This window comes from Eublepharis macularius, chromosome 4 (genome assembly GCF_028583425.1).
Source record: "Eublepharis macularius isolate TG4126 chromosome 4, MPM_Emac_v1.0, whole genome shotgun sequence".
Classification (NCBI taxonomy): domain Eukaryota; kingdom Metazoa; phylum Chordata; class Lepidosauria; order Squamata; family Eublepharidae; genus Eublepharis; species Eublepharis macularius.
In genome coordinates this window covers 142248741-142392919 of record NC_072793.1, presented here as the reverse complement: position 1 = coordinate 142392919, position 144179 = coordinate 142248741, and the positions used below count along the sequence as shown (strand labels likewise).

General features: G+C 40.8%; 4 protein-coding genes across 6 annotated transcripts; 1 reads left to right on the top strand and 3 right to left on the bottom strand.

Moving 5' to 3' along the window:
* Nucleotides 1-42851: 42851 nt before the first annotated feature.
* EOGT (EGF domain specific O-linked N-acetylglucosamine transferase) lies at nucleotides 42852-69509 on the bottom strand. Of its 2 annotated transcripts, XM_054978780.1 has the most exons (18): nucleotides 69384-69509; nucleotides 68708-68844; nucleotides 65969-66206; nucleotides 64837-64937; nucleotides 62857-62965; nucleotides 62640-62734; nucleotides 59996-60100; nucleotides 58222-58328; nucleotides 55285-55388; nucleotides 52386-52478; nucleotides 50152-50223; nucleotides 49900-49986; nucleotides 48483-48551; nucleotides 48277-48338; nucleotides 47649-47768; nucleotides 45873-45975; nucleotides 45337-45486; nucleotides 42852-43862 (listed from the first exon to the last, which is right to left on the bottom strand). In XM_054978780.1, the coding sequence occupies exons 3-17, from the start codon at nucleotides 66176-66178 to the stop codon at nucleotides 45337-45339; spliced, it is 1587 nt and encodes a 528-aa protein (XP_054834755.1). In that variant the 5' UTR covers nucleotides 66179-66206; nucleotides 68708-68844; nucleotides 69384-69509; the 3' UTR covers nucleotides 42852-43862. The 2 variants fall into 2 exon arrangements, with proteins under 2 accessions (XP_054834755.1, XP_054834754.1); XM_054978779.1 differs by lacking the exon at nucleotides 42852-43862 and having other exon boundaries at nucleotides 44757-45486; nucleotides 65969-66193; nucleotides 68708-68752.
* A 3836-nt stretch (nucleotides 69510-73345) lies between these two features.
* On the bottom strand, nucleotides 73346-106120 carry TMF1 (TATA element modulatory factor 1). The gene is made up of 17 exons (XM_054976823.1): nucleotides 105774-106120; nucleotides 97902-99142; nucleotides 96919-97022; nucleotides 93995-94121; nucleotides 91391-91496; nucleotides 89042-89184; nucleotides 87925-88091; nucleotides 87612-87768; nucleotides 86668-86760; nucleotides 82509-82665; nucleotides 81471-81663; nucleotides 80877-80946; nucleotides 80475-80567; nucleotides 79398-79517; nucleotides 78052-78198; nucleotides 76378-76503; nucleotides 73346-75400 (listed from the first exon to the last, which is right to left on the bottom strand). The coding sequence occupies exons 1-17, from the start codon at nucleotides 106117-106119 to the stop codon at nucleotides 75257-75259; spliced, it is 3534 nt and encodes a 1177-aa protein (XP_054832798.1). The 5' UTR covers nucleotide 106120; the 3' UTR covers nucleotides 73346-75256.
* A 2051-nt stretch (nucleotides 106121-108171) lies between these two features.
* Nucleotides 108172-129880, bottom strand: UBA3 (ubiquitin like modifier activating enzyme 3). Of its 2 annotated transcripts, XM_054978641.1 has the most exons (18): nucleotides 129850-129876; nucleotides 129610-129654; nucleotides 126735-126855; nucleotides 125484-125564; nucleotides 122934-123016; nucleotides 121679-121759; nucleotides 116211-116254; nucleotides 115114-115178; nucleotides 114407-114562; nucleotides 114222-114324; nucleotides 113779-113892; nucleotides 113480-113533; nucleotides 111680-111716; nucleotides 111522-111603; nucleotides 110086-110186; nucleotides 109911-109974; nucleotides 109773-109827; nucleotides 108172-108894 (listed from the first exon to the last, which is right to left on the bottom strand). In XM_054978641.1, the coding sequence occupies exons 1-18, from the start codon at nucleotides 129867-129869 to the stop codon at nucleotides 108806-108808; spliced, it is 1395 nt and encodes a 464-aa protein (XP_054834616.1). In that variant the 5' UTR covers nucleotides 129870-129876; the 3' UTR covers nucleotides 108172-108805. The 2 variants fall into 2 exon arrangements, with proteins under 2 accessions (XP_054834616.1, XP_054834617.1); XM_054978642.1 differs by lacking the exon at nucleotides 129610-129654 and having other exon boundaries at nucleotides 129850-129880.
* A 1247-nt stretch (nucleotides 129881-131127) lies between these two features.
* Nucleotides 131128-143058, top strand: ARL6IP5 (ADP ribosylation factor like GTPase 6 interacting protein 5). Its single transcript, XM_054976884.1, has 3 exons — nucleotides 131128-131528; nucleotides 140771-140988; nucleotides 141562-143058. Exons 1-3 carry the CDS (start codon nucleotides 131353-131355, stop codon nucleotides 141732-141734), a joined length of 567 nt encoding a protein of 188 aa, XP_054832859.1. The 5' UTR covers nucleotides 131128-131352; the 3' UTR covers nucleotides 141735-143058.
* The last annotated feature ends 1121 nt before the right edge of the window (nucleotides 143059-144179 follow it).

Below are 144179 nucleotides of genomic sequence, written 5' to 3'. Positions count from 1 at the left end.
TTGAGTTTGGAGAAGGGGTGGAGCTCAGTTGGGATGTGATAGCATGGCGTCTAATCTCTGTAGCTACCATTTTCTCCAGGGGAACTGATCTCTGTAGTCTGGGGATCAGCTGTAATTCTGGGAGAACTCCAGGCCCCACCTGGAAGTTGGCAATCCTTGTCTGCTGGGCAGAGTTTCTAGTGGAGAAAATTCTTCACCCACCAGTGGAAAGAAGTCCTGCCAAGTGTCCACAAACTGGACACTATCACTGAGAATGCTCAACTCTTCAGTTTCCCAGACCCCGACTGACAGAAAAATGGCATACAGAGCAGGATCCCCACAACAAAAGCCACGTCATTCTTTTCACTAAGACCACCCAAATTGCACAAAACAGCAATGAAGCTTTCAAGTTCCCCAGATCTCTTAATCAGACTGGATGGTTACAAAAAAAATGGAGAGAAGAAGGGGAAAGATCAGGCCCCAACCTTAAGGTCTCTACGTCTTGTGTAGAAGAACTAAAAATCTGGATAAGTAATAGTGCTGGGTGAAGCTGAGTCACAGTCTTTGGGGAAGAAGAAAGAGGCGACGGTAGTCACCAGGGCTTTTTTTCAGCTGGAACACAGTGGAACAGAGTTCCGGAACAACTTGAAAATAGTCACATGGCTGGTGGCCCCGCCCCCTGATCTCCAGACAGAGGGGAGTTTAGATTGCCCTCCGCTCCGCTGAGCGGTGTGGAGCGCAATCTAAACTCCCCTCTGACTGGAGATCAGGGGGTGGGACCACCAGCCAAGTGACCATTTTCTTCTAGGGCAACCCACTGAGTTCCACCACCTCTTTTCCCAGAAAAAAAGCCCTGGTAGTCACCAAATGCAAATATAAAAAACACTGATTATTCTCCTCAATGTTACCCTAGTGGTCTACACATATCTCCCTCTGACATGAGGAAGGCACCTCTGAGTGTGTCAAAAGTGCACACAGATGCAAACACAAATAGCTTTATTATCGAAATCCTTTGGCCTGATATACCCAGGTCCTAGATTTGATGGCACTTTAAGAGTTAAAGTGGGCTAGCTCCCAGAACTAAACTAACAAGAATTAAACAGGAAGTAGAGGTTTTATTGCAATTAGATAAACAAACATGGGACTAGCAACCGTTACACAAACTAAAAAGAAATTCACAATGAAAATATAGGACACCACTGAAATATTGACAGAAACACTCTCCATTTCAGACAAGGAAGACAGGCATAGTTAAACAAACAATCTACAATTCCTTGCGGTGTACTATCTATTTTTTGTGCTAGTGACCTAAGAATGTAAATGGTGCTAAGGTCAACATAGAAGACAGACATTTCCAGTGGAAATGGCAGCTTGAAGAAGTGATGCAACTCTCAGGCAAGCTGATTTGTTAGGCAGCACTTGGGGTCTCTTGGGGGATTCCAGACATAACAGAACCTTGAATCATGAGCTGAGATCCAAATACCTTAACCAAGAGGGCTCTGGCGGCTATACTTATACCTCAAAAGTGTGAAAAGAAGTGTGAATTGAGGGGGCAAGGAGTATGTACCTCCGTTGTGATTGGATGTAGCCAGAAAGTTTGAAAGGTATTGGAGGAGTCTAGCTGGTAACAGCTTGGCAGGGGGAAAATAGACTCTGAGGAGGGGGTTTGATGGATTTTAGTATGTGTCAGAAAAGCCAACTTATGCTAGGACTATAGATGAGCCAATTGACAGTAGATTGGTGAGAAAAGTCTTTTTTCATCAGGGTACTTCTCTGTAAAGAAAACGTCCTAAATTGTATTAGTCCTTTTGGCCTGTTTATGCTGTGTGTGTGAAATATGAAAAGCAGGAAAAGAACTAAATAACACTGTTTTATTGAGGGACAGAATCTTAGTGTAGAAGGTACAATTAAATCCATGGAGAGATCAAAACAGCTGAAAGAGTGGGGAGGAGCAGAGCTAGCTAGCTTGCACCTCTCCTATGACTAAAGTCTAGGGATCCCAGGTCTCCCGGTGGGGATGGAGGTTCCTCTGCTCCCACCCACTGCCCACCACCACCACTCACCTGGCTGGTGGCAGAGAAAGGCACAGGAATGGGCCTCTCGAGTGCACTCCCAGGTCGGTGCAACAACATCACTTCCAGAGAGTCATGTCATCAAGAGCTGCCCCAAGAGTGCTCTCATGCTTTGCAGAGGGCTAATTTGGGCCCCAAATGGACTGAATCGAGCCCGTTTGGGGCCCAAATCAGCCTGCTGCAGTGTGCATGTGCTCCCACACCTGTGCAATGGCATCACTTCCCAGAAGTGATGTCATCATGCAGGTGCAGGAGCACACTTCACATGCATGCAAGGAGCTTAGACAAGGTGAGTGCTGGGCCCCCATCCTGCCAGGAGGGTAAGAGGACCTGGCAACCCTACTAAAGTCTGCAACGCTCTTTGATATGCAAGGCTGATTGTTCATAGAGGGCTGATTTCCCCTTACCTCTCAGGATCACATAACTCACAACTGCCTGTTTGATTCCTATGCTCGGTTGAGACCAAATTAAGAAGTAAAACATACAGTGATTTCTCCTTCTGGAGGGCTATGTTATGCTTCCCTATGAATGTACCAGTACGATAACATGGCTTCTCACTAAATCACTGGGCAGGAAGGCACATCTGAGAGGAGGTATTCCTCTGGATATGTATGGTGGATCCATAGTATTTCAGGCTGGTTAGTTAAACACTTATGTTCTGAACTAAGCTTATAAGCTTAGCAATACTGTTCAGAACAGGGTCGAATCCACATTCACCCATTACCCGCATGTTTATCGGATATCTTCCGTTTGCCTCCAATCCGCGATTTTTTCCTCTTCGTTCACATTCCTGCTTCCAATCCATCTTTCTTGCGCGTCCCTCCAGTCACACGGCTGCTCAAAAACTGCTTTTTGGGGCGAGACCTTTTTTTCCCGCCCATTTTTTTAAAAATTTTTTGAGCGCACTTTTCCGTTATTTCGATCTTGCCTTATAAAGAAACATCATTGAAGATAATGATGCCTCTCTTTCCCCCACTGACAGCACTGATGGCTCTCTCCTGTTTCTTTTTTGGAAATTTGGAAGCATATGGGAAGCTTTCGTGGGCATTTCCTATGCAGGACAGTTCAGTGCCTGAATTTTACTGAAGTTTCACTTCCTTGGAGTGTCATTATTTCGATATTTCGTAATTTCGATATTACAGTAATATAAAATAAAAAAAATAAAAAACACTTAAAAAGGAATTTCGCGAGTCCGTTCTGAGGGTGGATTCACCCCAAAATGATTTTTCAAACTACCAGATTTGATTCAGAAACAGCATAATCAATAAATCCAACGCTATGAAGTCAAAAACAGTCTTTTGCAGACTACGGAGCACTTGCAAGTTGAATCAGCCAATAGGAACTCTCAGAACGGCCGGAGAGACAGGAAGGGGGGGTGGTTTTTAAAAAAAACGCGTAAATTGCACATTGGCCTGTTCATGGCCACCGTGAAACTCCCGTTGAAAACCTGTGACCACATATTCGGGAGAAATGCGAATGAAATGCATTTGTTTAATGAGGTAATGTGACCGGCACTCGGGATTGCGTGGGGAATGCGGGGAACATGCGACAGAATGAGTAATGTGGATTTGACCCAGGTTAAATTGTTTTTCTGTGCTTTCAGCCAGGGCCGGATCTAGGGTTGCCAGTGCCCAGGGCAACCCAAGTCTGGCACCTCGTGCGCACACATAGGGCACGCGCGTTCCTGGCACTGCCTGATGACGTCACTTCCATGACATCATCATGCAGGGTGGAGCGTGCTGCATGCGCGCCAAGCTGGGTGCCCTGGTGTGCTGCAAATTGGTAGAGGCAGCGCAGGACTGGGCTCAGAAACCGCCTGCACCATTCACCTGCCCTGCAGGACAGGGGGCAGGCAGCCGCCCCCTGTCCTGCAGGGCAGGCGAATAGCGCAGGCGGCCTCCCAGCCCCTCATGCTGCCTTTTGCCTGCCCCGCAGGACAGGGGGTGCGCGGCAAGTCGGCCGCCCCTTGTCCTGCGGGGCAGGTAAAAGGCATCGTGGGTGGCTGGGAGGCCGCCTGTGCGCTTCTGGTAGCTGCACCTGGCACCCCCTCCTCGGCGGCGCCAGGGGCAGACTACCCCCTCTGCCTCCCCTCGATCCAGCCCTGCTTTCAGCCCACCAAGAGGTGAGCAATTAAATTTGTACCAGCAGCATCCCTCAGAGCCTCTTAACAGGTAGTGGCCAGAACTACTAGACCAGGGATCCCCAACCTAGTTCAACCTGTGGGCAGACTTGAATTTTGAGAACAGGTAGCGAGCATTACCATAAAATGGCTGACAGGGGAAGCACAGCCAGCCATATAATGGTTGTGATTGTGGCTGAGGCCTGTCACAAAAGGTCAGGAGGTGCCTTTACCTATGACAGTGGCAGTTGTTTCTGAAATCCATGAAGCACAGTGTGGCATATATCAGGTTCCCAGGAAGGAACTGACTTGAGCCATAACTGCTTATATTCAGCAAGGGTGCTGCATCATGTGCCTACAGACCATAGCCTGGGATGTCTGAGGGCAAAACCAGAATAAGTTTTATATGTCGATCAAGAAAAGCAAGACTCTCTGGGTCAAGAATTTTCTAATCCATTTCATATTGTCATAAATATTATGAGAGAAATATAGAAACATGCTAGAATTTTATTATCAGAGTTCATCCATTTTGAAAAGTAAAAATGCCTTTCCTGACTAATTGAACAGCCTTTTTATTTTATATTAATTTGAAACAGACTGAAAACTGTTCAGGATAAGTGAGAAAATAATGTTCTTTTAATGCCTATCAGTGCCTTTCTGCACATTTGATTGCTGCTGAATGTCTAAATAAAAATAAAGTTGTATACATTAGAAAAATTTAAATTGTGTTACCACATGAAGTTTGATGTCCCACTAAATTTTTTAAAGTCCCCAAAAAGAGAGTAGTTGCCAGTTGTGTCAGTAATTACCAATAGGCTATCCCACTATTTTCATGGATATAAACTGTATGTGTGTGTGTGACACACATATACAGTATCTGTGGATATTTAAATCTGGAGACTGGAGTCATGAATAGACATGGGCACGAACTGCATTACGAAAGCAAAAAACCCACAAACCGCCTGATCGTCTGTTCGCGAACCGGCAGTTCATGAGGGTCCATGGCCAACGAACCAGCGTTTGTAAGAAGCCCAGTTCGTTGCGTTCATCCGCGATTCGTGAATCTGACCATCAGGCACCATCAATCAATTCCCTTGGAAACAGAGCCGGGGGAATGCCTGAACTCTGTCTGCACTCCTGTCGCCCTGGAAACCCGAATCAAAGTGCAGCTTACCTTGATCGGCAGGTCTTCCTTCCAACCATGGAGCTGCAAATTGGTTACAATTGGTTACATGGGAGAAGACACCTGGGAGGAGGGAGGGGGAGGGGGTGTTCTGTAGCCATGGGCACTCCAATCTCATCCCTGCAAACCCTGATAGGCAGCTCTGACGGCCAACCACAGACCTCCTGTGCTGCTCTTGACCAAACTTGGGTGCTGGCAGGAGGAGAACCTGCTAAACACTCCCTGTGAATATGGGCTCTCTAAGTCCAATGGGGGCCGTTCTGACCCCCACGAACCACCAACTGGTTTGTCAGCGGGAAATGTTTGTTACAGTTCATGAGTTCGAGTTCGGCGACGGCAACGAACCATGAACCGTGGGTTCGTTATTTTGGGGGGGTCCGTGCCCATGTCTAGTCATGAACCAACAAGACAGATCTTCCTACACATCTGAAAAATGTCCCCAGATTTGCTGAAAAATGTGAAATCTAAAAAAAAAAACCTCCCTGGGGGAATTGAAAAAAAAACCCATCACATAACTTGATACCACATGACTTGTACCTCTCACCCAGGCCTGGCTGCTTGCTATTGCTCAACAACACGCCCCCCCCCCAATCCAGTGTAGTGCAATGGTTAGGGTTTCAGAGTAGGATGTGGGAGATCCAGGTTCCAATCACCTCTCTGCTGTGGAAATTCACAGCAGATAGGGGGCACATAATAGGAAAGTTGCTAAGTCGGTTTGAAAGAGAGAAGGACATAGGGAAAGATGAGCATATGGAGGCAGCCAGGAGAAAGGAAAGAGGAAATATTGCAAGTAAGGGTATCCAGGGGAAAGCGAAGTACCCCCCTCAAGTCCTTGCAGGTTCCCCACCATGCATCTGATCTGGGCTCAGATCAGCTGGTTTCATGCAACTGGGCCACAGGAGAGAGGCTGCTGGGGAGGGGAGGGGAAAGGGGAAAGGTGAAGACAGGAGGGCATACAAAGATGAGTGGGAAGGAGAGAACGAAGCAGAAAAGGGAGAAGAGGCTATGGGGAGCAAGGAAGGAAAAGAGAACATGGTGGGGGAGGGGGAAATGAGATGCCCCCCTCAAGTCCTTTTGTGTTCCCACTTGTATATATAAAAAACAATGAAGAATGATGTTTGTCTAAAGAGAAACTGAATACTTTGTTCTGAAAAATGCTGCTTATGTTCAGTGCCATATTACTCACAGTTACACCCTTTTATGCCCATTGACTTCAATGAACTTGGTAGGGTGTACCTCTGTTTAGGATTGCACTGTTATTGTGCAGTCCTAAACATAATTACACTCTTCTAAATCTATTAACTTCAATGGATTTAAAAGGGTGTAACTTGGTTCAGATTACACTGTTAATATTCTAACTTCCAACATTTAAGTCAGGACAATGTGTTGGTCATAAACTAACTGCTAACTTAATTTTTCTTTTATTTTCTACATGGTTGAGCTTGTGTACTCCCCCTCCCAATACATTGTGTAATGTCTACATCATTTTGTCACAGGTTATTCAGAAGTTCTGACATCTGCAAAAGCCTTCAGCTACTTGGAAGCACATTGTTCTTGAGTTCTTTTAGATCTAATATCGACAAGGATTTGAATTGTAGCTTAGAAGCTGCACAGAGAATGATATCAGTCCCAATCTTGTTTGCTAGAATCCTTGGATACCCTTTTCTGCTTGTTTATCAATAAAGGAACGTCTTGGTAGCAATCTGAATGAAGCTAGTATGAAGGTTCTCCCTCTTTATTCTGAAAAGTTACAGCAGAGAGAGCTATAAATGTGTAGTCTCTAGCAATGTGACATCAAGATGTATTAAGGGGGACTTGGGGACTCGGGAGAGACTCATCTGTGTGTTAGTTTTCAAGCAATATGATCCCCCCCCCATAGTTTTGCTTTGGTAAATTGAGCATTAATTTTGCTGCCAATTCAATACTTGGAATCAAGTCCATTTCAGACTATAACACAGGAGTGGTCCAAAATCAGCACTACTTACCAGCAATGTCATCCCACACATATATGCACCCTATCATAAATAAATTGTTCAGAGTTTTTCCTGCCTCAGAGACTCTTTTGGTCCATAGGATGTCATGGAAGGGAGCTACAGGAGACCTCAGACCTATCTGACCCACAAAAATGAAAGATCAGCATAATGTGGAAAGGCAGCATAGACGTTTGTTAGTTTATCTATTAATTTGAGTATTTTTATCCCACTTTTATCTTGCAAAGCAAAGCACAAAGCAGCTTACAAAAACCAAAAACGAAACAATATAGAAATCACAATACAACAGAAACAGAAGCCAAGAGATGAGGCTGAGGAGCTGGAAGAACACAGCCCTCCCCATATAAAACAGTCTCCCCTGGCAAGGAGCAGCACAAGCAGCCCCAGGAAGCAGCTCCTTTTCAGGCCTGGGCAGTCAAGCGGTGGGGATGAGGAGCTGGAAGAACTCAGCCCCTAATGGAACAGTTTCCCTGGCAAGCAGCCGTCCCATTTTAAATAAATAAATAATGAACAAACCAAGACAGGCTTCTCTATGCCAGCAATACTCCTAGGATTTGCTTCTGATATCATTAAAAATACACTAATATCTGCCAGTGCTGAGAACTTCATGTTGGCTTTAATACAAAGAGATATAAAGCAGCTTTATATCAAGTTAGACCACTGGCCTGTCTAGTTTAGTACTGGCCACTCTTGGCAAGGGCAGTTCGTGGTCTCAGGCAGAGAAAGTTCTTTGCCAACATCTGCTACTTGAGAAAGCAGGAAAAAATTGTCCTGTACATTCAGATTCACGTATCCCTGGTTACTCTGCCTTGTCCAGCCTCTTCCATTAACACCTAGAAGATAGTTTTTCAGGTTGGTAGCAGGATGAGCTGCAGCTGAGGAGCAAGATCTGGGTCCAATGGCACCTTAAAGACCAACTAGATTTCCAAGGTATGAGCTTTTGATAGTCAAAGCTCCCTTATTCAAACAAAGCATGAACACCTTGCTTATCCTTTATAAACCAAACTCCTGGCAGGATTAGGGATTGCCTGTTCTTGATGGGGAAACAACTTTTTTTCCTAATAGGTTTTGTGTTGCAACCAATTATGAGTCACAAAAAGAAGGACATGTGTATTTATTTACTTATCCCTAAGTCATAAAAACCTATCCCATTTTGGAGAGGGAATTTCAAAGTTAAGGAGGCATCAATATTGTTGGTCACACACACATATCTTACTTCTGAATGTAGGAAGAAATAAATCAGGACCTCTACTGAGTATCTTAGCTCCCACCCAGGTGTTCCTGAGACCTGACCTTCAAATAACAGAGACCCCCAAATCATTTAAACTTAAAAGGTAAGAATCATCCCTATGAATCCACCGAGAAATTAATAAGTAGCTAGTGTTATTGCTTAAAATTGATGAAATAAAATGTATTCTTTCTAGTACCAGACATCAATCTTATTCTACACTATCTGAAGTTTCCAAACAGTTTTCAAAGGAAGTATGCTCTAATGAATATGATCAGAGCATGGATAACTGTGGCTAGACATGAGCACAAATTGAAATACGAATCAAATTTCATGACAAATTCAGCCAATTCGAATTTTGTGAAATTCGTGGAGCCACAGTTTTCATGAAATTAATGACTTTTTCGTTCGATTTGCTCAATTCATGAATGATTTGTGATGCCAGATAGGCTGATGCCAATCCATTGATTCCTTGGACAACATAGGCCCGGAATATTTGCAGACCTTTTGTTGCCGTTGGAAACTCCAATCTTAGCCCATATAACCTTGATAGACAGCTCTCCCTGCCAACTGGAGAGCTTCCATTCTGCCCTATTCAGCAAGGAGCAGGGGGGGTTAATCCCCTAGGCATCTGAGATGGGCCTTCTGTAGCCCATCTCCTCCTCGTCCCTCCAAACCCTATTAGGCAGGTCTGTCTGCCAACCACAGACCTCCTGTTCTGCTCTATGTGAGCATTTCTTATATAAGGCACAGCACTCTGCCTCGTGCTTTCCAGTTCCAGTAGACAGAGTGAGATTTGCTGCTGCTTTAAAAGTCTCTTATTTTCAGCTCTTGGCCTTGTTGAGAAGGTCATTGGGTGAGGGTGCCTTCTTTCCTCCACCCCACCCAACCCCAGTCTCAGGGCATTGCCTGGCTCTGGGGCCTAGCTTGACTGAGGCCTACCTTTGTTTTCTTTAATTTTCTTTGCTTCTTATTTAGAGCATTTGTTCTCTCTGGCTTACTGGATGAGGGTGGGTGGAGGAGAGCCTGCTGAAGTCTCCCTGCGAGTTTGGCATCTCTGGGTATGAGGGGAGTCATTGAACAGCATGGACAGCTTCAAGAGGGGATTGGATAAACATATGGAGCAGAGGTCCATCAGTGGCTATTAGCCACAAGGTATAGATGGAACTCTCTGTCTAGGGCAGTGATGCTCTGTATTCCTGGTGTTTTGGGGGGGGGGGGCAATCAGTGGGAGGGCTTCTAGTGTCCCTTCCCCACTGGCAGATCTCCTGAGGATACCTGGTTTTTGGCCACTGTGTGACACAGAGTGTTGGACTGGATGGACCATTTGCCTGATCCAACATGGCTTCTCTTATGTTCTTATGACTGGATGCCTTAGCAACCAACAGTCCTCTGTGGGCTGCACACCAATTTATTGGCCATCTTCTTGCCCATTGCTACTACTGAACTCAAGCCAGGACAATCAAGACCAAGGCCAGGTGGGCAGCAATGCAGGAAGAGGAGCAGCTCAGCCTACGGAGCCATCTGGGCAGCTGCCTCACCCAGTGAAAGGCAGGGTACTGTTAACAAGCCACAGCTGCCAGCACACCTGAAGGTGCCTCACAGGTTTGGGCTGCTATGATGCCTCCCCTTTTTTTTTCTTAAACAACTTAAATGAATTTTTTAAATTCAAAAATAACAAAATATTTTATTTAACATTGTTGGGAAAGGTCAGGTGAAATCAGGGGTTGAAAATTTCTGAGGTAATTCAGCATAGGTAACTGAGGTAAAGTCAGTAGATGCACAGACTTAGTCTAATGTTTCAGACTAATGAAAGTTTCTTAAGCTCTTCACAGTTACTTAAATCTTTTATGTTGGGAAGCTTTTATTCTAGTGTTTTCCCAAACACTCTAGTACAATTTCATTGAATGTTCTCTTACTCTTCTTGTTTTCCAGAAGGCTGGTACCCTCTTTCCAGTACCCAAGCCCCTTCTCTTGAAATGCCAGTACTCATCTTGAGTTTTTAACTGACCCTTAAAGTCTCCAAAGGCAGTTTCTAACCACACCAAACCAAGGATCTCTTCACTCTTCAGAGCTAACTCCCTGTTTGACTGGGTTGGGAAATTCTCCTCTCACTAGAAGATCTATCCCCTTTCTTTGGCCCAAATGGGAGTCTGTGCCCACTTCCAAACATCCTTGTCAACTTTCCCCCAATTCTCCCGTCCATGTTAAGCTGCTCTCAGTCAGGGCTGAATCTCTAGACTGTCAGTACTGGACTCCTCTCAGCTACGGCTGAAATCAGCCTCTCCTCTCTTCCCAACATCCAGTTCAGAAGTCTTATTTTTTCTGTTCATGCTACCCAATCAGATTACTACTACTACTACTACTACTACTACTACTACTACTACTACTAGTAGTAGTAGTAGTAGTAGTAGTAGTACTACTACTACTACCACCACCAACAACAACAACAACAACAACATTCAATTTATATACCGCAATTCAGGTTTACATTGTAAACCACTCAGAGTGGTTTACAATGTATGTCACTATTATCCCTATAACAACAATCACCCTGTGAGGTGGACGGGGCTGAGAGAGCTCCTAGAAGCTGTGACAACCCAAGGCCACCCAGCTAGCTTCAAGTGGAGGAGTGGGGAATCAAACCCGGTTCCCCAGACTGGAGTCCCATGCTCTTAACCACTACACCAAACTGGATCTCCTCTCTTACTTGGAATAGCCTTGGATTGTAAGACGAAGCCACCTCCTCTGCAAATAACTAATAACACCGCAGGCTTTCCTCAAAAGGGTGATGGTGGGTGCAGTAATCGCAGGATTGTACCTAGGGAAGGCAGACTCTGACAATGATTCTTTATGCCAAATCCCCAGACAGTATCTCCAGTAATTTCATCTGAATGTTAAATAGCATACAGGTCAAAACAGAACCCCACAGAGCTTCATAAGGCAAGTGCCAAGGGGCAGAAGTGCTGTCAAACAACATCAGTCTAATAGATTGGTACCCTGCCTCTCCTCGAAGATGGTCAGGCTGGTGCATACGGTTCTCCCTTCCCCTTTTTATTCTCACAACAACCCTGTGAGGTAGGTTAGACTGAGAATTACTATTTCAAGGTTACCCAACAAGGTTCATGGCAAAGTGTAGATTTTAGTACATCAGATTCCAATCCAGCACTCTAATCTCTGTACCTAAGTGACTAACAGCATAACCTTCTGATACTGGTCAACCAGATAAAATCAGAACTATTGAAGTACCTTTAACATTCATCTTGGCTAACAAGTTCAGAGTCAATAGTTATAAAAGGTGCTGAAAGATCCAGGAGAATCTACAAGGTTGCTCTCCCTTTTGCTCTCTCCTGACAAAGATTTCTGTCAGGATGACACAATTTCAGTTCCCACAACAAACTGAAAGAAGGATTCTAAAAGGTCCAAATAATTCATCCTATCTAAGAGAACCTGGAATTTCACCTCTGCCACCTGCTTGAGAATTTCCCACCCGCCACTGGACTGTGGCTATTCAGATCATTTGAGTCTAAGGACAGGAGTATTCCATTTCAGCTTTGATAAAAACAGTTGTGGAAATCTGGTAGATAGGTTTGCATGTGGATGTTTAATTAATAGCTAACTGCAAAACATAAATACAGAAGTGCAGACTTGAGAGTATCCAATATACCCATGAAATATGCCATAGCACTACAGCAATATCATCACTCACTCTCCACACTTCTTCAGGCTGGATGCTGAGGGAGGTCTATGCTTGCTGCACTTGGTCAGAAATTAATCAGAATCCATCTGTTTCCTCCTTATCCTGGACAATTTCATTACAACTAAACCAAAGATTAGAGGATTCTCATTTCTGCTGTTTCTCCCCTCTGTGCAGTTTTGGTGCTCTCTGTCCTGGGTGATTAAAGCTGCTTGGTTTAGAGTAAGATTATTTCCAATCTTCCTTTCTTAAGGGAGAAGCATAATGAGAACGGCCAGGGATCAAAAGCTGTTCTCAATTACCTCGTGTACAAAAATACTGCAACTCCATTTACAGGAACAGAAAAGATTCCGAAATCCAGACCCTTCATTTTAAATATGCCCCTTTGAGGAATGAGCTTTTTAAACCAGCTAGTATATCAGTGGATGTTCCCAAAATGATATTGCAATTGTGACTCTCTTTTTTTCCTATTAAATTTTCATTGATTGCAAGTACATCAAATAGTATTAGGTAAGACATCAGTCATACGACAAACCAATTGTCACCCACTATCAATCCCCTCCATTGCTTTCCCAGATCACTGTCTTACTATGAATCTTGCATTTAATCTTAATCTTATACATCTGTTCAGGACTTAATCAGACTCTCTAGGGACTGTCCCCAAACAATCCAAAACATAATATGTACACTTCTGCTGAATCAACAGCACATCGATGCAAATAGTTAGCCCAACTACTGTTCAATGCATCCTCTGATTAAACTGAGAGAGAGGAACAGTTTATCATTCATTCATGAAAGCGGTTCAATGTGAGGCTCTCTGCAAAATGGGGAGCCTAGAAGTAGGGATGCTGTCAAAAGTTATAAGCTTCCTGGTTTGATTTGACTAGCCCAGCTACAATTTTGTTTTTCGTTTGTGCAAAGCATGCGTCTTAAATTTTGTGCCATCTTCTGTTTCCTCTTTTTCCCACATTTTTGAAGACTATCTGCACATCAATAACTCAGCACTGTATCTTATACAGACATTATACATGTAAATGACTCATATGGTACATATAAATTCCATATGTATTGCATATGAATTGCATAAAAGTACCAGCAATAAAAATGAGCGGATTTTAACCACTCACAGAAAAAAAGAAATGGGGAAAGGGCAGATTCCTTCATCCCTGCTTAAAACCTGAGAAGAACCCTGCTTGACTCTGCTACTATTTCGCCCTTACAGCTTGTTGAATTTATTGTTCCAAGTATCCTCAACAGCACTTAATTTTCTCTATCCTCTCTGTCCTCTTCTGTGTTGATTGAGGAGGTGTTCTCTCTTCCCCCTGCACTGAATCTGCAGTGAACAGCCAAGCCCTACTGCATGACATTCAGATTGATTTAATGGGCTATTGTTCCTCAGCAAGAAGTTTTTTTCCAGCAAGTTTATCCAGGTAAAATTATCTGGATGAGCCTCAATAGCATCCAACATCATTTTAAAAAAGATCTTTTAAATGTAATTACATATTTGATTCATATCTTGCCCAAATTAAAGATGAAAGGTCAAGACATATAGGTGTTGTTTAGGTCATGCCTTGGTTGCATCCAAACTAGTTGAGTCTTGGCGGCTTTTGGTTGTGCAAGTTAAGGCTGCATCCTCACATCGGTGGATATTGTGCTATCATTACACAATAACAGCCATTAACCTCCTCTCTTGTTCTTGTTCACACCTCTCCTGTCTTGTTCACACAGGGGAATCTGGTTGTGAATGATTGCTATAGTGCAATGACAGCACACTAGTCTACAATCAGTGGATTTTTAAAAAATTACTTTGTTTATATCCCACCTTTCTCTCCAATGAGCACCCAAAGTTGCTTACTCTCCTCTACTTTTCCTCACAACAACCCTGTGAGGTAGGTTTGGTTGAGAGTATGTGACTGGCCCAAGGTCACCCAGTAAGTAAGTCCATGGCAGAGCAGAGAATCAAACCTGGGTCTCCCAAATCCTAATCCTTCACTCTAGCCACTACTCCACACTGGCTCTCCAATATGGCCTCAATGAGACCCTGGAGAGCCACTGCCAGTCAGAGTAGATAATACTGACCCCAATAGATCAATGGTCTATCTCAGTATAAGGCAAACCTTTTGGCTCAAAATTACAATACCCACCCAATGAAGTGATGAAACAGATGAACACGGGCCAGTTTGTAGGCAGGGGTGGATGGACTACCACAGAACATGCGCAGAAAATGACAGAGCTGGAATAACTTATGACTCCTTCCAAAATATCACCTTGGATGATGATATATCTCACACATACCTTGGCTTTTTTTTTTTTACAGACAGCTCCCTGAAAAAAATCATCTTACTAGCAATGGCTGACCACCTAACAGAACCCTCAGACCAGAGATCAGACCCTGTAATGAGCTCCAGTTCCAACCCCATCCCCATCGTCACACAGACACTATTACAGTACCTAATAAGTTAACAGCTATGCCATCGGGGGCTTATTCACCTGCTCATCCTCCAACATGATATACACCAGCAGCTGTCAGCCACACACTTCTGCAGTCTAAACAGGACAAGCAGGTCAGTCTCTGCACAGAAGAACTCAAATTTGCCATAAAAAATAGCAACATTCAGAAACCAGGGGGAGAACATTTCATTTCTGCTGCTGACCTGAAAGTAACGATTCTTCATCAAAGGAAATTCAAAGACAGAGTCCAGCAAGCGATTGCTGCATTACAGTTTCTCAGTAGTTTTAATTATACTGACCAGGGTTTCAAAAGAGACCAATCATTTCTCAGGTGTTAAACTAGCTTAACTAAAGACTTTGTGTGATCGTCAATTTCACGGGTTGTGAATGTCCATGGTATCTTGTAAGCTTTTGAGTAGAAATGTTACAGGTGGCACTTCTTACACTGCATAGCTTTTTAACTCAAATTTTGTCTGTCTTCCACGATGGTGCCACATAACTTTTTTTCTTTGTTTGAGCATAGCAACATGGCTTTTTTTTCCTGGAACTGCCTTCCATGCTTTTACCTCTCTGATCTTTCCATGTAAAAGCAAATATTTATGCTCTTCTGTCTTAACTGGCTGTGAACCCATAATTTCCTTTCCCTCCAATCAATAGAACTGCTTCATGTTCTGTAGGACCTAGTTCTTGGGTGCTGCTGCAGTATGAATGAATTTCTAATACTCACTGGATAGATGCATAAAAATAGGGCAGTGCAGTCCTTCATTTTCTTTATTATGTTGCTGTAGCACAGTGGTTAAGTGCTTAGGCTGTGAAGCAGCACTCCATTGGTTCGAATCCCGCTACTGCCATGAGCTCATCAGCAGGTGGCCTTGGGTAAGCCACTCCTCTCAACCCCAGCTCCCCCTCTGTCTTGTGGGGATAATAATAACACTAACTTGTTCAGTGTTCTGGGTGAAGCACTAATCTGTCTAGAAGAGTGGTATATAAGCACAGATGATGATCGTTATTGTTATTAGTGTACTTCTCCAGCGAACATACAACTGTTTCCTCTTCTCTAGTTTTCAGAGGCAGGTTTGGGGAAACAGGAGAAAATGGCCCAAATAAACCTGCATTAGTAATGTCAGAATGGACAAAGAAAAGCTTAAAATAAATTTAATTAAAAAAAAAATAAGAACAAGAAAAAAAGGAAAACTTGAACCGATGACTTAAAAAAATGGTCAAATCTCATCTTCTGGTTGCCCGTGTCAGACTTGAGTCAGACACTAAAAAGACACATCTTTGGTTATCCTTTCCCCATCCCAGTAACTATATTTTAAAGATACTAATGGGGGGAAGTAACAGCAGAAGAGTTGACCAAAAATTTTGGGAGCTCTTATTGATCAGCACAATTCACATGTTTCAAAGTTTCCATAATTCTGGTAAAATTTAGCCTAAGTTTAACACACGCTCTGTTTAAAATCAATGAGAATTTAAAATTCTTAAATCTGGCTGGATTGTGCCCATTGTAACACTTCTTTTGCCTGGCTTCATTCTTTCAAAAAGCCTGGACAGCTGGTTCAATCAAAATATCCCCATTTTTATTTTGCTGCTTCTTTGTGAAAAATTAATCTGCGTCTTTTTTTTAAATGCCATTTGGGGTTCCTTTTGCCATTTTCCCCTGGTCAAAATATGTACTGTTTTAAATGTTATTTACATATCAGTTGGATGCAAATGGTGGAACAAATGGAGGGAAAGAAGGGAAATACTCCTCCACAGCAGCAAGGAAAATTCGCTGGTTCGAAACCAGTAACAATGACAGTATATGGAATTCAAAAAAAGCAAAAGTGGACACACATTTCTAACCTAGAGGTTATTAGAGCAAATTCTAGATGCAAAAAGTTCTTATTGTATCTTCCAGTAGTACCTTTAAAACTCACAGCAAAGCATTACTTACGACGGATACAGAGGGTACTAGAGTATAGATCTAAGCACTTGTGGAAAGTTCTTTAAACCACTACTGCCCATCTTTGCACATTAAAAGCCACAACGAGATTTATATACCACATTAACCCCTGTCTCTTCTACTTTGCTAGATTTTTAACTATTAAAATATTCATCACACAATCCAAGGGCTTTAATGCCAAGTGATTTTTTTCTAATACAACCTTTTAAAGGAAGAGCATCTGCAAAAATACCTTTAAGTACAGACATTAGTTTGCAAAATTGTAAAGCACTTGGGGGATAAACAAGACATGAGTCACACACAGAGAATGACCACATGTGAACTCATTAAAAACAGCTGTTCATCATCCCAGAGTTAGCAAATGAGGAAATTCTACAAAGTTCTTACTTTTAAAATCTTAAAATAAAGCTGTTTCTTGCTAACTCTTGAAACTTTAACTGCCATTTTGTAGGTCTTTTTACTTATGTTTATTGCTGTGTGTGTGTGTGTTATGTGCCATCAAGTCACTTCCAACTTATGGTTACTCTATGAATTAATGACCTCCAAAACATCCAATCCGTAATGGCCTTGCTCAGGTCTTGCAAGCCATTTTGTTTTGGGTCTTCCTCTTTTCCTACTGCTTTCAATTTTTTTCTAGTATTATAGTCTTTTCCAGAGAATCTTGTTTTCTCATGATATAATCAAAGTACAATAACCTCAGTTTTGTCATTTTAGCTTCTAGGTAGAATTCAGGCTTGATTTGATCTAGAACTCACTTATTTGTCTTTTAGGCAGTCCATGGTATCCATAAAACTTTCCTCCAACACCACATGTCAAATGAATTAATATTCTTCCTGCCCCTTTTCTTCATTGTCTAACTTTCACATCTTTACATAGGAATGGAGAATACCACATAGTATGAATTATCTTAATCTTGGTCTTCTGTGACACATTCTTATCCTAAAAGGATCCTTTAGGATAGTTCCGTCATGGCTGCCCTTTCAAGTCTCAAACAGCTTCTTATTTCTTAGTTGCAGTCTCCCTTTTGGTTGATGATTTAGCCGAGGAAAAGAAAATGTTTTAACAATTTCAGTTTCTTCATTGTCAGCCTTCAAATTGTGTGATCCCTCCACAGTCATTACTTTTCTTTTGTAATCCTGCTTTGGCACTTTCTCCCTTAATCTTCATCAGTAGTCATTTCAAGTCTTCGCTATTTTCTGCCTGTAACATGACATCATCTGCATATCTCAATCTGTTAATGTTCTTTCTAATTTTTACTCCACCATCTCAATCTAATCCTCCTTTCCTTATGATATGTTCTGCATACAGAGTGAACAGACAGAGAGACCATATACAACTTTGTCTGACACCTTTGACAACTAGAAACTGTTCTGTTTCCCATACTCTGTCCTTACTCTGTTTGTAAATGACCCACCATACACCCAAGGTAGCTAACAAATATGAAATCCTATCACAATAGAAAATACAATACAAACCCTTATAATAATACAAATACGAAATCACATAACAATACATCAAATAATTGACTGGCTTCTCCATCTTCTGATTCTGATTATGTAATGGTGTTTGATTGCTTGTTTAGGTGTATGATCAATTTCTTCCTGAACACTTGCATAAAAGCTTTCTATTTCTTCCTCTTCAGCATCTGTAGTTGGGGCATAAACTTGAATGATGGTTATGTTGATAGGCTTTCCATGAAGTCTGATTGATATTATTCAGTCCAACTTTGCGTTATAGCTCCTGATTGCTTGAGCTAGGTCTTCCCTCACTATAGGAGAAGCACCCTTTCTTCTGAGTTTGTCATTTTTGGAGTAAAGTACTTAGTAATTTTCTGACTGAAAATGTCCTAACCCTGGCTGTTTCCACACTGCTTACCTTGTTCTGGAAAACAGTGAAATCTTGCGTGAAATCTCACGCGAAGACACTGTTATTGCGTCTTCTCACGAGATTTCGCTGTTTTCCGGAACAAGGTAAGCAGTGTGGAAATGGCCCCAGTCCACTTTAGTTCACTCACATTCAGGAGTACTAACCATGGTTGGCTGAAGGGTCGCTGCCATTAGCTACCCTTCAAGGCTTCCTCCACCCTCATCATCATTGGAACTGTCAATTCTCTTCTGCTGTTATGACCAGCATTGATTCCTGAAAAGGCTGAATGCATACGTAGCTTTGACCATTCCTACTATGCTCAGATTTTAGACTTTTGACAGAGTCCACGTTCCTAATGGTATTGCTCTCAGCTTCACTGACATACTCAATCCTCCTTATCATGTTAAGGTCTGTATCCAAGAAGGGGCGTTTATATTGTTGGACTCTAAAACCACCTGAACCCTCAAATAGAATAAAGATCCTAGATCATATACTTTATTGAATCTTCTAATTATATTTATCCCAGTTGCTCAACTGTTCAGAACAATGAAGTCAAACAAAATATGAGTGACACACAGAGAATGACCGCATGTGTTCTCATTAAAAACAGTTGTTCATCATCCCAAACAAATAAGGAAATTCTACAGAGTTCTTAGTTAAAAATAGAGCTGTTCCTGGCAACTTTTTGTAGGTCTTTTCACTCATTTGCAGGGCTTTTTTTCAGGGGGAATGTGAGGGAACGGAGTTCTGGAACCTCTTGAAAATGGTCACATGGCTGGTGGCCCCACCCCCTGATCTCCAGACAGAGGGGAGTTTAGATTGCCCTCTGTCTGGAGATCAGGGGGCGGGGCCACCAGCCATGTGACCATTTTCTTTGAGGGCAACCTACTGAGTTCCACCACCTCTTTTCCCAGGAAAAAAGCCCTGCTCATTTGTATTGCTAAATACTTGAACACTCAGATAAAATAAAGATCCTAGATCATATGATTAGAGGACACAATAAAGTGTATTTATCCCAGTTGTTCAGCAACAACTTCCAACTTACTTTTTTTAAAAAAAAATATTCTTGCATTTGCAGTTGAACAATTGAAACAAGTAATAACCACTAGGGAAGCTGTATTAGCCTGTTGCAGAAAAACCAACATTTAATCCTCATACGAAGTGGTTGCAGTAAAGGTGACATCATCCCTTTTGAGGAGAACATATATTCATGTGGGCTTGGATGTAGCTCATGGCTGAGTGATGAAATTGATCTCCCCAGGTTGCCAACCTCCATGTAGGGCCTGGAGTTCTCCTGGAATTACAACTAATCTCCAGAATACAGAGATAAATTCTTCTGGAGGAAATGGCAGCTCCAGTGGGTGGGCCCTATGACATCACATCCCTGATGAGCTCCCTTCCCCAGTCCCCAGGAATTCCCCCCATGCTGGAGATGGCAACACTCCCTTCCACATATTAATGTTCACATGATTAAAACAGGAAGCTGTATGTTATTGTGGTATCAAAGCCCTTCTGAAATCAAAACGTTCTGATGTTTCCAAACTAGTAAACAAATGAATATCAATCAAAATCATTTGATATTAATAAAATGCCAAACAACCCTGTGAAAGTCTAGAAATGCTACCTCTTTCATATATTAGGAATTGTATTTCCTTTCTGAATTGCATATTATTTCTGAATTGTATATATTTTTTATATTTCTGAATTGTGTATCATTTTTGCTTCTATTTTGCAAGCCTGTTTTAGTTTGTTTCTTATTAAGCCACCTTTACTGGAATTTCTGCAAGTGTAGGCTCTGAAGAACATGCTGTTTGCCTCCACATTAATTTTCTTCGAATCCTTTGCTTATTCTCGTTGCATTAATCTTAGTGTTAGAGCCTATTACCAAGTTGCAATCTTCATTTTCAATGACATTATCTTTTAATTAACCCGGGAAAATTGCTTATAGTATACAGACAACTCGCAGATGTTTTCCAGTATGTGTTCATTTAAGAGTGCACGGCCATTCAAAGATCTTTGAAAAAGGAAAAGCTTTTGAACACCAAATACAAGGGCTCATTTGGCTTCTTTAGATGTGTCCTGGAGCCTGGGACTACTTCTCACCTATGAACAGCATATTTCACCCCTACCTAGGCCACATCACTATTAGAAATAGTTATATTTCATTTGGTAGCAGAGCTACTTAGAAGCATTTCCCCCAATGTCAGAAGCATTTCCACTAATGTGTAGTAATTAATTCCAGGCAATCAAATTGTAGAAAGATAAAACTTAACAGTTTATTGAGGTAGATTCCATTCATGGCAATATCTTGTAGTAGAAAAAAAGATTCCTGGTAAACAGAGTCACTTTCCCTATAAATACCATGGCCAGATAGTCTGGCAGCGAGGCTGCAAGTGGGTATGTGGAACAAGGGCTTCGTGGCAGGAGCTCTGAGAAATACATCCTTCCTCTTTGGAAGGCCATGAGGCAAGCTCATCAGCAGGTGGCCTTGGGTAAGCCACTCCTCTCAACCCCAACCCCATCTGAAGAAATTCAGCGAAGAGCAGAAGCATGCCTGCAACTGGCGCAACAACGTCACTTCAGGAAGTGACATTGTTATGCCCCACTGCGTGCCAGCGACTGGCAGGCAATGGGGCAAACCCTCAGGAGATTGCCCGCCACTGGCAGGCAACTGGGAAGCCTACATGCAGCACCCCACAACATCCAAGGCATGCTGAGTTGCCTATTCCATCCATCACAAACTGTTTAGAAATCTATTCTGTTCCAAAGCAGCTTGTCTGAACGAGTTGCTGATGTTGGTGGCTGGTAACAATCAGATTTTTAAAAAATCTTTATTGTGAAATTTGTGTTTATATTATCTCAAGCCCCAGAGGATGTTGACCCAGAAAACAGACAAACCATGGTGATTCCTTTGCAATACATTACAGATAAAATTGCTCGCATCCACAGCAATTTAGACAACATAGTTGGACTGGTTATCTCAAGGTATTATTGGAATGCAGTCTGATCTTAGTTGTATGGATGACTTTCAGTTGGTGACCTGATGAAAGGGACAAAGTTCTTCGAAGGGTGCAGCCCACCACGTCCAGTCTTGACCCTCTCCGCTCATGGAATCGGCTGGCTAGGGATGTGGTGGGTTCCACCTCATTGGCAGTCTTCAAGGAGTGGCTGGACGAATACTTGTTGAGGATACTTTCATCTGTTCTTGCATTGGCGGGAGTTGGGCTAGATGGTCTGTAAAGCCTCTTCCAACTCTGTGATTCTATGATGCTATGATTCTGTTCTGTGGTAACCCTTAAAATGACAAACAATAGCAATTTCTTTTCTTTTGTAGCTGCAAACTTTGTGCAACATCTATCTTCCCTAACATGTGTGCTCCATATATTCTGTAGTCTGCTGTATCGTAACCAAGACCTTCCTTGGTTAAGAAAAGTTGTGTCAGTTCTTGCTGCATGCCTCGGCTTGATCACATGCTAGAACTCTGTACATGCTCAGAGGCTAACTAGCTTTCCCCAATGGTTGGTGAAAGTAAAGCCTGTTTTAGTTGGGGGGTGGCTCTCCTGGAGAAATGGAGAGGATCTCAGGGATAGAGACACACAACCCTGATCCATAACATGGTCTACATGGGGCTGCCTTTGAAAACTCTTTGGAAACTTGGGTTGGTCCAAAATATGGTGGCCAATCTAGATTGGTTACAGGGATCATATCACCCCTGTGCTGAAAGATCTGCACTAGGGATCCCAGGTCCCCCAGTGGGATGGGGGATCATCTGGTCCCACTCTCCACCCCCACCCCCCACCACTCACCTGGCTGGCAAGGGGGGAGGCAGGGGAACAGGCCACCCAGGCCCACTGTGAAATGTACGTGCATTCCCAGGCCTGTGTGATGATGTCACTGCCAAGAAGTGACATCATCACACTGCCCCAGGAGCGCCCACATGTTAGGAGTTTAAAAAGGTGAGAGCTGTGTGCCCCTGCTCCCGCCAGGAGGGTAAGGGGACCTGGCAATCCTAATCTGCACTGGATAACCGTCTGTTTCGAGGCACAATTTGAAGTGCTAGTTCTTATGTTTAAGGCCCTAAACAGCTTGGAAGCAGGGGATCTGACAGGCCGTCGCCTCACATAGTATCCAGCCCTCAAGATCTGCCCCTCTGGCCCTGCTCTCTGTGCCCTGCCTTCAGAGGTGAGGCGGGTGATGACGAGAGACAGGAAATTTTCTGAGGTGTCTCTTTACCTTTGGATTGCCCTTCCCCTAGAGGTTTGCTTGGTGCTTCTTTTACTTTCTTTTATGTTCCAGGCTACAACACATCTTTTATTAGTCTTTCTATTAGGAGGATTATCCTCCCCCCCAAGAATTCCTGAAAAACCATCTAGGAACCCCAGAATTCCACAAAACACATTTTGAAAACCAATAATCTAGACCACGGGCCCTCAATCCTTTTGATCTCGTGGGCACCTTTGGAATTCTGACACAGGGTGGTGGGCACAAAATGGCTGTGGCAGTAGGCAAAGCCAACCACAAAATGTCAAGGAATGATGTTATGTATAACTGAAAAAGTAACTCTTAAGCATTTCAGTCAGGATATCTTGTTTAAAAATATTTTCTTGCTTACACAACAGCTTACCTTCAGTCACACAGTGAAGATTCCTGTGTTTTGGTGGCAGCTGCTGCTGAAGCAGAGTTTTCAAATCTGCACAGCCAATCAGATCTCCAATGGCTAATCGGAAGCCATCCTAGGCAAAAGCCCCACCTAGCATTGATCACTTTTTAAAAACACTTGGTGGACACACCAGGAAAGGGGTCAGCAAGCAACAGGCTAGGTATGGACACCACATTGGGGACCCCTGAGATAGGCCCCAACAATAAATATTACCCACTTCACAAGTAATGCTCATGAAGACAATATCATGTCAATGGATCTTTAAGAAACTGTGAAGGACATCCAAAGTCTTCTCTGTGTTCGCCGTTTTATAAATACATAACACAGGCAAATCTAGGATCATGTAAAATCCTTTAATTGAACTGAGTAGTTGGTGAATGATGGACAAATTCCTTTAGCAGTATTCTCTCCTCCAAAAAATCAATGTAATATGTTGTCTTGGTTTTCTGTCAAGATTCAGCAGTTCCCAGTCTCAAAGATTATTCTGGGGAAAATAGTGGTATGAAATCTTTTGTAAGCTCCATATTATCATTTTGCTCTGGGAGTGGTTTGCAGTGTATATGCACAATTAGCAAGAAGAGAGAGCCCTCAGTGTGCTGCAGGCTTCACTGCCAGTATGGCATTCAGTCTATCCATCAAGATATAAAAGAAAATATGTTTTTCCTTTCTAGTTATTAGCTCTCAGACAAAGCTCTGCCTCCTTGAAAGACAATATTTTACATTTGGCTAGCAGTGAGTCTTAGAAGTCAGTATATGTTTCAGGGCTGTTTTGCAAAGAGATGCCAGATCATATTTCCCCTCAGAAAATTATATGCAGCCAGATCTATCTAAAAAGTTGTCGTGAGTTCTCCTTGTACCAGGCCTTACATGTGAATCCCAGAACAAAGGGAAGCTAATTTGAAATGGATGGGATGAAGCTAAAAGCTTCCTAGCAATCAAGTTTCTAGATCCTATGAAGAACTGTCCCAGCATTGCCATCACCTACAACCAGCTGCGACATTTCTCTGGCTCCAGTCAATAAAACAGTTTTACATCAAATGACAAGAATGATATCACCCCCCGCCTTTTTTCCCCCTTTTGAAACATTATGGTCTCTCCCCTGGATCCCTCACTTCAAAGCAAAGCATTAAGGTTATTAAGTGTAGTAATGATTGATTTATTACATAACATTGCAAAGTGTTGTCTTTGAAGCCTGAATTAAAAGGTCTTGTATTCCCATTTTTTTCTAAGGGCTGAATGCTAAAAATGCTGAGCAGATAATATCAAAGGCAATATTGTAACCAAGGGCATTAGAAGGAGGTTGTGAAGCATCTGCGCTCCTCTGCATTTACTTAACAGTATTTTAATGAAATGTTTAATATTCTGCCTAGGACTCTTGTTGTATTTCTGTCTCCTCCAGATGGAAAAAAGCAAGGGGGAGGGGAGAAATGGAGGGAATGAAGAGGCAGCTTGAACACCCTTTGTACATATGTGTCCTGTGGAGTTTTCATGTGAAGAGCCAGAGAGGAGCTAGCCCGATTCCCCGTTGGCTCTCATTCCGCGGACAAACGGATTGCTCCCTGGCATGCCAATGACAGCATAATGCACTGCTCTCAGACTTCACAATGTACACATTCAGTGCTCGGGTGCCTTTTCTCCCCCTCAGCTGATGCTTATTATCTTACTGAGTAATTAATTACAAAGAAGCATAATGCTTGTACCCGGACAATCATGTATTCCACTGAAAAATCCTGGTCCATTTTGCAAGTCTGAATGAGAACAGGGCCAAACAGTTTTGCTTAGCCATTTTGGGGGGTCCCCAGGCACAGGAGAGAGAGAGCTGCTGACCAGTGTTCACACAGAATGTCGAAGGGGGCATACAGGAGAGTATCTGAGTTAGCTTTCTTTCAGACACCTCATTCTCCCCCATGGCAATGCAGGAGTGCTTTTTCACCCCTATAGCAATACAGTAGTACTCGCTTTTTCAGATCTCACAGTGATCTTTAGAGACTCTGTAAGCTGGCTGCATGCATGCTTTCTCTGAAACTGAGCCCATCATTGTTACCGTTATTAAGAACTGCAGAGAAAACTCATGCACATTGGTTTTTTGGATTATGCAAAAGGACTAGAAAATGGGGCACCGAGAGCCAAGCTACAAGTGACGCCTTACACAGGTTGGACACTTGTCAGCTTCCCTCAAGTTTTGATGGGAAATGTAGGCGTCCTGGTTTTACAGCTTGGCTCTCCATTACAGCTGCAAGACCAGGATGCCTACAAAACTTGAGGGAAGCTGACAAGTGTCCAACCTGTGTCAGGCGTCACTTGTAGCTTGGCTCTGAGTTGCATGCACCTGAGCATTTCTCAATCAGCAGATTTCACTGCTGAACTGCCAAAGTGATTTTTAAACTCCCCTTGGTGTAACCAACCATTTTGTGTTCAGCATTAGCACAAGAGCTTTCAGAATCCCTTCCCCCCATTCTTCTTAACTGGAGAGGGGGGACGGGCCCCTCTTCAAGTTATTACAACCTCACTGCCAACCAGTGCCAGAGCCTGTATCTTCATAATGGGAACATACAGTTAAACATACAACAAAGAGTTTTTCCAAACTGGAGCCTCCATGATCTAGAAGGCCATTGCCGTTCTGTAATCATGTATTTTTAAGAAATTTTCAAAGGCCTCTGATGATATATCATTTCTTACAAGAGATGCGGTCTGGGTCTTTGGGGCCACATAAGTTGAAAGAGACCATTGCTAGCCCGCTCTGCTTGTTGCTTGCCAAAATGCTTTTGACATACCTATGCAAATTCCCAATGATAACATTAAACTACAAGATGGAAAAGCTTTAAAAAGTCAAGTAGGATCCAGGCCTCTTTAATAATGAATAATGATGCATCAAAGGAGGAAGATGTAAGCGGGCCGAAAGGGCAGACCTGATATTTTAAAGTAACTTAACACCATGGTAAATAAATTATAAGAAAGGTTTAGTACAACTCTGCATATAAAGCAGATTCACAAGAGGGCAACTTTGGACTTCTTCTGATGTCATTTTCAAGAATTAGCTTTTGAAGAAGGGGTCCTGTCTATTCCTACGCACACAGTATATGGTCTCTCCAGGGAAAGGAGGAGCTTGTCACAGTGATTCATACCTTACTAACATCTAGGGTAGGTTATCACAATGTTTTGTATGTGAGGCTAGCTTTGAAAAAGTTTCTGAAAAATTCAACTGGCCTGAAATGTAGCAGCCACACAGGTCCCAATGAGCTCAGTGATCTTGTGCTCAAAGATCTATAATGGCTTCAATTTTTTTCCTGAGAACAACTCACAATGCTGCTGGTAGAGCTTCAAAGCCCTAAACGGTTTGAGACCAGGGTCCTTCCCCCATATAAGCCTGCCTGGAGGCCCATGACTTCAGAAGTGTGGAATCTCCTGGAATTACAACTGATCTCCAGGCCAAAGATGTCCACCTTGGGCCATTCTGTCATCTTATAGGCACCAGGCAAAGTCTGTCTTCTTGATTCATGTTTTGGGTGGGTGCCTTCTCTCAACCCCTCTCATTCTACTTATCTTTTTAAATTTCTTTTGTACATTGAAATCAACATGTGTAAAGTGGGTGCAGGCAGAATAATATACTGCTCTTCTAGACACTTTAGTGTCCCACAAAGTGTAGTGAACAAAGACAGTGTTATTATTATCCCCACAATGCAGCGGGGGAGCTGGTGCTGAGAGGCTTACCTAAGGCCACCTTCTGAGCTCATGGCAGTAGTGGCAGTCGAACCAACAGAGTGCTGATTTGCAGTCCAACCACTTAACCACTATGCTACAGTACGCTGCCCCTGCCTATACACAATTGCTGGTTAATGAACATGGGTTCTATGTAGTGTTCCTTATCACAAGGACTGAACCAACATATGTAGATTCAGTGTTCACAAGCTGGCAAACACATCTAAGCAGGGGGTGGGATTAGGGATCCCATTCCCCCAGTGGGGGCAGGGAATCCTTGCTTTCACCACCACCCCCGCCTCCATTTATCTGGCCAGCGGTGGAGGAAGGCACGGGAACAGGCCTTCTGGGAGCTCTCCTGTGTTTCGTCACGGGTCAATTTGGGCTCCAGGTTAAGTGAGTGTGCACCTCTGTGCCTGCATGGTGATGTCACCGGAAGTGTTGTCACTAGAGATGGGCACGATCAGCATTACGATAGAAAAATACCCATGATAATGGCATTCACGCGATCGGGACCCAGTGGATCGGTGCCATCCACAGCGATCGATCCAGCGTTCGGAGGGGGGGCTTCATCAGGGCTTGATTTGGGCCATCGGGATCTGATCGGGGATGCAGACAATCAGACGCCAGTAATCTATTCTGGGGGCAACAGAGCCAGGGGAATGCCTGAGCTGTGTTTGCCCTCCTTCTGTCGCCCTGGAAACCCGAATGGAAGCCCAGCTTTCCTTGATCAGCAGGGCTTCCTTCCAACCATGGAGCAGCAACACACTCACCACCAGTTAGGAGAAGAGACCCAGGGGAGGGAGGGGGAAGGGGGTGTTCTGTAGCCATGGGCACTCCAAACGTTTTTTGCTTTTTTAAAAAACGGGGCTTTATAGGAGGAATGGGTGTTTTTCCATCTGTCACTCTGTTTTTAACCTGCTTTTAAAACACTGTATTTTGTGGGAAAACCTCATTCACAGCTCTGTGTGTGTGTTTAAAATATGCTTTTGGAAGACTGGCTGCTTGCTTTTAAAATTGGGTGGGGAGGAATGGAGGATTTTGTCCCTGATTTTTTTAAAAAAGCTGGCTGAACACCCCACTGCTTTGGCCTCCCCGATCCGATCCACAGATCGGAAACGGGAGATGATTGGTGTGGATCAGTGATTTGGGGTCGTCGCGTAATTTTTTTGGGATCGTGCCCACCTCTAGTTGTCACCACACAGCTGCATATGGAGACTAAAGATAAGAAGGAGGTAAGAGCTCGATCCCCCCCCCCTCCCCGCTGCCAGGAGGGTAAGGGGACCTGACAACCCTAGGTGGGATCAGGATGCCCACTTACCTTCTCTATGTATGTTGATTTCAATGTGCCCAATGTCATCTGTAAAGCGTTTGCATCAGTGTCTCATTTCAGATGTAGCACAAAACCTTGTTTTATTTTTGTTCTGGTTCATTCAATTTTGCCTTGCTTCATCACCTTTACTATGGCCTACTAGCTCCACAGCTGAAGAAGATATTGTTTCAAGTGCGACAGAAAATAAGTGAGAGTCAGGCATGAGTAACATGGAAAAGTCTTTATTAACAAATCTGCGAAATCCTTCTCCACAGAATCCCTTCCTATAGCTGTTTCCTCACTCTCTAGGTTCCCCTATGAGCCTGAGTTATTCCCCTGTCTGCTTTCCTAACTCAGTTCCAAGGACATTGATACATGCGTGATGATATTGCCAGGGAACAAGCAGAATAAAGCTAGAATGTCCAAATGTGCAGGTCTCCCAAAACCATAGATAAGACTAACTGCAGCTGTTAATCCAATTTCATACCATGGCTTCAGATCCTGGTTTGATATTCCTTAACTAACCATAATTAGTTTATTTAAACCATAATTTTGCCTTATGTCTGAACTGAGGCATTATGTAACAGATGTTATTTATGCTCAGGGGAGGAGGAGTGTACACTGCTGTTAAAATTAATATTTTAAACCTTATTCTATTTCCCACGTTATTGTAAACTGACAGATATCTAATAGAGAGAAAGATGATGTGTGCATTTTAAAAACAAAAAGGTAAATAACGGGGTTGCCAAGCCCTTGGGAACTCCCTGTTCTGAGCTCCTGTTGCCTGCTGCTGCTCTAAGCAATAACAGAGAGGAAATAAATAACAGCAAAAAAAAACCCCCCAGCAAAAAGCAACATCACAAGTATTATGATGCTTCTTCCAGGGAAAATTTGGAACTGATGGGGCATGGTTCTAGGAATCTCCTGAAACTATATTGCTTACCATAGAATGTCAATGACATTAGTTAGTTGGTCACGGTGCTCTGTGAGCTTGTTACTTTGTGGTCTTTTCCGTGATTCTCTCTTTTTGCTACCATAGAATGTAGCAATCCCTAGAATTTTTCTGTTCAGGGCAGTGCTTTCCTCCATCACAAGGGCTCTTCCATTGGTGCAAGCCTCTTTGCATTAGAAGAAAACATTTAGAAAAACGGATCTGTGGTTTCCCCCTGGAAAACACTGAAGCAAGAGCTAGAAGAGGGATCGTCACAAGTATTTTATTTATTTACTATATTTACATTGTTCTCCCTTCCTCCACTTTATCCTCACAACAACCCTGTGTGGTAAGTTAGGTTGAGAGTGATGGTCCAAGATCAGCCCAGCAGGCTTCCATGACAGAGCAGGGATTCTAACCTGATCCGAGTCTCTTATATCACACTGGACCTTTTTGCCAGTGCAGGAGTCTTGAACTTGTGTTAAACAGCACATCAGAGATCTGCATGGTTGCTAGTAGCAACATACTGGTTTTATATATTGGCTGATCACAGCAAATGGCCTTTAAGCTGCCCAATATTATTAGTACCTTGTCAGGACATTATTTTCAAAGGACAGAGAAGGAAGTGTGGACTGTTCATCAGAGTGCATACTAAAGATGAAAGGTGTATTCTGTTTGCCTTCTATAAAATAAAAATGCTATGAACAAAAAAATAATTAAAAGGAATGTATAAAATGACTGGACTTTAAAAAAAAATCTTATAAATATACAAAGAACAAAGGATGCAGCAGACTCATAGCTTCTAAATTAATCCATGACATAATATAATCATAACATGATATAATCTCAATAAATATTCCAGTTCTTCCTATGCATTGCAAAATTCCATTTCTAGCATTCTCACTGGTTTAATCTTATCCCAATATGCAATAAAAGGTTGCCGATATGCAATAAAGGCTTGCCACTTTTTAATGAATCTTTCATGAACAGATTGTTTCCTTTCACAGGTATGTCTATTTGTGGTAATTTTGTTCATCGGCATAACAAACCAAATCTTATAAATCCAAATCTCTGTATCTTGTTTCCAAAGCAGCATTACCAGTGTTCTTGCTGCAGTAGTAAAATGTTAGTAAAATATATTTAAATTCTATTTTAACTCTTTTGGGGGGATCACAATTTTAAGATTACAATTTCTTCCAGTAAATGACTGAACTACTGTAGCATTAAGGACCAAACCATCCTGTAAACTAGTAAACTTCCTTGACACAAGGCACACAGTGAATGCACCCCATCCTCATACCATGTGTAACAATCTCACTCATCTAAGGTTCATGCTTGCTCATTGCCTATTAATCAGTTTTACCTGTTCTACACAAAGACAAACAATTTGAGCTGTGATAATGGGGGGGGGGGGGCTCGTGTGCTTCTTTTAGTAAAAGACACCTCTGCTTTCTAGCCTGTCTCGTCTACAACTCATAAAATTAAACGGCTCTGATTAAAGTGGGTGGAATCTCCAGATATGATGAGCGTCTGGTGGACCATGCCAGACACAGCCAAGTAGCAGCAGCAGGACATGAGCATACATGAGACACATTCCCTGTCAGAACTGCAAGAAGCAGCACTCCATTCTGGCAAGACAAGAAGCAGGAAAGGACAATGTCATGGAAAATTGGTTTTGAGGACAGCCTGCATGTTTGAAAGCAGGGCAAGATTTAGAAATTGGTTAGGTAAGTTACAGAGTAGGGCCTCACAATATTGACACTGTATTCATTTACCCTATGACATTATTTACAGAACTGTTTTTGACACTGTATGGAAATGCCTGCCCTTGTCCTTGCTACTGGTTATACTAATCTCACACTATGTAATCCGCCTTGAGTCTCAGTGAGAAAGTCAGAATATAAATGACACAAACAAACAAACAAGCAAACACGAGGGACAATATGAGAAAAAATATTTTTCTCTTTCTGCCTTAACCCTTGAATATATGCAAAAACAAACTTTTCATATTTATATTTTCAGTGTTGTTTCTGTCAGAAGAAGAATACAGTACCATTTGTATCGTATGTGACCTCTTAAGCTGATATAATTTAGGGCCTCATCATCCTGTCTAAACGAATCTGCAAGTGTGTGCATCACCTGCCACTTCCTATCTTTGTGAACATGTCAAAACGACACTTAAAAACTGTTTTTGATATTTTTCTATGTAATTCTTTTTGGTATTAATTTTTTTTTAAATTAAAAATTATATCACAAATCAGCTGCTGTGGACCAGTCTGTCTTAGCTCAATGAACAAACTCTTATTGGGAATGAGGTTTCTTCCCACTTGTGCTGGTTGTCTGAGCTCTTTTTAAAAGCAGATTTGTAGGCAGATAAACTGGGGGCTTTTTGTAGCATTTAGGTGGCTCTGATAAAGGTCGCTTATGGGGTGTGTACCTAACTCACTGGATAGCAGGCTTTGTAGGTTCTTAGCTTTTAGAAGAAAGAGCAAAGAAGGGTCATTCAGAAAATCTCTACTGATCTGTGTGTTTAATCTGGATCTTCCCTTATTGACTGAGTTATAAACTTTTGCCATTTTAAGCTCTGAACAAGTAATCTAGATTCCATGCAAACCTCTTGCCAACTTCATCTAGATTCACTTTCTCACATTTGTCCTGATTGGTTTCCTAAATGGTAAGGGGGGCCTACTAGGAGTTCCAGCTATACTAAACCGTGAATCTATCAGAATACATGTCTCTGATGTGTCTCAGCTATACTATTGGTCTGTGGTGCTCTGGGAAGGGATGAAGAGGTACAATGTCACTGTTCTTTTCTTTGTCAAGTAGGGCTAGATGAGTGCTTAAGTGCAGTATGAGTGTTGAAGAATTGTTTAAAAATTCTCAAATCTGGAGGGCGCAGAGAGACAAGGTTATGATCACTGTCAATAACCCATATAGACCCCTTAAAGCAGATCACATACATTCAGTAATCGTTACCAAGCCCCAGTAAGAATTAATATTTTCTGTATACCAAAAGGGGGGAGAGGGAGGAGACTGAAAGAGGAGCTTACATAAGACTATCTTGTGAGCTTATGGCTGAGATGTCAGCCGCTCCCACTCTTAGCCTTTGTACTAGCAGTTCCAGCTTCTTCTGTTATTTGTCATTAGCAATGTCACAGATAATAACAAACAGAAGTAGCCCTATTTTCAATATGCCTCATACTGAGTCAGACCATTGGTCCATCTACCTTGGGCAGAGGTCTGTTGCATTAGTGTTGTTGTTGTTATTGTTAGATTGCTAGAGACATCAGGGACTGAAGTAGGGATCTTACCAGCAGAGCATGTGCTCTACCACTAAAGGAGAAGACAGACAATAGAGGGTGGGTCCAACCGTCCTCTAAGTAGTTTTCCCACAGCTTTTGTCCAATAGAAGAGCCACTGAATTTGGAGAAAGGATCCTTAGGCTGGAGGAAGGTTTTCAACTTGAGCAAAAAGGAAATATGAGATATAAATGGTTAAGCAAACAAAGTTTGCTCGGTGTAGTTGGGATAGGGGTAGATCCAACCCAAAGTTTTTAGAGAAACTGGATCACTTTTGAAGCACCCTTGCTGTAATCAGTCTGTATGTACCATCTCCCTCCTGAAATACACCATTTGGCAAATTTATAGCAGGATTTGGCTACAGACAGCAGTGACTGGATGACATTTTTTGCTTCGCCAAGAAATCCACCCCACCCACCCACCCCCTGTGCCTCCCCTCTCCAAATCTGGAAGAAGTTCACTTTTTAAAAAACTTCTTTTTTCATCAATGAATTAATTAAGAGAGCAATGTATGAATAAACAAGCATACAGGCGGCATTTCAAAAAGACAGACTACCATAAGCATGGGTGGATGGACAATACTGGCAAGCTCGACCAGCATTTGACTTGTTGATACGTATTGTCACTTGCATTACATATCTGGACAGAAGAATCCAATGAAAGTCCTTTGTATATATTCTGGCTGCTTCAGTTCTGATGCTTTTAGACTCGGGGGAAATGCACTAAATTGCCTTCTTGTCTGCATCTCTTCTACCCTCAAACCCAACAGATTGCAATGAAGTTTCCAGACTCTGCACAATATATGTTAATGTATTGCTTTTTAAAAAAAATGTGAAAAGCTGAACTCCAGCCCCCAAAACTCAACTCTCATTCTATCAAAAAAAGCAAACCATGGACTATTTCATCACTTGACAGGTCATGTTTTCCTTACTTGACTTCTATTTGACTTTCCGCTGGGAACATCAATTTTTTGCTCAGAGGTGATCAGACCCCCCCTCCCCCTGCATACTAGCATTACAAGTAACTATGAATGAGGAGAAGTAGAAATCATTAATAATGAGATTGATTTGCATAGCTCTTTTTCTGCTGCAGGCTTTCCTCGTAGACCAAGTATTTAGAAAGCATAGGGCAAATATATTCATACTGCTGCCTTCAAAACACATTTTTGCTTTGTAAAGTAGTCTTCGCCAAATTGAGGGTTTCGTTATCCATTCCAGCCTCTGCACCTTTTGGTTCTGGCCAAGTGCACTTGGGTATCAAATGCCGCTTACGCTATATACTCAAATCTAATCCAGTGCCCATTCAGTCCAACAGCAGAGAAAAATGTGTAGCTGGCTCTTGTGATTTGGACAGCATCACTTTGTAGGAGGGAAGCAAATTCTTTCTTTAAAGAAGAAAAGTCACATATGATAGCTGAAATATCCACCTGATTTTTTGCAGCATTCCAATAAGTGTTTGCAGGACAGAGTAACTGGGTATTAAAATTGCAACTCATCATTCAACCTCAAGTCAATAATGATTTTTCAGCTTTCTGACTGTTACTTGATTGTAATATGAAGTGGAGTGGGGATGTAGTATTTAATACATTTACTAAAAGTACATCTATAACAGTTTGAGGGTTTAGGGTTAGGGTTACTTTTCACCAGGTAAATAGTAAATTTGCTATAGTGGTTAAAGTATCATAGTAGTATCTAGGAAACCCCTACTTTGCCATGTAACTTAGTGGGTGACCTTGGGCCATTCATTCTCTCTCCACCTGACCTACCTTACAGGGTTGTTGTAAGGAGAAAACAGAGGCGTGGAGAACCATGAACACTACCCTGATCTGCTTGGAAGAAGATTGGGATTAAAATGCACCAAAAACAATCAAACCAATGTAAAAGAAAATAAACATGTTGGAAAATACCTATTTATCATGCATTCTTGCACAGCTCATTAAGTTCAGGAGTTGCCAAGTGTTTATTCTTAGAAAGATGCACAGGATGGTCTTCCTAAAAATAGATGACAGAATCACTTTGGTTGTAGAAGTCATCATTTGGTGTAATCTACCAAGCATTTCACAAATTCTTGCACAGGAAGTGACAGCTACCATGAGGAATCTGGAGTAGGCAGTGATCAAAAGCTTTCTTTGAAAATTGTCCATAATTAATTTTTGCAACTTTCTCTTTTAAGAAACCCAGACTGCAGCTCTTCTCCTCTATCTTTATTAAGTCTGGTAAACTGGTTACCTAGATGAGACAGTTGGGCTCTCTCACTTTCTCCAAAGAGCACAAGGTAGCTACCTTGTGAGACAGGCTAGACCAAGAAGGTGGGCATACAGATGATCTCAGGTACAGTCTCCAGTTAAAAAGTATCAGATAGTAGCTGGCATAAGACCTCACATTCAATACAGTTCAGTTCCAATTCCTACACCACAGTGGTTTTATTTTCCTTTTCTACTCTTAAAATCACCAAGCAGGCCTCCCTAAGGAAATGCAGACAGTTTCATAAGGAGACTCAAGCTTGTTCATGAAGGCCACTACTCAGAAATCACACGGGAGTGCTAATCACATGGGATAGCACATTATGAGACTGGAGGCAACGGGGCAACTGTTCAAATGATTCCTCTTGCAAAACGTTCTTGCATTTAAAGCTAGTATGTTAGGAAGAAGGTTCAGCCTAACCTTCTCCTCCAACATAATGCTACTTTTGAAAATCCAGGAAGATTGATTTATTTATGAAGGAGCATTCAAAAAATTCAATCCCCCACTTCTAGTTTGGAGTGCTACACACCAGTAATAGAAGTATTATACTGGTTATGTGCTCAGCAGCAACATTACCTCCAGAACACACCTCATTTGGTCCAAAAACTTACCATGCTATCAGTGCCAGTGAATTAATGAAGCAACCATTCAAGCTGATGCAACTTTTTTGCCTTTAAGCTGAGAGCAGATGCAGTCTCTCAGTTCCCATTTGAATTCCTTGCCTTTAAAGAACATTACAAGAACACTGCAAGTTGAACTCTCAACATCAGAGACAGCTTCCAGATGGCAAGTGCAACTTCTACTACACCCAATTTACACCTGCAGTGCTGAACCAGAAAGTGGCGGGATGGGGACCGCAAGACATTAACTACTCTGATAGGGCTGCACTACAGTTACTTGCCTTGACCTGAATGCCCCAGTCTATTCTGATATCATCATATCTCAGAAGCTAAGGATGGGAGACACCCAAGGACTTCCAGGTTTCTTATGCAGATGAAGGCAATAGCAAACCACCTCCACTTATCTCTAGGCTTGAAAACTCTACAGGGTCGACTACAACTTGACAGCACTTTCCATCACCACAGTTACTTAGGCTGACCCTGCTAAGCCCTGACCTACATTTGGATAAGTGGCAAGAAGTTCTTTCATGACTCAAAGGTATCATGTACACCAAAGCCATTGATCCAACGTTTAAACATGCTTCATTTGAAGCTGTCCTTACTGTTATTTACCTGGTTTGGAGAGGCCCTCTGTGGGGAGTGGGGAGCCAGTTTGGTGTATCATCATCATCATCATCATCATCATCATCATCATCATCATCATCATCATCATCCACTCTCCCTGCCAATGGGCTTAGAGAGGAATACAACATACATAAAATACATAAACATATCAATTTAAAACCAGACAGAAACATCAATAAATATATAAAACAATTTCTAAAAGACAGCAGCACGCATATTGCACAACCCAAACAGCAATCTGTGAGGCTGAATGGCCAACTATTAGATGGTAAGAGAACAGGGGGTAAACCAACCCACCCCCAATGGCAGGAAGTTGTTTTCATGGTTAAGAGTGGCAGTATTCTAATCTGGAGAACCGGGTTTGATTCCCCATTCCTCTGCTTGAAGCCAACTAAGTGACCTTGGGTCAGTCACAGCTTCTTGGAGATCTCTCAGCCCCACTCACCTCACAGGGTGATTGTCGTGAAGATAATAACACTTTGTAAACTGCTCTGAGTGGGCATTAAGTTGTCTGAAGGGCAGTATATAAATCAAATGCTGTTGTTATTATTACTATTATCTGCACCACATGGATTAAAATCTCCCCAAATTCTATATAGGTGGCATTTTGAACTTTGTAACCTATGTAACATTTGCTCCTCAGTAAACACACTGCCTGAATCATGCTGTGCATATTGCAGTGTGTTAACAAAGTTATCACTTATCAGCACTGAACACGTTCACTGGGATTGTTCCTATTAAAACAATATATTTAACTACAAATTGAAATGTTTATACAATTATTTGCATCAGAAAGTTGTATAGGAGTATAAGTAGCTTCTAGAGCGCGCCTTAAAGTTTTGACTCCTTAAAGCAGCAAAACTCCCAGATGTGGTATTTTAAAGTATTCTAGTGCCATCTAGTGTCCTAACTACAGTGAAACAACTGGCAAGAAATGTGGAAAAATGCTCACACACAGAGGTCACTTACTCAAGAGATGTTTGCCCTGGTTTTGATGTTTCCTGCTTCCGCACAGCATCAAGGTGCTTCCTTGAACCTCCTGGATTTTCCCTGCAATAATTCTCAAACCTGCTTTGGGATGATGCTTTGGGAAATATCACAGAAAAACCAGGAGAACACCCATGTGGCCAGGAAAATCCAGATCTTCCCTGCTCCAGCCCCTCAAGGCAGCCGTTTCTTTGCCCACCAGTGGAGGACTTTTTTTGTGCAACTGGCAATTAACATATTGTTGTATCATTATAACCATTTGTCTATCAGATTCTCTGCATTTCTAGCTTCCACCTCTTTAAATAAAAAACAAGTCTCGAACCTCTTCCATTTTGGAGATATAAGGGGAAAGGCATATCTCAACAACAAAAGGGACTAGAGACTTAGTTTTTAAAAATGAAAACTGGGAAACTCGGAGAATCTGATCAATTATGTCAATTTCTGGAACAAAACAAAACACCAAAGCCCTTGAGTTTTGTCAGGTGAATGGTCAGGGGGAGGCAGGGAAAGTGAGAGGAATCCTGCCATGTGGAAATCCTGTTGCCACTGTGGTGTTTTGGTAGCCACAGCAGGGAAACCACACAAACCCATCCCTGTGTGGAAAACATTGTATTAAGCACAGATTAGTTTTAAGATCACAGCATAAAATCTGCACTTACAGGTGGTGGGAAGAAGTCACTTCCTCACCTTAAAATACCTTTGTCAGGTTTTTATTTAGCTATCTATATGTGGAAGATATTGTGGACATAAATTATTTTGAAAGCAGTGCTTAAATATTCTTAGTCTTTATTTCAACATCAAAGTTAAAGGTATTCAATTACTGAAATCTCTTTAGAAACAGACGACCAAGTTGAGGAGTTGTCATCATGTAAAAGACATTCCAGTCAATAGTACAAATCACGTAGGTAAAACAGACCTTCTACTGTAATACAAACTCTCCTAAGTATGAACGCCAGCCAGACAAAAATGAGATATTCTGAAAGGAGGTTGTTCAGTGGGTTGGTTCACATTATGAAATTCTCACATGGAAAGCACTGTCACCTAAGGAAGAATACAGTCTGCATGCAAACGATAATATAATGTGATAGTTCTATATAGATATTTACTGGGAGCAGACTGGGAAGCGAAAGCAGCCCTGGAGAAACGCAAGTTGAGCAGCCCCTGCTGTAGGGTTGCCAACTCCAGGTTGTGAAATTCATGGAGATTTGGGGGTGGAGCCTGGAGAAGAACCAAATCAGGGTATAATGCCATGGAGACCACCCTCCAACACAGCCATTTTCTCTGTCCATTGGATCTCCATTGTTATTCTGGGAGGTCTCCAGGCTCCACCTGGAGGTTGACAATCCTACCCTGCTGTGCTATAATCATCCCCCAAACTGGAAGCAATGCAGCAGGAGATGGCGAGCTGCCATAAACTGCCATGGCTGATGAGGCATCTGGGCCAAATGGCCCCTGAGGCTTGGCCAGAATTGCTTGGGCTTGGGTTTACACTTAGTCACCATTTTCCCTCTAGGGCAGCAGCCCCCTGGGGAATTCCCTTTTAAGTTAAATAGCTAGTCTGCCCCTGGTATTTACTCCAATGCAAGACTGGATCCCCCCGCCCCTGGATGCCATCAAAAAGAGGGTGTCATCTTGTATTTACATATAAGTTACAGTTATGTTCCATTAAAAAGGTGTATCACATTTTTAGGGGGTCACCTTCCTTTCTAGTAAACGCGTTATGTGTACACCGTATGTACGTATGCAAAGATGACATGATTGGCTATGTGTTCCCAACATGGGTCCATGTATATTTATTGCACAATACAAGGGGCAAATAGTTCTTTTGGATTTGAAGAAAACAAACACACAAGTGTGGAAAGAAAGCAGATTTATTACCCTCCAGTAAGGTACAGGAAAGAAATGAATAAATGCAAAAGCAACTGAGAAAAGATACAGGACTTATGCTTATGCCCCTATACTGCTGTTGGGAAACCCTGAAGACAACAACAGGTGGGCCTCTGGTTCTGGCTGGCTGCACAGCACTGTATGCAGTTCAGCCCATACTGAGGTTTAACAGGGGTGGAGGTTTCGAAGACTTACGTAGATACTAAGTTACATAGTTATACCTGGTACTTGTTTCCCCCTAATTATCTTCAAAGGGAGAGTTGATGTATGCAAGGCCAACTGATAAGCAGTGCATCTGGCAAGCATCCAAGATGCCTAAAACTCTTGTACCAGGTGCTAACCTAAATACCTCACTCCTAAATGCAATAGCATAACACTGTGATTAGACAAATGGACATTAGGGTGAAAAACAAGATCTTTAAGAGAAAAGCACTTTACATTGGCAGAAAGGGATGTTCAGTCCCGGTTTGCAACTGGGCACAAGATGGAAGGACTGTGGCACACCACTCACTCCTCGAGATCACAATAGTCTTCCGCAAGTTGCCACTACAGATGCAAGTAACACTGTATTTCCTCTGTTGCTTTCTGTGTAGGAATTTTGTAACTGTAGGAAATGGAATTTATGTAGGAATTGGGCAAAGCCGCTCTGTGGATCTTTGTGAAAAGGCTGAACACAGCTAGCTAGCAATGCAAATGTACTGCTCTGAGAGTCTGAAAATATTCTCTCTTCCCAAAAGTGGGAACTCACACATCACTACTTCAGTTGCAAGAGGCACGTGCTCCTGCTTCTGGTATTGCTCATGCACCTCAGCTATGAGAGAGATCCAAGAGTTTCAACTTCAGATATATCAGAAGAGCAACTTGCTTAGTTACAGTTCCTCTTTCAGTCAGTCACACCTTTTGAGGAAGCATTAACTTGCCTTTATCAAGTCAAGGCCTTTACAGATAAAGCATATTGGATTATGCTGTTCAGACAACATCTCATTCTCATGTGATATAGGGAAATGAAAGCAAGAAGCAGGTCTCCGATTCTTTCTTCCTTGATCTTGTGAAGCTGGCATGTAACTTTACATGTAAGTGCAAGACATTGCACAAAGGTCAGGTGCATTCAGACTTGGTGCTCAGTTTGTGTATTACCTGTTAGCCAGCTCCTAAGGATTTCAACTTGCTACTGTGTAAGATAAACGACAGGAGCCAAATCTCTGTTCAAAGTAATAGTTTCATGCAAAATTCTATACCTATCCTTTTAAATACTGGCAGTTTATATGGTAAAATGTTGACAATGATTTGAGGCTTTGTATGAAAAAGATACTCTCTCAAATAAATTTCTGCATTTTACAGAATTCATTATTCTGAAGATATTTTTATAAAGAGCATTTTGATGTTTACTGGCATGCATTTTTAGCATTGTAAAATGAAGCCTACAAACCCCAAGACAAACGTTTTTTAAAAGTTCGGTACTTTTCATGTCCACGTAAACACATTTATTTTTACAGTTCCTTTTAAGTTCTATAAACGCACCTTTGTCTGTCAATTGCTCCATTCCGAGAAGGGGAGGCAAAGCTCATAACTGGTTCCATTTCAGAGATCTCTGCCTTCCTTTTGAAATGCTTCAGATCATGAGAGGTGGATGCGCAAACTACTCTGACGGTAATTCCCCCCCCTCTTATAAGTAAGAGAGCAAGCAGGCCTATGCTCTGTAAAATTGCATACGACTGTAAAAAACTAAAAGTCAGTATTATCTATGGTTATATCGCACTCCAGTATTTACCTTTAGCTGGGAAGAGTTATGTATTTTACATACCAATAAGCAAGTCTCCAAGATTATTGAGATCCGATCATGAATTACATTGGCTAATCAGCTCATTCAAGAACCTGATGGGGCTGGCAATGCAGGTTTGTGCCAACAGTACCATTCTCCTGCTGTGCTTTTGTGTGTGTGTGTGGGGGGGGGGTGTTACAAGAAAGTCTGCAGCGCCTGACTTCAGTTGCCCATTCATCTTCACTTTGGTTGTTGGGGGTTTTCCGGGCTGTATTGCCGTGGTCTTGGCATTGTAGTTCCTGACGTTTCGCCAGCAGCTGTGGCTGGCATCTTCAGAGGTGTAGCACCAAAAGACAGAGATCTCTCAGTGTCACAGTGTGGAAAAGATGTAGGTCATTTGTATCTACTCAGGAGGGGTGGGGTTGAGCTGAGTCATTCTGTAAGAGTTTCCCTGCAGTATTCAGTACTGCAGTATTCAGACCCACCCGAAAAATACAACAGATGCTACGATCAGCAAAAGACAGCAGAGACCCCCTCACCTCTGCAGGAGTATACCGCATACCCTGCAGCTGTGGACAAGTTTACATCGGGACCACAAAGCGTAGCATCCAGACAAGAATAAAAGAACATGAAAGACACTGCAGACTTGGACAACCTGAAAAATCAGCAGTGGCTGAACATAGCCTAACTCAAACAGGGCACAGTATCTTATTCCAGGACACCAAAATACTGGACAACACTTCCAACTACTTTGTCAGACTGCACAGGGAAGCCATTGAAATTCACAAGCATAAGCAAAACTTCAACAGGAAAGAAGAAACCTTAAGAATGAACAGAGCATGGGCTCCAGTTCTGAAAAACACCAGGCCAACAAAACACTCCACACCCGACAATAACCCTGCAGAGAAGATTAGCACATCAAGCACCAATCCATATGCAAAAGAACCTCCTCAGGACACAGTGAAGCCTCCCGCCATTAGCATTCCACACCCTGGGAAACTCTTACAGGATGACTCAGCTCAACCCCACCCCTCCTGAGTAGATACAAATGACCTACATCTTTTCCACACTGTGACACTGAGAGATCTCTGTCTTTTGGTGCTACACCTCTGAAGATGCCAGCCACAGCTGCTGGCGAAACGTCAGGAACTACAATGCCAAGACCACGGCAATACAGCCCGGAAAACCCCCAACAACCATCGTTCTCCGGCCGTGAAAGCCTTCGACAATACATCTTCACTTTCTTTGCTGTTGCATACACTAAGCAGGCATTGACCTGCTACTTTCTATTTCCATAGCCGAGTGGGTAAGACAGAAATGGATGGAAATGAAGCTTGTGTCACAAGAGAGACATGATGGCAAAGAGAGACCCGGCTGAAAACCAGTGGTTAGAGCTGTTGAGAGATTAGAGTTCAAATCACTAGGTGACCTTGGGCCAAGTCAATCTTTCTCAACCTAACCTACTTGCTGGGGCTGTTGTAAGGTTAAAATGAAAAATGGAGAACAACCTACACAGCTGTGAGCTCCCTAGAGGAAGGGAAGGATAAAAAATAACACACACGTGCAAGATTGGAGAGCCAGTTTGGTGTAGTGGTGAAGAGTGGCAGGACTCTAATCTGGAGAACCGGTTTTGATTCCCCTCTCCTCTGCCTGAAGCCAGCTGGGTGACCTTGGGTCAGACACAGCTTCTTCAAGCTCTCTCAGCCCCACCCACCTCACAGGGTGATTTGTCATAAGGATAATAATAACCTACTTTGTAAACCGCTCTGAGTGGGCATTAAGATGTCCTGAAGTGCATTATATAAATCTACTACTACTACTACTACTACTACTACCACCTGAAATTGGTCCCCAGCATAGCTACAGGTTCCTGTGAATGATGGACATCTTCTGAAGCACAGTTTATGTTATGGATAAGGCATAAGCATTCAACCAGATGTGCACATGAACTTACAAATATATATTAGCTGCTTTATACTGAGATTGACCACAGGTCTGTATAGTTCAACGTTGTGAACTCTGACTGACGGAGGCTCTCCTGGGTCCCATCCAGAAAAGATCAGATTCCTTAATCTCTCCCTACATGCTCAAAAATCCCTGATCTTTCCCTCCTTATTCAAATCTTACTTATTCAAAAATCTCCATTACCATCTACTCCAGACCTGCTCCAAGTTCAACCCCATTGCACAACAGTACCATGCCCCTCAAGTCTCAAAAGTCTCCACCCACTTTCTTGTGAATCCCACTTCTAAAACCAAATGTTAGGTGCAAAACAGCACCTGTGGCCCTTTGCAGTCTCCTCCAGGGCTGATCAGACCCTAGACAAGAGTTGTGAGCCAGTGGGTTCAAATCCAGCAGTGAACAGACAGAGAGCCCCAGGCAAGGTTTTTTAAAATGAAAAAAAGCTTTATTGAAACTACTTACGCATCCCAGGCTACCCCCATTCACACACACACACTCAACCCAAAGTTCAGGTTGGCCACACCTGGTTGTTGTGCAAGTTGACTACTTGAGCTCTGATGAAGATGGAAAGTGCACAGGCTGCTTGAAGGGGAATGCTCCATGGATGATGGAAAGTAGGACTCTGCCTGGCCCATCTCTGGCCTCCTCCTTTGCATGGCTTTTATTGTCTCTGGCCCTTCTCTGCTCTTTCTTCACTTCTTTAGGCCTTCCCCCTTGGCCTCCCAAATGCTGGTGTACCCTGTTCTTGCTTGGAATGTTGATGTTTTGGTGCCCTTTTGCCAGGCTCATCAGCTCAGTTCACCTCTGCTTTTCATAGTCACGTCCTTTCTCGCAACACCAGGACGGCACTGAGATGTTTAAGCATGTACCATATGTATCAGGATGGCACAGAAGAGGGCTGGGGAGGGGGATTCTTGATCTTCATCCTAGAAGTTACTTCAGCTTTTTTGCACACACACTTCCCACATGCACTTTCTATTTTTAAGCACGGCTTAGGAAATTTTAGGCTAAAATTGCTGTATTCAGTGAAAGTTTTAAGAACGGCTGCAAATGCAAGTTCTTGATCCTGCAGACTTCGTAACAGACATATAAGCATTTCATAGCTCACAATCCATTACAACCAGTATTAGATATGGAATCTATATTCCATATCTGACAGTTCTACTCGAGATCCTTTCACTAGAGATGCAAGACATTGAATCTGAGACCATGTGCAAAGCATGTAAGGAGGACTCTCCATTGAGACTCACAGCCCCTCCCCAAGTGCCACCATTATTTAGGCCAGGGAAGCCCCTGAAGCGCCCAAGGATGCCATCCCCAGCACATTCTTTCGGAAACAGTTTCACTGAAAGAAATGGAACGTTATTTCAAATAAATGGGTTGGCCATGCATGGTCTGTTATATCTGGAGTGTTCAGGGCTTAATAAAGATTTAAATTTCATGTAAGGTTAATTATTTTTAAATCTTTCAGCCAAAGGTTGCTAGTATCCCATGGTCAGGTTCGACAAAATGTTTTTAAAAGCATTAAATGTACAAGTAATACACTTCCACAAAGCGCCGCATTAAACTTTTTCTCCACTTTAGTTTTTAAACCCAGGATAGGTCAAAATCCTAAAGGGCTATGGGAAAACTTTTATACAAGGTAAGATGTTCCAGTCATACAAAGCACAACAGATCATAAGTGTGGGATTCACTGAAGGAAAGAGAGCAATATGACATTTGCAACAGACCCTTCCCAATATGAAATGGATGGGCAATAAAAGAAAAAGGGAAGTAGTAATTTAAGGTTAAAACTGAAGGAATTACAGACGAAACACCCGAGATGAAATACCTAGATTCAACTCGTGTTCTCTTACCTAAAGGTTTGTCGGGAAGTGTAGCCATCCTTGCAGCTTAAAGTTTAGCATTTACAGAGCAGCAGAGAGGGATGTGCGGGGGTCCTTGCAGCTTAAAGTCTCCCGGTGCAGCCAGACGTCGCTCTGCAGGGCCAGGCCAGGTGAGGGGAAGGGAAAATGCCGTGATGCACCTTGAGAGTGGGAGGAAAGGCGCCCCACGCCTGCACTTCCCTCCTTGCTGCTCTGTAAATGCTAAACTTTAAGCTGCAAGGACGCCTGCACTGTAAGTGCTAAACTTTAAGCTGCAAGGACGCCTGCACTGTAAATGCTAAACTTTAAGCTGCAAGGATGCCTGCACTGTAAATGCTAAACTTTAAGCTGCAAGGACACCTACACTTCCCGGCAAACCTTTAGGTAAGAGAACACGAGTTGAATCTAGGTATTTTGTCTCGTGTGTTTTGAGCCTTAGATGTCAGATTCTCTTTCTTTCCTTTGCCTTCTGTTTTCTATTGAAAATTTCAGGAGTTTAACTGTTTATTCTTTCCATGCCCACCCTTGATTTAGTGCTAAGAATGTACTGCAGGAATGGGAGAGATAGAGGTGGCAGCCTGAAAAATTCCTGAAAGAAGTCAATAAGCAGGAGGACCCAGTGTGCTTATCACTAACCCCACACTTTTAAAGCAACAGTCACCCTTTCTAGCAATGGACATGACAACCCGAGGACAAAGCAGTGCAAACATTTTTCATATTAAATAAATAGATGTTCCATAATACAAACTCCTCAAGTAATATTAGGAAGGAAGAGGACATTGCAGAAATAAAAATACAGGAACAACATGGGTGGGGGAGAGGGGTTCCAACATGCAACTCCCATTCCTTTTCATTCAAGAAAAAAAACCTAGTAATTTAGGGCTATGTGTAAAAATAGGTGATACATTTAACACTTCAGCATTTAAAAATACTGCATAAACACTAAAGTACAACCTAGAATTCATCGTGTTGTTTTCTCCTAAATGGCCATTTGGAATGTTGTGACACACGATCAGCTGCCAAAAGTACCAAGCGGACAAATTCTTCCACATCAAACGAGTAATTTGTAAACTTCGGGTGTTTTCCAAGTGTTGGATGATGCCCCTGAAAAAAGAGAGTTAAAATAGTGTTAAGGAAGCAAACAAAGTCAGCCTTTCTGCTGGAAAACAAGCAGCAAATTGAGTAATTATTTTAATTCATAATTGCTGATTTATTGATCCCCCCTAAAGCAACAATGTCAGTAAGAAAACACCTAACAGCAACACTATTGACAGCCTGAACGAACGGCCAATTAATTTCATTTCTCTTCCTCCTCTAGCTATTAATATAAAATGACTCCTTAATCAGAGCAGAGAATTTAATTTGGGCTGAAGCAGCAGTATCATATTTCACGTACACAACGAAGAAGGGCAAAACAAATCTTTAAACAATTACATAAACAAAAACGTAGACACTTCCATCCTTTTGCCCCTGTCACCCATGCAATCTACCTGATCCTGGGGGAATACTTTATCCTTCCTTTGCCAGGTGATGTAATGGACACCTCTCAGTCGTGCCAGATCTAAATAGCAGCGGTCATCTTCACAGTTGTATCTAGAGAGATGCAAAAACAGGATAGGATGGGGACCCATTCAAAGAGGACAAAGCCCTATTCTAGCACTTGCTTTATGTTTTAGTGGGAAAGGGGATACAGGAGTTTGAAATTAATGAGATTTCATGGGAAACTCTATGGGAACCTGATATACTGGGGATTTCTTTTCCAGTAAGGGGAAGCTGGCTAGAGGGGTAGGTATGGGATGGAGCCTTTTACACTTCACTTTGCTTCAGAGTTTTTCCATATCTAGGATACAACGCTTTACATTAGAAATGCTATCAGAGACTTAAACTCTGATGTCTTATCATACAGTGGCTGTTTTCACATGCTCCTTGTGAGATCGTGCAAACTCACAGCATGAATCGTCTTCCTAGCACCATCTCCCGGCACGATCCCCTTTAACGGCCTGATGACCGTCAGAAAAACAGCCATTAAAGGGGATTGTGCCAGGAAATTGTGCTAGGAAGACACTTTTATGCCGTGAGTTTCGTGCAATCTTCCGGGTGCGTGGCCGTGTGAAAATGGCCCTAGAGAGAGATTAACTTGTGGCCTCTGAACTGTAGTTTGAATAAACTGATACATTGCTCTACATAAATCATATAAATACAACAGCCATGACCAGGCATACAGCACCCTGCCATCTTTACTGTTTTCCTTGGTAAGTCCAGCGCAGCATCCAAGACATTTCCATACTAGAGATGTTACATGTCTGGTAATTTTTATGCTGTGGGGAAGAGTCTTCATTGTTGGGTTTTTCCCCCATTTTGGGACAATGAAATATATTCAGTGGTAAAGCTAGTCTCCTGTGCAAGCATCGAGTCATTACTGACCCATGGGGGGGACGCTGCATCACGACATTTTCTTGGCAGACTTTTGTTATGGGGTGGTTTGCCATTGCCTTCCACAGCCTGTATGCTGCAGTGGCAGCTGCTGTCAAAGCAACTTTAAAAAAAATCTGCATAGCCAATCAGATCTCCAATGACCAATCACTGCTGGGCAAAAGTCCACCTGGCCCACTTTCTAAAAATACTTGCTGGGCACCAAGAAAGGTGTTAATTGGTGCCATCAGGCTCTTGGGCACCCCATTGGTAAATGATTGGCTGGCAAGCTGTATGCAATGACAGGTCTGCAGGGGAGGAGAGACAGTAGAACTCTCACTGGACTGTGTGACAATGCACACATATGAAACATTGCTGACTGTACTGTACTGTTTGTATCTGCAAAAGGTAATCCAACAATGAAGTTCAAGCTGTTTGTAAATAGCAGAACTGAGCAATAATGGCAAAAAACTCTGGCTCCCTGCTTGTGTCCAATAAACAGAATGTGAGCTGAACACACAGGTTTTAATGGCAAGTCTAGCCATATTCTTAGAGGAACATGCAAGGCAAATGAATATGGAAAAACCTAAAACTTTATTTGTGGTGCATCTTTTGCCAGGAGTTAAAATGATCTGATACAGTAAAGCTAACTAGGTGCTTGGGGCATGTTAAGTGCACACCAATCTCTGAATCAGGCCTGACTAGAGTCATCCAGAACACGTGGCAGGAGGAGAAGCCATATCTCCCTACAGCTGTTAAACAGACTGCAACCCTCTTTGTGGTATGAGATGGCACAGTACCATGATAGAAGTACATGATAAAGGCAGAGCATAATAAGAAAACAGGAGGCTTACAATTCAAAGATGACAGCCCAGTCTGGCAGAAAGAGAAGATGAGTCAGTCCTGCTCCATGCATTCCAATGAATATATCTGTATTGTGTGTAATTTTCAGCTGCTCTGTAAATTCAAGCTCCCTAGGAAAAACATAAGAATGGATATACAGGTGCTCCCCTCCCTTTTTTGGCCCCCTTTCATTGCCCCCACCTCGACGGACATGCACAGATAGCAAAGATCTTTTATACTACTGGAATGTTATAAAAAGCACATTACAATAAAATACGCTTGCACTTAAGTAAAAAAAAAAGTCTTAGAATAGTATATAACTCCACCAAAGAGCTTAAATGGGATGGCTTGCAAATGAATGCATTTAATTTGGCATAATTTTGGACTATCTTTCCACCTGAAGACTCTCAAAGCTTGTTCAGCAAGTATCTCAAGAGTCTGGTGGCCCATTTGCATTACTACAAAATTACCTAAATTCAAATATACAAATGCACTTCAACACTAGCTTCTGCATATTTTTCAAATTTGTATTTTAAGTGTCAATTGAGAGACCTTTAGAATCCCAGTGATGTCAAAAGGACTTTCCCCCCAAGTAATTACACTAAGGATCGAAGCCGCAACAAAACAAGGTATACTCACTTGTACTTGTAATTGACTATTTGGACCTCAAACAATGACAAGGTTTTCAAAGCACTGGCAAGCTAGGGAAGGAAAAATACCCAGCATTTTAGCACAGTATTAATTTTAATCTTCCTTAGCCTGTCCCCGCCGGATTCCTTGAGTCCACAAACATTCCCATATGCCTACTCTTCTACAGAAGCTGTGCCTTAAGAAAAGAGCCTAACCTCATTCTGGTTTAGTATCTTCCTGTATTCTGTACTTCGAGCAAGTATGGTAACTCTGATTTTTCCGTCCTGTTGGAAAAACACAAAAAAAGTCATAAAATAACTCTACTGGGAACAAGAAGGGGAGGAGAAACCAGCTGATTGGCAACAAAGAGATTAGTCGCCTTAATGAAGATAATTAGTACAGTGATTAAAATGTCTTTTTCTTTTAATCACCTCGTTTATACCACACACAGGAGAGCCACACGCTCCTTGCGAGGGCCCTTAAGATAGATGAAGAGAGCATGGGCTCTCTCTTCCCTCTCCCTTCATTCCCACAAAGCAGTATTTGCAATAAAATCACTAGTAAAACATTTAAGAGTCCCCTTATATTCCATGCCCAGTATCCCACCAACACTCAGAGAATTAAGAAGAAGAAAGGCTTTCAAACTATACAAACAGTCATTATCACCACATGCTATTGCAGAACCTAAAAGGGTGCAGTTGCAGACATGCAGACAGTGTGTTTCATACATAAATGAACGGGAGGAAGAAAAAAGCGCCTGCCCACCTGAAAAGGTTATTTGCCTTATAGATTCAAAATCTATTGAACCCTCTTGTAAAAACAGAATACAAAAGGTCTAGCTGCACAATACTTAATAATACCAGCAGGAAACGTGCAGGCAAATGGTTGCCCAGAGCTTGCAAACACAGTGCCTTGTAATCAACTTGTAGGCATATTTTCTAGGAAATATTTTTCAGAAGTTAAAAGCTTCTGGGTTGATATTTTGCCCTCCTCCACAGCATCTGCACTGTGAGAATTCTTTAATATAGTTTAATAACCCTGTTGATTGAGAGCCAGATCTTTTCCTGTAGATTAAGCTACTGGGCAGGAAGCAGTTCAAATGCTTGGCAGAGCTGGGATTAACAAATGGTTTTAGACAAGTTATCCTCTCCTCGGCATGTCACTGGCAGATCATTCACTAATGGCCTCCGACTATATCACTCTACAGTGTAGAAAGCTCTGCGATTCAGGGTAACTGTTTCCATCTTCATGACAAGTTAGCAGAAGAACCTACTACAATTAGACAGCATATTGAACATTTAACATTGTATATCTCCAAGGCATCCACAAAGAACAGAGAGGTGTCATGGACCATACCCAGAGAGGCACAGTAAATAATGCTGCAATTGAAAATTCCCTTCCCTTCATCATGGAGAGGAAGCCTGAGACAGCTGGCTTAACACATTTCACAACAATATATGTGCACTGGAACAAACCAATAGAAATAGGAATACTTGAACTACAATGGGTTGTGAACACTAGAAAAGGTACTTATTCAAATTACAAAGGGAATGGAGAAATAGAACATGCAAACTGAGTATCATTTTGGTAACAACTGCAACTGTTAGAAAGGACATACTGCAGCATTAATACCTTTGGTCCTTCTTGGGTGACATGTAATCTGTGTAAGACATGCTGGGAAAAGGCTCTAAATAATCCTGTACCGTGGCAGCCAGAGATCTGAAATCAGAGCAGTTGTACAGTCATACAATTTGCATGTGCAGTCAAGCTTTTCCTGTAACATCACAGCTCTTATGCATTAAACTTTTTACACCTTACATACCTAGTTATGAAGTTCACACAGACAGAATGCATAAAATCATTAAAAGAAAAAGATTTACTTACCAGTGGAGTGTTATAATATAGGCCGTACCTCATTCGAGGCAATAATGTAAAAACTGCTTCTTTGAAGCATACCTGGAAAGAAAAATCATTAACAAGTTACAGTGGAACTCATAATGCATAATTAAAAGGGATGAATATAAAGTAGGGCCTATTAATATTGCAACAGAAACCAGATCAGAACACCAATCTGAGCTGGCTCTGTGTTAAGCACTGCACAAATGACTGAAACACAGACAGTGCCTGACACTAACTATGCAGGAAGAGAATTCCAGATGGGAAGCTGAGTTAGTCAGTGGCAACAAAAGAAAACAGGAGAGCAGTGGCACCGTCAAGCCTAACAAAATTTACTCCAGCGTAAATTTTTGTGAGTCAGAGCTGACTTCATCAGATGCACTGGTGTGTATGTCACTTAGGTTGATACTTTTATATTCACAACAGAATATAACATTGTGACTATGAAAGCATCAACCTAATGGACATACACTCCAATGCCTCTGATGAAGGCTTTGAAGGTGCCACTGCTCTCCTGTTTTATTTTGTTGCTATAGATACAGCTTCCCATCAAGTGAACTCTGATTCATGAAAGTTTATGTTGAGATTATATATGTATATTTATTTAAGTGTGATGAGGAAGCTTTAAAAGTGTGTATATATACAGTCGGAGGAATTCAAGTGGAGCAAAGCATTATGCGATCCACAATAAAAAGAATTTAAAAAATAATGGCGACTCACCGTTCCTACAGTAGTTACAAGCTCTTGATCCTACACAACTGTTCTATTAAGAAGTTCAAAGCTAAAGAGAGATCATTCCAGCTTATAACTACCATTATGCAAGTGCTATACGCTTCTATGGCATTTTATGATGTGGTTTGTGAATATTTTCATGATGAATCGCTATACTTTAAAAAAAAAATAGTGCTACCAAAATAATTGTGCAGAAGCTTCTGGTAATCACTGTGAGTAGTCAATCTGCTACTTAGCCCAGTGAAAAACCCATAAATGTAAACCAAGGAGTGATGCAGAAGAGTGCAGAAGCAGACAGGGTGGCCAAAATGGCCCTGCTTCCTTCCCCACCACGGAGGGAGATACAGCATGGGTGAGTCGTCTACAGTGCCTGGTTTGGTTGTGACATTGCCACTGAATTGGCTGCTGTACCACAAGTGCTGAACTGTGGAAGGACTTGCCCAAGAGGCGGGCTCCCTCAACGCAGAGAGAGATTGTGCTAATTCAGGCTGGCCTCCTTGCTCCCTATTTCCAGCTGGCTGGGCCTGGCAGAGGGGCTCAGGAGAGTGCTCCCCCCCCCCAGGCAATCTTCCCACAGGGCTTTTCAAGTGGCCATAATGACCAATATGCCCCTGGAAGATGCAATTAGTGCCCCCACATCTGGTGTAAGAAATACCTTCAGTAGAGAACACACTTTGAACATTACTAGCACGCTCCGATGTTTTCCTCACACTTGCAGAAGCTGACAGTGCGAAGCAGGCAGTCTTACAGTGCAATCCTATGTAAAGTTACTCCAGTCTAGGCCCAATGATCTCAATAGGCTTAGAACGGACTAACTCTTCTTAAGATTGTGCTGTTAGTTATGGATTTAGTATGAATGCAATTGTCTACCTTTGACAGTCTTGCTGCAATGGCTGCATCGCATCAGGGCACAATAGCGGGCATATTGACCAGGGCACGTCAGACAACAATGGGCCCTCAGATACCAATAACAGTGGCATAGCCATGTTTGCTCTTTTTGCTTCAACAGACTAAGAACCATATGGCATCAGCACATTTATTTAGGCATACCGCACTGGCATTGTGGGCTCTTATATATTTGTTAATCTTTGTGATTCCATGGAGGATAATATCATAGAAATTTAGCACTACTTTAACTACAGTAGCCACTGCAGCTAGGGCAAGAACCAATGGTTCAAGTTGTAACAAAGGTTACCAATCTCCAGGTGAGGCCAGGAGATCCCAGACTACAGAGATCAGTCCCCCCTGGAGAAAATAGCCGCCTCAAATGGCGGACTCTATGACATTATAGTCCCTTGAGGTCTTGCCCATCCCCAAACCTTGTCCACTCCAGGCTTCACCTCCAAAGCTCCACAAATTTCCCAAGCCTGAGTTTGTAACTATGGTAAAGTATGCATTAAGCAGTATTAACTACAGTGCTTATTCCAACACATTTGTTTTTAGAATAGCCAAAAATGTCATGCACAAGAAGTTTTTTAAAAATTCCATACTCTTTTTGAATCATACGATTTCAAGTGTATTATTTCATAGTCTGTAAATGCCTTCCAAGTTTCACTGAACAAGTCTCCATATCCATAGGAACTCTGGGTAAAAAGAAAGAAACAAACAACTTAAGCACAAGTGAAGGATGAGTTAGGAAACAACTCAAATCAGTTCTGTTTTTGTTTAGCTTTTTCTATAGTTCTGCTGCCTTATGTCTCTGTACTCCTGAGTACTTGCTGGTTTTATTCCCCAAAATTAAAATACAAACCAGAAACATTATCAGTTAGAATTTAAATGGTTCCATTTAGAAGCAGTGGCAAATATCCAGATAAAAACCATGATTTACAGTGAATTCCTAAGCAAAGTCAATGGGCTTAGACTGGAGTAACTCTTTAGGATTTCACTGTCAGTCTAGCAGCTACAAGATGCAAACAATTTAAGCAAGGAACTTTTGTTAGAAGTTGGAGGGGGAGGCCACAGCTCAGCAGTCAGCATTCACTACCTAAAATAAAGGCTATTAGGCTAGATGAAAGCCCTGACTTGGATAGTCCAGGTGAGCCTGATCTCGTCAGATCTCAGAAGTTAAGCAGGGTTGGCCTTAGTTAGTAATTGGATGGGAGGCCTCCAACGAAGAACAGGGTTGCAGAGGCAGGCAATGGCTAACCATCTCTGTTAGTTCTTGCCATGAAAACCGTACCAGGGGTCATCATAAGTCAGCTATGACTTGAGGGCACCTTCCACCACCAGTCTAGATGAAAAGGTAGTTCAGCTCCATGTAAAGGTCTTGGCTTTTATGCCCTATCTATTGGCACTCCAGGGAAACTAGCTGGACACTGAAAAACAGGATGCTGGTCTAGATGGACCACCGATCTGATCTAGCAGGGCTCTTATGTTATATTAATCCTTTTTAATTAGTTGTGCTACCCATTTCAGAGGGATGGCCAACCACATGACACAAGATTCTATCCTTACATTCTTCATTAAACCAATTGCAATAATTCATGCAGATTCAAAACCATACAAGGAATTAAACCTGTGAGCTGTAATAAGCAACACAGCATACAGGGTTTTACTATATGGAAGCAGCAAACACGCTTGCTCAAGACTGGAACACCAGTTTTCCAGAGTTAACAGCACAGGAATGGAGAGAACTAATCCTAGGAGTGATATATGTAAGGATAAAGCTCAGCACCACATGTTGTGCCAAGGATTAGCTTCAGTAATGAATAAAAAGCTGATTCTCTGAGGTTCTCTACCAGATGTACCAATGGGTTCCCTAATGCAGCAGCAAGGAACTGAGGGGCAGGCAGGGAGGGAAGACACAATACGAAGGGGATAGTTATACAGAAACATGCAGAAAGCCTATGTGGCTACAGCAAAGCGAAAAACATATAAACTATCTGATGTGAAAATGCAGTGAGCATTGACATGGGAAGGGGAAGTTTTGAGCACTCTCAGACATCAAATTCACAGCAACCTTTTACAAAGAAATGTTGAGCAAATAATTCTGCCAAAGTTTCCTGAAGATGATTAGGAGGCTTAAAGTGAAATCCTAAGCAGAGTTACTCCAGTCTAAGTCCATTGATTTCAATGAGCTTATACTGAAGTAACTCTGCTTAGGATTTCACTGTTAGTAAAAGTACAAGGGGAATTATTTAAATTTTTCATACAAGGCAAGGGTAGATCTAAATAACTGAGTCAACAGTAGTTAAAAGTAGTGAAGGGACAGAAACTGGTATAGAAAAGGTGAAAGGAGATGCTGCTGGGCTGGGCTGAGACAACATGGAAGTCTCTTCAGGACTGGCCCAACACTGCGAGTTTTGTAGTTGTGTTACTGATTATTTGTTTTACTGTGGTTAGCAAGGCTTTTTAATTTTTTGCATTTTTGTGCTGAGGGGTTGAAGTTTGTGGGGGAGGTTTATTCTGGTTCTGTATTTAGGTTTTTGTTTTACTGATTAGCTTCTACGTTGGGAGGAATATCCTATTTTGTGCTATGCATTTACCTGCCCACCCTTTGTTTCTTGGTTATGTTTTATTTAGATTTTTTGCTGTCTACTTTGGGTTTTGGCTTGGATTTTTTTAAAGGTTTAATGCTTCAAACTTGGAGCTGGGGGCAGGGAGAAGGTAGACTTGGTCACATTGGCTCTAAAACACCTGCTCCAAACACCTGGAATTATCCCCTATTATACCCATTTTTTCATAATGCTGAAAGTTCCATAATTTCATTTTTCATTCTGTAAATTCACAAAACAACCTGAAAAGGCATTTTTCAGGTATATTTTCAGCTCAGGAATTTTGGTATGTGCATCCCTAACAGGTGCTACGTGCAGGCAGTGAATCCCCTCCCACTGAAACCAAGTCTCACCTTTTTGACTACAACTTTGTCAGGAAGATACATGTTGTAAACTACCTTGAGTCTTTGGAAAAAGACAAGATATAAATAACTTTAATAAATGTTTTAAAACATTTGTCTTAACCATTATCTCTGCTGACAGTGGCTGACATCAGACCATAATATGGTGTAATGGTTAATGGAGGATTAGGACTTGAGAGATCTAGGTACAAATGCAGATTCAGAAATGGAATTGACTAGGTGACCTTGTGCCAGTCACGCACACTCTCAGCCCAACTTACTTTGCTGGTATACTGGAAGGAGAAAATGGAAGAGGGCAGAAGCATATACGCAGCCCTGAGCTCTTTGGAGGAAAATCAGGATCAAAGATAGACAGCTGTACAAAGGCCAAACAACACCCATCTGCAGAAGTGACTATACTCTTTGCTTTTACTATCCATCGCTTTCATCAGGCTAAATGAGGTCACGTCAGTGAGCCTGGTATATATCATGAAAAAAATACAAAATACATAACTATGGATATCATCCTGCTGTAAACAGAAGCTTTTACTTACAGTATCCCACATGACAATGTTGACATCTGTGCTGAATGAGTTGATAACATGTTGAGTGATGTAAAGATTGACAAAGTCACAGAAATGGTGATACATATTAACACCTGAGAGAAAGAATAAAAATTAAGCTTGTTTTGTATACATTGTTTTGTATTCATTTGCAAACCTTTATCTCTGTTTTTTCCCCACAGGGTAACTATTGGAATAGATTTCATATTCTTGTCACCAGAAAGAAGCATCTCTAGTTTAGGGCAATTTCTTGCATTGCTCCAGCACACTTTTTATGAACAAAAGTTCATACAAAGTTCACATAAACCAATGCAAGGATTGCATTCGAATTTAAGACTCTTTTTGCAGTTCTACTGAAATACAGATGTATCAGACACTTATACAATATGTTCACACCAAATCTGACTCAGTGGGTTCAAATTTTGGATCAAAGCCCCGGGCTTTGCCACAGGGTCCACAAGCATTCTGTTTATAAATGTTATAGAAGAGTCAAGTTTCTGTGAATGAAACTTTTGGATTTAATGAAATACAGTTATGGGGCCGGCAAAGATGATTGGAGAATCATGGGACAATGGCAGAACAGCGAGTTTACCCATACACCCTTTCTTCATCAAAATTATGTGTCTTCCCCATGGTACGTGTATCCCTGTCCCACCTAAACAGGGCAAACAGCAGACTGTGGTGGGAAATTTTGATGAGGAAAATGATGCAAGGAAAAAGGGTTATATCCATTTCTCAAGCATCATGGCTGAGACTAAACTGGCAGTGCTCTCACTCTCCTCTGTGTATTTCATTTAAAAAATGAGAAAATGCCAGGAGATCCAATACCACACAGTATGAAGGTCAGCCTTAAAAATATGAGACTGGCAAGTGTCAATAGAGACTGAGAAAGAACAGGGCCCAGTAGACTCTGGAAGTGAGGGATCCAGATCCCACCAGCACCAGACTTTCTGCTGCCCTCTTGTCTAGAAGTGCACATATAAGCCTATTTAGAGCATTTTTGTTCAGGCTCCTAAGATCTCTCAGGTCCAGTTTTGGCCTGCCACCCAGTTAATTAGTTGCACCTGTGTGCCGTTGCTTAGACAAGGTGGCCTTGACAGAAAGGGAGTCTTGGTTCCTGCACATCCTCCTTCTCTGTCTCAGCTTAGCAATGCTGATAGTAAGTGACTTCTGATTGGCTGTCACTGCTAGAAAAGTTGGCTCCTCACTGCACTCTAAAATTGGCTTCACTTTCACCAAGACCTGGTTTGACCCTCTTGCCTCGACCCTCTTGTACCAGCATGTGAGAGACTTTGTGCCCTGTCAGGTCTGAAACGACCAGAACTGCCTGGCATGGGTTTTGGACAGTGTTGTGAGTATGAGCACGCAAGTTCACCAGAGAAGGCAAAATAGTTAGTCATGTGTCTAGTCAGTTTAGGCTTTAGTCAGAATAGAATAAAGTTGTTTGTTGTTTTATATACCTTTGCTTGTGCCTTTAGAGTGGTTACTGCAATCGTGCAAACACTCTAAGTCAATAAACATCTATTACAATTATGCCTGTGTCTTGAGTGCTTGTTCCACTGTGTCCAAGTTCCCCTGGGTAAAGAACCCAGAGTCTGGGAACTCTCTAACAAAAATAAGGATTTTTTTAATTCTCCAGGAAGGCTGCTAGGGGTCTGGATGGCTGTTAGCAGCACCTGGAATGGTGGCCAGAGGATTTTACCCACCTTAGACACCTCTATAAAAGAAAAATACTATGGATCCATTTCTTTACAGTTTTTAGCAAATTTAAGAGTGCTAAGATGATAAACAGCAGAGTTTTCAGTTAACAGTATGAGCTGAAAACTCTCTGGTCTGACTTGTGTTACTGATAAACTTAGCAGACCGTTCTAAGGAACAAGTACTCTCTCTTAGCTATCACCATCCCTCTCATGAGGAAAAAGGGCACAATAATAAAATCCTACCCAGTTCTTATAAGGATATAATGTATACAGAACTTCAAGCGCTTCAGAAAAGTGCTGCATAGACATTAATATTATGACTGTAATAAGTCTGTTTAAGGGCTTAGCTGTTCTGGAGCAAGAGCTCTTGAGTTTTAAGGACAACACTTTGTAAGACAGTTTTTGCAAAACTGTTTCGCATTTTAATGAGCTTGGACCTTCACTCCAGCCAGACAATGAAAACAAGCTTATATTTAACTGCATTGATTGGAATGTCAGTCTTGACTGAAGTCAGGCTTTGAATCCACCTCCAAAGCCTCAGGAAAAATAGTCTAGGAATCCTTTTTTGGCACCAAAAAGAAACAACACAAAAAGTCCACAGTATCTTGGATCCACTGGAGTTTTTCTATAGATTTCTGCCCAAGATACGTGACTTCCTTGTCTCCTATCCCTCATTGCTGCCCAAAATACACCCCAAAGCATTTCAAGGGCCTTTTGCACTGCAGCAAAAGGAGCAAGTTGAGAAAGACATGCTCCATGTGCATAAATCCTTCCATCCCCTGAAATATTCTGGTGGAACCAAGCCACCAAATGGCAGGGCTGGTTTTTAACATAGCCAGTGCCATGCCTGCCAGTTGTTTGCTCATGCTGACTTCAGACCTGTGCACAGATTGGGATCATGTGGAAACTGACAGCATACAATGAATTTAAACACTGACTTCAGCACATCCCGGAAGGACCCACTTGCAGGAGCATGTTAACAGGCCATGTGTGCAATCTGCCCACGACACCACCAAGGGGTTGAAAGTAACATGACCGAAAGCTGCTGTCTCACTGGTGGCATTTGTGATAATCAACACACCAGAAAACTGCACTCGTGTGCCAGCTGTTGTGCTGATTGACACAGAAGACCCTTTGAAATAACACACCTTGTAGCCTACAAAAATATAGCACCTCTTGCCTTGAAGTGGAATTTCACTATGCAGAGTGGGAACATAATATCTTATACCTGCATCAAACTTCATGAAATAAGTTGGCTTGTCAATAACAACATCACAACTACCATCTTCCAGAGGTCTGGTGTTCAGTTCTGTATACATCTGGAGCTCAGCAAACCTGAAATTACAGCCAGAGTCAACCAAGACGCTCTTGTTTTAAAGAAGCTGAAAAATGTTTCCCAGGTTTGGGCTTCTCTTAACAATATTAGCAAAGTTTGATCAAGTTTGACAATTAAAATTATTTTTAATTGTAACTGAAGCTTCTTCAGTAAGGCTTCAAAAGGTTAAACTCTGCCTTTGATCTAAGGAGCAAGCAACACCTTTGATCTATAAATCAAGGACTGGAGAAAGTTTCAAGAGAGAGCGACACAGTATGCCTTTCTGCCCTTGTTCTCAAGATCCAGCTAATGTAGATACATCTAGGCTCACGTCAATGTGTTTGACCATGATTTTAAAAGACATTTCAGCAAAGACATGTTATTAATGATTGCAGGTACAAGACTGATAAAATTTGAAACCAATTAGCAGGATCCATTTAACAATCTAGCAAGGTTCCAGTTCTACAGGGAGCCACTAAATCTCAAACACTTCAGAAGTACGACAAGAAGAGAGCATCAGGCCATATATTACCCTACAAAGCTGTTTTATATTATCTCAGTATTTTCTGTTCCAATTGGCAACAGCTCTGCAGAGCCCCAGGCAGGTCTTCCCCAGAACCTGCTCTCACCAGGGATTAAACCCTGGCCCCTTCTGCATGTAAACCATACTCTCTACCATTGCGCTGAGGCTTCTTCCCAACATGAGCTGGAAGTCGGATTGATGGTATTTCTCACAGTAGCAAGGATGTATTTAGAAATGTGCTGTCAAAGTACTTAAGGATCAGAAACTATTAAAAATGTCATTGTATTTTAATTTATGTGACTTAGACACAGATGTTTTAGCTCTGCGAGGTCTAAAACAAGTTTTGCAGCACTGAGGCTTCATTGCTAAATTAAATTGTTATAGAACAAGACTATAGGTGAACTAATAGTTTTACACAGGGCACATGACTAAAGTACTGAGTGGTAGCTGAATATCTACTTTAGTAGTGCCTGGTGGATTTTTAACCACCACTGCCCCCTGAAGGGCAGAGTCTGCTGTCATTTTACAGCTGCTTTTGAAACTTCCCTTAGTTGAGAGATTTTCTATCTTGAACTGGTGGTGACCGTTTCCTGAATAGCAGCCCTGTCTCAATGCACTCTTGGTTCCAAAGAATTAGGCATGCATTTCTTTAGATACAGGTCCAGAGGAGTTAGCCGTGTTAGTCTATAGCGGCAGAATAGTAAAGAGTCCAGTAGCACCTTTAAGACAAACCATCTTTATTGCAGCATGAGCTTTCGAGAGCCACAACTCTCTTAAGTCTCCGAAGAGAGCTGTGGCTCTCGAAAGCTTATGCTACAATAAAGTTGGTTAGTCTTAAAGGTGCTACTGGACTCTTTACTATTTTAGATACAGGCACACAGAACACATCATTAAAGTGGACTTCATATAATGTTCGTCATATCTGGGTTAGCATCTGCGTTAACCTTCAGCTTGGCCACTATCCTCCCCCTTTTTTCTTTCTCCATTTTAAAATTCTAATTGTGATCTTTTGGAGTCTGGCTGGGACCGAAGAAGAGTGCCCAACCTTACACAGTCCAGGTTCTATTTTTTTTCCTTTGGAAAAAAAAACCCAAGCTATCATGTAATCCCATAGCAACATTTTGTCAGAGTAATAAGAGACACCAGATACAGCTACATTCTTACCAAGACTGCAGAGGACTCTTCCGCTGACCTTCAGCAAGGAAAGCTTGAACGTCCATATTACAATGACCTCCAATTTGCCCCTTCTGGAAAAAGTCTTCATTAAATCTAAATTTTAAAAAATTATTAGTATATAATAATATAAAAAACTTCAGCCCAGAGTCAGAAAATTCCAATGAGTGACGCAGGTGAGCAATCTCTCCACTACCTAGGCAGTTCAGGATAAAAACAGTTGGCATCTGTTCAGTAACATGCTTCAGCATGCAGCTGAGAGCTAATGTGCAAGACTAATACACTGGAAAGAAACTGCATGGATCCATGTATTATTCAGCATGTGCTTAAATGGTGCTCCATTGCCTCAACATAAATCCAATCTGCAATTCCAATTGTCATGGATCATATCTGTTTTCCACTATTTACACTGTGCTCATGGTTTGCTAGACAGAACCCACAGTTCAGCAGCATGGGTTGAGTACAGTACATTCTGTTCTATCCCAGGATATACTTAATAGGTCCACTCCACCTATGTTCCCAACTTGGCCACCTGATCATAAGAAAAACCTATGTTGATTATATTTTTCTCCCCACATCTTACAATTACCTTTAACTTGAAAAGCTCATGTTTATTTATTTGTTTGTTTGCTTATTTATGTCATTTATAGTCCGCCTTTCTCACTGAGATTCAAGGCGTATTACAGTGTGAGATTAGTACAGTCACTATCAAGAACATTTCCATAAACAATGTCATAGGGTAAATAGATGCAAGTTCACAAAGACATAGCATTAGCAGGAATCCAATACAACATAGTGGTGAAGTCTATGGTTCCTAACTCATTATCTGATCATCTGAGATACCCTCCCTACAATACAGCCCTCCTATCTGAGTAAAAAGCCTTTTTTGAATAATTCGGTTTTGCATCATTTGCAGAAAGCCAGAAGAGTGGGGGCTCTCCTGACCTCCTCAGGCAGGCCATTCCATGGGGTAGGGGCCACCACAGAGAAAGCCCGTGTATGGGCTGATGTTGATTTCGCCAATGTGCAGGGTGGCACCTGCAGGAGACCCCATTTGGAAGAGCAAAGCTGCTGTGGTGGAGCATAGGGAGGGAGGTGGTCTTGTAGGTATGCTGGACCAAGGCTGTGAAGAGCTTTATAAATGATAAGCGATACCTTGAACTGAGCACGGTAACTAATGGGTAACCGATGGAGTGACTGCAAGATGGGAGTGATGTTCATGCTCCTGCTCACTCCTGATAACAGTCAAGCTGCAGCATTTTGCACCAATTGGAGTCTCCTAGTTAGATCTAGGTATGGGAGATCTATGTATATTGCATTACACCGTCCAGGGAGGATCGCCTGCCTGTGAGGAGACCTTGCTGAAGAGTCAGATAGATGCTTGCTTGTAAGGAGACCTTTCTGAGGGCTGGATGGATGCCTGCAGTACATCCCTTGGATCTGAAGCTTCTGGCCATTTGGATGCAGGCCTCACCTCCACCCCGCTTTCTCTTCACAGGTACTGCTTGCTAAGTGGGCTATTTTACTGGGGCACTGTGCAAGGAGGTTTGCTTGAAATATATGTTTTATCTTTCTGCTACCCATGAATCATGTGTTTTACCTGAGTTGTGAGTTGTGGCCCTCTGAATCACAACCATGTATTCAAATGAAATGCAGCACAGAATTCAAAGGACATAAATCTTCACCAAAAATGGTCAGTTCTACAATTAGGTTAAAGAAGGGGAGGCATAAGGGAGGAGAAATCCCATTTACCCTTTATGTCCCTACTTCCTTCCCTTGTATTCCGTTTCCTCCCTTTACCCACTTGCTTAGACATGTGAAGACTGGGAGGAAAAAAAGAACAGAAAATGCTGGGGGGGAAACACCTCATGTTTTTTTCATGTCTTTAAAATGTCCAGAATTTTTATATCTCTACACCTGCCCAACTGCCTGTTTTTCCCCCCTTGGGGATTTTTTGATTTGCATAAAGAGGCCACCCGTCACTTTTAGATATGTGGTTATTATAGATATAGGGTTTTTTGTTTGACAAAGATGAGCGTATGATGAAAGAAGCATCAGATACTTGACAACTATGGCTTAAATCCCAGCCACTGCTCCATTTGCATAAGAGCAGGACATTTTCCACAGTACTCCATGCTGTGGATCCTGCACCATATTCTGTGTATCCAAGTATCTCATAACCACTCAATGCAGCTTTGCAGGAATTGCAGGGAGCAGCAAAGCAGAGAATGAACAAAGATCACTTCCATGAACTTCGTTCCATTTGAAGTGGTCTGGATACAAGCCAATAAGTATATACTGTCAAGGAATCAGACATCATGGAAGAGCAGTGTAAAGTGAACCTGACCCTTAACCCCAAATAGCAAAGTGACTTTTAATCCCTAAGCCTCTGCAGCCACAAATATGCCTTATGAAAAGAGGCAGAGACTCTCATCATCTTTCGACTACCCAAAATTATGAAGATTTCTAGGTACAATACACATGTGTATTGATGAAAACAGCACAAGAAGGGAAGAATGACAGCTTATAGGTCCTGAGAGATATAAACAGCTACAAGAAAGAGGAAGCTGCTAAGCATAATATTTTGAGTTTAATGTCTCCTATGCATTTCATGCACCATAAGTAAGTCAGATACCTATCATGGTCTCTCTTTGGGTTTCTTAAATCAATGTACAAATTCCTTGCTCTGCAGTGTTGAAGATAACGAGAGCATTCAAGTGATGAATCTCCCTGCAAGAAAAAAAAGGGATAAAGAAATAAGAAACAACTGGGATTTTAAAGAACACCTTCAAAGAAAGGTGGACTGTTGATTAATAAAGTCATTTATCGTTAATATATACCAATATGCTTACCATAGTCTTAGGTCTGCAATGAGTCTTCACTTCATCCATTCTCTCTTTAACATAACCAAAATCAGCTTGCTTCCAGAACATATGCTGAGCCTCCTCAAGAGTACTAGCCCTGGCATGTAGAAACAGAACAGCAGCATTCATCTGAGACAATGCCAGCTTTAGCTATAGGATAACACACAGCATAAGAATAAAACGGCACTTTTACAAAACAGGCTGCCGTGAAACACTTTAAGTGAGGGAATGCCTTCTCCTGTTTCGCCTTGAGTGAACAGTTGCTAGCTTTGACCAAAAAAGGATGTTTCCGTACATCAGAAAATATGCCAATCTTGCCTCTCAGCAAAGCATGCCTAAAGGGAATTTAGAGACCCAAAACAGAATGACCTTGGAGAAGGGTAAGAAACAAAGACAATTAAGTATGAGCTTTTGTAGATTAGAAGCCATCCAACCCATATCAATAGATATTATGAGTTGAGGCCCAGGTGCAAAAGAGTTTAAGAATGAGAAAAATGTCAAAATTCACAGAAGTGAAGATACATTTCAAAGATGGGGTGTATTGGTGAGGGCCAATAGATATTCAGAAGTAGGAGAAACTTGTCTGTTTAAAAATAGCAATTACTTCAAGACAAGAAGTAGCAAGAATGAATTAACAGTTTTATATATTTTAAGAAGATATAGCTAACTGTGTATGATGTTTAAAGTTACATGGTTAGTTAGTCAAGAATGTGCACCTTTATGGTTAGATTATTTTAAAAACTCATAAAGATAGGAAGCTGAATTGATTGAGAGCTTCTTCTTAGAAAGGGTTCCTTGCTTGTGACCTGTTTATCTTTGAGTATGATACTTCTATGGACCCATGTTATTGCTCTCTTTTAATTATCTATGTAGCAGTAGATAATTAATGGATGGTATAATTTTCTGTTGAGTTAGTTAATGTTGAAGTTGCAAAACAGTTATGCTGTAATAAAAATAAAATAGAAACAAAGATTATCTAGTAATATAGCTTGTATACTGTACCCATCATCATCATCATCATCATCATCATCATCATCATCATCATCATCATCATCATCATCATCTTATTAGATTTTTAATTTGCTCTTCCCACAAGTGGGCTAAGAGCGGAGCACAGCATGATATATAAAAGATAATAACAATGGCAGCAATTACATTAAATTAAAACATCATAGTACAGCGCACATAATGCCTCCTCGCTCTTTATAAACAGCAGGGCCTGCGGGGCAGGCTGGCTATCTATCTGATGACAACTGGGAGGGCACATGTTCCCACCCACCCCAATTTGGCGGGGTGAACCACCCGCCTCAACCCCCATAAGCCTGACCAAACACCTCTGTCTCTGAAATGAGCCTGCTGCAGTACTGACACACAACCATTCAACGTGACATGCATCTTAAGACTCAAAGTGAAGCAAAGCAACAACACTGAATACGTTCTCAAATATTAGTATAATACATACAATTATTTTTATAAAAGGGGTAAAAGAAGAAAATGGGTTGAATCTAGCTGGCTTTTTTTCCTCGGTCTTGCCCAATCTCCCCTCCTTATTACAACTCCCATCCCACATAACTTTGTGCAGGCTAACATTCTCCCCGCTCCCTTCCTAGAGGCTGGCTAATTCTCCTGGGAACTATCTGCACAGGGGAGGACACAGGGTTCAGAATTATGTGGGCTCTATTCCCAGCAGCTAGGAGCAAGAAGAATTCACATCCTGGGAGAGTAAAGAAACACAGCTGCAACAGACAGTCGTAACATCGTAACCTCCAGACCCAACCCCCCCAGGTACGGGTATGGCAGGTGCAGCCAGCATCCTGACAACTTTTCAATCTGCAGGTTCCATGATCACCAGCATAGTCTTTTTGTTAGTCAAAGGGGACCTCACCTATCTTTTTCACCAGTCAAACAACTGGCTGGATCTTAGCAATGTATGCAATTGCATGCCATATTTTTTACATTCATACTTACCAGCCTGCCTCAGCATAATCACATACTGGATACCCAAATCTTTTTTCTGGTTTACAGGATTTCTCATACCCCCAACAGGATTTTAATTTCTTCAAGGATTTCTGGTGACACAAGAACTCAGTTTAAAAACAAATAGGTTGATAATACAGAAAGTTACAGTTGGCTCCCAAAGATCTGTGATCAACTTTGCAATCCTCCATTTTGTTAAAACAATTGTCCGGAGGCTGTAAAAATGCACAGAAGATCTGCAGAAACTTGTATAATATAACAAAGATTACAAAGAGTTGTACATGTGGCCAATTTGGCATATGGATATTTTTACTCTCTACAGAGGAAGTATAGAGCTGCACAAAATTAAAGATGTATACAGGTGTCTGTCAGATTAAGGGCTACAGAGGAAGCCACTATGATGTTTGGATAGGGTATTCCCAACTAGTCAGTGCTGCAAACCATGACATCATATCAGCAGCTACTGTGCTCTTGCAAATATTTAACCTTTTGCTTATATACCACTCTTCTGGTCAGATTAGTGCCAAATTCAGAGCAGTTTACAAAGTCAGAGTCATTATTATCCCCACAAATAGATACCCTGTGAGGTAGGTGGGGCTGAGAGAGCTCTGAGAGAGCTGTGACTGACCCGAGGTCACAAACTGGCTTCAAGTGGAGGAGTGGGGAATCAAACCTAATTCTCCAGATTAGAGTCCTGCCACTCTTAGCCACTATACCAAACTGGCTCTCATTTAGGATATGCACTTCTTTGCAGTCCCTAAACTGTTTTAGTCTTGGGTCAACTTCAATATTGAAATGCTAGAGTCCAAAGTATGCAAACATTACTCCTTATATTTTGGTATGGCATTTGAAATAACTGTAACAGTTTGGTAAAGACAAGAATGATATGGTTTTAGAGCAGTAAGCTCTCCTGACCTACTTATCATATCCAATTCTGATAGAGTCACTGTTCTCACATAACCAGCTGGTGGGAAATGCACTCCCTCCACCCATATCCCCTAGTAGTCTAAACAGCAACAGTTCAAACCCTGAAATTACAAAGTGCCTGGAAAGAGAAGTTGCACCTCTGTGATTCTAAGAATAAAACAGGTCATCTTATTTCAGTGAGTAAAGGAGTTCTTACTTTATATGGGCAATGAGGATCCTTCTTACAGACTGTGGCAATGTGCTGGTTATTATGTAAAAAGTATGGGATGTGCTCTTCTGGAAAGTTGATGTTTTCATAGCGATACAATGGCACTTCCGGAATATTGCTGCCATCAGCAAGATTTTCATCTTGAATGCTGGCCAAGATTTCCCGAAGTAGCACTCCAAATGCAAGCAGCACTAACATGGCAGTCAAGCAATCCTAGAAAGAAACACTAACAAGATTTAAGCATGACATAACTTCAACCAACTAGACTCTATTCAGTACATAATTCTAGCATGCAGCTCTTGGTCAGAAAGGCTCTCTTCTATGCACCAGCTCATGTCCATGTCCAACTCATTAGTCATTTACAGTTATTACCATTACAGATGCTAAACCAATAAACAAATGATTTGCTGTTCCCAAGGGATGCCTGGGAACGCCAAGTTAGGAAAATATGTAAGATTCCCTTGGGCTTCATTTCCTTGGCACTGAAATAAGAAAAGGAGCCAAAACAAATACAGGAAAGAAACATCTGATCAAATTGCCATTGGATATGCTTATTTTGTGCATGAATTCTATGAGATTTTGCATCTAGAACCAAAGCCTGAGGGAGAAGTTCAAACTCAGCCCTAAGAAGTCTGTGAATTAAAGGGGCAAGGAAGAACCAGTTTGGACGCAACTCTTGCATCACAGGGAGGATTTTGGAATGATTCTCATGGATGCGTTTTTTAAAAAGTAGTCAAATGCCACCCCAAATGATGGGAATTATATGGAAACGTGGCCATAGAGATATCCTGAAGCTAAGGGAGTGGGTAACTGGTGGTTGCTCGCTGCTCTGTGCCCACATTCTAGAATAGTTAACCTTTGCCATTTTTGCCCTTGAGTTGCTAGGCGCACAACTAGATCCCAGGTGGTTGTGGAGACTGATGAATTAATGGCTGATGTCAAAAAGGCACTGGGGAGGGCAGACAGGTCTGTGAGAGAGCACATTTCGTGTGCCGAAGCTCACATATAAAGCTCTAGCATATCAATTTCAATGGTTTCAGGTAGCACATACTAGGAAAGTCTACTCTCTGCCCAAAACCTGGAGAACCACCACTAGTCAGACAATAATGAACTAGGTCAGGGCCTGCACCAGCATATGACGAGGGGGGGTAGCTACCAATGCCTGTGACTTCTGGTGACCATGGCAGTGGCACTCCATCCTAGTTGCACCTACAACCCAGCGGCATTGGGAAATGGGTGTGCAGGCAGTGTGTGCAGCTGTGATGGCAGGTGATGGGAAAGCTTGTGAGTGAGCAAAAGAAGGATGGACAGGAAACTAGGGGCATGTGGGAGTCTAGTCGTAGGCACAGGGCCTGCACTCTCTGCCTGCCCCCCCCCCAACTTGGAACCATCCCTGAACTAGATGGCAAAATAGTCTGACTCAATATAAGGTAGCTTCAAATATGTTCATATATGCATGTGTGCACGCACAAGCACCTTTATAAAATACAATGGTATTCTCTTATTCAGAAGGGACATTTTTGTGACTCTTTCTGAAATACTGTCCATTTACTTCCCTGTTGTTTTCCATTGCTACCTCTGCCAGTCACATTGGCAAAGAAGTTCAGGAGTCATTGATGGACAGTTAGAATGTTTGTGTGATATTATTATGTAAGATTATCATATTCAAGGACAGTCTTCAGAACGGGATCCTGGACTTCCTAAATTCAGTTCATAGAACAAGTTTTGGAATACTGTGCAGGGCACATACTTCAGAAAGACGGGTGCAACGTTTTATTTAAGAACTCTCCCAAAAATAAACCAATCAGTTAAAAGGCATAAGAGCTCTAGTGAATCAGACTAATAATAACAGCTGTCCAGCATCTTTCCCCTCCAACAATGGCCAACCAAATGCCCCAGCAGCCCAACACGTTGGAGGACAGAGGTCAAACCCTCCCTTGTTGCAGTCTTCCAGCAACTGACATTCAGAGGAATACTGCCTTTGAGCACAGAGATTCCATTGAAACATCATGGCTAGCAGTCATCAAAGAAGCTACCCTCCATGAGCTGGTCTGTTTTCCTCTTAAAGCCACCCATGACAGAGGCCATTACTACATCCTGTGACAGGAAGCCTCCTCACAAATTCATAACATATTATCTGAAGAAATTCTTTGTCCTGATATATAGTTCATCAACTTTATTTTGTGTCCTAGTATTTCAGAAGAAAAAAATAAAATTCTCTAACACCTCCTTCCCACCTTTAGTCATCTTAGCATAAGTCATTCTTAACTTAGCAGAGTTTGATAAGATCCTTTTTAACTGAAGGTACAGGGATTGAACTTGGGACCTTGTGCATGTAAAGTTGATGCTCTACAACTGAGCCACAGCAGCATCCTCCAGCCACAATTCTGAAACCTTATATGAAGTCCAACAGCACCTTAAAGACCAGCTATTGCTATTGGGCCTGGATCTTACTCTTTGACTGCAGACCAACATGGCTACCCAACCAGAAACTATCATATATGAATAATTTGACTTCCCACAGTTTGAATAACAACAAATTTGACTAGCCAAGAATTAGAATTCCTCCCATTAAAGTGGGTTTCCAGCATGAAAGTCTCAGATTTAAAAGTTGTCCCGTTCTAAAGAGCATCACAAATCAGAGAGAATGAATGAACATTAGTTTCATTTTCACATCAATCACAACTCTTCAGTTTCTTTGATTTTAAGAATTGTATTGAGACTTACTTGACAAGTTAATGGGTCAACCCCTTTGCTAATGAGTCCAGTATCCTGGGGATAAGGAAAGATACCCAGGTGTCAATTCCTGTAACAGTGTTTTCAAGCAAGGAATAGTGTGTTCCATGCCTAGCTCACCCCAGGTCCTTTTTTTCAGTTCCAGGGTGAGTGGTACATGCAAAATAATAAGAAAAGTGATTCTGAGTACACGCAGAACGTCTGCCACTATTATACAATCGCAGTTTAATGCAAATCTGGAATTCGGGAAAAGGCTAACAAATAAAGAGGATGTACTTTCCCTTTGCCATAATATCTTAACTGGAGCTCAACTCAACGTGAATTACTTCCAAGTCAACGAGCATTTCTTGGGCTACTGGAGTATCAAATGCACAGTTTAGTGGGATTTACTCCCAGGCGACTGTGCCAAAAGGGACTCCTCTCTCTTTCTAGGCTAAGCGGTCTGTACCAAACTGCAGTTCCTGACCCACACCACCAAGGATGGACAGAGGAGTCAGTCCAGAGGCTGCCCCTACGCTGAACTGCCCGAGCAGCAAACCATGCGCGGCGAAAGAGAGCCCCCCGTTCCCGCCGCAGCCAGAGGAAACGGCCAGGAGGTGCCCCTTCTCCCCTATGACTTGCTACGAGTCAGGCTCGCATGAGAAGCCAGACACACGCGTCTTTGTACCTCAAGGAGACGCCGATGCCAGCCGTGCCGAGGGGCGCTGGGTCTCGGGGCCGCGCGCGCGCGCGCGCACCTTCTCCCGCCTGGCAGCGATGCCAGGGCGGCTGCTCCCGCCGAGCTTCGCCTTAACCGGCGCTGAGGGGGGAAAGAAAAGCGGCGACAGCGAGCAGGAGGCGGAGCCTGAAGACGCTGGCTCGACCCTCCGGAAACCAAGCGGCTCGCTGTGAAGCTGCTCGGGGCGCGCCCTTGCTGGGTGGTGTTATGCAGGGAGCGGGGGGGGGGGGGGGGAGTTGTGCCGGGAACTGGCCGCGCGAAGCCCTCGCGGGGTGGGGGGTGGGGCCCTCTCGCCTTAGCAACGGCACCTGACGGACCTAGCGGTGCTGCTACGGAGGAAAGGGCTCCGCGCCCCCGCTCTGGGGATGCTCGCCAAAGGCGCGCGCAAGCCGCCTCCTTCGCCTAGGCCAGAAATAGGTTGGCATGAGAGCAGGCGGGAACCCGCTTTCCTTAGCCCCTGTTGCTCCTTGTCCCACCTGGAGCTTCTTAGCAAACGGTTACGCCGCCTCTAGGATGGGCTTTTCTAGATGCTGGGAAAGAAAATGGATGGATCGATGCAGGGGTAGAACGACGCTCCAAAATGCTGTATAATTCCAGCGAGGAAGCCCCGATACTCTGTTGCTTGCAGCCTCGGTGAACGGGAGTCCGGTGGCTCCTTAAGCAGCAGTTTGGGAGTGAAAAATTTTCTCGCTTTGCACTTTTTGTGGAAGAATGACTCGAGAAGCGGCCCTGCTTGTTTTCCTTTGACCCCAACGTATGGATGCTCTTTACCCCTTCCATTTTTCATTATATATAAAAAGCACCTGGGGCTGGAAACCATCTCAGAAAAACCTGATTTTGCAAGTTTGTCATAGTTGTGCTTACCAAATACACAGCCTGCCTTCATAAATGTTCCTTAAAGGAACTGTTAAAATCCAATCAATTATGCACGTAGTAAAAAGAGTATCAAATCAGTACATCTTTCTTCACGATGCTGTGGATTTGTTTGTTCAGTAGCCACAGGAAAACCTCTTTTCAAGGGCAGCACAGGAAATGTAACCGAGCCAGACACCATTGTTCTGTTTCCTCCATGTCTTAAATTCATTTCCCACTTTATGCTGCAGTTAAATGTTCTCAAACTATTTACTCCAAAGAATTATCAGTAGGACAGTCTGATCTTCAAAGTGATCACCCCAGAAGATGAAGAAAAAGTTTGCCTTAAAAATACTGCAGTATATGAATTATTCCCACCTACTGCTTTACTATTCATGGCAAGAGTTTTTGAATGCTACAGGAAATTGTATAGGACCACTACACAATTTGCCATACAAACAAACCAAGGAAGGCAAAGACTGCCCAGATCTGCTTGTTCTTTTTTTATTTTAAAGGCACAAATTATGAAAAAAAATCACAAAACAATTACAGTAACAGTTCCTGGCAAACATATCTTGCTTCTCTATTAATTCTATGAGAACAAAATGAAGTTGATATGCTACTTTAACAGCATCATGAAAGCAGGTTTCCATTAAGATACCTTGGATATGCAATTTCCTTCTCATCAGTTTGGAAAAACCAAACTCAAACTTTGTAAGATAATTACAGACCCTTTAAGACATGTCTTTACTGACACATTGCCTTTATACAATATGTCTTTAAGACCTACTCACCCTCAATTGGTATGCCATTAAAATACTACGATCCGATGCCACCTAAGAGGGTGCTTGGTTATGTTAATAGCAAATTTTCAGTATTTTCCCAACACAATAGGACTTGCAGAATCATTTCATTCAAAACTCTCACTTGTCAATGGGTTCATCAAGCACCACATCACAACATATCCAAATAAATCAATTGCTAAGCCGCCTCAGAAGTACAAAGAACCCATTCTTAAGACATTTCATATTTAGACCCAAACTCAGGTTAGTGGAAGGCGTCCATTCAGTTAACGGCATTTAGACATATCCACTTCCTATTTTAGCATTAAATATCACGGCAGCCACACTTCTTAATCACCTGGTTTAGAATACAAATTTACTAGATTTCAAGCTTGGGAGAGTTTTGGGTTATTTCCTTAAGAGTTCTTCTCTGGATGGAAATGCAAAATGAGGGCCTAGTTATTTCAAGAACCTGGAAAGTAGACATTTCTTCAATTTTAAATGCAAACGTTATCATCTTTGCTCTGTACTGGAATGCTGCACTGTTGCAACACAAAGAAGTGCAATTTTCACCTTTTCATTTCCCCCCCTGCTGCATTAGCTAAAGAGTCCTGATCCAGGAAAAGTTATGTTCTGTTAAATCAGTCAAGCTAGTGTGTGGTCCAAGTGCTTGCCTCTGATGTAACCCCTCCCCCGTCATGTTCACATCCCTGCAACTCTGGGCAGTCCTCCTCAACCTTGCATCACAGCAGGTAAGGCTAACATACCACTTGGAATTCCCTTGGTAAGAAGAGCAGCATTGAAATTAAACATTAAACTGATTGTACAGAACTGGGTAGACTGAGCACTAAACTAGACATTCTGGTTTTAAAAGAGTTGGATCTGATTTTCCTGCAGCCACACAGCAGCTGCAGGGAATGGCTCTTAAAAAGTAAGAGAGAGCTTGGATTAGGTTCAGAATACCGCTGCAGGGGGAAGAGGGCTCCTGCCCCTTCCAAGCCTTTTCCCCATGCTGATCCACATGAATAGAATACTTCACACGCAGCAGCAAAATAGGGAAATAATTTCTCCCCCAGCACTATTTCAGAACTCAGAAACCCACAAGTGTAGTTTGGCCCTGACTCAGCCAATTAAGACTGGGAACACACCTTGCTTGCTTACTACAAGAGCAGCCAACTTAGAAGTACAGTTTCAAGTCAATGCAGGCATTACATTTAGAAGACAACATAGCATTGAAAATGTATGCTATTTTTAGAGCAGCTGTCATCATATTATCTCATTCAGAATTCCTTTTCAGCATTTTGTAAAAAGACTAAGGCTCTATTAATTCAAATACTTTATTTAGACCAAGATATAAACATGTTTAAAATATTTACATTATTGTTCAACTCGGTTTCATTTCTGTAACAGATTATTAATGTACATACTTTCTATTTAAACTAATTTACAGCCCTTGATAAAAATGTACTGTTTACTCTTAAGACTATTTCATATAAAGCAAGAGGGAAAACCATGTTACCACACACTAGTAACAGGGACTGGCACCAGTTTTAGGTAATTGAATGAGAGTTAAATATTATTAGACTTGGTACTAGATAAGGATCCGGCTTGATTATGTGCACAACCCAAATGCACAGAGGCCATTTTCTTATTTCAAGAGCTTTTATGTACCATAACCAGCTCCCAACAATATGTTGAAGGTTTTGTAGAAGACAGCATTTCTTCTCATATGTCTTATTCCACTTCCAACCTCCTGGAATTATAAGTCCTGTTCAGAACTCAAAAGAATCTCTGCTTGGGTTTGCAAGCTCTTCTCTTTGCAACTGGAACAGGATTTAAATATTCCTTATCTGGTAAGCCTTGGATCAAACTCCAATATACTGTGATGTCTAATTACATTGTTTAATGTAAGTAATGCATCTCCATTTACGACAAAATCCTTTCTTGCAATATCACTTTTCACATCAATACCATGAAGGTCACATTCCCAATTACTATTTGCAAATACAAGGTGATAACATCCATGGCTCTATATGCACAAAAAGAGTGTTAAGAGTTTTATGTATCTACTGATAGATGTAAAAAAACCTCCAAAAGCACACCAGTATGCCCACATTTCTGTGGGGAGAGCCATTGACATAATGTTCACACTTGCAAGAAGGGTACAGAGACACAAGATTACTACTGTTGGCTTGCAAAATGATTAAGAGAACCTGCACAAATCAATTATAGTGATTTTCTATTTTCAATTGCAAATGGATTTAAATACTTTCACACTTGCTGAATGTCAGATATTAGTATGCTGATGAAGAGCTGGTTATATGGCAAGGCACAACCCAAATTTGGATTCTAAAACTAATATTTTCAGCGTTTTCATTGGTTTTAAATACATTGTATGTGTCTGAGAGTGAACAAAAGTTTCAAAATTATGCCAGCCTTGGGTTATTTTTTAGTAAAGAAATTGTTCCTAATACAAACAGAGGAGTGCCAACTGCAAGAACTGTTCACATATTTGAAGGTACAAATAAGTCAAGCTTTTTATATAGCAGTATCAACTGCTAATTTTTTGAGCCAAAGAATTCCGTTAGAATGTATGCATGCTAAAAAATACAAACTTCTCTTTACCACTGTCAGAAGAATCACCCAGTGTAGGCCTGTCAGGATGTATCACGTCAGAATTATCTGGTCAAGTGCTTCACCAAGTCAAAAATTCCCACACACAGAAAAGCTAGCATATAGTAGAACCACCCCCACCCCACCCCACACTATGGCTTGGATCCACTGGAGATTTTATGGAGGTGCATCTGTTTCTGCCAACAGAGCCTGACTTTCTTGCCTCCCCACTCCGGCAACAGCCTGAAATACAAGTCATTGCCCTTTTTACAGGCAGGACATTTTTGACTGGAGAAGTCAAAGTACTCTGCAGATATACTGGCTTAGGAGAAATTTCTCAGGTTTTAATATATAGAATGTACAGTAAATTGGCAAGTAAGCAGAATCACTTGATAACAAATATATTTTCAGAGAGTGGATTTCATGTGTCTATTTATAAGCAAATGGTGTTCATTTAAAAACTTCAAAATTCTTAGGAAAACTTTTTTTAAAAAAGGAGAAGCAGCTGAAGAACAGCTGTTTAAAATTAATTTTATGGGAATGAATCTTTTTAACCACAGCAGGTAGAACTGTACTTTAAACAAATTCCTTCTGTGAATCTACCACTGAAAGTTTGGTGCCTCATTTAGGCTGAATTTCTGGAAAGGCAACTTAAGGTGCTATTTACTATTTTACGGTAGTTACCTTCTAAAAATCATTTTTAAATTACTGGAGACAACCTGAAGCATCTACAATTTAATCCACTGTTAAACTAAAGACCATCCACACACACTTAAAGAATTAGATCACGGAAACAGAGGAGCAGCAGTTTCAAAATGTGAATAAATAAACATCTTTCCCCCTTCCTTCCTCAAAAAATTAATACATTGTTTATCATCTAATTGAATGCCCTTAAAGACACTAAGTAACCCCTTTAGCTTTAGGAATGCAGCCCCATGGGGAAATGGAACCAAATGTCTACAAAATAGGAGGGGATTTGGATTTTTTTAAAATATAAAACAATTCTAAATAATTGGGGACAAAGGTGAACAACTGCCTTTGTGGGCAACACAACATTTAACTCTACTTGGCTAGGGTGTCATAGTACAAATCCAAGTATTAATTCATGTTTAACATATTAAAAGCACTCATGTCTAGTTTCAAATAATGTCACTTGAAATCAATGTATTTAATAAGTGATACTGTTCCTTCATTTAGATCAAAATCAAGATATCAAACATATAGTTATCAGTGGAATTCTTCAGACATAACCTAACAGCTGTAATTAAGAACTCCCTTGCTGACTGATTAGTTAATATTATCTGTCAATTTATGTACTACTGTACAGACATAAGATACCCTGCCTTTTAGTTTGAATTAAGATAAAGCCACGAATATAAAGTTTATTTTAAATATTTAACAAATAATTTAACTGCCAACAACTGGCCACCATGAAAGCATAATGATTCTTCTAACGTAAGAACTCTACAGTATAATCACTTTATAATACAGATTCTTTATAATTCATCTCAATTTACATACATTTCCCTACAGTTTAATGCAACATTGTTTTTCAAGCTCCAATTGCAATAGTAATTAACTATGCCTTTGTTTTAGAAGTTCATCAATCTGGGTCTTGTACATGTTTTTCACATCTTCAAGGTCCAACCTCAGTTCTTCGGCCTCTTCTGCTTTCTCACCATACATCTGGAGAATGGTATTATATCTCTGATCCAAATCCTAGAACAACATGGGCTTGTAGTTACCAACATGCTCTCAACATTTGCAGCTACAGTAACAAAAGGATTAACACTTTTCTGTCTCCTAGCAGTCAAAATGCTATAAATGTAGAAAATATTAAACCTCCTATTACTTCAACCATTATTTTATGCTACTGTTGATCTGGCACTTGGATCCTGCATATAACTGCCTAACTGTATGCTTTTTAAAAAAATTAAAATTATACATACTGCCAAATAAACATATTTAAAAAGGCTCTGATCGGCTTCTTAAGGGAAGAAAGCTTTAGAGCCAAAAACCAAACTTCCAAAAGTTTGTTTCCTCCCTCTTTTTAGTTGGTGTGTAACAGTATGTGTATGTGAGAAACGGAGACCCATTCTCTGGTTATAATTACCAAACGGAGCTGCTAGCACCTCTCTCTCTTCCTACCATTAAGCCTTTTCAGGTGTAAACTGTGTATACCTCCTCCCCAACAGAAAACCATTGAAGAGTTCAAGTTTTTTGCAGGGGTCAGAAAGGATGGAATCAAATGTTAGCATTCATGTTTAGTTTAATAATGAATTTACAAGTATCAAAGCTGTATTTTAAGGATAGAGTAGCTATCTCCTTCGATGTTCACAGAGAACATTAAATGCTCCATTCTACTGAAAAAAAGGTCAGCATTAATGTAGGTGTAGGTACAACAAACAAGCAACAATGAGCAATTTTCATTGGAATAATTAAGAGTGAATCATTTCAAGATGGCAAAGCCCACTGACAGATGTTTGTTGTTACTGATCTTAAATAGCAATCTTTTCCATTTTTACTTTAAAAAAAGAAAACTATTTTCCAAACATCATCCATATTTTTTCCTAATTGCTGGAATTTGATTTAATACACGGAAGCTTCAAAAGTGTTTTAAGTTTATACATATTATAGAAACATTAACATTAAATATGTATTCATTTTAGGTTTCACCATAAATAAAATTTACCTACCCTTAGTTGTGTACGTAGCTTGGGTATCTCTTTTACCTTTTCTTCCAAGTCATCATTTTGATTTGTTAATTTTACCAGCTCTTCTGCCATTATTGACCGAGTTCTTTCAAGGTTTCCAATTTCCAGCTGAGGGAATAAATACTACATCATTAGGTTTTGAGGTTTATTTACAGAAGAACACTGACTCAGTTAAGATTAGGGATTATTTCTTGATCCAGCATAATTTTGAAAAATAGAACGATACACTGAGTGGCCAATCGAGCCATGTTGATCCATAGTAACCTCGAGACTAGACCACAACACACTCAACTCTTGAAGACGATTCAGAAACTTCAGCTTCTGAGAAAATTACAGTTTGATTATTATCAGAAGCTAGCCAACTCATCTGGGGTACATTAATTTGAGTGAAAGGAGAAAGCAAAAGTCACCATTTATGACTGGTTGGAATTTCTTTTTTGAAATTCTGTCAACAGGAATTCAGTCTCCAAACTCTAACATTTTTATTCCAAAGCCTATTATTTGAATATTTTTAAAGTTTAAAGCCCAGTACACAGCAGGAGCCCTCCCCCAACCATTTCATCAATCTGCTTCTATTTCGAAGAACACAGAAAATGGCAGAACACTCCTATTACCTGTTATTCCTTAACAACTTCTGTAGTTAAAAATCTGACAGATTTGATCATTAGAATGCAGCCATGATCACTTTGGCTAATGATTACTTATAAACTAACCCATACGGGAACAAGATTGTGTGTTAGGCAGTATAGGCTGCCTATCTCACTGTAAAGCAAGGTGGGATTTTCTCTCTATATTTAGGATCCCCTATAGCAAGCCACCCTACCCTGCAATGGTTTAATGATTTCTATACTATAAGGACATTTTTGTGATGACTTAATGTTCAAGACTGCTTTAAAAAAACCGATTACAATCACCTGTACACGGGACGAGACAGGAGCATGATGCTGCTCATCTTTAAATCACTTGCTTGGCCTGCCCATTTAGAAACAGGCTACTGTAAAGATAACCAAAGTCCAGCACTCTTTTGCTCCCAATGTAAAAAAAGATCCAGTAAAAGCTACACTTGTAGAGCTATGAAACAGTTATCAGTAGTAACATCCATTCCTTTCCTTCCCTGTGCCTTGGCCAACCAGTCACATTACACAGCTAATGGCAATAAGATCAATGTCACTTTTAGTGTAAATGATTTCACGATGTACCCAATATTTTCTGCCACTATGTGTTCAACATACCTTATCTATGAACCCTGCCAGATAGTGATAGTAACGGGGGGAGGCAAAGTAAGCCAAAGCATATAAAAAGGATACCCAGAATCTATGCAGATATGGTTTTGGGACAGAAAGTGACTCCTCACCAACAGCTTGACAAAAACTACCTACTTACCTGAAAGATCTACTAGCAAAAGAAGTTTCTCACTGTGGCTCACCATGATTTCTAACCTCCAAAGTAGGGTAAGAATGTCTATTTTTTCAACCAAAATGGTGATAACACCAAACTATCATCAATCTAACACTACAGCCAAAGTAAGATGAACTCAAGCAAAATAAGTATGGGGGGGGGGAAGATTGTATATGTATTGCAAGTAAGTAGTATTGTGCATGCTGAAACATGTTCCTACATACATGCATACACATGCACATATAATACTCAGATTACCTGTAGATGAGAAATTTCTCCATCCCGTAATTTTAACTGCGACTGCAGATTTTCAATAATACTTGAACCTGCTCCCATTCTCACTGCATCATAGAGATTACTCCCACTTGTAGACAATGAACCAAAGGAATGATCATGAGATTCATCCTGTAAGGAAAGCATGTCACAACTGTGAAATTGAGTACTGAAAGAATTTAAGTTAAGACTAGATCTTGGAAGTTAAGCAGAGTTGGCCCTACTTAGTACTTGGATGGGAGACAATGAAGGATGTCCAGGGCAACTATGCAGAGGCGGGCAATGGAAAAACATCCCTGAATATCTCTTGCCCTGGAAATCTCTGGGGTTTCCATAAGTCAGCTGCAACCTGATGGCACTTGCACATACAGTACTAAAATAATGGGCTGGATCCAGACAATAATTTTTGCTAAGAGAAAGAGGAGGGTGATATTCACCAATTCCTCCTACTACTGTGGACCTATTTCCCCCTCATAGTTCTTAGGGGCTCTCTGTGCCCCCGGAATGGCATTTCAAAGAGATCTGTGCGCTGCAACAAGAGGAGGAAAAAAGGAAAGCTCTGTTGTACTGACAAATACCTTCTTATAGCATAAATCATCTTTGGGATCCAACCCAACAATTTTTTATTCATAGTTAATTTTTTAAAAATGAGATGAAGAAAAACAGCTGTCAAAAACCAACTTGGCTTAGTGGATAAAATACTGGACTTGAACCTGAAACACTGAGTCCAAATGTCTGCTTCGCCATGGGCCAATTGACATATCTGTCTCTTTAACCTAATTCACCAGGTTGCTATAAAGATAGAAGGGGGGAGGGATATGGTGAGCACATTCAATACCTTGATGTCCTTGAAGAAAATATTGGAAGGGGAGAATCAAAATTTTAAAAAGGAAATTCAAAACAGGAAATAGTAGTAGCAAAGACATTTCAGTGGTTTGCAAAATTAATGTTCCAGAAACAACAGGATTTAACCCCAAATAACAGGACTGTCTGAAATTGGTAAAAGAGGTTATAGTCAGATTTCATTAGAAATGGAATTCTTACATGACTAATCATTTACTATCACAAATGTAAGCCACTGGAACAAAGTGAACCAATTCAGTTTCTAGATATGACTACATATCTAGTTCCTATATATTGCTGCATACTGTTTTCTACCCGCATTCCCACATCTATTCCATCAGATACAATGCAGCAGAAAATTACTTTAAGCGTTCTCATGTTTGCCAGATAGCTTAGCTGGATACAACTAAAATACCAATAGAAAGACACCATGATCCACAGTAAATACACATAAAAGCACCAAAGCCAAAAAACATGTGTTACAATACCTGGGATATGAAGGAGGCCTGGAGCCCTGCCATATCGACCCCACTTACAGAGCTTGAACGTGACAGACTTGGAGTACTTGAGACTGTTTCCGTTGCTGACGGAGTGAATAATTTACGCTCCTTAAGGGAAACACATAATAGCAAGAAAAAAAGGCAGCGGTTAATCTGCTTTTCTGAACACAAATGCGTTCCTTGCTTGCACTGGGATGAGAGCTTGCACTGGGATGAGATCATCAAGTCATTTGATGATCTTGTATCGTTACAATATGAAGGCTGTTATGTTGTTTAAACAAATTTGTCCATTTGGTTTGTAAGAGTAGAACTTGCACTTACTATAAAGTGCAAGTTCTACTCTTACAAACCAAATGGACAAATTTGTTTAAACAACATAACAGCCTTCATATTGTAACGATACAAGATCATCAAATGACTCCTAAGCCACAAGCAAGAAATTAGGTCATAAAAGAGCACTCCAGACAAGATAATTTTAGTTACACAGGTATGTTTATGATCTGTATATTATAAGCATGTATCTCAGGCATATATTCAATGAGACTCTTGCACCTGAATGCCCATAAGCCAACTTCTTCATGTTATGCTGAATGCCTATTTGCTGTATGCCACTTTAAGAGCCTATGAAAGAAACTCAAAAATGTGATCTCCACAGATTTATAAAACTAAGCATCTCCATTAGCTGTCAAAAGTCACTGCAAATAGGCAAAAAAACCCACGCATTCTAAATAAATTCATGATTTGAAGATTGCTTCCTTGTGGCAATCTGGCCCTTGGCAAAAATAAATGGATTAAAATTGCTCAAATGATGCCCCAGTGAATGTACCATAGAAAAGGTTGTAATCAAGACAAAAATATGAGAGAGAACCAAAGATATAACCAAGGAAAAAAGCAAGCTATGCATAAAAGTACGACCTAGGTCACTGAAAGAAGATTCCCAGAAAAACAAAGTCCACAAAACAAAGCACCATAAGAACACATGAAGCCGACTTATAGCAGTAAGACCACTGGATCATCTAGCTCATTACTGTTTACTCTGAATTGGATCCAGGAATGGGAAAGTACCTTTTCTCTTGCTGTTTCTTGTACAAAGATTGCTTTCTTTTTTTCTTGTTCTACTTTCATTTTCTCCATTTCTAACTGAGTAGATAACAGCATCTAAAGAAAGTAACATAGTAATGTTAACTCTATGGGACCTGTATCATACTAAAGTAACATCATATTATCCCTGACCTGGATACCCAGGTAAGCCTGGTCTTGGAAACTAAGCAGGGTCAGTCTTGGTTAGTAACTGAATTGGAGACCGCCAAAGAAGACCAGGGTTGCAGAGGCAGGCAATGGCAAACCAACTCTCTTAGTCTTTTGCCATGAAAACCCCACCAGGGGTCACCATAAGTCAGATATGACTTGACAGCATTTTCCACCACCACCACTACCACCAATATTATATTAAGAAATTAAACAAACCTTTTCTTTCTTTGCCTCTTCAACAGTTTTCACATACTCTTCCTTAAGATTTTCTAACTCAACTTCATACCTGCGTTAAAGAGAAAGAATGAAAGTCTGTAGAAAAAAATCAATAAATTTTACTTCTATTATCAGTTCATACAACAGAGTTTTATAGAAAAGGGAGCTTATTTCCATGTCTCTCTCTCGTTATTATCCACATAATGAAAAAACGTTAATACTAGTATACAGGAATGTCTCATAAGCATACACACCTGTATGATCTACATTTTGCCACAATTTGGTCATCAATGAAATATGCAACCAACTTGTGCAATCTTTACTACATATAGGTTTACTTGCTAGGAAGATTGGTGTATTCATTGTATATTGGTAAATGCACAGCATCCGGAATAGTTCTGTATCAGGCCAACCTTTATTTTGTTGTCAGTTGTTAATGATACAACTCTTTCTAGTGCTTTAGATCAAATGTTCCCAAGAGAATTTTTTTAAATCCCTAGTTTTGAAATTAACAGATAATGCAACAATTCCACCCTGTTTACTCAAACCATGTATATTTTTTAGAGAAGGTATACATTTTAAAAAGTAATTTACCGATTGTTTTCATTTTCTAGCTTCTTGAGCCTGGCTTTCTCTGCTTCTAGCTGAGCTTGAAGGCGGCTATTTTCTTGCCTGAGGAGACTATTCTGTGATTCAGTAGCAGATAATTGGATTTTATTGGAAAGAAGTTCTTCTGTAGCAGCGCGTTCTCTTTCAGCCTGCGCTGCTAGGGCTGTTTGAGATTCTCCTAATAACAAAGAAACAAAAGTATCATTCTAATAAACGTTAACATTTAGATATTGGTTGCTTGGAGTAACAGCAGAAAATATTTAGCTTTTTCTGTCAATTTAGAGATGTTTGTGATGTTACTAGCCAGATGGAAGATTCAGTGTTGAATGACAGATTATATAATGTTTATTTCCTCCATTAAAAAGTAATTTAGCATACTAGACACACACCATTTTCAATATATTACCCCTAATCCTAGCTTTTATCAAATCTCATTTATAATGGCCAGGGTCCAAAAAAACCCCTATACAGTTTGTTACAAGTATGCAATGATAATTTTCTGTATGCACACTTCTCTAGGTTGTTCTTAAAAATCCGGGATCTTGTGGAGCAGTATTTGTTACTGCAGGATAAAAATTGGGAACCCACACACAAGCTCTGACTATGGAAGTCCTTTTTGATCATGCACGTGCAGATCCTAACCAGTCAAATTAATAGATTACTAAAGCACAGAGTCCAGTTCCTCAGTTCTGCAATCCTAGTCCTGCAGCATTGTTTATTGGAGATCTTTCCTGTCTGACTGAATTGCTTTTCATATTTTTAAGCCATTCTCAGTAAGAAAGGTGGGCTATAAATAAGTCATTACTATCATTAATGATAATAATGAGCTTGTGTGTGCATGTAAACAGCTGTATGAACACAAGAATAGATTTTCTGGATCTGAAACAAGATCATAAATAATTTTTTAGAAATTTTAATCAAAATTCCACTTATTACTTTTATGTTACATGGAAGTTCTTGATGTTCTCATTACATGAAAAACTGTCTTAGATCTTCCTACTAACTGACAAATGTTTGCCTTACCCAGCCTATCAGAAAGATTTTTCTCTAGTTTCTCCCAAGATGTAGTCTGTGCTCCCAAGGTTGCCTGTAGGTTCTCTATTTGCCGCAGCAGGGGTCTTGTAGCAGAGGTAACACTTTGGCTGAGCTCCTGATTGCGAGTCTCTGCTTCTTGAAGTCTCTATAATCAGATACAGGATAAGTGAAACCATAGAAAAGCACAATGTAACGGATTAACAATTTCACTCAATTTAATAAGTGAAATATTTTGCCAGAACCACTATTTATTGTCAATTTTTGTTTAAAGTAGACTTGCAAGTTGTACTGTATTTACTCAAAGGGAAGACAACTTTGATTATAAGATGACCCTCTAAAAAAAATAATCCAATGTATAAAAACAATGAGAAAGAATTTTAGAACTGCCTCCCAAACAATTGGCCAGCCAGTCTCCTTGAGGTATCCCCTCCCACCAGCTCCATCTTCCCCTTCCAGCCCCATTCCCCCCTCTTCATCCCCACCTGCCACCTACTCTTCCTCCTCTCACTGGGCAGTCCTGAGAAAAACAGCTCTTTGCAGCCATTGCAGGTCCTCTGCTTGCTAATGAACCGTGTTTTCTCAGCTTGGCATTATGCAAAGGTCACTGTAGTAGCCTGTGACTACACAGAAGCCATTTTTTTAATATACAAAGTTGCCATGGAGAAACTGAAATCCACAGAGAATAGCCTGCTAACAATGCAGTCGCATGGGTGTAGGAAGATAGGGTACTCAGTGTCACCTCTAACCCAGTGACATACAAGCTTAGGGTCAGAGGACACCCCCACCCCCCAATGGACTCATAACATCCAGAAGAATTCAGCTCTTTAGAGACAGAGCGTGAGGCGGCTCCCACCTCCGCCTACACAAAGGGAAGAAGACTTCACTACCTTGAGAACATAGGAAACAGCCACTTACTTTATCAGACATCCCCCCCCCTCTGTCATCAAGCCACTTGTCCTGCACCAGGACACTAAAGATTAATCTTTTCAAAACAGATAGGTTGTATTTTTATAAAGAACTTAAAAGGTTTCCATGCCACAACCCCTAAAATAAACCAGGAACTCTGACCACAGTTCATTACACTCCACCCAACCGCTGATCTAAAATGGTAATCAACTTTTCCAAGGTGACGTAGGAAAAGAAGAGTCTCTTTCCATTATTTACAACACTAGCGTTTGCAAACCAAACCAAATGAGAACATGTTAGCACAAAACTCAGTAGCATCACAATTGATAATGATATGTACGTACTGTATAGATCTAATTTCTCTTGTTTTTCAAAGGAGCCAGGATTTAAGCCTTACAGTCTAACAATCTTCTCAGGATATTACATTCTTTTCACAACATAGTGCTATCCCCTAGGATGTTAGGGAATGGAAAGTTCCAACCTCAAATCCCAGGTATACAGACTTTGGCCTCCATGCCATTCTCATGGCTCGTCAATCAGAAAGCCTTCAACAATTCATTTACATTGATGACAGGAAACCTTATATATAGGGACCCCCAAAAACAGATTTCTGAGAGAGCCCACTAGCCTCACTTTTTTGTGCTCTCACTTTTTACTCTAAGTCCTTTTTCTCTCTTTTCATCTTCCTAAACTGCTTGTGCTTTCTGGGCACTATTTCACCATGCTACAGCTGCAGCTTCTTTCAACAAAGGGTTCCTTCTTGCCTACTATCTTTTTTTCCCTTTGGGGGTCTTTTCCCTCTGAGGAACTCAATCTATTCTGCTGGTATTCCAGTGGAAAGCACCCTACCCACTCCTGCTTCAGGGCAGATTGTATGATGATTTCCCTCTGCACTCACATCTAAATGTACACTATGAGATTCACAATTCATAATCTCTGCTGACTTCAAAATCTCTGATATATGGAGGAACTAAATCTTTGCTTGTTCCTTACTTTTAATTTTGGTGAGGATTTAGTAGGCATTAAGATGTACTGCGCCCGGACCTGGATAGCCCAGGTGAGCCTGATCTCATCAGATCTCAGAAGCTAAGCAGGGTCAGCCTTGGCTAGTAATTAGATGGGAGACCTCCAATGAAGACCAGGGTTGCTGAGGCAGGCAATGGCACACTACCTCTGTTACTCTTGCAATGAAAACCCTACCAGGGGTTGCCATAAGTCAACAATGACTTGAGAGCACTCTCCACCACAAGATGTACTGCAGAATGGAGTGTGTGTGTGCTCATTTACCTCAATTCTCAATGCTTTGTAAATAAACCACTTTTGTTTCACAGTTAAATCCTCCGTCTCTACTCATCAGCTCCTCCACCTCTCCAATCTGAGACCCTGGTATATACATGGCTGTAAAGATTCTGGTATGTGCACTAGAGGCACTGGTCTGTACTCTGGACTTGCTCAGAGGGACGCCTCTTGTGACCAGAGGACAGACACTGGAAACTATTTCAGGTAACATGCCTTTGCAGGGTTTGGTGCTTGTTGGGGCTGCTGACACTCCTGGTGCTACTCCAGGGGTTAACAGATGATATAAGGTGAAGTTGTTTTGTTCTCCCTCTGTGTCTGTAGCTCTTGCAGATCCTTCCCTCAACTCTGCTTTGCCCAGCACAAGTCATATTTCTTCTGTTTCCTTCCTGACTTCCTTCTCGTGCACCAAGCCAGGAAAAGCTTCTCCTTATGCAGAGCAACTGAGTCACATGGGCTGCTCCCAGACTCATCCCCAGCTGATGTAGAGGCTGACCTCCCTCCATGCTTTCAAATGTCTCCACCACAAATCTTCCAACCTGCAGGACCCACATAATGAAAGGCAAACCGACTTGTTTCCCTCTGCAGGATGTCAGATTAGCAGCCCACTCTCAGCAGAAGCAGCAAGTATGGGGACATATATACTGGTAAATTTGCATGTGAGTTGATGACCGCTCCCACATTTTGTAATGCCCCCCCCAAACTTAAAATATCATATTCCTTTCAAGCAAATACAGTATATTACAAAACTATATGAGTAAACTATTTGTTTTAAAAAAGAGAATCCATGCCAAGGCAAGCTGAATTCTATGCCTATATAAACCAAAAATATGCACATATTGACAGACTTCAAATAATTTTCTTTCTTCTGCTTGTCATGGGGAGTAATGAGGTTTATTTCACTGCACAGGATTTAGGTACAGCGTGAAAGGCTTTGTTTTGGATCCTATGAAGCAGTAGTATAAGATACTAGTGTGGCGGAACAGCTCCACTGACTCACGCGCACTACCCCTTCTTGCTCTCTGGGGTGTCCAGGCTAGTGGCAGTTCACGTCTCCTCCTGCCATGTGCCACCCATGTGATGCCCCCCCTCCAACCCTCAGAGGAGCTTTTGCTCCTTCTCCTTTGCACCTGCTGCCACCACTTGGCCTTTGTGGGAACTGCCTACGGGGAAGGTCAAGAGACTCCCCACTCTCCCGGGCAAGCTTGCCACTCTGCTTGTTTTCAAATTTCTGCAAATTTTGCATTTGCACACCCCTTTGCATTGTTTATTGAATGTACCAGCTGTTGACAGTATTAACTTAAACTGTGTGTTCCGCCTTAAACCTCAGTGAGAAAGAGAACTATAAATAACATAAGTAAATAAGTAAATAAATAAATAACATAAATAAATAAATAAATAAAAATAAGTAAATAAATAAATAAATATTCAGTGCCAAAATTTTAGTACTACTAAAATAAAGCAGATGTCACTGGCCCTGTCCTTTTTACACTGTACTAAGAGACTCATATTTCAACTTTATAGCATTAGCCAAATAAAACTCCAATATAGGGCAGGCAGTACACTTTCACATAGATAAGAAGCCTCAGATGAGTGGTGCAATCTGTTCCCTTTTCCACTAAGAGTAGCAAGCTTCTTCTGAAAAACTGATTGGTACAAGTCCCAATGACGGGGGGGAACGATGTCAGAGTTATTTGACTAAATGCATGAGTGTGTGCAAGGGAATATACAAATAGCTCTCTGACCAGCTTAAAACTAGTAACTGTAGCCTCCAGACACTACAACCCTATTCATTTAAAAACCTAACAAACTTTTAAAAATCATTCCTGCCTGTTTTACCTTGATGGAAGAAAAAAAAATCAAATCTTTGTGAATATTAAAAGTTTTAGGGTTTTAAAGAGTCTACAGACAGTTTAACATCATACAGAAGTAACTGCTAATATACCTGTTGCAGTTCACCAATTTCTTGGAGCAAATAATCTTCCTTTCTAGCTGTTTGCTGTTCTGCACGCTGCAGGGCCAGTCTTAAATCTGTCACCTATGAAAATAAGAATGATGATACAACATATTGCGCTAAACACACAAAGCCATTGTTCTTTTGGCCTTTCATTAATGTATCAGTGATATACTGAAACTCCAGTTTGCACTTAAACAGCTATAACCGTTACACATGGAACAGACAGCCCTAATTCTGTGCAATTTAAAAAATATGCCTTTCCTCAATCCCAGCTTGTAAATGATGATGCCAGGTATGTGCTTAATCAGATCTCTAAATATTTTTAAAATAATTTTGGAAACACTGCTAACTGTGATTTCCCCTTTCATAATGAAGCTTAAACCCATCTGTATTACTGTAGTAAGTAATATAATCTTTTGCTACACCATTCTCCAATTTTGTAATAATGCTTTATCATCTGTATTAGTGTCTTCTCTAATTTTGTTGGTTCTACATATTGCTCTATTCTTACTTGATTGTTTTTAGTTGTATTTTGCTTTTATTCTCAGTGAGAGGCAGATTATAAATTAAGTAAATAAACAAATGATGTACCTGCTGTAGTTCAGGACTAAAACATTAGTTAATACATGACAAAGAAACACAGACCTGGAAGGCAACCCAAAGCCTCCAAGACCCCCAGCCAATCTGGCCTGGAGGAAAATTCCTTCCTGACCCCAAAGTGGTGATCAGCATGACCCTAGGCATATAAAGAATGGGCCACAAGAGCCCAGCACCAGCTCATCCCTTCATGCCCTCTCTCCCCCGATCCACCTAAATTCTTATTGGGCCACAGAACCAGCATTGCTGTCAGGACGGAGGCCATCTAGCCTCGTCTTAAAAACCTGTGAGGGAGGAGAGCCCAGCACATTTTGTACGTAAGTCATACACCCAACCTGAATTGCTAAAGCTTCTTGTTGCTGATGAGCTTCCTCTTGGGCTTTCTCTAAAGCTAAGGCAAGCTCCTCCTTAGCTTTCCTTTCATGACTTAATGCTGCTTCTTGTGCTTCACTGTCCTTTGTAGCATTAGCTTTGTGAAGATCTGCAAGATCTCTGAAAAATTATGATTTGAGAACATAAAAACATTTATATATTTTAGAATCCATCAGTAAATACAGTTCACAATATAATACTAGATACATTTAAGGTATGATTTTAACTAAGAGTGAAAATATCAGAACTTATCTATTGTTATAGAGGTATCATTACCTATATGCATTATCAAGGGCTGCTTGGACACTTCGGTTCCTTTCCTCAAGATCCTCCAGTTCCACCTGGAGTCTGCTAAGGTCCTTCTCCTGCCGTTCAACTAAACTATTTAGCTGCTTAATGCTCTCCCGGTGCTGTTTTTCAACTTCCTCCTTGCCATCCAATACCTTTTACAACAAAAAGTAGTGCAATCTATCAGTGTGAAATAGCTTCCAATTTACAAAGCATTCAAAATCCAACTCTACCCAAAAAACCTGGGTCTTCTGAAAGTCATTATTAGCAATGAGTAAAATATGGCTATAGATTATGGGCAACATATAAACAATGAAGAAAAGCCAGCCAGATATTTGGGGTCCCCAGCTTGCACGAATAAGATAGAAAACAGCAATATGCAAGCAATTATCTATAATTGTCGAAGGCTTTCACGGCCGGAGAACGATGGTTGTTGGGGGTTTTCCGGGCTGTATTGCCGTGGTCTTGGCATTGTAGTTCCTGACGTTTCGCCAGCAGCTGTGGCTGGCATCTTCAGAGGTGTAGCACCAAAAGACAGAGATCTCTCAGTGTGAGACACTGAGAGATCTCTGTCTTTTGGTGCTACACCTCTGAAGATGCCAGCCACAGCTGCTGGCGAAACGTCAGGAACTACAATGCCAAGACCATGGCAATACAGCCCGGAAAACCCCCAACAACCATAATTATCTATAAACTAGGACCCCAGCGGCTCTCTCTCTTCTAACAGGGAAGGAGGGCCCACTTCTGTGTGCGTCACATGAAAACATCTGTGGTCAAAAGTCAGTCCTTCCTTTAGTATAATTTATTCAAAGCTTTGGAATGATCTCCCTCAAGAGTTGCAAGCCTGTTCTACTTACACAGATTTTTGTAAAGAATTAAATCCTACCTTTCCTAAAAGGCCTATAAGTGCCACGTATAGACTCTGGCCTTATGTCGCTGTTGACTGTATAGTATTTTATTCATTATTTCTATTTTCTCAAGCCTCATGGATATCAATATTTTAACTTAATTTGATTAAAAATGCAACGAAATTAATGTGAATTAACCCACAGAGAGACATTGCAGACCAAAGGGCTATAAAGTGGTAACTAAAAATTCACCCAACCTGTTTCAGAAGTTGTAATTCCTCTTCTAATTCCTTGATCTTTTTACTCTGTTTTGTATTAGTATTTTCTCTTTCTTTCTCTTTTGCTCTCAGTTTCTTAATGATGTTGGAATTCTGCAACTGCTGCTTTGAAAGCTTTTCTCCTGAAGAGAAGAATGAATCCGAGTAGCTGACATCAATTCATACTTATGATAGGCCTAAGACTTTTTATATTACAATTCACAAGCTAGGCTGGCTAAATACTTGGATTTAAAGTTCATTTGTTACCAGGGAAATCAATAAATTACAGTGCCTTAAATCCCGGTATTTCAGCTTCAGTAGTACCTAGACTGATGTACGAGTGATCACGCAAGACATACACAGCATTTACCTTCAAGTTATCTCCATGTAAAAGGTATACAAGATACTGAAAAAAATATGTTTTTGTTCATAGAGGTATTTCCATTCCAGCTAGATTACCAAAAACAGAAGGCAACCCAAGGCACTGCAAATGTTGAAGCACACACAGGGCTTTTTATTACAGTACGGGATAGAAATAGCCTACCTGTGTATGGGTCTTCTCCATGTCACATGAGGTGTATGTGTTAGCTCAAAGATTGCCTTCAAATCAGAGCCTCTATACACTGTATTTACTTAAATGCAAGAGTAGTTTTTTCCAGGTATGCCTTTAAAAGGGTGTGTGTGTGTCATCCTACATTTATATACAAATTGCAGATGTCCAGTAATAAAACTTTTTTTTGTGTATAATATTTTTAAGGATTCATCTTACATTCAGGATTGTCTTCCTTTTGAGCAAATGTATGTATCGCTTCTCAGCCTGTTGGCTAAGATCAAGTGTGTGTGTATCAGAAGAGCTATTATTACATAAAAGACATGTATGCAATGGATAAAAAAATTATCTCCTTTACAACAGTTCAAGACATGCCCCTACACGCTCTATAACCTCTTGGAGAATTATATACTATATATTAGGACACAGACTTTACATATCCGCTGTCTCAAGAGATTTGCTTTGCTCCTTCTGTTTTAGCTTTTTGGATTCTCCTCTAGACCATTCTTTTCTAGAAACCTTTTGGCAATTGTATTCTCTAATCTGATAATTTTTTAAAAAAATCTATTATGTTGTATTTGACCTAGTGACTGTTGGTTCTAATGATAAGGCTTTTTAAAATTATGCTTTATATTAATTTCTGATTTCTATTGCTGCTGGTCCTGGGTTTTATTTTAGTGGTTTTTATTTTAATTACTATATTGGCAGCTGGTGGGAAATAAGTCTCAAATAAATAAAAATACTTCAGCTGTAGTCTTTCAAGCATACAAAAAAAAACTCTTCACCAACTGATATCTGTTTCGTTTAGCTCCACAGTCTTGCTGTTCCACATACCTGGGATGCTGCACACACCTAGCTTTATTTTTTCAAAAGCCATAAAATCAGGGAATAGGCAGTCTTGACATTCTCAAGTAAAAAATATACCTCCTCCCATTTTCCATCTGTGTGGCTGCTATGGAAAGATATGCAACTAAAAACAGTCAAGATTGGGGGTGGGGGGAAATTGAGCTCTCCATTAGGAATCATTTTTCATATGATGATTCTTAGGACTATGATTTTGCACTGAATGATTATACATTAGTTGGTTTGATTGGTTATTTTTAAAAAGCTCCATGGTATTTGTTATTTTATGGTCTATAAACTATTTCTACCTTTTTTTCCTGGAGAAGTGACAACAATGCCTTAAAGTCATTTTTTAAAAATAATTTCTTCAAAATGAAGGATTTTGGCATGAAGAGAACTTTTTCCTCTCCTTAACTTTAGTGTTGTATTCAAATTGTATTTCCAACAGTATAAATGTAAAGCAGGCAGACATTTGAAGGAATGTGTAGAGCCAGTTTCCTATTATCAGTTTTGGGGGTAGAATCCAAATGATGTGACAATGGAAGGCACTTAGCAGCCATAATCTTTCCTCCCCTCCTTCCTCAAGTAGTCCCCAAGACCTCCAAAAAGCTGGAAGACATGGGATCCATGTGGCCAAGAAGCTACACAATCTAGCAGCTGCAAGTGAGGAAATGAAACTGCACAAGATGATCCCACATTACTCAAGCCAATGGTGCCTCCTGCACCTGTGGACAAAGAAAACGGGAGCAATTTGCATCATTACTTCCTCCTCACTTCAGCCCCTTGATCTACGTGCCTTTTTTGTCCACACGGGCCCTCAACTTCCAGCATCAACTGTTCAGAAGTCTCAGGTGTTTACTAGAGAAAGGGAGAAGGCAAGAAAGATTCCCCTCTATGAGTGCCCTTATGCTCAAGATTTGTTGGATCCAACCCACTGAATGTTACCTCATACCCACCTTCTTCCATTAATCCTTTAATTTGTTCATCTCTCTCTTTTAGTAGCTCAGCAGTTTCATTACTGTTCAATCTAGTTGCTAGCTCTTCTTTAAGAGTCTTTACTTCCTAAAAAAGGAACCAAATCATTTACCTCAGAATTATAAGTTTTGACCAAGACTTTTAAAACTTACATTTCAAACTATGTTTTCCTTTGTTAAAAAACAACTATCACTCAAAAGCTTATTATCTCATACTTTCTAGGAGGCTCAAAACACAAAACTGTGCAACTCTTGATGCATTTTTATTGAACCTGGGGAGGAAGCAGAATTACAGCTGTCATTTCACCTCAAAGACAAGCAATCTTTTATGTAGTAGGAAAACCTTGAAGATTGCTTCCATGTTAAATCCAAGAAATCAGAAGTGTTAAAATTCTTGGGGGAGGGGATTATAATCAATATCTTTTGAATATTTGAAATAAATTCATCTTTAAAAGTGAAACTCACCCTTCAAGAGCTCAGACTTGGCCACAAGAAAGTTTTGGTTAAAAAAGGAGTCAATCGACATCCAAATCCTTATGCTCTCTGAGTAATTCAGTGCACTCTCCCATTGTTTTTACTTATCCTCCCTTATCTCCAAAGAGAAGCACAAGTGGTTGTTAGCTGAAGTGAATGCTCCTTCATGATGCCCTCTTAGAACAGGCATATCACATTGGCCCAGAGGCTCTGGACTGCTTCCATTTATATGTGGTGAGAATCTCAAGATGCTGAGGCTCATGTAGCAAGCTTGAACTAGTTCACTGGATTTTTAAACTGTTCTTCAGTATACAGCCGACTCCCATGCCACATCACAAACTGCTTTTGAAACTCTCTTGGTTTCAAAAGAAGTTTGCCATACAGCTTGAGGAGGGGAGGCTGCTAACTCAAGATGAACTATGGCCAAAGCTTCTTTAGCCTTACAGAACTAGTTCCATAGTTCTTTTCACTCCTGGAAGGGTGACAATAATCATTCATGCAAGGAGAGATGTAGCAGAAATGTACCTTTCCACTCAGCCACTGTGACTTCTGGTAAATTGAGTCAGGGATTAATACCACCCAACTTTTTGCTGTGACAAAGTTTGAGAACTTCTACTCCAGAACACCAATTTTCCACAGACAATATCCATCTACCTACAGCACGATGTCAGCATAATGTCTTAGCTTTTAAGATGCAACAGGGCTTTTTGACTTGCTGCACCAGACTACTAGATTTATTGTCACATAAGATGCACTAATGACCACTTTGTCAGATGTATTCTTCAAGATGCATCTACATTTAATATGAGATGAAGGGTCTCTTACAACAGGTTTTAAGTAAGCTTTCCAGTTAATGCTGATGATTAGTCACAATGCCTAGTTTGTAAACATCTGAGCTTTGAGAAAAAATGTCACAGATATTTGCTGTCCCTTTTGTCCCACTTTTTACAATTTGCATGTGTTTGTCCCCAGTGAGAGAACACCACATATATCCGACTAAGTAGGTTCTAGTTTATGAAAGCTTATGCCTTGATAAATCTATTAGAAAAAAATGAGAGTATCACGGTAAAAAACCAAAACAAAAAATAGAACAAGCCATGATAGACTAAATACATTTATGATGTCTTAGTCAAAGCTTATTAAAGCAAATATATTACCAAAGACCTAAGTATTGGAAATCTTATATCAAGTAGTACATATACATGAACTTGGTTACAAATAGAAGGCAAAGCATCTTACAAAAAAGTCAGTATCACTTTAACAAACATAGTTAAAGTGCCAAGTAAACATAGAATATTCCTACATAATAACAAAGTGCTAGTGCCTATCTTTAACAAAAGTTGTTTAACAAGTAACCATAATATACAGTACTACATATATTGAAATTATTTTTAGACGGTGCAAATAAATCCAGTAGTGATTCAATCAGAATAATTCTATATCTATTATAGGAGACTCTTTTATAGTAATCCAGAGGTAACAATTCTTGATGAGAATAACCGCGACGGGAAGCCAGCAAATGATCCCGTTTCAAATCATATTCTTCATCCAGGCAGTTATTATAAATGAAGCTTGATCCTATAAAATTCATCAAATATACATTCAATCATAAATATACAATACACATCTTATAAAAATTAAAAACACATTCATAATTCACATTCAGCAGCCATCTTCCATTTCAGGCGTGTGTTATACATCACTTCAATCACCTTTATAAAGGGTAAGTAATCAATAAGTCTTAAAGCGCTAGTACCATTAAGCGTAATACCCTCACAAATAAGATGTATTATGTATATCTTCATGTATATGTACTACTTGATATAATATTTCAAATACTTAAGTCTTCTATAATATATTTGCGTTAATAAGCTTTGACTGAGACATTATAAATGTATTTAGTCAGTCTATCACAGCTTGTTCTATTTTTTGTTTTGATAAATCTATTAGTCTGTAAGATGCCACAAGACACTTTTATATTAGGCTCAGGCTTCCTGCTCCTTCGTGGTGACTCCTGTATGTTTTTCTTCTTCAGACGTTATCTGAGTCCAAGAGATCCAACATATCATCGTAAATATTGGAGAAATATCATTCAGACATAGACGAAATTACCTTTTTAGCTGTATCTCTCTCTTTGCATGCTAACTGGACCTTTTTCTCTGCATCCGCTATTCGCTGTGCAAACTCTTCTTTAAGAGATGAAATGCTACTACTGTCTTCTTTCATTCTGAAGATTTCACTAAATATAAAGAATTCCTTTAATTATGAACATTCTCAGCATTTCAGACAATAGGAACTATGCTTACAAATCACACACACAAACCCTTCATTTTTTGAAAAGACCAAAACAGCAGAGGAGCAAGGAGGATCTATCTGAACACTTCTCTCCTGCAAATGTTTTCTTAGAGGAGCCTATGTTTGAGCCATATTTGCACAAAATATGGACACCATTGAAATTTATTTATTTTCCTTCTTCTTTATCTGTTAGTAATAGTGGAAGGTGCTGAAAACATTTCTGAACTCTGGTTGGCTCCATCCATGCAGCATGGTGTTGGGAAGGACGCCTCCCGTCCTCCTAATTTTGAGTGCTGATCACAGCCACTTCAGCAATCAGGCAAGTGGTTGATTGTTTGTGAGATCGAAACCTTTGCCTTTCCCAAAGGCCCTGGCTTTCCAATTTCCAGGTTCGTTCTGGAGTGTACCCATTCCCAAATCATGAATTCCAGATTCAGCTTAAATAAAAATTAACTTTATTAGTTTAAGGAGTGTTTGCAAAAAGCATAAAGGACTCTTACGCAGGCAACAGACATTAAAATAAGAAAACCTTACTGCTGCTACATAAAATCTGCCTATCTAAAAACTTGAGAGCTGGCTACCTAATCATTTCTCAAAAGCAAAGAGGGAAACTTCCTAAGTAAACATCAAACACAGAGAGCACCAAGCTCAAGGAAGTACAACAAGAGTGTAACAATAATACACCGTACGTTTGGATGAGAAATGCCCAGGTGTAAAAAACACTGTGATTCATTGTACAAATATTGGCTGGAAGAAGAACCCTCGAAATGAGCAAAATCATACGAGGCCGGGGGAGCTCGTTGTCAGCTGTTTGGAATTAACACCGGAGTCCTCCCCCATATCTTGGGAGACTAACGGCGTTTACAAACTGATAGAGAGCTATGAATGTATTAGCTCTGGTTTTTGGCATTTTCAATGTATGAACGGAATATGTTTTGTATATAAGCAGCCTCATATGCACTGTTGTTGGGGACTTATGTATATAAGTAGTTGATATATTGAATTATTCCTATTAAGGATTTGTATATAAAAGAAAAAAACTAGAATTTGGATACATACCTAATCATTTCTGCCTGACATCCATTTGTTGCTTATCTCACCTGTCCATTAGAATGTGAGCCCTCTCCCATGCCTAGCTGGTTCGGTACAGGAACATGCAGAGATAATAAATAGCATGTGGCGTTTAGCTTCTCTCTGGCATATTTGCATCCTGGTCTGATCCTGACCGAAGAATGCTAGCTCAGAGAGGAAAAGAATGGGAATTGAACTGGGTGAACTGAAAAGCCATCTTTTTCAGGATTCAATGCATCACCCAGCAACTCAGGGGCCAATCAGGGCTGAGCTGTTAGCTTTTCAGCTGTGTGAAAATCTAGGGAGCGAACATAGAGCCTGGGGAATTCGGAGACTGCTCTAGAGGTGTTATTAATGAGCCCAGCCACCTCATATTTGAGCTAGGCCAGAGCCTGACAATTCTGAACCTGAGTTCAGCCTTTTTTACTAAAAACCTGGCTTTGGGCTGACCATTTCCTTACACCCAACAAGAGAGGAAGACAAACCTCTACCTTGTTTGTATCAAAAGACAATAAAGATATATTAGCATCAAAGCAGCTTGCAAGCCTAATAGCTCCTAAAACATATAGCGGTAGCAAAGTTCAGCAGCAATAATCATATAAATGCATGATTACATAAAAACATCTTTTAAAAGTTCAGAATATAGATCAGAATCTTAACCTGCATACACAGCTTTAATCAGAGTCATTATGACACCTAGAAAGGCAATCTGCCAAGGCTTTAATCCCTCCCTCTGATATGAGTTATATCAAATGAGAAATCTTGCAAGGACAGAGGCCATCTCAGTATTCTGGATTTGGTAGCTTTCATTCTATGAATGAATGTGAGTAGGCTATGATCTGTCTCAAGATAAAAATGATCCCCTCTCAGACAGGTCTTAATTTTGTTTAATCTCCAGACAACTCCCAAAGCTTCTTGCTCAATGACACTGTATATTTTCTCTACGGGGAGTAACTTCCGGCTTAAGTATACTATAGGGTGAAGACAATCACTTTAATCTTTCTGCAACAGTCCAACACGAAGGCCGAACTGGCTGGCCATCTGTACGCACCACAAAAGGTTAAATATAGTTGGGTGGTTTAAGAATTGGGGCCTAAGCAATTTTTTCTTTACTAAAAACCTGGCTTCAAGCTGACAATTTCCTTACGTAGGGCCCACCCAGCAGCTTACACAGTCTGGTCTTCCCCATCATCATGCTCTTTCCCCAAGATCAGAGCCTAACCCTCACCAGGTTCCGTAAAAGCATCCCCTTTATTAACAGACTATGGAAACAGAGTTGGAGATACAGATTTGAAAACAAAGCTGGAGGGAAATGAATAGGGAAGTGGAAAACTGTGTGTGAATTTATTTGACCCCAAATGTTTGAGGTTCTTCATTCCTGCTGATAACAATTTGTAAAAGTAAAGTATAATTGCTGCCAGATAATGCATAAATATTTACCTCAACAATTATGACTGGTTCTATTCAGTTCTGTACTACATTACTAAAATTCAATAGCCCTTATCAAGTTTTGAAATAAGCTGCTATAATCCATTAAGCCTAAATACACAAAAAGCTACATTATACACATCGCAACAAAATGCATGCATTATTCAATAAAGAACAAATGGGAGCATAGTAATGTCACGTGACTGACAGTTTCAGCATGAATGCTGTTGACTGATACTTACTCTTTGAGGTTATCATAAGCTTCTTCAAGGCATGCCTTCTCTTTACTGACACTTAATAGCCGATTTTCCCTCATCTCCAGCTTCTCTGCCAACGAATCAATTATCTGAAGAAGATTTCAGATAAACGGTGAAGAGACTAGGAGAATGACAGTAAGCTGTCTCTGGGCAGCATTACAGAAGAAAAATTTGAAGTTGCTCTCAACTACTATCCTTAGTAACATAACAACATCTGACATCTTAAACAGCTGATGATCTTTAACTTCCCCCAAGGATGCTCAATTTATTGCATCCTCCTTTGTTTTAGGGTAGATTCAGTTCAGTGTTTCCACAAGTGCCTGCAGAGTGTGGCTTCTGCACTTCCCCCTTTCCTCTGCAGCCCAAAATGCTCTCCAAAATTCTTGTTTATGTGAGAGAGGGGACCATAAGCAGGATTTCAAGGGAACCTACAGAAGTTGTGCTCCTTCTGCCCATGGAATTACTGTGTTGGATCCAATCCTCAGTCTACTCTACAGTAGATGAGTAGCATACTCCAGGAAATAAATAAGCATCATAATAACTGACTGCTTCCCCTATAAAATAAATATCCATTTTATTTCCAACAGAATAGATTTCTAACACAGATGATGTGGCTTGGAATTTAAGTATGCTTGGACAAAATGAGAACACTTTATGCATGTTCTAACAGGAGCCAGACTGAGTGGGTGCATAAAGGTTAGAGCTGCAGATACTGTTTTACAGTACAATTGATTAGCCTTCTTTTGTTATAGCCATCCTCAACATATTCATGGTATACAACTATACAATGACAGCTACGCAACCATGACAAATCAACAAGTCCTAAGCAGAGTATGATTTAAAGACTCCAGAATACAAACAGGCTTACAACCAACTTGCCACTGCAGCACCTCTTCCTCAAACCTCAGCAGCCTGTAAGTGTCAAAAGAGCAGCAGAAAATTATTTTGAATTCTGATTCTAATGTTACCTTGCAAAGCTCTTCCTTTTCACACTCTACACTGGACAACTTGTCAGCACTATGACGAAATACCACTACCTCTTCTTTTGGAGTCTGTTCTTCAACAGTTCGTATAGGAACTACCAAGACATCTGGCTGTTCAGAGTTAACAGGGGTTGCACTTCGTCCACTTTCCTCCATTTCTGATTCCTCCGGGGGTAGTGCAAGAGTCTCACTGACAATTTGATCAGATTCGCTTTGAATAAGGTCGACAGCATCATTTTTTGGTGTTAGAGGGCTGATGGTGACAGATGCTGAAAGGCACCCCCGGCCTGTTAGTTCATCATCTGAGTTTATTTCACTTACACTACGACTGTCTAGGGACTGCACACTAAATGAGTCTATCCTTTCAAATGCATCAGAGGAGGAGCAACTCTCAGTCAATTTCTGAAAGTCATCGAGACGATTATATTCTGTGCAAGCAGATGCTGATAAAAGCTGAAAGGACGTTTGCATCAGATGAAGACTAGCTTTTGAATCTGCAGCCTCTTGCCTTGAACTTACTGAGCTCTCACTTATTACACTTTCATGATCTAAAACTTCAATATCGCTAGTTGTGGATGTCCCTGAGGAGAAAGTGCTAACTGGAGGGGAAGGTGTATTGCTTTGCCTGTCCTCGCTTTTGCGTTCTTTACTTTCCAAACCTGCATTCTTTGTCTCTGCAGGCAGAGATTGTGCAGGAATTTCAGGCATATGTGCAGGTCCATCACTTCCTGAATTTGGTTTAACATCAGTAGATTCTGCTACACTGACATTCTCAGCAGGCACCTCTTGATCAGTGACTTTAGTTTCATCTTCTTCATTTTTGCCTTCAGAGTCAAGCACTGAGCTATTTTCTTCTAACTGTTCCTGGGAATCACTGACATTTTTCAATTCTACTAGTGCAATTACAGAGAAGTCTTTTGATTCAGTTTCCACAGATGCTTCCAGTGAGTCACTATGAAGAGAATCTTGTAGTGTGCTTTTCACTTCTTCCTTGGGCCATTGTGATTTGGTGGGGGGCTTAGACACTACTGAACTTTGCTGTACATTCTGAACATCCGTAGGTGAGAGAAAGGCACTGAAGAAGTTATCTGATTCATCTACCACAGTCCTCCTAACTGGTTTGGTGATTGCAGCAGGAGATGATACTGGCTGATTTTGAGTTTCTGTATCAGAATTTAATCCCCAGGCAGAGGTATCCCATCCGCCACTTGTAAGCAAATTTGTTCCTGACAAAAGGAAGAAAAAGGAAACTTAATACATATCCAAAGTCATTATACAACCCTTACAAATATTTACATATACGCAGACTCTAAGAGATCTATACAACCATCAAGTTATCAGTAATATTTTACGTAGCAGTGCATTCTTAGTGGACCAGGTAGATAAAAATCAATTTTAAAAAATGATTGGCTTTTTAAAATTTAGGTGGCAGCTATTAGAAGTTTCTCTTTTTAAGATAACCTGATTTAAAACAAAATCTGAACTTAATGCAAGCACCTATGAACGAATTCCATGTGCACTTGACAGTCTCAGAGTGCACCTCTTCTTCTGTTTGCTCAAGATCAACCGTTTTCAAAGGGCCTTGCGCAAATGCAAGTTTTATTGGAAAAGGAACTGATCTCTGTAACAGAGAATATCTAGACAAAGAGAACTTGTATGTAGGATCCAAGCTCTAACCTCTTAAAAATGATTTTATGGGCTGCTTTTCTTTACAAAGAACAAACTCTGAGAAAAACCTCTTGGTCAATCACACAGCGCCACACTCCATGCACGTATATGGCTTGATGCTGCAAGGCATCCCAGGTGTCATCCACTAATTCATCTGGGTGATCTTTTATTCTCATTTTACACCCAAGAATTACCTAATCACACAATCCATTCAGTATCCTAATTACAAACATTTGTAAGTGCACTAGGCAACCTAACAACATGGATGTTTACCTTCCATCTCAGCTGCCCTTGTTTCTTGTTGAAACTATGTTCTTTATGTGCAGGCAAAGCAGCTGCAGGGCACAGAAAAACAGGAAGGAACCCTGGAAAAGTGTTGATTCTAACTATCACCTACTGACAAAAACCTGTGATGGCTGGAGGTAATTAAAGAGACTCTGAAGTCATGTGTAATGTTACCTAAAAACTACATATATTGAATAATATTTTACAATTTTAGAAAGCAAGCTAAACATTTAAGAAACATATGCTGTACTCTCTGAGGCTGTATAAGAGCCTACATAGTTTTAAATCAATAAGTATTATGTTCGTAGCAGCCAGTTTGTAGACATTTTTGCCTAGATTTGCCCATATTGTATTGGAGAACAATGAGAACAGCACCAAACACTGCAATACTACTCAGTAGAGATGGGTACAAAACTAACTACAGAACAAAATTCCGTATGGAATGGCTGGTTCATAGTCAAAGAACCATGCGTTCCATTGGACCGCATTTTTCCAAACCAAACGAACTTTTCTTACCATTCCGTTGCAGGTTTGGACACTTTTGGCGCCAAACACTCCCTCGCCCAGGCAACAGCGGCAGTCTTTAGCTTGCCCCCAAACTGAGGCCTCCAGGCTTGATTGGCAGCTGTCCCTGCCAACTAGAGAGCTCCCACTCTGGCCTATCCAGCCAGGAAAAGGGAGGGAGGGTTAGAATCTCCAAGGCAACTGAGGAGATGGGCCTTCAGCAGCCATGGTAACACCAATCTCTTCCTTCCAAAACCATGTTAGCCAGGTTTTTCTGCCAACCAGAGTGCTCTTGTGTTGTTCAACCTCTTGGCTTTGCCCATAAATAGGGGAAGCCGTGTGGTTCCTGGTTTCCGTTTCTCTAGAGTGGGAGAGGGAGGAGAGCTTGGTAGCTGGCTGTGGTGTTGGGATTGGGATTGGGATTGGCACTTCTGGCTGCTGGAAAAAGGGGCTGAAAAGCCTCTTTTCTTTTCTCTTGCTTTCTTGTTTTTCTTACTGACTGGGGACTGGGGAGGTGTTTGGGGAAAGGGTGTTTTTTTCCTTTCTTCCCCCTCATCCTAATCTTAGCTTTTCACACACACACACACCCAGCCTAGTCTTAGAGATTTGAGTACAACTGGGGTCTTCTTGCTTGACCAAGATTTTTATTTGCTTTTATTTTTCTCCTCTGCTTTTTGGAGGCTCTCTCTTCTGGTGGCTGGAGGAGAGCCCACTGAAAACTTCCTGCGAGTTTGGGCTCTCTGAGCATGAAGGGGGCCATCCTGCCCCCCCCCCCCCGAACCAGTTCGGAAATCGGGTGAGTTTGTTAAGTTCATGTTTCGTGTTCCATGGAAATTAACAAACCACAAACCGACCGGTTCGGGTTTTTTTTTCATTCCATGCCCATCTCCACTACTCAGTCTTGAGCTTTATGTCCTTCTATCACACATCAGGTCTGTACAGGCTGGGGTAGGGGGAAATGAACAGAGGAATGAAAGTTTATATCTTTTTGCACTGTGCTCCTCAAAACTTTGGGTCCCTTACTCAGGAGGGGCTCTTCTGACTGTCAAAAATATAAATTCATCAAGTGATCATTTGGTGATATTCCTTTTCCTGCAACTTCTAGGTGCGCTCTCCTATCAAAGGTAAAGTCAGTGGGTTGAATGCAGCAGGAATGGGAAAGGAAAATGTGCTCAGCCTGATTCTACTTGTGTGAGCAATACCTCTGTATGCATGTTTGTGTACTTTTCTAAATAACTGGCTTCCTTTCTTTCTTATGGATACCTATTTGTAGTTATGAGAGAGCAACTTAGCTGTGAGATTTGATACCTGAGCTAAGTCATCTTATTTAACATTTTTAGTTACACCTTAAAGATTTGTGCCATTGTGCTATTACATTTTATGACATTAAAAATGCTGCCTGTCCAATCAGAAGTGCAATGAATCTGTGTCGATATTAATTCTCTACATTAAAATAGTATTGGTGCTGAGACTGACCTATGGCAGATATCCAATGCAGACTAGGCCTGATACATAAGTTGCATTTAGTCATCCCATAAAGCCAGTGTTAAACTTGAATGCACACAGACCTGAATAGTTTCCATGCTGTGCATATGTTTCTCTCTTCCATCAGAGAATGACTGGATAATTTAAATTAGTTTTAAACTAGGATTCCTTCATTACATTTTTCACAAAAAGGAACAGGAGAGAAGTGAAAAGCAAGGTACACATGCAAGCATAGCAATGAAGCCAGGTTTGTGCACATTTCAGCTTATTAAAGACTTGAATGACATCTGAATGCAGTGATATGATAAACAAAGATTAAAAATTGTATCAAAATAATTTCTCAATTATTCCACCCTTGCAAATTGCGACAAGCAACTTGTCCTTGGGTGAAAATCCAAGTAGCAAACTGCAGATGCTCATGGTGTTGCCACTACCACCATGGTAAGGCGCTATCAATATATCTCATTCTCAAGATCTGCAGTAGGCCTCCTTCCTTTCTGGACATGGCAGCAACAGAGCAGGTAGTATGGAGGAGGATTGGGGGAAAGAGAGATGAGGAGGAAGAAGAGGGTGCTGAGGGATGTGAAATGGGGTATTTCCCTGCAAGTTTCCCACAGGTCCCTGCTTGCATTTCTTGATGCATAGAAACAAGGCCCAACACTACAGTGACTGCACTCTCAGAGAAACAGACAGATGAGCAGGATGCCTTTTAAAGTCAGAAGGCTTCTCCAACCAAACCAATATAAGGTAATGAGAGACTGGCAGCTTTGATAGCACTATATTTTCCCAACAACACTATGTTAGCTGTATGCCCTCTTACACTTGTGTAATACACATCCAAACAGCCTGTACACAAAACAAATTGTAGCTGGTATGCTGCAATATCCCCTAGATACGGAAAACAGCTTTGAGCAATGGCAGGGATGAGATCAGGCTACCTGATGCTATGTTGATGTGACTACTTTTTGCATCTCAAAAATAAAGTAGAGTTCTGCAAGAAATAGAATCTCCATCTTACGCAATCTTTCTACAAACAAAACATGCAATTAACGTGATGGCAAAGCTACCTAATGTCAGCTGCCTGATGGTTTTAGTAAATAGCCATTTTATACATTGTACATTTTTCTGAACAAATGTATACCATCTGTCTGCCATTAATTAAGGAATTATGATCTTTTCTTTCTTTACCTGAATTAAAAAGAGGCATTGCATGATAACATATACTTTTTATGTTTAAAAGTATGTATATTGGGACTTGATTAATGCACAGATAAATAACAGAATGTCATCCTAGAAAAAGACAATCAACAACTTTTTAAAAACTTTTTTTTACTATTTCTTTTAGGCAAGCTGTGCCCAAAATTCAGCTGTACTAGTGTAACATCCAGCACTCAGTGGCATAGGAAAACTATAGAGCCCCTGACAATTCCATTGCCACCTACCAGCCATGCCATTTCTCAGCAATTCCTCTACAAAACCATGAAGAAATAGTGGTGAAATGATATATCTATCAAGAAATAGTGGTGAAATGATATATCAATCAAGTCTTCAGGCAGGAAGAACTACCATTCATATGAGAGAATGGACTGGTCTAAAAATAAAAGGGGGTCCTTCCTGAAGCATAGGTCACAGTCATATATACTGTGAAACCAGGAAACAGGAACTGTCATACCAGGTAAAAGGGTGTGGTCTGACTGGATAAAGAAAAGATGAATTCTTTGGTCTGAGATCAGACCTCAGACTCAGAGATTCTCAGCAGAGGGAAAAAAGGCCTGTCTTTTTTCTTTACAGGTTGGAAGGGAAGAGAGAGGCCATGTGAAACAAATATGGAACCTTTAATTTTTCCCATGTCATTAGTAATCTAAGGATTGGCCTTTGCACAATATTTCTTAATTTTAGTTTTTCTTTGTGATCAGTAAGGATGCAATAACTACTTTTTAAATTATTCTATTAGAGAGATTGTGTGGGCTTTTCATAACCTACCCAGAAGTTTACCTTTATGCCTCCTAACAAATAAATCTATACATCTCTGTCTTCACTATGGGTGGCAGCAGTTAGAAGTTCTGATTTCTATTGGCATAGAGAAACTTCTCATCCAGAATAAGTAACTGAGGGAGCTTGGCCAGCTGGGTAAATTCCCATTTCTCTAACAGAACAGAGGTACCTCTCAAGGCTCTTCTATGGAAGGAATCACAGAACCTTGTAGAAACTGCCTCCATGCACAATTGACAAGTGAGATAACTAAGAACCAACACAGATCAGAAATGTCAGCTTCCCTCATACCAACATACCATTCTGAGATACAGTCTGACATGTAGCACCTCTGTACTCAAGAACACACTCAGAATACTAAGCAATCAAGAAACAGAAACCTAATAGCATGTAAAGTTTTTACACATTTCACGCTCAAGCCTATAATAAGGAGGTAGGAAAATAAATAATCCAAGCCAGCCTCCATCAAAGAGTAGTCAAGACACCGATGCATGAGTACTACTCACTTTATATTATTTTACATAAAAAGAGTGGAACTTGTACGTCTTATGAGGGAGAAGAAATCTCTACTTTCCTTCCTCTTGCTCTTCTTTGTCCACCTGCCTGGTCATTGTGCCTTCCTTGCTTCTTGCCTATCTATCCACCTAATTCTTCCTCCACAATTCGAAAGATAAATTAACATGACTGGAGAGTAATAGTTGGTGTGTGTGTGTGTTATGTGCCATCAAGTCACCTCCAACTTATGGCGACCCTATGAAGGAAAGACCTCCAAAACATCCAATCATTAGATAATAACTGGAAATTTTTCTAGCTTTTCAATCTATGGACAGCTAGTATTCTAACCATTCTGTCATAATTGCTGACTAATTGAAAAAAACTAGTCTAGAATTCTCCTGGGGTTAGTTACTGTAAGTACAAAGCCATAGTTATGTTGGAGATAATAACACAGAATGTATGGGCAAGATGGGAAAAAACACATATGAGATGTTATATCAGTGGCATGGCCCTGATAAGTAGAATCAAAGTTTACCAAGGGAGCAACCAAGAATATGGAGACTGCACACAACACACAGCTGAATTAGGCAAAAAAGTGTAAATTCTTCAAATGTCTGAGTATCTGTGAACTGCTGTTCTCTCTCTTTGTCCTGATCCATTATATAAATAAATAAAAGCTAAGAGTATAAGAGGGAGTATTGAAAAGTGTAAGTAAGATATATATTATGGTAGAAATACAAGTATAAGAACATTAAGCAACTACCAAGTCAAGCAAAGGCCTGAAGTGTTTAACTAAAAGTTTTGAGACTTATTCTACTATTGTGCTAGACTGATTTGTTCTTTATATTTTGTCATTTACATCTTAGAGAAAGTTACTTTTGGAAATTCTTTTTTAAAAAAAATGGAAGCAGGTTTTTTTTTAAAGAAAATAAGTGAAAAGACATATGGAGTACTAGAATAACAACATGTGACTACATGATGGAGATGTTGTCATGAAATTTACGCAGATCTCTAGTTTGGCAGCCACTTCTTTCCATATACAGGTGAAGGTGCACATGTTAAAAAGCAGCATACATACACATGTATATGTGTGTCTATATGTGTGTGTATATATATATTTTACACGATGTTCTGATATAGGATAATCATAAGCATTTACTTCAGATCCTTAATAACACAAATCCCAAAAGAGAAGGAAGTTGAGGAACCGGAGCTACCCCTCCCCGCCCCCCACAATAAAAATAGTCTCCTCACAGTTGCTGTGAGCGATTGTGTGTGTACAGAAAAAAAGTAGACTTCAGCCCTGTACTATCTACCTCAGTCCTAGCTTGCCTGTGCACTGCTGTAAGGGTCTGTCGATGCCCCTAGCCCCACTCCCCCCCCCCCCAAAACCCACTCACCAGCCTTCCCCCTCCCCAAACCACTTACCAGCCTCTCCGAGTCTGGGAGGTGCGATTCTGTCAGCGGCTCCCTCGCCCTCCTCTTCCTCCTCGGCCTGGATGTCCAACACTCGGTCGATCGACTTCTGCGCTTGCGACAAAGCCTGCTTGGCAAAGCTCGAGAGCTGCGAAGCGTTGAACCAACTCATCTCCTTCAACGGCACGGAGCCCCGCCAGGCCCGAGAGCGCGCGCGCTTCGTTCCCTTCTTCAGCCCTGCAGACACCCGCCGCAGAAACCGCGCCCCGCATCCCGCAGCGCCTCGACAGCCAAGAGAGAACCGACGGACCCGGATAGAGCCATCAGCCCCTCGGGACAGAGCGGCTCGACCTCGCATGCGCAAGGCCGCCACCTTCCACGTAGCAAAACAAGCCGACGCCGGCGCCCTCGCTTGCCGTGCTCGCTCACGTGACACCCAGCTCCGTCGCCATAGGTACCGGGAGCAATTTTCTTCCGCCTAGGCTGCGGCGGCCGCTGCCGGATGAAGTGCCGCATCTGTTTGCGTTCTTAGGGGGTGTCACTGAACGACGTCAGGCTGGCGATTCCATTTTTTATGTAGGGACCACTTTCACCTGAGCTTCGCAAAACGCCTCGGCCTTCCTTTGGGCCTCACGCAAATCAAAATAAGCTAGAAAAAACTAATTTGCTTTTCAAGATTTTTACTTCAGTTGGACAAGTTCATTTAAGTTCAGCTGCTTTTAACATTTTTAATGATTTGGTTGTTTTTATTTTTATTTATTGTAGGCTACACAGAGAGGTTTTCTTGGAGATTTTGGAGGTGTAGCCTGGGGAAGGCTGGGTTAGGGGAGGGGATAGTCTAGCAGGTTATAATTCCATAGAGTCCATCCTCCAAAGCAGCCATTTTCTCCAGGAAAAGAGATCTCTGTTAACTGGAGATCAGTTCTAATTCTGAGAGTGATCCAGGCCCAACCTGGAGATTGGCAACCTTAAATATTTTAGCTAAAGTAGATATGAGTTATCATAATACGGCCACATCATGAGAAGACAAGACTCGCTGGAAAAGACAATAATTACTACAAAAGGTGGACGGCGGGAGGAAAAGAGTAAGACCCAAAATGAGATGGCCAGTCTTTAATTTTGCAAAATCTGAGCAAGGCTGATAATGACAGCACATTTGGGAGGTTGTTAATTCATAGTCATCATAAGTTGGAAGCAACTTGATGGTGCATCACACATGGTGAGAAATATCACTTGCCTAATCCTTCTCTCTACTGTTATTTATACCCCACCTTTCTCCCCATTGGGGACCCAAAGCAGCTTACATCCATCATGCTCCACCATTTTACCCTCACAACTTTGTGAGGTAGGTTAGACTGAGGGTGTAACTGGCCCAAGGTCACCCAAAAAGTTTCCATGGTAGAATGAGGATTTGAACCTGGGTCTCCCAAATCCTAGCCCAATACTTTTAAACACTACACCATGCTGGCTCTATTAATACTTGTTTTTAAGTGTACTTTTGCCTGCCCAATCTGTTTCAAGACTACTAACCAAAAGGTCCTACAAAAAAATTCAGTACAACTACACTGTAGCCTAACCATCTTACTGTCTCTCTTTCAAAGGGGAATGGATCATAGCACAGAGGTAAGAGCATCTGCTTGGCATGTTAGGTCCTTAGCATCTCCACTTAAAAGGATCAGGTTGTAGGTGATGTAAAAGCCTGGAAACCAGCTGCCACTCTGACCACTAGACAATATTGACCTTGATGGACAAAAGCGTGACTCGATATAAAGCAGCTGCATGAGCCATTTAACCATCTCAAGTCTTGTTAATGAGTGGAGATGTTCAAATAGTTTAACAGTTTATACTTCGTACTTCCTCCCAAGGCTATTTTAAGGTCTTAGAGGGCGGGGAGCATGATTACTCAAATGAGAAAGAACACTAGTTGTTGCAAAGTTTGTCTTGCATTTGCTCTGTACAAGAGGCTGTTCAATTGCTATCTCTGCTGCTCCTAGCATACCAAAAAAATGAAGGGCTCAAGAGTGAACATAAAGGCCACACAGCAGGAAAAAACCAATTCTTTATGCCAATAGCCCAGAATAATAAAATTAAGCTATCCTGCAGAAATTCATGCACATCTTCCCTCAAACTCCAATTTCCCCCTCTCAGGAGGCAAAGATTGTCAGAATTTTACATCATGATTTTCAACTTAAATTTTCTCAGTATCATAGTTCTTATAGGCAAGGACTTTGGAGTCTCGCATTCAAGAATTAGTTAAAATGCTTACTAAAAAGAAAAACTCTAATGGTTTCAGAGGTTAAAGGATAATTTACATCTTGGTTGGTTTTCACAGGATTATGTTTGACTTTCCCCCCATTTTTGTAGTTATGCCCACATCTTAAAAAGGCATAATAGACATGTGCTAACAGACTAAGGCATCTTTATATATTTTATTAATAAATATCCTAATAGCAAATCACCAATATCAGCGGGCAACACCAAGCTATTAATAGCTATTAATAACTGCAAAATACAAAGTATTTAATTTTCATGTACAGATGTTAAAGTACAGTCTTCCCGGGTTTGGAAAAGTACAGAAGTTTTGGCAACACTTAATATCTGACAAATGACTCAACTATATTAAATAAATGATCAGATGTGTATTTATCCTACTGCCTGTAGTCTGAATATAAGAATTATATACAGACTCTAAAATGTAATTTAAAATCTTAGTTTATCTTGTACATTCAGAGGGCTTTGAATAATTATTAACCATCATAAAGTTTCATCATGCAGAAAGGAGTGTTGGCATTTTAGTGTACATACAAGTTGAAAATATGGATTATTGCTGTACATCAATGAGCATTTATACAAATAACATCAACCAAATATTGGTTTTCAAATACAGTTCTAAAATGGGACTTATTTATTCAGGGTAAAAGTCCACAACTGCTTGTAGTAATAAGGATTGGTCAGGGTAACTTGTCTTTCTCCAGGGCACAATAGTAGTTTTACAAGGTGTGCAAGTCTTCTTCAGTGCACATCGACATCACTTCTATTGATTATCAAGTAGTGAAATGTAGTTTGAAGAGCAAAGTCTGTGGTGTAGTGACATCTGCGACTGCAAGTTCTTGACCATCAACAAGTCCCAACTCTGTAACAAGAAAGCACAGCATTTCAAAATCACTTCGATAAACTATGAAAAGTGTACAACTGATTTAACATAAACAGCAGCAATACTCAAAAAACAGCAGAGAAACATTTCAATCTTCCAGAATGCTCTACTGTAAACCTAAGTCTGAATTCTTCAACAGAAGAACTTCAAAGCGAGACTCTCAACACAAAATTGCTGAATCAGAATTCATCAACAGGTTTAAGCCAGGTGCTCAAACAGTCTCACAATTCTGCCAGTACCTCTATAGGCTGTAACTGTTTGCTCTAACAAAAGCAGCCTGTGTTATCAATTACAATTGATAGCAATGATTATTGTGCTTTTGTGTACACTTCTGAGTTCTGCACAGAAATGTTACAAACCAGGACTTCCAGCCCACTGTTCACAATTTTTTCTCTCTCAGTACACATATGAAGAAGTGGGCTTGAACACACTGTAGCATATGCTGTTAAAAGGGTAAGTCTTCAAGGTGCTACAAAACACTTTTTGGTTTTCTGTCAACAGACTAACAAGGCCACCCCAGTGGAATCTGAACACAAATCATTCAACTCAAAATTTTAAGAAATTATGAAATTTGAGGCTAAGACCTGATGAACAAGCAGAACAATGTATTTAGTTCTACAGCAGTACAGCATACTGCATATTTCCACAGAACATTATCACATGACTTCATAACCAAGACCCCTAAAGCCAAGTTACGTAATTTCACATGGAAGTAAAACTTGGAAAATGGACAGATTTCCCTTATGATCTTAGAATAGCAGGACTATATACAGATACATTAAATATTATAGGCGGTTTATGCATTATTTATTTTATTTAGCTGTATGTCTCAACGTCTATATAATGTTTAACATTACCTTTTAAAGTTTTTGAAAGATTTGGCCTCGTTCGTTCTTCAATTGAAGTTACTGACTGGAAAAAAAAACAGTTTGCTTGACTATATTTAAGATACAATATATAATACAAACAGTGAAAAGTTAGTATGTATAAATCACCTGTAAGTAAAGCGTTTTATTCCTCCCATACACTGTAGCTGTTATTGCTGGAGATTTCATTTGTCTGTTCAGAAAAACAGAAAACAATAAAACAGTATCCCTAACCTCCTGAGAATTAGTGTGTCTTCAGGATCTAGGTTCAAGGATTTACAGATCAGATTCTTTCCAAACTTACAATGAAGCACTGTTTATCAAATAATCCAAGACTTCCTGCAGTTTAGCTGATGGAGAAAATTCTATGTTTTGGGGGAGCTGGCTACAAGCCAGACAATTCTCCTGCAAAACAATAAAAATAATCAATATGGCAAAAATCAATCAAGAATCAATGAAAATTATTTATTCAGAAATTAATACATCTAATTCAAGATATAATTTTTGCTTATTTAGAAAATTTATATACCACTTCTCCAGACACTTGCTCAATGTGCATTTCAACCAATAAAACAAAGCTATTAAAACACAAACATTAAAAATAAAGTTATTAAAGGCATTAAGGAATTACATAAAGATGTAATATTTACCAGATCCCTGAAATTGATGGGACACTGAACTGAGCTTAAATTCAGGATGAGGTAACATGAATAGATTGTGATAAGGTATGTTAGAACAGGGGTAGGCTCTGACTGAAGAGCCAGAAAAAGGCAACATTTCCTTGGGAAGATGTAAGTGCACCCAGCAAACAAAACAGAATGGGTGAGGGAAAGAGGTGAAGGATATACTTGACCAGACGTGTTTGTAGCAAGCCAAGCATTACGGCTGCTGTCAGCATCTCAGGGATTCATCTTTGCCTTAGCTGGTGGTTGTGCAATTCTAGATAATGACAGGCATAAACCATGCCTGTTGCCTTCTCCCAGACAGCTAGCTCCAGCAGTGCTGACAATGCCTCCGTTGTCTGGGTGGAGGTCTGGGTGGCCAAGTAAATGGTCTGGTGTGCTGCAACTGGCATGCTTATTTGGGGTTGCCTAGCCATGTCTTAAAGGATTTATCAAAGTAACAGAACCCTTATCATAACTGTATTACACAATGCATATCCTGCTTTTCTTCTCTGATGTAATAAGAAATACACAAAACACATTCAGAATCCAAAGCAGAAAGCCACCATATAAAACCCGCAGAAAGTTCAAATAAGGCGCTGGGCAACCTTTGTAAGGAGAGCATTCCATAGGCAGGGACCTTAATCAAGAAATCCTCACTCCCATATTCTTTCTAGAGCAGATGATCCATAGTCAAGCTCTCTAAGGATGCATGGGAAGAAAATGCTCCCAAAGCTGCATTACTAGCATCCTGAACTGAACACAGGAAAAAAAAAACAGGATACCAAGTGTATCTGACGGAATAAGAGTTATTTGAGCTCAATGGCCAAAGTTCAATAGGAGGCAAATAGAAGTGTTTTATTCTAACTGCAGCTTCTAAACAATCATTCCACATAAACCATGACAGTTTCCTGGAGTAACTAATACATCAAACAAGCAAACAAGGTACAAGAATTAACAAGATTACTTCTTTATCTAAGCATTTGGGAATTACAGAGTATAGCTCTTTTTAATCAACAGAGGACCAAGAATGAATATAACCATCTTTCAATCTAAGAAAGTATTTTGCAGCACTGACCTTCCTTTCAGCTTCAAATGTGTATGTGTAGAGACCGTCTACATCATTGAAAACTAAGTAGTTGTTCAGAGGTATGTATGCACTGTAACAAAAAAAAATCTATTAGCATTTATAAAGCAACATATTTGCTAAAAAAACTTGATTTGTAAACAAGTTACCTTGTAGCTATTTTAAAAACTTCAGTGGCACATATAGCTAGGGACAGAGAGAAACAATGTGAAAATTCAAGAGGAGAAATTGAAGATCATCATACATTTTTAAAAAAGTAAAATTACCAGTATGTATATAAGTATTCCTGAAAGTTATGCTGTATGGCAAATTTTTTATATGCAAGATAACTGGATTCATCTAAAACGTCATAAGGCAACTGAATCATGTGACGATTACTAGGATTTTGATATTAAAGCTCATTTGACCAGAGGCCTTAAGCTTATAGGCTTATAAACACAGCATGTCAGCAATTTAAAACAATGTGCAGCGTTACATAGCAACAGGTAAAACAAAGTTCAAGAAAATAGATTACATAATCATCACAAAATCACTACCTTCACAAGGTGTAAGGCAGTGAGTAATATAGTTTAAAAATACAATATTCCCTCTAAGCATAATATATATATATATATATATATAAAATTTATAAAACTTGTAAAATATATAAAGCAAGAAGATAGAAAATAATAAGATACTGACTTCTACAATTCCAGAACCTCAATTTAAATTTTTAATATAAATCTGAAAGCCCTGTAGTAGATCATGTAAGTAAACCTATCATTTCTTTTGTGGTTAATACAAAGGAATGTTGTTAGATATTTTACCACAAGACATGTTATTTCTGGATCTGAGTCTACCAGCAATGGGGCTATTACCCAGGATTCCAGGGGAAGTGATATTTACACAAAACAGGAATTATCCTGTTTTTTGTTACCCAAAAGGACTTGGGACTACGCACTGATGACAGAACAATAGATCATCCAGCATCTCTATTGCACTGGACACACAATCACATAGGCCAGGGGTGGGCAAATTGCGGCCCGCGGGCCACATGCGGCCCGCTACAGAGTTTTTTGTGGCCCGCCACGACAGTCAGAAAAATCCGCCTTGAACCGAGATTTCCTTCATTCCTACATTTGTCTCATTAAACTGATTCTAAAATTAAATGTGCTTGCAGCTACAGATGATATGAAATTAGCACAATAAATAAATTGAATAAAACTACCACTATTTTATTTAATTTATATTTATTGATTTTTATGATACAATTTATACCTTTTCTGAAATGCAAAGTTAACTAATGAATGCAATCATTTTAAAAGGTGCGGCCCTCCGCTAACCTCCGCTCCCGCAAAGTGGCCCCCGAGCCAAAACAATTGCCCACCCCTGACACAGGCAGTCCAAATAAGGAATTTTGGCAAAATGTCTATACACATACAGTTACTGCACAACTGAATAGCATATTGATCTTACATCATTTTTTCCCCATTCAACAGTCTCCAACAGGTAAAATTCTTTTTAGACTAGGGGTTGAATCCAACCAGCTTTTCAGATGGTGAAAGAGGAATGAAGGGTCCACTTTGACCACCTAAAACACTATGCTGAAGAACATGGGACCTGCATGGACAAAAGTCATGGGGAAATGGGGTCTGTGGGTAGGAAGGGAACTGGGTCGGAATAAAAAACTGGCTGGATCCAACCTTACCAGTTCCCTCCAATTCCAACCATGGTTATTTAGAAATAAATCCCATTATTTTCAGTGCAATGCATTTCTAGGCAAGTCTGCTCAGGAGTGTCAATGATTTTCTTTATACATTTATAACTTGCCCATCATCCAGACACACACAGCCCACATATGGAAGAAATAGCACAGGGAGAACATACTTTTAGATTGGATTCCTAGCACTACTATTACATACATAATAAGGGAACAGACACACCGACACACTTATTTTTGACTACTATACCTGCAATGACAGCATTGGTAGAAGCTACTGCTGGAATGATTCGCTTTACAACCCCTGCATGGGAAGGAAAAGAAACTTTTAAGTAATTGCAAGATGCTAGAACACAATACCATTCTGAATGCTAAAAATTAATATAGATATTAACAAAAATAATTACAAGGAAAATACCTTCTTAATTTGGTAACAGCCATATACATCAAGACACACAGGGAAAATAAACCTAGAAACTTACATTTTTCACAAAAATTTATCAACTATCAGAAGCACTAACTGAAAAGACAACTCTTGTAGTTTCTCACCTTGTGTAAGCCTGTAGGTTAGTCCTTTAATATTAAATTGTGATGCCCTCTCTAAAGACCTCTCATAAATCCATTGTATATGCTCAGGATCATCTCCATCTAAGGGAACACGCTCTACAAGAAATTTAAAATTCATCTTTGTTTAGTTTTGAAATAGCTCTTCAGAATTGCAGTATGGCACAAAATATTGATTTGTTTAGAACATTGTTTTTAAAAAGTGACCAACGTATAAATTTTTCAAGAGGCTTAGTTATTAAAATAGTGATTTCTGCAAAAGAAAATTGAATAAAAATCAGAAAACTAACAATAGGCATAGGTAGGAGGGTCTCTACCATGACATTTTTATACAACAGTATGTAGAGCAAGAGAAATAAAGCAGACCAGGACTTTTATTTTATCAGACTTCCAATTTAGAATAGGCCTATAGATAATTTATTAATTACCTCCAAAAGGTTGTTCCTTGGGCCACTGCAATATCCTGACATACTCAATACAATGTTCTGGTAGCCGAGGCATTGAAGCAATTGTACACATAGGAAAATTTACCTGTTGAAAACATATTACACAATGATTCAACATGAAGTTCACAAGAGCAGCCCAATTATGAAGTGTCACATCTTTTAACTACCTGAGGTGGATAAAGTTCAAGTGTACATTCAATACAAGCTGTCATGCCTGGAATAATCACACGTGCATTTCCTTTAAAGCCTTCAGTTCCTCCATCAATCAAAGGTATGATGGAACCTGGATCCAACACCCCATCTTCATAGTTTAAAAGTGACATCTATAGAGGGAGGGAAAAGAATGTTTGGAAAATGAATTGCATAAAGTTTATTGAATTAAGTAAGGCCCTTCCCCTCAAAATTGCTAAACAGCATGTTCCTTATCATATAATTTAAGATGACAAGCTGAGTCTGACCCCTCTGAAAAACTGCAGCATCTACTGCACTGGAAGACAGTTTTTGGTTTTTTTGGCTTCACAAGATGTGGCAGCAACACTTATTAAAGCATTTAATTTTCTAAATTAAAAAAACACGTATGTGCAACTTACTTGGATTCAGGTTTCAGTGAGCTAAACATGCATACAGACCTTCCAACAAGTGAATGAATGTGCATCTTATTTGTACTGTATGGTGCCACTATGATTACAGAGCCTGACCAATCACTGAAAAAATCAGTTTAACAACTACACTCCCAACCTCTAGATTACTTCTTTGTCAACAGCATGTGCACTCGCACACGCACTCGCTCTCGCGCTCTCCCCACCCCCCCCCCACCCCACACACACACTTTGCAGCACTGACTGACTACTTTTGAATGATTAAAAATATTTACCAGCATGCCATTTATCCATCTTCTTGCAAGTATTGAATCCAAACCACACACAACTATATGAAATTCTGGAAGAGAACAGAGCAATATGTAATCAACATATATAATACTCAACATGGCCCCATCTCTGGATACTTAAATCCATGGCTCAGAGCCATGTACAGAGAGAGAGAAGATATTTCTACAAACTTAGCTTGCATAATTATCAAAAAGCTTAAGAAAACTGTTTTTAAAAAAAAAACCATAACCAGGAAAGCAAAGTTTCCACTTGTACAGAGGCCACACAGCTGCTGGCAGCTGAGAGAGAGAGAAACAAAACTTGGAGACAGAGAAAGGAAGAGGCAACCAATGCAACAATTAAGAGAGGAGGTTGCACCAAGAAGATTGTAGCTGGAATAGAGGGACTGGAGAAGGGACAGATGGACAGTGGAATGGGAGGGAGGCAATGGTGGCACCACAGCAGCAGGGAGGGAGCAGCCAGTAGGAAAGAAGGCAGGGAAGGAAAACTGGAGGAGAGAAGTAAGAGGCAGCAGCAAAGAAGCATGAGGAGCAGCAGGGGGAAGTGGGAACCAGCAAGGGATGGTAGGAGGAGGAAGTGCAGCCATGAGTGTGAGCCAGACAGGTGACAGTGGTGATGGATTGGTAACAGGGTGGGCAGCTGGGCTGGCTGGTGAGCAAGAGAGCAAGAAGATAGAGAGGGCGGAGAGGGTGAGAGACAATGTGGCTGCATAAATTGAGGAGGAGGCAGAAGTGGGTAGGGAAAAGGGATGGAAGGGGCTGGGGAAGCAAGAAAAGCAGGGCAAAAAGCAAGGGTGAGGGCTGTGGGGGGATCAATATAAAAGTATGGGATAGGAATCTCTCCACCCTATAGGTCTCATGGTAATACATAATGCTCTTGCAGAAGACATTCCATTAGATGATAATCCTGAGACTGTTATATACACATATTCCTCCTCTAATACAACCCACATGTTTTTAAATAGGAAATGTAATTTTCAAGTTCAGACTAGTTTACATCATTTTATCTTTTCTTTAAAACAAACCCACTCATCTAAGCCAATATAAAGTAAAAATATATCATTTTCACGATAGCCACCTACGTCGATAGAACGATTCATCCAGGTCCTGAATCTTTTTATAATGTCTGTAAATATATGCAGTAAAGGTCATTAACAGAAATAAGCAATCTAATTTTGGCTAGTTGTCGAAGTCCAAAATCTAACATGTGGTCAAACCCTCAACACAAAATGCTTTCATTTTTAACTCCCTCAAAATTCTTCCTTCAGAACAGCTTCAAGACATCCATTTCCCCCAAAGTCACTGGTTCCAAGAGTACAAGTGTTAACTTTTTTCATCTCCATCTTTAGATACAGCCTAAAGATAGCTAGGAGAAACTTGTCCTTTGAGAATCCAATAATTATTTCCCTCAGAACTTAAAAACAAGCACACCTGATCACCTCTCATTATTTGAGAATACGAACAACCTGTGTTAAAGCGACTATTATACCAAAAGAAGTTGGCTCTACAACTGAATGAACATTTTGGAAATGAGGGAAGGAGAGCTCTTGAGCGTGGAAGATTTGATACTTATGAATGTAGAGAGATGTGTGCGCTTCAGGTTTCCGATGTCAGGGCTTGTCGCTGCCGCCGCTGGGCGGGGCCCCAGCTGGGCTGGCCCTGACATCAGAGGGGCGCCAGGGATACTGCAGGACCCTGCTCTGTGGAAGGAGGGGCGGTATACATCACCCAGACTCCCTCTCAGTCCACTCGCTGGCCTGCTCAACCTGGCCTGCTTACCCTCTGCGTCCTCCATCATCTCCTCCTTCCAGAACTCTCCTCCAAGCCTCCACTCTTGCATTGCACTGCTCTCCACATCATCACTCCTTACTCACACCCACCACCTCAGAGCTCTTCCTAGCCACCTTATATAGGGCTTCCTTTCCCTGCCCCACCCTCCTTCTAGGCTTGTGCCCTCTCCTGACTTGGCCCAGCTGTGCCTTCCCTCAGGTGTTTCCCTCCTACCACTAATCCCTTCTTGGCTTCCTTGCCTTGCTGGCAGGGTGGGGTTGAATACGAGCCATCCCCAGCTGAGGTCTCCCTGGCCTTGCTTGCGAGGAGCTGCCCCAGCCGGCTTCTGTGCTGCTGATCATGCCTGGCCTTGCTCACGAGGAGCTGCCCTGGCCAGCTTCTGGGCTGCCTGCTCATTGATGCTGGGTGGGGCTACCCATCTCCTCCCCCAGAATGCCTGTGGCAGCTCCACCTGGAGGGGCTTGGCTCCTAGCACCTCCTGAGCCAGGCTGCTGTCCTCTAGCCAGGGTGTGGCTCTGGGCTGTAGTGGCTGCTTCTCCTCCTTGGAAGGTAAGGGCTCTGTTTGGGCTGTTGCTGGGTCCCTATTCCCCCTGCCTTGGCCCTTTTCCTCTAGCCTGCTTAGCCCCCTCTCTTCCCCCTGGGGGGTGGGACTAGCTGGCTTCTCCCTGCTCCTTCCAGCCTTCTGAGGCTTTGGCCTTTCGCCCCTTCCCCCTGGGGTAGGCAGGTTCTGGCTCTGTTTGCTAGACAGAGCGGTTGAACTGCTGTCTCCCGGCTGCCCCCTGCCGCTGCCTGTCCGGGGGCTGGGCTGCTGACCCCGGACATCCGATTCAGGTAAATTACCCAAATCGGACCCAATCCGTAAAGATTAGGGATATCCGAATCGATTCAAAAATCCCTAATCAAAGCTTTCCGAAGCATTTGGAATGCTTCAGAAAGCTTAGGGGATGAGTTTAAAGGGCCCTGCCGCTGCTTGTAAGCAGCGGCGGGGCCCTTTAAACATCATCCCACCCCACCCCCACCCCCACCGACCTTGGCAGCGGTGGCTCCAGCTCCTCTGCCGCTGTGCCGCCACACCGTCGCCTGAGCCTGTGGGGCAGTGGGGAAGGCCGCCGCCGCCGCCGCCCCTTCGTGCCCCTCAATTAGCCGCAGCATGCCGGCGGTCATTTGAAGCACAGGAAAGGCCGGAGTAGGCGGAGAAAGCCCTTCCTGCCCCTCAAATGGCCGCCGCGGCAAATTGAGGGGCAGGAAGGGCTGGCGGAAGCTCCGGCCTTCCTCACCGCCCCGCAGGCTCAAGCGGCGGTGCAGCGGAAGAGGAGCTGAACCGGCTGGCTCCAGGCCGTCGCAGCCTTGTGCTGCCGCTTCCGCTGCCACCGCCCAGCTGTCAGACCCTCCTGCCAGGTAAGTGGGTGGGGGGTGGAGGGGTTGCCCCGGGGGGGGGAGGTGGGGGGGGAGTTCCCCCCCACACACTTCGGTATGCTCCAAATATTTACAGAACATACCAAAGCAAGTAAAATACCTTAATTCCGAAGCGGCTTGCTGGAATTTCCGGATTTCCCCCCGCTTCAGATAAACCCGAAGTGACCTGGCCCTGCACACCCCTATACATAATAAGCAAAATATGCTACAAAGTAAAGTTTTAGATTTGGTATTTATAATAAATAATAAAATTAGGTTAAGAGGTAAACAAATTAATCAAAATAGCAACTTATGAGGCTAATACTTTCCAAAAATGAGTAAATGTTGAAACCAAAATATGTGGAATTCCCCCCTCAGATAGAGCTTATATCTAAAGGTCATTCCTCGGTAATTTTTTAAGATACAATTTATTTTTGATGGAGTGGGAAATTCTTATCTGCCAGTTTATTTACATATCTTCTTAAAGTAATTGTCAACTTTCTCTCCTTCTTCTTTTCTTCATTTTTCTTTTTTTGTGAAACATCACTTCTTTCTTTATGAAATACCATGTTTCCTAGTAATTTTTTATTATATTGTGTGCAAAACTGTCATCAATTTGCCTTACATATAATAACCAAAATAATATCAAAATAGCAACTTGGGATGTTAAAAGGTTTTTAGAACGAGCAATTGCTGAAACCAAAATATGTGGAATCTTCCCTTCAAAGTTAAAATTTAAAAGGTTTTTTCTTCTTCTCCCTGTTGGAAAATCATTTCTCTCTTGTGAAATACCATGTTTCTTAGTAATTTCTTATTACTTTGTGTGCTAATGGATTCATATATTAAATATATAATAGCTTAAGTTTCTTACTTAAGACTAGTTTACTAATTGCTAGATAAATAACCAAGTAAAATGAGTTAACTCATTGCTGACGGCAGGGAAAACTTTTTTAGTAGTCTATATATTTGATTATTTATATACTTTCCTAGAGTACTTGCTAAGTTTTTCTATTCTTTTTCTTCTTTTTGCTTTGTTTTGAAGTATTATTTCTGCATATAGTCTTTATTTCTGCATATAGTCTTTATTATATCTTTTTAATTATGATTTCTAATGGATCAATATATGAAATATATAATAGGTTAATCTACTAATGTAAGACTAGACCAAATTTTAACATACTAAGTCAAGCAATAGAATTAATATTAAATAATTTAATATTAAATCATAATTTAATGTGGATACATAACATACAGATGTTTATAGTTTCATTCATGCCGAATCCTCAACAATAGGTGGAACTATAATTTGTATTGCTTTGGACTAACTGCTTGGAATTGAGGAAGGGGTGTAAAAAATAGTTCAAATATTTTACTTATATTTTGTAGGAATCTCACTTTATTATTATTATTCAATGTATTTCACAGTATACATAATCTGTTAGATTTATTTAATAGTTTTCTGTATAAGGTTCTATGCACTATTAATTGTTCTTTCCTACTTCTTAAATAAAATCTTTTAACAAATTTAAAAAAAGATGTGTCTGTGACAGGGATTTGGCCTGTATGGGCAACTGTCTGAAGCAAAGCTTGCAAACATTATGCACTGTTTAGGCAGGCCAACAGGTAGTGTAGGGGAGGTGCACAAAGGCACCACCAGCAATATTAGAAAGTACCGCTGTGCAGCCCTGATGGGAAAAAATCAGGTTGCTATGCAGAAGGATAAATCCAGACATCCAAGGTAGCTTTTTAGAAACAGTGCCTATTCCACCTGTAGTGCCAGCACTAGCCAGATAGAGATCTGGGATGCAGTGCATGGATGAGATGGTGATACTGACAGGAAGGGTTTAATATATGAGGCACCATGGAATATTTCAAGATATGAACAAAAGAGACATCCGTCATCCCCTTTAACTTAAATAGAACCAGACTGTTGCCACTTATTATCAGAAAGAGTAAGCATCTGCTCTTAAAACAAATTCTGAGGGGAAGCAGAAGAGACCTGAAGAGTACCTAGGGTCAGGACAACTCATCCTTTAAGGATGATGGGTTAAATGGTATAAATAATTTGGATGGTGTTATGAGAGAGGATACAAAAGCTGGCCTTTAACTGAATCCCTAGGATCAAACCCTAGGAAGCTAACTTTTTATCCAGAAAGAGCAGGGCCATAAAACATTCATGTGTGATACTGTGCAGAGATGAGCTAACTATTTGCTCTAGTGTTATCCTCAGCTAGAAAGATGACTTCTGATGGCCAATAAAGCCAGAGACAACAGGCACAATGTGCATGGGTGACAGGCTGGCAGAGAGGGCCCATGAGAGAGGTTTCCCCAACTCAGGATTGGGGGGGGGGGCGGTCCTGCCCTGTGTGTATGCTCATCCTGGACCAGGAGCTAAATGGGATGAAGGGGGCATCTTGCCTCAGTATCCTGACGTATCCAGGTAACCTCAGTGGCTCTCAAGTTAATTTAGTTAACCTGATTAATGTTTAATTAATATTTTCCCTTTTTTCCTTTCCTTCGCCTAGCCTTTGTGTCATGGCATTACCTCCCTTGCATTTTCTGTGCGCCACAATATATATTTAGTATAGTACAGTATTTTTCTTTGGTTAAAAAGAGGCTATGTCAAAGATTCTTCCTCACGTGAAAGGAAAGCTTGACAAATCAGTTTGCTGGCAGCAGGAACCAAAAGATGTATAGCCAAGGGGAGAGAGAAGTGTGAGGTTTGCCTTCCTATACTTAGCAAGCATATACAACCTCCCCTGGACCATAAAACATGGGGATGGGCTAGAACTTGACAATGACAATGTACCAGGAAATGGAAACTGTTTAAGACAACCACAGGGCTAAAGGGGGAATGTGCATCACAGGAGTGCTCGTAAAAGTTTACACATGCAAGAAGTCTTCAAGCTAAGATGGGAGAGCTGGAGTGCTTTGCATTGAAAGTTCAGGTTTTCTATTTATATGACCAGCTTTTTTCCCATATCTCTTGAACCCATTTAAACTATGTATTATTAACCAATGAAGATGTTTCTTGATGATTTCAATACAAAACCTCTTCCAATCAAGGAGTGAGATTGAGTGGAACGTGTCACCTAAAATCTGATTACATAAATCCACTCTGGGTTTTTTAAAAACCTCTTTTTCTATTAAAGAAGTCAGGCTGTCTCACTGCTTTTCAGCTGATATTTCAAATTAAGCTGATATAAGGGGATGGGATTGCTGCCAAAGGTGGGTTAGCTCTGCACATTCATTTTTTAAATTTCTCTGAAATAACCTAGCAGAATTAGCCCATGCAAGTAGAGCGAGAAGCAAAAGATAGAGTAACCAATTGGGAGGGTGGAGAGCAAACAATAGCAAAGGATACGGTACAACAGCACAATTAGGAATTCGACTATTTAGAAATTCAGCAGCAACTTCTGCTTTAGGCCGCCCAACATCTTTAGGTCTGCAAAAAACAAAATGTGTTAGCTATCCAGATCAGTCTCTTGCACAAAATACACAAAACTATACATGTTACAAGCTCTTCTGCAACAACCACGAGTTTCAATCAGAAATGATCATGGTATTGGAAATCAGTGCTTCTATTGGAGATAATACTGAAACATCTCTTTCTCTAATTTTCCCTTCAGTAAACTGTGAACTCCTCACACACAGAGTGGTTTTGAGCCTCCTGCTTTCCAAAGCAACCTCAGTTACAAGCAGTGAAGCTCTGGGTAATTTCAGAAGTGGCTTCTGGTGCAGCACAAATAACTGCCACCACAATCAAACCCAGGAAAATAGTGGGGCACAGAGAGAAATGTTGGTGTGTAGCCACACAAGGAGCACTATGAATCACAGCCGCCATTTGAAAAATGCCATATACTCAGCATTTACCTTCCCTTCCCATACAACAATCTAATTTGTATTGCTATTTGACAGATGGGAAACTAGGGCTGTTTCAGATGTCATGAAGTAATTCTCATGGACAAGCAGTCCTCTCCCCTCTGCATGCAGAATACTGTTAAAGTTCCTTGATTTGGGAAGCTTTGAATCAAACTCTAACTTGTCATTAGGTGCAGGTGCAGGCATCTGACCACACTGGAGCTTGATTCAGAATCCCCGTCTCTGGGGATGAAACAAACTTCAGTTCACCTGGGTGCCTATATTTGTATATACGGGCAAACTGGAGCTTAACTGAAGAGAACAAGCTGCACTGTTGCCTGTGGGAAGCAAACAGAAGTTTATCATGACATCTGAATGGGACCTAATACTATTACACAGGGCTCCACAGGGTTACCCAAGCCACTTCTAGTGTCTGAGAGTGCTAAAAAAGTTGCAGTGTTTTTCACCACAAGGAAATGTGTCCTGCAATAGTGAGGCAGGAGAAAGGGGTAGGAGAGCAGGCAAGCAATAACAAGATACAGAGTAAGTACTAAGGTGTGCAGGGAGACTTCGAGAAAGCATTTGGAATTAGTGAAGTCAAAGTAAGTTCCTGATTTAGTATTAAAATGTCATTCACGAATGTTCTTGCAGAGGATGCAATGCACTGAATTCTGTTTTAATTAATGGAGGCTGCTTGAAGCTGAGAGCAGCAGTTTATAGCTTGTACCCAAATAAAAGTCTTAAAGTGTACCACTTACCGAAACAAAAACTGTCTATTCAAATTAGATACATCAATAGTATCCATATCAATGACATGAATCTGTCTAAAACCAGTCAATGCCTAAAAAACAGAGACATCAAAGTTACAAAACAAAGTAGAATGTTTGTATAACCAGATCCGTTCGGATGAATTTACTGCTTCTGAAACATTCCAGTACCTGTAGGAGTTTGTAAAGGTACCAAAACACTCTGCAGTTATATATTAACAGGAAAAAATTGCTACCTGAACTGACAGTTGCAAAAGAAAAAAAAATACAGCAGCAGAGCACTGCAAGCCATTTTCATCCCATTAGTGAATCTCCCTCACTTACTTAAGGTATATGCTTTCCAAGAAAATAACCGGGCGGCTATATAAAGCTCCATAAGCTATACCTTCCCTAGTTACGTTTGACAGATCAGGGAAAACACACCCAGTGTAGCACCAAAATTCTCTGGATGCACTTTGTATTTTTCAGGCATTTATACTCTGATCTGTTCAGTATCAGCATACTTTATTATAATGGATAATACACATAATCCCAACTCAATTTATAAATTGTGTTTGGATGAAGCAATGACTTAGCGAAGATTAGTAAAACTGATACCAGCATCTCTCTACTACCCACACCATACAGAGACACATTTGGCTCCTATTCAGCATGAGGACAACATGCAGAAATTAATTTTTGAAGAAATCCTCCCAATGCTGCAGCTTGCTATGACACCTGATATCCTGTCTCCAATGGTCAACAAAGCCCTGGAAGAGTGCAAGGAACAGAGAACTGGAATTGGCAAAAAAAAAAACAGATCAGAAAACATAGTTAAGATCCATGCCATATTGTTGAGAGCCAGTTTGGTGTAGTGGTTAAGAGCACAGGACTCTAATCTGGAGGACCAGGTTTGATTCCTCACTCCTCCACTTGAAGCCAGCTGGGTGACCTTGGGTCAGTCACAGCTTCTAGCTCTCTCAGCCCCACCCACCTCACAGGGTGTTCTATTGTGGGGATAATAATAATATATTTTGTAAACTGCTCTGAGTGGGTGTTAAGTCATCCTGAAGGGTGGTATATAAAGCTAATGTTATTATTAATTATTATTAAGACAACACAAAAGTCATTTAAATTTTTTGCCAACTTCTGTAAAAAAAACAAACCCTTAAAACTACAACACACTGTGCATACGCTACTTGGGAAATTTTAGAAATTCTCCAGATTATTAATGGGATGCAGGTGAAGGGGAATGCAGAAGCAAAGCAACCCATGAAACAATTTAAAAGCCAAAACAGGAGGCATCCACTCATCCTTAACAATAATGTAAAATGACAAGAAACACATTGTTCCTTGATAAGGGTTTTGCAACACTGATCAAAAGTCAAAATCTCATGCAAGCCAGTTATGTGCTTGAGGACTCATAATGGAAGGCAAGAGCCAACAAGAAAGGCATCGCTATTTACTGGCCCTCAGAAAAATGGGTTAACAAGCTAAAGAGAGCCAGTTTGGTTGTAGTGGTTAAGAGCCTGAGACTCTAATCTGGAGAGCCAGGTTTGATTCCCCACTCCTTCACTTGAAGCCAGCTGGGTGACCTTGGATCAGACACAGCTCTCTGACGCTCTCTCAGCCCCACCCACCTCACAGGGTGTTTTGTGGTGGGGATAATAATAACATATTTTATAAACTGCTCTGAGTGGGCATTAAGTTGTCCTGAAGGGCGGTATATAAATCGAATGTTGTTGTTGTTGTTGTTATTATTAAAGGACACAGAACCAGCTCCACTAAAGTGATTGCAAGAGTGGCTGGCCAAGACACAAAGAACGTAAAAAGATGTAATGTGCCAAACCATCTTTCTCTCAGAAACTGGCAGTATATTTTAAGGATGTTTCAGATACAGCTTGGCAATTCTAGAGTTGCCCACCCCACACAAAGTTTGTACGTTTGTGGACAGATTTTGTGCTGTCTTTGATCTTAGTTATAGTCAACTAAAGTTGTTCTTGATATCCCTGGACCTGGGGGACTCAGAATGGACAGGAATGAGCTATAAGTCTCATATTTATTTCAGTGGACAAGGCCAAATGGAAGTTTTTTTTCTCATTATTACCTTGCAGTTTGTTAGGATGAATTAATTTGACAGGGGTTTTTTCACTTCAAAATAACTGGCAAATAACAGAATATCTGCTGCTGTATAATGTATGCAAATCTCTGCAAATGCACAAAAATTACAGCGGCAGCCAATTTCAGCATCAACTTGTAAAAATCACCAATGTACAGGGATTATATATTAGATCACATATTAGATCACAAGTGTTTCTATACACTTTATAAATCATATTAAATCTGTGTTAAGTGCATATTTTATTCTATATAATTTTGTATTTGTTTTTATTTGCATGTGGGATTTCCTGTGACTTGTAGGTGCTAAAATAAATTATCAATATGATATTATATATGAGCAAAATATTTCAATCATGTCACTCTCACAGCTCAGTATCCAGCGCACAAACACATGCAAAACGACATCTTCTCAGTGAACTATAGAGAAATAAAAATTGTTACCAGATTTTTCAGAAGTTCACATCCTAATCCTCCTGCTCCAATAACTAGAACTTTACACGTGTTTAACAGAAAGTCAAGAGGCTGTAAAGAACCAAGATAAACAGTTTGTTGAAAAAAAGAAAAAACAGTAAGACTTCTAAGTAGATTCGTGGAATTTATTATATAGGGCTATGTTATTTAAAAACTGTGAAAAGCAACAGAATCCACTGTTGAAATTATGTGAGTGCCATATTTAATTTGATTAGTAGAGATAATCCTTCAGTGACAAGCAGTAATTTGAATTTTGCTTATACACATAATAGATATAGTAGTTTAATTTTAAAAAAATAAATCAAACCATGATCCACAGAGGCAGACAATTGTTAAATGTACGTGGTTTAGCACATACAAGAAAGAGACATTTCTGTCCATTTTATTTTTTGTCTATGCACTCTTTAAAAACTTACAGTGAAATCCTAAACAGAGTTATTCCAGTCTAAGTCCACTGAAATCAATGGTCTTAGACCAGAGTATCTCTGTTTAGGATTTCACTGTTAATCCCTGAATCAACTATGTTATGCAACCATAATCTAAGTAAAAAGCTAATGCCGCTCACAGCTGACCTGCAGCATCTACAGAAATATCTAGCCATTGAGCTTTGAAATAAAATTTAGGAGCATCCCCAGGTTCATGTGAACAAACATCAAAAAAGTCATATGTTGTGAAAAGCCCAAGCAGAAGGGCAGAGAAGGAACTGGCAAACATGAGAAAGGGGCAAGAAGAGAACACAATGTCCCCAGATGTGTGCTTCCTATCCTTCAGGTAGTGTTACATTTGTATCAGGCCTTAATCATAACTGCATATACTTGATGGATCACATCAATCTCAAAATAATTCAACACTACCTTAACAATCTTGTTTATACCAAATGTCTTTCTGTAGCTATCATAGCTTTATTCTTGTAAACATGAAACAGTATTTTGTCCAATGTATACCCTAAACAGGATTTTGTCCATCCAGTCATCTCTGACAGACTTTTAACACTTATACAGTAATTCATGTACAGTATTTCGCTGTGCAAGGCTACTTAAAGTTATGTAGAAAACTAATTGCTTAACTGGGTCCCAGTTGGCTGTGAAAAGCAGGCTTATAAATGTTTTAAATAAACTCAAAAAAGTGTGCACCTGCAGTTTCACTAAACTCATTAAGGGCAAACAAACAGTTTACAATACAATAGCACAAACATTTGTATTTAAAATAACTATTTCTCACTTGAGTGCCTGGCTCGAAATCAGGGTGTGTGAATGGTCCAGATCGCTCGAGGAACTTCTTTACATGGTTCCAGCGACCTTCCCAGTCTCCATTGTCCCCACACCCACCATCAACAGCCATTCTGCACAGAACATAGAAATTCAGCTGCAAAAACCAGTAGGAAAAACAGAACACATGCACACAAAGCAGTATATCTGCAAGCTTACACTTGCCTGCTAAAAACCAGTTGTCACACAGGACAAGTTTTATTCTACACATAACAAAATGTATGTGAAATTCTGGGATCATATAAGCTGCTTGGAAGTTAATTCCACTATGTACAAAACACAAATATTCTCTCAATTAAAATTAACTTAATGGTAAGTCATGACAAAAATAATTTGGAATCGAGAATATAGCTACAATAGCTTCCCTCTTAAATATAAACATAGCCTGAAGTTTCAGCTTTGCTGACCTCAGACAAATATGTTAATACTTTAAAAATAAACAAGTCAATAATATTCTTTCAAGCACACTTTTTCTAAAAACATTCAGGAGATAAAAGGAAAAAAGCAAAATGAGTATTTCACTAACTTGTTTTTCTGATGTGCTGTATTTACATACACGGCTATACATAGAAGACCAATATACCTCTTCCGATAAAAGAGGAAGCTACACCATTGGCAGCTGTAATATGTTGGTAGCAGTAAAAAATGTTCTTTCCTTAACAGTTCATTCAGGGAAGTCTGTAGCTTGCTTCATGTAAACCTTTCCATTGGAAGCAGCACAAAATTTATATTTGTTTATATTTTCCAAAAAGGGAAACTGTGTGCCCAACTGTTTGGTCTCTGAATGCTGATGCCTTATCATTAACAATGCACTCAAAGATTTAGCAAATTTCTGATTTGAGCTTGAAAAATCATTGTAACTCATCCATAGATTTCTCTCTTATGCCCAATTTAAGTTTCATGGTTTTTGGAAGAATAGTTATTGACCCTTGTAGCAGAGCTAATTTTAAAACATTTACAGATGTACGTTTCAAAATATGAATGGTGTTATAGTAATTTATTTTAATACTTCTTATAAAGGAACCAGAACTTCCATCTGTAGGAAACTAGTGAGTGGCTTTTAACAACAATTTACAATACTAGAAAAGAGCAAGAGTCCAGTAGCACCTATAAGACTAACAAAATTTTGGGTAGCTTTTGTGAGCTGTGACTCATGAAAGCCATACCCTACCACAAATTTTGTTAGTCTTATAGGTGCTATTGGATTCTTGCTCTTTTCTAGTGCTACACAGACAGACTAACATGGCTATCCATCTTAATTTACAATACTGTTCCTGCCAGGGTTTTCAACAACAAGAGCTCCTAAGAAGTCTTTTGTTCAGCAGGGAGAGATTTACCACTCAACTCTATGTATGTTTAATTGGAACTAAGCTCCACCAGGTACAATGGGCCTTACCCCCACATAGACATGTACAGGAATTTACATTTAATCGTTTTTTTAAAAAAATCACTTATTACTCTTTCTGTATACAGTCCCAAGCTCTGTCCATTTCAATCTTGCTTTACTCTCTCTGTACAATCCTTTATTAATACACACTCAAGACATTACCATCTCATTACCTCCTATAACTCCCACACTCAAACCTGCACTTCCTATTATCATTAACTCTTAAGTCTCTGAACCTGTAAAAACCTGCCAATGCTTTATGAGCCATTAAACTTAAATATATTCAATCCAAGTTCCATATAGTAGGGAAGTGAGACTTTGAAGAAGCACTTTTAAAGCTATTCAGGGAATGTTTGTTGCCTATGGAAAGAAGCAGGGTCAAAAAGAAGGGAAAGGGGGATAAGATTCTAGCACATCAACAGTGAAACAAGTACAGTAGAGGCTCACATTTTAAGTGATACAAAGTCTTTGGATTCTGGATTTTAACATTTTCCAAGAGCCAAAATAACTCTTTGACACCTAGCTTCTCAGCCACCGGCAATAGCTCTCCTACACCATCATTGCCAAAAAGAAAAAGCAACTGGGAGCACAGATCCGTGGCCCTACATATATGTTCTGCCAATTATTCCCTTCTAATAATCATTCAGCACAGTATACTGAATGGGAAATCCTTACCCCTCACACCATTTCTAACAATTACAACATTTCAGATTTCAGGGGCAAGATTACACTGTAAAGCAGTTTATTTTAACTGCGTTTTAATAATAGCACTGGTGAAGTTAACATCACAGATCAAATACACCTTTCTATCTTCAGGATGAACAGTGATAATGATAATAATGTGGTCAAGCAATCACATAAACAGTATATGGCTTTAAAGCCATATGAAGCTGCAACCTTGCTGACATTAAGCATATATAGGGCTCATTGGCATCTAGATTGGAAACCTTAAACTCTGTGATGAAAGTTGAGATTAAAATGCAATAAATAAATTTTTCTAAACAAATACATAAAAGTAAAACCAATAAAAGTGGCAGTTCTCTGACATTTGCAACGGTATGGCAACAAACACAGGATTTATTGCCTCAGGAAAAACTCGATGCAAAGAAGTTGGAGCCAGTGTGGTATAATGGTTGGCGTGCTGAACTAGGAGCAAAACCCGATTTGGCCAGACTCTCTCTCTCTCTCTGCCTACCCTACCTTACAGGGTTGTTGGGAGAATAAAATGGAGGCGTTTCCCTGAGCTCCTTGGACGAAAGCAGAGTTAAAATAAGAGACAGCTAGAGTGGGGGGAGAATAGGTGCCCGTGCCTGAAACACAGTGGGGCTGAAAGGTCCTGCCCCCCTAAATGGCAGCCTTGCCACCCATTAAGCTTAACGGGGACCTCCCCCTCCTCTCCTGGCCCTTCCCCTCCCTCCCTGATGCCCTCCCCCGCACTGACCCCATCTCTCTCTGCCGCTCCTCTAGCCTCCTTCTTTTCTTCTCCCTAAAAAGAGAGAGAATAAAAGAAGGGTCAGTCACCGGGTCAAGTTCGCGTTCCCGCCACCGCTAGCGAAGGCGGACGTGGGAGAGGGGAGGTCAGGGACCCCCGCCCCCAAACAAGCCTCTCCGCCCAGGAGCCCCTTCAAGGCAGCCACGGCAGGGGGAAAGGAAGGCAGGCAGACGCAGCGCGGGTACTTACGGCTCCTCACCATCCGCCATAGCCGCTTCGCCCGCCGGCCTACCCACAATGCACCGCGACTCCCCCCCCCGGAGTCTATGGGGCGGGCGTAGAGATCAAAGAACAAAGAGTGGTCCACGAACTACTTCCGGCTTCCAGTCGAACACCCCCCCCCCCATAGGCGGGGAGTTATTTTTAAAAAAAGCGGTCAGCCGGGTCCACGAATCCCTGCGGAGAAACAGGAGTCTCCAGGCACCTTAAAGGCTATTTTTGCAGTCTTCTTCGTGAGTCACATCTCACCTGGCGCACAGAAACAGGCAGAACTAGAGCAACTCCTTAGTCCTTTAGACTACCCTCCAGAACAATCAAAACATGGCAAGAGCGTGCTTTTATTAACCCTTTCCCTGCCAAAATGCTCCTGGAACACTATGGAACATGGTGGAACGGGCACTAAAGAAATACTAGTACCATAAAAAACAGTGAGAAACATTAAAAATACCCGAGAACAAGATTTTATAAATGAAATCACTGAATTGGGGCGCTTTTATTAACCGGACCGGGCAATCAAATGTTAGTACAACGGAAAACATAGTGCCTGTTCCAGACTGTTCCGTGCTTTTTCGGGAGCATTTTGGCAGAGAAAGGGTTAATAACAGCTTGATATTTCCATGTTTTCATTGCTAAAATCTTATTCTACAGGGTCTTTAACACTTCCCGCTGTTTTTTGTGGTACTAGTATTTCTTTAGTGCCCATTCCGGCCTGTCCCGTGCTGTTCTGGGAGCATTTTGAGAGGGTAAATAAAAGCATGGTATTTTCATGTTTTCGTTTCTAAAATATTGTTCCCCAGTGTCTTTAACACATCCCACTGTTTTTTGTGGTACCACTATTGGTTTTATGCCAGTCCCGCCCTTTACGCCTTCCCATTTGAAGACCTGATCAAGGTGGAACATCTTATTGGTCTCTAAGGTACCACAGGACTAAAATCCTGGTGTTCTGCTGCAGACCAGCAGCGCCACTCACCCAAAATTAATCAAGGCTGTTAATGACAATGTTTTGGAGGTCTTTAGTGCCTTCACAGGGCCTCCATAAGTCGGAAGAGACTCGAAGGTATATTATTACACACGCTTCGCTTCAGTTCTCTACGGAGAGCTCGCTCAAAGTCAAAAAGAGTCCAGTAGCACCTTTAAGATTAACCAACTTTATTGTAGCATCCTTCTGCCCTCCATGCATCTGACGAAGAGAACGTGATTCTCGAAAGCTTATGCTACAATAAAATTGGTTAGTCTTAAAGGTGCTACTGGACTCTTTTTGATTTTGCTACTACAGACTAACACGGCTAACTCCTCTGGATCACAGTTCTCTGCGTGTTGGGGAAATAAAACGCCCTCCCGCGAGGGCCCTCTTTTGCTAACGGTGCCGGCAACCACAAAGCCAACCCCGCTCAGCTGGTCGGCGCGGAGCTCTTTAACCCTGCCCGGGTGACGCGTTGCCGTTGCCGCAGGACTCCGGATGGGCGAGCCGTCATGGACGTGCAAGTGGCGCCGCTGAGATCCTGGGACGACTTCATCCCCGGCCACGACCGCTTCGCGCTGCCGGATTTCAAAGACGTTTCCAAATGGAACAACCGGGTCGTCAGCAATCTGGTTTATTACCAGACCAATTATCTGATCGTGGCCGCCACCGTGATCTCCATAGTGGGGTAAGGAAGGGAAGGTATTGAGTGTCGCTATGGGGGGCATGCCTTGTTCACCTCACCACCACCACCACCACGGTTCTAGTAAAGCCTTGCAGGCAGCGGCAGGCTTGCTTTGGTCTTCCGACTCTGTCCCTTGCAAACTAGACCTCCAGTGCAATCCTGTGTAGAGTTACTCCAGTCTAAAGTCATTGAATTCCTTGGGCTTAGACTAGAGTAACTCTGCATAGCATTGCACTATTGGTAACCAGGAAGGTTGAAGCGGGGGGGGGGGCTGTGTGATGTTCTGTCTTCTGTGAAGCTCTTGCCTGCCTTCTTCGCCCTCCTATTTGTGATTGGCGATCGATTACGATGAAAAGGCAAATTCTGTAGTTGTAAGCAGAGTCTTTTTACTCGGGAGTAAGACTCGCTGTCTGCAGTGTGACTCCCTCCCGAGGTTGCTACCTTGACTGAATAAAGCAGGTGCATTACATTTCTTCTTGCTTGGTGCCAGCAAGGTTTGTTGAGCATGACTGCCAGATCGCGTTTCCTTTCACCAAAAAGGAGCAAGGCCTACTCTTTTTCTTCTTCCCTTGAATGTTTTCGGTGGATCGTTGCTTGCGGTTGACAAGCAAGATTTAAGTCCAGTGGCGCCTTAGAGTATCTGAAGAAGGGAGCTCTGACTCTCAAGAGCTTATACCCTGAAAATGTTGTCATCTTTAAGGTCCACTGGACTCAAATCCTGTTGCTCCCTTGAATGAAATTCTCAAAAACAGATTCTGGAGTTTACAGCTTAAGTTTTAGGTATAAGCACCTTTGGTTTGTGGCCATGCGTTTGTACAGAAAAGGCTGTCTGTGGAATTTCCTGTATATTATATTCTTCACAATAAGCTATGAATATAAAGGGGCTTTGTATACCTGCCCATTAATCATAAACATGTGCAACTGTAAGAGAGCCCCTTACCCTTTAATTTTCCATCCTTGCCAGCTATTGGGGTTGCCTTGTTTTGATGTAGTTGGGAAGGACAAATGTTGATTTTCAAAATGAAATGCTCCTTTTGAACCTGGCTCTGATCTCCTCCACTTTTAAATAAGCCATTGTCTCCTGAAACTCATCCCTGTCCATACAGTATAATGCATTCTTGCAAGAAATTCTAATTTTTTTTCTTAGACCATGTCTAGAACAAGATTATATAAAGGCCTAGGAGTCCCTTCCAAGTCTGTTCATCTTTTGAATAACTTACTTTTGTTTGCATTTCTAGACTTGATATAATTTATCCTTGTTGTACAAGATAAATAACACAAATATTCAACCTCATGAATCTTGATTCTTTTTTATATTAGCAGTGATAAGTCACATGCATGCCCACTTTGTTGAATGGGCACTGATGTAAATTTTCCTGCAAATTACAATTTAAAAATTACCCTTAATAGAGAATCCTGGCCATATTCAGTAGTGCTAGATTGGAAAGTCAAGATGAACTGTTTGTACTAGTTTCAGCTGCTGAATGGACTGTGATAGAGATACTTTAAGCCCAATGCCAGTGTGCGTCCCTACCCAAATCTGGTAGCTCAAGCCGGTCCGTAGATGCAGCCTTGCCTAATCTAAGGAGTGTGACAGTTCTTAAGATGACTTTGCATATCTTCAGCTAGTCATTATGGGGCACAGAATTCCAGTGCTGAACATGACTGTAAACTGATGGAATTAATGCTCAAACCTCAGCTGCGAGTTCTCTAGATGAGTCATGTTTCTTTGACTGTATCTGTGCCATTTCATCTTCAAAAAATAGTTCCTGGAGGCTCAGTAAGTCTCTGCGTGGCATGCAAGTACTCCAAACCATGTGGCTTTAACATATGAAACTAATCATATCTGAGTAACTGCAGAGTAAAGATGAGCATAGGGTTCAAAGTAGACTGAATTTTAAAAAGTGCCTAGTTAGGTATTGTATTTAAGAGCAGATGCATTGACTTCATTGTTAACACATGTCTCTTTCAGATTGTTGGGATCTTCATTTAATTCAAATTGATTGACAGTGAGGCAAGACAAAATATTTCTTGAGCTTCTCCGTCAGATTGTTAGAAACAGAAGGGACTCTTTGTAAAAGCATTTCTAAAATTTTAATGTCTTAAAATGTCCCTAGAGGTAAGCATTGTGCTTCTCTCTGGAAAACTACCTAGGACTGACAAGAAATAACTTAACACACATTCTGACTGTTATATCTAAATGAGCAGTGGATTTACTCTTCTGAATCTTCTTCCTTCAACAGATCTTTCCAGACTCAAATTGCTTCTTTTCAACATAGCCTAGCAGTTTGTCCTACTGAGATTAACACTGATTTGTTGCTATAGCAGTTTTTACCAAAGACGAATCTCCTAACAAATTGCATATTACATTGGTGACTCACATTTACAGTAAAGTTGACAATCTTAACTAGTTTTAAGCACCTGAACTTGGTCTGAATGGTTGCAGACTGGCTCTTAGATCATAAACAACTATTATTGTGTGATGCCATTTAAATGCCAAACAGCATGTTTTTGTGACACCATACTAGTGTAGCACTTGGCCTGTCCCATCTTAAGGCACTTGATTTCTATGCAGTAACCCATCTGTATGGAATTGTTGCTTCTTTAGCAACCTGAGCTTGCTCTCCCATTAAAAAATTGTGGTTGCTGATTCACATCTAATAGTTGCTGTTATTCTATTATGAGATAATGCATAAAGCTGTTCCAGTGGCCCTGGAGGCTGGGTTCCTCTGGCAGCTGACATGATTACCAGTAAATGAAGTATGAGTATAGTGTTGTGTGAGGAAGTTCGCTGAGATACAGGTGGCATACTCTCTTCTTGGTGGTTATAAAATTCCAAGGCCTCAACAGCAGCACCATAGCTTTGGTGGCTGTTGATTCAGTGACATCTCTAAGGCTTAGCAGGGAATTATACTTAATGATTTCATGTGAAGAGCTCTGAAATGGAATGTGAAGGCTACAGTATTGCATTGTTTAGAGAATCTTGTTGAGCTGCTGTATCCCATACTAGAATGTTGATCAAGGTCCAGAGCACTTCTCAAACATCATGACTGTTCATAAAATAGGTAATTTGGCCCATTTCTTTTTTTGACTCTGAAAAAACAAAGACAAATTGCCTATCTTATAAATGTTTTGAATAGTGATCACCGATCAGTATGAGTACTTCTAATTTTTTTACTCTAGCCTATGTTTTGAAAAGCACTGTATTCAATAAAGGCAACATAGAAACCACTAATGTTTTAAAATATAATCTTTTTTTGTTGTCCAGTAAACTACTGAACACAAAGATGTATCTCAGGGTTCCTTTCTCCCCAAAAAAGTTGGTGTAAAGAAAATCAGGGTAGTTGACAATAAACAGCACTTTTATTGACTGATATAAATAGACAGTTGTTACAGCCAGGGGAAACAAAAGCGCAAGTCACCACAGAACTGACAGTACTGCTTTGTGTTAATGGTTCTGTAGATGATATCCTTATTTATCATCAGTTGTGCTTAAAGTTCCATGGATTCTACATTTGATTCTGTATCTGCAATTACTGAATCAATAGGCATGCAGGTCTAAAGAGACTTTTTGAAGCCCATGTGTGTGCCACTGTTTTTGTTTTGATTTCCATTCAAATGAGATAAGGGCATCTTTACTTTGGGTGCAAGTTGGCTTCCCCTCAGGAAAGGATGGTTGGTGTAGTGTATACCCTTTACAGCATTAACACAGATTGGCCAGAAAGACTGGTAAGATGGAAATATTTATAGATTATATAGTGTAATTTACAGCATTTCTCAGGTAATGTTTCTGATTTAAATGTAACGTATGAACAAACCATGTGTGTGAGAAAACAACTTCCATTTCCCCAAAGAGAACATTGTAGGATCCTGAACTACAGTACTACCAGTGAACCTTAGGACTCTGGACAGAGATGCTACAGTAGGTCTTATGTTCTTGCTTCTGAAGGTTTCCATGTAGATTAAAAAGCTCTGTTACAAACTGCCTGCTTTGATACAAATGACATTTTTCTCCTCCTTACATTTTTTCCTTAAAATATCTGTCAGTTATGTGAGAAATGCTTGTCATGCTTAGCAATATGAGTGAATATATTTTTCTTGATTAGATTTGAATTTTACAATACTACATTTCACCCTGTATATCCTGCATTTCATGACTCGTCGCTCGATATATTTTTCATACCTCCATCATCATCATCATCATCATTATCATTATCATCATCACCACCACCACCACCACCACCACCACATTCAATGTATATACTACCCTTCAGGACAACTTAATACCCACTCAGAGCAGTTTACAAAGTATGTCATTATTGTCCCCACAACAAAACACCCTGTGTAGCAAAGAGCCTCTCAGTAGTCTCTAGTCCGTGAAAGCTTGTGGTGGAATAAAAGGTTGCTGTTCTTTGAGGTGCCACTATATTTCTGTTTGTTTTTTTCTTTTCATTTGAATCTCTATCCAAAATATGGAAGTTTTGCAAAATGCTGGAAGAGCCTATTATCTTTAGTCTGGCATAAACAAGTGGCTGCGATACAGTTCTTTATGTGGCTTCAGTTACATGCTGATAGCTTAGTGTCCTGGTTCTCTCTCTAGAGTCATTTCAAATTTTCATCACTTAACTTTCATTGGTGCTCTTTGTAGCCAGTAGTAATTTACTGTGCTACTGAATACATTTATTCCCACCCACCCCCATTACTTTCATGTCACTATTGTGGGAATATCTCCATGCTATCCCTGTAAGGAGACAACTATTTTACAAAATCAAAACAACCTTCTGAACTGATCAAGGGGGTCTCCTCCTGGGTTAATTAGTCCAGTCAAGGTTCCTTCATAAATCAGGAGGCAACTTTCCATGCCTGCTCACTTCAGAAACAGACAGCCAGGTCCTTACTGTTAACTTTCAAATTAAAAACTTCAGGCAATTATGCCAGCTAATTGAGGACTATGCATTTGCTAATGTCATGCAATGGCAATCTATGGCTTGAATTTCCTTGGGGTGTATTGTGGAGGGAATCAAACATGCACCCACTAGTTGCTTACCTGTTGTGGGCTGGAGCCATATTACGAACCCTATTCAGTTAGTACTTTGCTTTTGTGCAGTAGGTACTTTCTTTTTCCTTATCTTAAGAGGATGGCCTCCAATAGGACAGTATTAAAAATGCCCCATTTTTTAAAAAGGTGCTTAATCTCCATCTAAAATTGCTTGTTCTGCCTAATCCCTACTTGATTTTTAGGCAACAAGCTTAGATCTGAAAGCAAAATTTCCACTGTAGTCTGTTCCACATCCTTTCCCCACTGGATGCAGGTTGCTGTAATGGGAATCTCCCAATGGAAGAATGGAAGCAAGGTTGTTGGTTCGCAGTAGTCATGAATGCAGAGAAATTATCTGTTGATTCCTTCTGGTTTTGATTACCTACAATTTCTTCTACTGGTAGCATTTTCCTAAGATGTTTTACCTTGTTATAACAGCAGAGAAGGCAGAAGTCCTCTAGTTAACATTCTGTTAATGTTATGTTCTTCACACCTCCCTGATTATCCCTGCCACCACTCAATAACCTATTTCTAGGCAATAAGAGCTAATCACCTTCTTCCCAAGCTTCTGTCTTTCCAAGCTGTCTCAGTAACTTCCACCTCAAATTACTACCGTGCTACCATGGTACTGGATGTCTGTACATATACTGTTTATGTCTGAGGCAGCCAATAAATCTTGCTAATGAGAGCTATATTTAGAGTGTATCCTATAACTAACCTTGCCTCTGATACTACCTGTGGTATCGAGTGACTATGCGCAGTTAGTAGAATTTCTTAGGTCCACTCTGGCTAATAACTAGAACAACCAGAAGTATCTGGTCATGTTTCCTTCCTCAAAAATGATTTTGTTGTTTTTTGAGAGAGTGTGACATACTTGCCGCTAGCCCTGCAGAAGTACTAGTTCTGTAGCTATACAGTCAGTCCCATTTAACACAACTACATGTCTAGTTTAATCTCACAACTGAACACACTCTGTTTGGCTTAGGTTTGCCAGCCTCCAGGTGGTGGCTGGAGATCTCCTAAAATTATAACTGATTTCCAGGCCAAAGAGATCAGTCCTCCTGAAGAAAATGGCTGCTTTGGAAAGTGGAATCTATGGCATTATACCCCCACCCTCTCCAGGATCCACCCCCCAGTTTTTCCAGCAATTTCCCAACCTTGAGCTGGCAACCCTTGGCAGGAAATTCAGTCAGCTTTGGAGAGGCACTTCTAGTTAGGTGGTGGTGTTATTTTTGCTGGCTCCGTTGATTTAAGTAGACATTACTTGATTTAAGTCTAAGTGAAATCTGCCCATCTTGTGGCAAACTAAGCTGAAATGAGCACACCAACCTGTATGGTGGCCTTGCTAGGTACTACACATACTTATAGTTGTCTGGATACACTATGGGCAGAGGGTCAGTCAGTGAAGCAGACATGAAAACAACTGTCTTGAGCACATGGTGTAGCTTGTGGACTGTGCATGTCTCCATGAAACACAAAGTGTAGGCCTCATCTAAGTTGTTTATTGTGCTGGCTGATGGAAGGTCATAGTCAATTACTACAAAATAGATTTACCAGATCATTTTTAGAAAATGAGGGTCTTCTTAACACTGTAATCCTGTTTCAGTTTACTATGAATCACACACTAGAGTGATTGCATCCCGGAGTTACTGTTCATTTTTTTCCAGGCTGAACATTCAGAAAGTTTTGATCTAAATATAGTCTGTGACTAACCAGAAGTGACTCAGATGCTGCAAACAGCAAGCAGATCTGCCCTGTTTTTAATATGCCGCCCTGAAGCTCAGATGAGCAACAGGAACAGGTGGGCAATGGACTTGAAGCCGTGAACGAAGGGAAAGCTCTTTCACTGTTACCACTGTATCCTCTTCATTATAAAGTGATAATGAAAATAAAACTAACCAGTTTGCTGTGCGAAGTGAACAAGGAATTCTGAAATGTCATTTTTAAAGGCCATTAAAAGTATATTTACATACATATTGCAAGGAGCCCCTGAGGGTGGTGTGTATTTTTTTGTGTCCCCATGAAGAGGTTCATACTGCATGCTTCTGCCACTGCATATGGCCAGCAAGTTTCAGTTAGAGAAATACGTGTTGTGGGCGGCACCATGACAGCAGTGTTGCTTTTCTGTGAGGGAAAAGTTAGTGGTAGATGTTAATTTTGTTTTGGGTGAAGTACAGGAGTGCTTGGTAGGTGTCCATAGGGAGAGGTTTGACTTGTTCTCTGCACCTGCTGAGGCCAGCCATTGAGAATCAAGCTTTTTGATATGTGTACCATCCAGGGCTATGCTGCCTTGAGACCCACAGAAGAAAGACAGGATATAAATATAAAGAATAAAAGGTTTGACTGGTGCCCTTTCATGATAACTCAGCTTTATTGCTCTGTTTTTTTATCCTTTCTTAGCCAAGCTGCTTAAAACTTGTTCACACAAGCTCGGTTCGTTCTTTTTTTTTTTTTTTGCATAACCAAAGATGTATTGGCAGGTCTCTCCCTCCTTTTTCCGCTGTAGCGTTTTGGAATCCACCTTAGAAATTATTTGCCTTGAAAAGGAGGAGTTAAATATATTTTCAACTGGTAATGTTGACAAAACACAATCAACTTTTCATTTGATTCACTTGAGATTCTATAATGGATCTACAAGAAATTGAGAAACTCGATGCTAATGGTACCGCATACAAGCTCAGCATGAGCAACTATTGCACATGTGATAATTCTAGGGCTGATTTCTAACAGAGTTTTTGGAATGGTGATGACCGAGTCATTCTGCTACTTAGTGTTATGGAGCGTAGGGCAAGTGACCAATATAAAGATAACCGCTCAATTTTGCATGTTTTGCTCAGATGTCACAATAGTATTATGGGTAAAGATAACTTGGGATTAATTACTATAGCTAAACAAAAAAAAAATTTTCAAGGGGATCTTGCCTTCAAAGCCTTTCTATTAGATTAGGTGGGGATTGATTATTTCAGTGAAATGGTATTTAATGTTCATCACTAGGAAATACTGATAACTGAATATCATTTTGTTGTATATTTGTGTAATTTTTTGGAATGATAAACTTAAAGATTATTATTTACCATGTTTTAATATAATAATATGTTAGATTTCTTTATATTGAAATGACATACTTGAATGCTATCTGAGAATATTGTCGGATAGGCTTTTAGAGTGACAGGAACAGAGAATTGAACAGAACAACATAAAAACAATGCAGTAACCATCCTGGATCACACCAGTGATCTATTCAGTTCAGCATGCAGTTTCCATCCATTCCAATCAAATGTCACAGGGAAGCTCACAAGCAAGGGTCATAGAAATAATCTTTTGACTCTCTCCCAACATCTGATAATCAGGGCTCACTGTGTTCCTGAACGCTGAAGTCCCATTTGGCCAACTTAGCTAACAGCTGATGATAGACCTATCTTACTGAAATCTTTTCAGCCTCCTTTAAAATCTAGCTACGTCAGCAGTTGTTTCCAGAACTTGTGGCAGTGAAGTCTGACACATCAAATGCCCTAGTGGACCTACTGTTTACCTCCTTCCACTATGAAAACTGCCCATTCCTATCCTGTGCTTCCTCTTTAATTACTGAGAAGATACGTTTTATCCCATGGCTGTTAAGTTTATTCAGACTTCTTTCAAGGTACTGTGTCAAATACTTTTTGGAAGTTCAAGTAACCAGTGTGTGCTGGATAGCCCTTGTCAACATTCACACTGACTCCATAAGAGGTTGGTGAGGCAGAACTTCCGTTTACAGAAGCCATGACAGTTCCCTTCAACAAGGCTCTGTGTTTAACAATTCTGTCTTGAACACTTTGCATCAATTTACCCAGGACAGACATTAAGCTGACTGGCCTATATTTTTCCAGGTCACCTTTGGATCCCTTTTTCAAAAAGAAAAAAAAAAGTCATAACTTTGACTATTTTCCAGTCTTCTGACACAGAGGCTAATATAAACAGCAACATGGGGGTGGGGGGTGGGTGGGCAGGAAATACTGGTAAGGGAAACTTGTGTATAAAGTAGGCAAGTTTTTAAGCCATTCACTAGTTAGACATGGTTAAATTAAACACACAGGTCAACTGGAGGCTGTACTCAGAGCTTTTAAAAAATGCATTAGGATATGAAGTGCATTAAGATAATTGAATTCAAAGATAAGCTGGTTTGTTGCACTAATTGCTGTTTGGTTTTTCCCCCCCTTCCTCTCCGTAGATTTCTGAGTCCACTGAACATGATCCTTGGTGGCACTGTGGTAGTCCTGGTGTTTACAGGCTTTGTGTGGGCATCCCACAACAAACAGTTTATTCGCAAGTTTAAGAAGCAGTATCCAGCCACATTTGTCATAGCCATCATTCTGTCAAGCTATTTCCTGATATCCTTTTTTGGAGGTGTCATGGTGTTCATATTTGGAATCACATTTCCTCTGCTGTGTGAGTATCTTACATGCATGCATGTTCCAAACACTGCTTAGAATAAATATGGAGGCTGCTTGCTTTTAAAAATGGTAATGAAAGGCACTTTCAGTGTTGCTGAGAGTTATCACATGTGTATGATTAAAGATCCGCACAATCCACACCACTTCAAGAAAGAAAAACAAAAGGAATAGTGTAATAAACTCCACTGACTTCATTGCTCCCTCTCAGCATGGTAAACCAGAGAAAGACATGTGTTCAAGGGGCTTGCCAAACCTTGAGGAACAAAACAGGGGGAAATGAATCGAGATCATCTCATTTTAGCCTTTTGCTAACCATTAAACCTAGCAGGAGAACATATCTTATTGATTCAAGTCAAACAGTAGGCTAAAATGGATATGGATTCATAATGGGACTTCTGGCTTTTAATCTTAGGACTTCAACCACTGTTGAACATCATGCTGGATGTTCCTTTGCTGTCGTATGAGAGCAAAATGAGAAAAGTAAACTATATCTTGGAGATACCATGGTAATAACACAGGGATTTATTGGGCAATATCTGTTTACTAATGTGGGTTTTTTCCCCCCCAGTGATGTTTATTCATGCTTCTCTGAGGCTTCGGAATATAAAGAACAAACTGGAAAATAAGATGGAAGGTGTAGGGCTGAAGAAGACTCCAATGGGTATCGTCCTGGATCTTCTTGAACAACAAGAAGAAGGCATTAACAAACTAGCTGACTACCTAGCTAAAGTGAAGGAATAAATCTGCATGCTGCTCAGTGTTTTTTTTTATTGGCAAATTGGTTGGTCTTGTCCAAGCTAACTTATCAGTGTATGCTGGGGGATGGGGGGGGCGGGGGAATACAAGAGACTATAAAGATAAAATATATCACCTGCTCTTCAGAGCTGTTCTGACCAGGGTGGGGAGGAGATAGTAACTTTTCTGTAACATGTTAAAATGCTTCTGACTCAAATGCATTTGGTAGTTCATAGCACTCGCTTGTTTTCAGGGAAACAATGGGGAAGAAATGCTTTCTCTAAAAACCCTTTCCTCCTTTTAGTTTTTTTTTCTGAAGTGTATACTTTACTCGATAATGCACTAAACGCAAGCAGTCCCTTTTTTAACTGCCTGTCTAACAAAGGCACTGTTACCTACATCCAAAACTACTAAGGCTGGAGACTATTAATTTTAAATGGACCTCTTTAATGCTCTTTGTTTCCAAATAGAGAAGTGGCGGGGGGGGGGGGACCTTGGTTTAGCCACATAAGGTACATTTTGTTAATTGTGACAAATCTGTATCTTTCTCCTGTTTACAAAGCAGCTTTTTTCTGATTCCAGGTCTGCTTAGATAATATCTAACAAATAGACATTCCTTAAGTACACCGATGCAGAATCATAGTAACATTGGCCCCGGTGGGGGGGAGGGGGTAATAGCAAGAAGAATGCTGTTTTGTGCATGCCACATCCAACTGTTACATAGATGCTTTAGTATACATGTAGTGGGACATGTTAGGTATTTAAAATTACTCTGCCAGTGCTAGTTATCTGCTATTTAACAGAATTATGGCTTTTAAGAAGTTTTGGTCACCATTGGTATATTTATAGAAATACCTTTTACACAATAAATGAACTGGAAATACCTTCCTCAGATTCTCTAATTTTGTTTGTCCATGCATCATACTAGCAGTGAAGGTATCTAGGCTTTTCCCCTATGGGGGTGGGCATTCTAGGCCACCCTTTACACATATTTCATGCACCTTTTATTATTAATTTTCTTTTTTGCGTCAAAGGCAGCTATATAGTTCTGCCTTCAGTAACAGCTGAATTTTAGGGGGGAAAGATGTGTTCCATTATTGCTTCCTGCTTCTATTTTTTACTCCTTTTCTGATGCAGTTTGTGCAGTGACTACTCTTATTTCCAGAAGAGAAACTCCTAATGTGATTTTTAGGCCTAGTTAGGCTGATGCCTTTTTGCCTCCCCCCTTGCTTCCTCAGAATTGAGACTTGCAACATCTCATTCCATATATAAATTATAAAATGAACAGTATTTTGTTGAGGATATGTTTTCAATGTATTCTATATTTTTTTTTAAAAAAGGGTGTAAGGTGGTCTTGATTTGTATGTTGTTTTATTTTCATTACGTGGAATAGTTCTTCCAACAACTAATTTAGCCTATGGTTTCCCCAAATTTGAGTGTTTTTAAAAATTAAAATGAAAGAATGAAACTGGAACAAAATGTTTCCATCATCATTTTAATTACGATTATTCAATCTTTCTCAAGACTAATGATTTGTGCAAAATGAACCCCAGACAACTCACGTGAATGAAAAGCATGACTGACAGATAAAATGGTAAAACTGTTTGGGGTTTGGCTTATACATGGTTAACTGTCATGGATTTTATCCTGCTCAGCTGCCTGTGTGTTGGTTTGCATTATACCGAGAATGCAGGGTTCATGAATGAAAGGTAAAAAAGATCACCCCAACCATATAAGGCTTTAAAGGTGTTTAGATGCATACAGAGGACATATTCATTAATGATCGTTTGTCATGATGATTATAGGAAACTTCCACAGTAAACCTCTGAATGCAAGTGCTGGGAGGAAGTGTCAGGGGGGGCGGCCTTGGCCCCTGTGCTAAAACAGGAGGGGCTGTGGCTCAGAGGTAAAGCATCTGCTTTAAATGTAAAAAGGCCCCGCGTTCAATCACCAACATCTCCAGTTAAAAGGGGTAGGCAGTAGTTGATGTGAAAGGTCTTAGCTGTAGACCCACTGCCAGTCTGGGTAGACAGTACTGACCTTGGTTAATCAAACGCCTGGTTTTGTATAAGGCAGCTTTGTGTGTGTTCACTCCCAAGCTGAAGAAGATTTTTCCTTACACTGTGTAGTCTGGTCTTCATCTTATGTCACGCTGATGGATTTTAAAAAAGAAATCTTGGTGACTGAACTAATTAAGGATTTGGCCATAACAGCTCCTAGAAATGGCTAAATGACGGTGCAAGGGTGGATATGGCCTTTTGTATCCAGTGACAAATCTCAATTCTTTTACAAGGGGCAATTTAGAAATAAAGTGCAGTGCCTCAGAGACCTGGATTAAACTACTGGAGCAGCATCGTGGCTCTGGGGATAGAGTCCCTTCTCTGCATGCAGAAGATTCCCGGTTCAATACCCAATACCTCCAGTTACAAAGATCAGGGTGTACAAGATGTG

Excerpts from the sequence above, each read along its gene's own strand:
- EOGT (XM_054978780.1), bottom strand. The coding sequence starts at position 66,178 with ATGTTAGTGCTGCTTGCATTTGGAGTGCTACTTCGGGAAATCTTGGCC. Across the intron at positions 64,938-65,968 it reads ATCCTCATTGCCCATATAAA|AAATCCTTGAAGAAATTAAA; the intron begins GTAAGAACTCCT and ends TTGTGTCACCAG. Across the intron at positions 48,339-48,482 it reads AGATACTAAACCAGAATGAG|CTTGCCAGTGCTTTGAAAAC; the intron begins GTTAGGCTCTTT and ends TTCCTTCCCTAG.
- TMF1 (XM_054976823.1), bottom strand. The coding sequence starts at position 106,119 with ATGCGAGGTCGAGCCGCTCTGTCCCGAGGGGCTGATGGCTCTATCCGG. Across the intron at positions 97,023-97,901 it reads AAAAGGAAGAGCTTTGCAAG|ATAATTGATTCGTTGGCAGA; the intron begins GTAACATTAGAA and ends AATCTTCTTCAG. Across the intron at positions 78,199-79,397 it reads AGGCCTCCTTCATATCCCAG|GATGAATCTCATGATCATTC; the intron begins GTATTGTAACAC and ends CTTTCCTTACAG.
- UBA3 (XM_054978641.1), bottom strand. The coding sequence starts at position 129,869 with ATGGCGGATGGTGAGGAGCC. Across the intron at positions 123,017-125,483 it reads GTGAACTTCTGAAAAATCTG|GCATTGACTGGTTTTAGACA; the intron begins GTAACAATTTTT and ends TCTGTTTTTTAG. Across the intron at positions 116,255-121,678 it reads CCTAATTGTGCTGTTGTACC|ACATTATAAAAAGATTCAGG; the intron begins GTATCCTTTGCT and ends ATATATTTACAG.
- ARL6IP5 (XM_054976884.1), top strand. The coding sequence starts at position 131,353 with ATGGACGTGCAAGTGGCGCCGCTGAGATCCTGGGACGACTTCATCCCC. Across the intron at positions 131,529-140,770 it reads ACCGTGATCTCCATAGTGGG|ATTTCTGAGTCCACTGAACA; the intron begins GTAAGGAAGGGA and ends TCCTCTCCGTAG. Across the intron at positions 140,989-141,561 it reads AATCACATTTCCTCTGCTGT|TGATGTTTATTCATGCTTCT; the intron begins GTGAGTATCTTA and ends TTTCCCCCCCAG.